Here is a 123,198-nt window from a genome sequence, read left to right as displayed (position 1 = left end):
TATGGGCGCCAGGGTTTTATTGCACACGAGCTAGAACCGCCTCTGTTTCTAAGGCGAGTCGTATCTTAAAGTACTACGCGTGAACTAGTGGCCTTTAATATTGAATTGAATGTTCAATGTTTAGTCTGACAGTACAATGTCAAGGGAACATAGTAAACAATATATATATATAATGTACGCATGGTAATTGGTTATATATTGGTATATTTTAAAATGATATGAGGGGTGGTCGTTAGTACGGGCCACTCGTCTCGTAATAGAAAATTCGATGTAAAAAAAAACTCTTGTCGGATAGTTAAACTTATAATATCACAGAACAATAAATCTCATCTCATCTGAGTTACAAGTATTTTTCTTTGATGAACAGCGGTTGAAGCGACACGTCCGCTCGGTAGCGCGGCGCGTCAGAAAGAGGACGAGTTGTACCGAGTGTAAGAAGGGGCATGCAAAAACAGATGCGTTCACAGATAATAAATTTGGGTGCGTTCTAATGAACGACACAGATCATTTTATACAGGGTTATTGGAAATATGCGTGGGCAACCCCACAAATGTCATAAATTATGAATAATACGAATGACATAAGAACGTCAGTGCGACAACTACATAATAAGCATCGGTCGAATTAATTGCGTTCTGCGAATATTATTATTATTACCACAAGGTATAAAAGTTTTAAATGCGTGTATAAATAGCTCTTTTGCTTTTTAATGTATGATACACCCGTAACAAAAATAATAGTTTTAGAAATACTAAATGACGTAATGACATAATAATAAAAAAAACGTTTTCGTAATTAGTTTCGTAAAAAGTTATGGATCTGTCGAATCCCAATAGAAAGAATAAACTGATGTTAAATATTTGAGATCGATCACTGTTTATTTTTTAATCAACTGTCAAACGCGCAAATTTTAAAGCGGCCTGTCAAATGCCCAATGTCTCAATATTTTTTTTTATTAAAACCCACAGAATATAAAAATAAAATTAATGAAAATTGTAGTCTTTCTCAATTAATGGAAACCTATAGAATTATAAAAAATTAATAATGAGAGCGGTAGTTTTTCTCAACTAATAGCGTTACCAAGGGATATATAGATTGTGTAAGAAAAGGACCAATATACGGCTACTTCCGCCATGCTGCAGTAGTCGTGCAATAAAGTGCACCGCCCGCCAGCCCGCTGATAAATGCACATTGACTGTGTTTCGCACTAATTGGTGTAACATTACTCCTGAGGATGCCCCGTGGAAGGGTGAAACACGTGTTGAGTGATTTAACGGTGGTAGTTGAGTAATTTGCATGCGCATTTATCAGTGGGCTGGCGGGCGGTGCACTTTATTGCATGACTACCACTGCATGTGCGGAAGTGGCTAAATATTGATCCTTTTCTTATTTAGGATGGACTTCTGCGAGATAATGTCTGATTTCATTAAATAGTAATGAAAGGGTTAATTGTTTTATATTAGTATAATAAACTAACAAACTGTAACTGTAATAAGTGTTACGTACTATAAAAATAAATGTTTTCTTTAACAATATTTATGACAAGACTATAGATATATAAGAACTTATACAAAATATAAATTCTAAATAAAAAATTAAACATCCCTCAGAAAAAAAGCAAAACAAAACATCTGTCAGAATTAAACACGCGATGTATATAAAACAATATTACAGCAACGACTAAACCAAAGCGTTCAATGTATAATTCACAGATAATAAAAGTAATTTGCATAATCGAACAGTCACGTATTGGATGTAGACCTTGTTGCCAATGTCGCAGTAAAATTTAAAAAAAAAGCTTTTACAGTTACGTTATCAGTTTTAGGTTAAATACGTGTTAAAAATAAATTATACAGTAAAACCTTTTTTTACGATTTTGAAATAACAGTTAACTAGAATAAACTTACCATATATGTTTTAATACAACATGAAGCGTGGATTGAAGAAAGATTTGTGTAGTCATTTTTTTACTGGACTCCTGCTAGTGCCCAAATGGAGTATGCAGGCTAGATTTGGCAATGCATTTGATGAGTTTGAAGTTGCTGCTAGTCGATTTAGACCAGAGTTCCCCAAACTTTTTTGTGTCGTCGACCCCTTGCCATGTTTTTCCGTGTTGGGTAGACCCCCTACTTACCTGATATTGATTTCCTGTAAATTTCTAACTGTAGTGAAGTTTAGTGTTAAAAACTTAAAGTAAAAACATATGTTAATACATTTGTGTGATATACTATCTGTTTATATTTTTTAAAATATTTTCTTAGCACTTTCCTTTTCAAGATTCAGGAAACGAATAAACGTATTTGTCCCGCATTCGTATTTATAGAGTGACGAATTGAACAAGTCAGTGCAAGGTAGCGAAGCTCTGAGACTGCGACTCTCAGGTTTTTACAAGTTCAAAATGTATTGCGACCACAAAGCGAATAACATCCTACAACTTCACAATTTTATAAACATATATAATAAATACTTTACTTCATAGGTACTTTTATAAATAATGTAAATGTTTTGATATTATAGGATAGTATGATGTAAGTAAATAGGTACTATCAGTGTATGTGTTGATATCCATTATTGTGGACCCCAATTTTCATTTCATGGACCCCCAAATTTGTGTTCGCTGACGTAGACCCCTTGCAGGTTGTCATAGACCCCTAGGGGCCAATATAGACCACTTTGGGCATCACTGATTTAGACTTTTATAGCTCCATCGAAATGGAGAACGAGGAAACAGGAGGTCCACGGACTAAAAATTTACGCTGGGTGATCGTACTCCAGTTATATGCAAGATGCACAGACGAAAATGGACTATACCCGTGTAGGTGTATAGTGTAGTGAATGAGGTGTAGTGTAAGTTGTGCGAAGCGAGGACTACTCGGAGGTCGGGAGTAACACGGGTCTCTATAAACCACCCTCGCTTGAACGCGGGCTAGGCGGGCGCGGCAGCCAACTCATGTGTATGAGAGTAATAACTGTTCTGTGCATTGTGATTAACAAGGGTCGAAGTAAGGCGCATGTCCTGACGTCGGAACGGTGGCGGAATTAATTTAAATTCCGCTTTAAAGGCGGCGAGAAGTGTCGAATACTCCGCGAAACGGAGAAAGCGTTCCGAAGGCTTTGCGGAGTTTTGCGGTATATATGCAGACCTCATTGAGGTCTATAGAGATATTGCGCAAGAGCTTTGTGTTACTCAACAGGCGATGATACACCGGTATGGGGATTAGTAGATTTCGGTTGCTCGTGAGCCGCTGAATAAGCGGAAGCGGATGGCAGACTTGTCTCTCGGGTAGAGTGGCTTTGCTCAGGCTGATGTAGTTGAAGCCTGAGGGGAGGGGGGGAAGGGGTTTCGAAGTGGGAGCGGAAGAGGCCGATTGGGCGGCGCCCTTAGGAGGGCGGGAGGAGAGGGGCAGGGGAAGAGGTTTCGAAGTGGGAGCGGAAGAGGCCGATCAGGCGGTTTCCGTAGAAGGGCGGGAGGAGAGTTTTATTATGGTCTTCGTGTTTGGAGCTCTCTCATTCCACCCCTATTTATGTGTGAACAGTGATTTAATTTTCTGTTTTAAATTTTGTCACTTTTATTATTTTATTCTCTCCTTCCTTTCCTTTCCTCACAGTATCTATCTTTCTGTCTCTTTCATTCCATAATTCATTCTATTCTTCTCTCCAGCTTTTTAAACCTTTCATCCAACCACAGTCACTGCAGTTAGGTCTGTATTGTTATTCCTTACATTTTCAGTCTGTGGGTAGTGAGTTGTCAGGGTGTTACATGTATATATATATATATATATATATATATATATATATGTAGTTTTAGTAAACAGTCTCTAATAACAGACTATAATAACAAGAGAACCAACAGATGGCGTTAGTAAGGAACTAAGTTGTCAAACACAACAATGGCGCTGGACATATCTGACGTATGTACTGTTGAATTGCTGCATTTCTTCCGTCCGTACAACAAGTGAAATACATTTATATTTCTTACTAGCCGTGCCCGTGACTTTGTTTGCGAGGAAATTAACCTAAAAAATTGCCAAAATGACTTTTTAGTTTCGTCAAAATCGGTTCAGCCATTTTTGGAATTAGCCGGAGATTAGAAAGACAGAGAAAATTTTTTTAAATTGTAAAACTCAAATGTAAGAGTGAAACATATTTGAAAGAAGTAAGAAGAGAGAATGCGATAAGAAAATATGAAAAAAAAAAATTAAAGAACAAAACAATGAAAAAAAAAATTAGCCAATTTCCTGTTATAGATAGGGGAACGAGGCGCCCTCGAAAAGAAAGGGACAAAAATAAATAGAAACAAACAGGGCAGATAAGGACTTCTGTTCCCTTAAAGAGGTGAGTTGCTAAGAGCTGGAGGTGCATCTTCTTCTATGACTGCTCTAGCGGAACAGCATCCAACATCTTCTAGTTACCTTAAATATGTTATGGCCACCTAGTGGGTTCACCACCTGCGCCGCGTCACAACAAAAATAAAGACAGTTTAGTTTGGAGGATGCATCTGCCAACTAACCCTGACCTAGAACCTTCAGAATTCCACCTGTTTCGGTATATTCAGAATTATAGGCAGCGTCAGCTTAACAAAAAGATTTATTTATATATGTATAGATTGTTTACAATTTACACGTGCTGACGCAACGGCAGCGACCGCGTCACTGATGGCGTCCGAATTCAAATCGGCGTTCGAAATTCAAACGCACGTAAATGATTTTACATAAAACGTAATGTGGCTGTACTGGCCAGTGATACAGACTTTTAGTTTATTGATCCAGACCTGTCGAAATTTCTACAGCCAATATATATGTTGTCAATATATGTTAGTATAAAGTCATAGAAACAAGCGGCTATTATTTACTTTAGTTAATTGTAAATAAAGTTTAAAGATATAAGTAAAAAAAGGACCTATATTTAGCCACTTCCGCACATGCAGTGGTAGTCGTGCAATAAAGTGCACCGCCCGCCAGCCCGCTGATAAATGCGTATGCGGCAAACAATGTGGTCATATTTTTGTGTTTTTTAAATTCATTTGATTAATTTGGCGGTGGCGGTTGTGTGATTCGAATTGGTGCACTTTATTGCATGACTTCCACTGCATGTGCGGAAGTGGCTAAATATTGGTCCTTTTCTTACTTAGGATGGACTTCCGCGAGGTAACGCCTGATTCCATTAAATATAAAAAGTTTAAAGATATGTCTTGAATTTTTATTTAAAATGGTATGGAACTTGGTTTTCTAGTTATATATTGTCAATACATTGTCGTATTTTTTACAGCAGTAAATTATTTTCTAAATTACACTGACTTGGGATGCAATCAAGTCTAAAAAATATACAAAAATATTATTAAGAATGAAAAAATATATTTACTGTTGACATCTCACTTATTTTTAAAGTTAAGAGGATTAAATGTAATTATGAGGATTAAATGTAATTATGACGATGAAGTTAACAATGCACTGTCACGTGTTCTTTATTATTTATTTATTAAAACTCTTTTGTACACCATACACAATAAATAGGTGGAAAAAAAGAAACAATTCATACGGTACAAGAGGCGGTGTTATCGCACGAGGCATCTACCAGACAACCTGTGGAGATGAGAGACATGGATAGAACAGTTTAATGGTTCGATATTAAAAATTAAGTCTTAAATGGTCGTCTGAAGTGGCAGTGGTGGGAAGGGTCCCACTAGTGGGAACAATGGAGGCTTAGTGTTTTGCAGTGGGCTTCCATCGGCAGAAAAGAAGAAATGCTAAAACCAAAAATAATTTACACTTTATTAGTTTTAAAAATTCAAAATGGCGGCTTGCTTTTTACTTTAGCCATTACTTTTGATAAAAAGCTTCTGTGGAACCTTCATCTTTTAACACTGGCAGTTAAACTAACTCGACTCGATTGTAATATTAATTAAAAAATATATATTTTAGTTATTTTCATAGCATTCTCTCTTACGGTGTATTATTATGGAACAATGCCTCCGATACTTACAGAATATTTATAACCTAAAAATCTAAATTTTATCTGAGAGATATTTTAAAATAAATTTGTATTTTTACACTTGCACCGCAATACATATTATTTATACGTAATATTTAAAATAAATGACATTGATATATATCAAAAATAGTGACAAGCATATGATATATACAAGAAATAAAAATAAACTTGTAACTTTCATGTATCTGTATACATATATAATAAAGTTTAACAACATATATTAGACCTTCCTGCAATTTTTAAATCTAATATTAAATGTAAATTATTAAATGTGTAGAAATTAGTTAGTTGATTCATTTATATGGTTGATATTATAATGTACACATACAAACAGGGACTCTAGCTCGTGTAGCGCCCGTGTGCAATGAAACCCTGGCGCCCCCTAGGCCTGACCCCCTCCCCCGCGGCTATAACTATTAACTTTGCCGTCGTAACAAGAAAGTTTAGTTCATATTCCAACAAGCTATTTTATAAGTAGGTATAGCTTACAGTATGGTATTAGTTACGGCCTTTCTTATGACGGCAGAATAACACTCATTGTTTTTATGCCTGTAGCACATCTCTGTTGCGAAACTAAGCGGCGAACCGCGATAGATTCCAAGACGATGCTCTTAGCTGTCTCTGGGAGCGCCGCGCCCTCTGAGACGGAGGCTCTCGTGTGTATTGCACACCCTGCACTATAGGTTTAGCCGCCCCTGCATACCACATTGTTAAATATAATTTAGAAAGTGCAAAAGTTGAGTTTCTGTCCGGATGTTAGTACAACACTGGCAGCTGCCGGCAGCAGGCTGCTTGTAATGTTACAAATGACTTGATGATAAATACATATATATATCTAATATATAAAATTCTCGTGTCACGGTGTGCGAACTTGAACTCCTCCGAAACGGCTCGACCGATTTTTACCAAATTTAATATGCGTATTCAGTAGGTCTGAGAATCGGCTACTATCTATTTTCCATACCCCTAAGTGATAAGGGGGGTCCACCCCTAATTTTTTATTTTATTATGATACAGCATACAAAAATACATACAAACCTAAATTTTTACCCCTCTACGATCAACCCTTATCTTACATTTGTTAATTAAAAACTTTTTTTTGCAAAACAACGTATGCGGGATCAGCTAGTATATATATATATCCGAATTGTCGATTAAAGACTGGAGCCTGAGATCATCGTGTTGTGAAAGGCAGTGTCGTAACACGCAACCTACATGCAGAGGTCGCCTCGGCCGTGAGGCGAGAGGCTAACCTCTTTACTCTAGTGACGCGCTTTAACATGTATCGATATTATTAAATATATTAAATATTTAATCACCATCATCATATCTTAAGATATATGCCCACCGCAAGGCATAAGTCTTACGACGGATTTTTAGGACTGGAAAAAACGTTGGTATAGGTGCGTTTTATCAGACGGGGATTACTTTGAAAGGGGATGAAATTGATGACCTTAATTTTGGGTAAGAAAAAGACCAATATTTAGCCACTTCCGCACATGCAGTGGTTAAATCACTCATCTTGAGTGATTTAACGGTGGTAGTTGTGTGATTCGCACTGTTTGCGGCATAAGCATTTATCAGCGGGCTGGCGGGCGGTGCACTTTGTTGCACGACTACCACTGCATGTGCGGAAGTGGCTAAATATTGGTCCTTTTCTTACTTAGGATGGACTTCCCCAAATAACGCCTGATTCCATTAAATATTTAATTTTGGGTCACAATATAACATAGAATGGTGTTCACAGTGACCACATATATACGTCATGAGAAGAATGAAAGAAGAACGCAATTCGTTAGTGGATCGATTTGAATTAAGCTCCTATAATAAGAATTTTTCATAATTTACAAGAGCTACGACAATATGACAAGAATCTACAACAGTTTAGACGGGTTTTCTTTTCAGTGGTGTTGAATAGTTCACAGCTCGCAGAATAGATGACCATTGGTCTAACCTGATGGGCAAGCTCAGATCAGGACGTCCATCTACAAGCTGGACAGACGATCTAGTTGTATTCGTCGAAGAATACAAGCAAGACATTACCAGCTGTGGACTTTCTGAAATAATTATGACACTCTTCTTTAAGTTTAGAGCGTTGGAGGCTTTCGGTTTATAAGATAGACGGGGCCTCGAGGTACCAGAGCGAAAGGCATACTTACTGCCAGGTAGGTTGACGAGATCGTGGCTGCGGCTGGTCACGGGTGGCTCCAAGTTGCCAAAGGTCCACCACCACAACAAATTATTGCTAAATAAAGTCACTGTCCTAAATACGTTAGGAGAACAAGAAGCCATAATAGCCCTCAGTGTTTTAAGGCGTGAGATTACGACTAGAGATGGGTAAAATGTATCTCTGAGAAGAAAAGAGTGATTTATATGTTTTCGATCTTGGGATATATATCACTCTTTTATATCTTTAACTTATTTATCTCGGTGCGGCTGAGATAATAAGGCAGCTAACACTAAACATATATCCTTTATATTTTCAGCTCTTTTAGCTCAGACTTAGAACACGGTAAGGCGGAATAAAACGTGTGAAATATTCCTATTAAGCATTTCATGTCTTTGTCATAAAGCAACAACGCTAAACGCACGCGCGCGTGATGTCGTCGTTCCGAAAATCCGTAGTTTAAATTTTCAATACAAACATGCAATAGCTATCCGTCTCTCTCTTTTGCGTGTAAATTGCTATATAAGCCCATCTCTCTCTAACTCTGAGCGAGCCGCAAATCGTTATAAGTACAAAAACAGAGATACAATTGCAACGCGCGCGCTGGAGAGTGATTATATCTTTTGCAAAGATATATATCTTTCTTGTCTTTATCTCGCTAGTTACCCATCTCTAGATACGACCAATGTGTGTTACATATGATCACAGACGGACCTCAAGCGAGGTCTCTTACTTTAAACCAGACATTGCTTTAAAGTTCACGGACCCCTCCGTTCCGTGAACTCATACCGATGAAGCTGTAAAAGCCGCAAGGTTAGCAGCAATTACTTCTACAGAAACAGTACAGTACAGTACAGACATTGCAAATAAGAGAGAACGAATTCGAATAACCAACATAGTACAGAGGAAGGTGCCACTTTGGCAGGGCAGGCCTCATAGCGCGCAGAACAGATGGCTGATGAGGCCTTGAGGTCCGGAAGGTCAGTTTCAATTAGTCCCATTGGAAATCTATAGGGCAAGTATATCCAGCAGGATAATTTCTATGGCGATGATGACGATGGAACAAATTAAATTAGGATTCTAGTGACATTTATTAATAATAATATCAGTTTTATAAATAAGTTTTATAAAAATTAAATTAAAAAATTAAAATATTTTTATCGATATTGACATGTCAATCACAACACAATATCGATACGATATTTTCTCGATATCAAAAGCAACAGTTGGATCAAGTGCGTTCCGCGATCGACTCGGCCTCACGCTTATTGGTTGTACCAGCCTACACGTGTACTATATAATATCGGATGCCATTGGGTAAGTTATTATCGGAATTATTTAATCTGCATCAGAAATTGTTGTGTCATGAATAATTAAAATAAAATTCGCGCTCTTTTTCACGTCAAACGGCAAATGTCATTTAAAACTGTCGCTTCTTATGTCATGAATAATTAAAAAAAAATCGTGGTCTTTTACACGTCAAATGGCAAATGTCATTTCAATTTTTTTATGTCAATTTTTTTTCTTATTTTCAAAGAGTTTATTATTGTTGACAAAATAAGTATTATTATTTATCTGTTTTTGTTATATTTGTTTTAATTATTTAAAATATTGTGATATGGGTTATATATAACCTTTTGTAATCAAAGTAGATATTTAATAGACTGTCTGTACATATATAATAAATAATTTAAGAAAAATCGCGTTCTATCATATTTAGCCCTTCTATTATTCTTATACCGTATACAAGAAGTCCCTTTATTATTATTGAAATGATTTTATATTAATAAAAATACGAAGAAATGTAAAGTAATGACGTTCGAGTGATATCGTGTTTTTTTATTTATTCTAATTTGTATCGGTAGTGTTTTGTTTACATTTTTTTTTGCTTGTACTGCGTGCAGACTGTTGAGATATGGTTGCCGCTATTCGCCACGGATCTTTCTTCTCCCAGCTGCGAGTCACGGCAGCGTTTTATTATTATTTACAATTTTTTTATTAGTAAATACAGCTAGAATTTATATATAAGCAATACAATTTGGATGTTTTACTCAATTATACATTAGTTCGTACATTATTTTATTTCAAGTCGCTGCCCAAGCGCTAAAGACCGTTAAATGCCTTAAGGTTTAGGACAATGTGCCGGGCCAACTCATCAAAAGATTCTGTTGTAGATTTTTTCTTAAGAAGGTCCGGTAAGTTGAACGGAGGTATATTAAGGTTTTCACATAAAGTCACGTGGTTACGTCTTTTGAATTCGAATTGGAAGCAGTGTCTAAGTGGTGAAAACTCTCAATTATACATTATTTTATTTCAAGTCGCTGCCCAAGTGCTATAGACAATTAAATCCTTGAAGTTTATGTACACGATATCATGGTTTGGATACTATTTTTTGTAAAGTACATAACAGGGGTGACCAAACTGCGGCTCGCGTGTCAAGTGCGGCTCCTTGAACGATTATTTTTGGCTGCTATTGTATTTCAATATTTAAATTTATATAACCCATATCAGCTGCTGGAAAATCGAAACAAAAAACTGTCGTGAACAATTATTATTATTATTCCAGCACAGAATTAGCGAAATGCAAACACCGATCGTAATTAACTAACCGGCGTCTTAAGTATTGTTAGGAGTGCTGTCATATACGCGTGCATATATCTAACTTCAATGTACATATTTTGTACTTGTGTCATATAATTTCAATAAATATGATTTTTGTTAAATTTATTATTGTGTATTTAATTGCGGCTCTAAAAATTTCAAATTTCGAACAATGGCTCGAACTGTCAAAGAGCTTGACCACCCCTGATATATATTATCTTTTATTGAAATAAAAACATAAAAACATCGTCGTTTTAACTCATAGACGTATATTACAAGGCAATGGACTCCCCCACAGATATCTATGGGGGAATAAACTACAATCGCTACACTAGGCAAGCGGGTTGGCGATTGCACTGTGGTATTACAAGGATGCTACTTCACGGAAGGCTCTTTAGGAACAGGACTTCAGCATGAACTGTCTCTTATTATGCGCTGATAACTCAATGCTAGGACAATAGTCTCTTAGACTTATATACCACGTGCTAAGGGCGTTTTGTTCAACAAATAAAAATTTTCACTGATGTTGATTTATGGGATATCTCGCATACCTACGCTATATGCGCTTTCGTTGTCTTCGTTTCAGCTGAATACAATGTGCTAAGGGCGTTTTGTTCAACAAATAAATATTTTCACTGACGTTGATTTATGGGATATCTCGCATACCTACGCTATATGCGCTTTCGTTGTCTTCGTTTCAGCTGAATACAATGTGCTAAGGGCGTTTTGTTCAACAAATAAATATTTTCACTGACGTTGATTTATGGGATATCTCGCATACCTACGCTATATGCGCTTTCGTTGTCTTCGTTTCAGCTGAATACAATGTGCTAAGGGCGTTTTGTTCAACAAATAAATATTTTCACTGACGTTGATTTATGGGATATCTCGCATACCTACGCTATATGCGCTTTCGTTGTCTTCGTTTCAGCTGAATACAATGTGCTAAGGGCGTTTTGTTCAACAAATAAATATTTTCACTGACGTTGATTTATGGGATATCTCGCATACCTACGCTATATGCGCTTTCGTTGTCTTCGTTTCAGCTGAATACAATGTGCTAAGGGCGTTTTGTTCAACAAATAAATATTTTCACTGACGTTGATTTATGGGATATCTCGCATACCTACGCTATATGCGCTTTCGTTGTCTTCGTTTCAGCTGAATACAATGTGCTAAGGGCGTTTTGTTCAACAAATAAATATTTTCACTGACGTTGATTTATGGGATATCTCGCATACCTACGCTATATGCGCTTTCGTTGTCTTCGTTTCAGCTGAATACAATGTGCTAAGGGCGTTTTGTTCAACAAATAAATATTTTCACTGACGTTGATTTATGGGATATCTCGCATACCTACGCTATATGCGCTTTCGTTGTCTTCGTTTCAGCTGAATACAATGTGCTAAGGGCGTTTTGTTCAACAAATAAATATTTCCACTGACGTTGATTTATGGGACATTCCGCATGCCTTCGCTATATGGGATTTTTGTCTTCGTTTCAGCTAAATACATAGGCCTGCCCCAAAAATATTTATGGTGGTGATATAGTATATCCCCACCACGTTCGGCAGGCGGGTTGTGGTATTATGGTACGCAGGGGACGCTGCTGTCCATCTTCTTCAATTAATGCACAAAGTGTGAATTATATAAGATTGTATCACGGGAATTGAATCTGCGACCGCTGTACAAATAAACACATACATGTAATAAATAAAAATTGTCATTTTTTCGTGTTGATACGTTATAGCAGTAATTCCCAAAGTGGTCTATATCGACCCCTAGGGGTCTATCGCAACCTGCAAGGGGTCTACGTCAGCGAAAAAAAATTTAGGGGTCCATGAAATGAAAATGGGGGTACACTGATAGTACCTACTTACATCATAATATTTTACATAACAGATACAAAATTTTATATTGAGTAGTTTTAATTTAAATTCAATTACTAAATGTATAAATTAACATGTGTTTTTACTTTAAGTTTTTAACACTAAACTTCACTACAGTGAGAAATTTACAGGAAATCAATATCAGGTAAGTAGGGGGTCTATCCGACACGGAAAAACATGGCAAGGGGTCTACGACACAAAAAAGTTTCGGGAACTCTGCGTTGGAATTGTTTTTTTTTTTATTTAATATCATTTCACCAAAAATAGAATGTTTTTAAATATTGCAACATATAAATTATTTCTTTTTTGCTCGTTCATAGACATTTTCGCTTATTATGAAAATTAAATAAATTAAACAGAATCATTACAGTTTCACAGTAAGCTAAATTATTTTTACAATTTACATTACATGCTATATATAGATGGCACAATTGTTTTAATTTAAATTTTTAGTTTCTGTTATTTATTTACAATTTAAACTGTGCAGGAATATCATTTAATAAGGCGAATATAAATAGGTTAATATTCACCTTACGTAATAGATTTAATTATCTTTATTTGCAGTTTTAAGTGGTTAATATTCCATGTGCGGACAGGTTGAGGGTAAATATTCCAAGGAGGTGGTAGGCGTATTTACTCTGGGGAGAATATCCCGAAATAGAAAAACACCCTGTATCTAACTCACACCCAAGCTGGTAAACAAGGTTCTCATTAGCCAAGGCTACGGTACAGAGTCAGGTCCAACGCTGGTCATCCACGAGGCTCAGGGGCTGGAGAGCGAGGCGGTCATCGCTGTCCGTCAACAGACACCCTCGGGCTGTACAACAGTGTCACGCGGTAGCAATATCACGTCACACACGTGCGTGTATTGCACGGACGAGACTCAAGATGCGATCGCAAGATTTGACGTCGCACAGATACTGGCGCACAACTTGATGCCAATATGGAGTAGTGATGAGGAAGTGGTCGCACGGAACGTGATCTTATAAACTAGACATTGTTATGGCGTCGTTAAAATAGATCAAGAGACTTAGTAAACACTGTAATATACAAAGTGTTTCGTAAATATTAAACGTAAATATAAAAACAAAGGCACGGACACAAATATCTGTGGAATACAGAACCTAATATTTAAAAAATATGTTCCTTGTGCATTTGACAAAGGGTCCGTATACTAAATATCTCTTTGGTCGTTTATAAGGAGTAAATACTTTTAATTACTTATATAATCAATAAAATGTTTTGTCATTGTTTGACTATAAATCATTAAATGTTCTCAGTGAGATAGTTATAAGGTAACAACTGTAACTAATTTTATATTTCTAAGTTTCTAAGTTTGTACTTTCTTACTGTACTTTGTTACTGTTTATCTCCAATAAAGTAAATAAAGTAATCATATTTTCAATCACGCGATATCGCATTGTAGGCAATTCTATTTTTAAATTATTTAAAATATTTCCTAGAAAAAGATTCCAAAACGTCAAAACGTTCTTAATTAAAAAAAAAACGCGCGCCTTTTCATGTCAAATAGCCAATGTTTAATGAAACGTCATTCTCGTCAAAAGAGGTTTTAGTTGATTTATAATTATTTAACATTGTTTTAATTAATTACCAGTTAATTCTAACTTTTTATTTCACAATAACATTTAGCGGCTTAAAATATAATCACGACGTTAGATTTACATCGTATTATAGTTATAAATAATATTATTAGTGTGACCGGAGAGTAATGTCGTTTTCTTAAGTTAAATTCACACGACTATATTTTTAACAAGTTTTTATTTCTAATCAACAATATATTCACCTTCATTGTCAACAACCTTTTGCCGTCTAGTATACAAATCAATGTCGGAGCGGTAACAAATCAATCGGTTTTTCTGTAAAATATGTCGACAGAGACGATATTACTTTCCGACCCCCTTAACATTTTAATAAATTTTTATATACAAATCAATATTTAAATAGGATTGTTGTTTTTTTATACGAAATGTCAAGTTCTTTGTACATGTGGTAATGTAATAAATTTGTGCACAGATAAAATATGGAGTCTTGCGTAGCGGAGGCGGCCAGCGGAAGCGGAAGCGAGGAACGCCCGCCCGGCGTCCGGCTCGTCGTTGTAAGTATTGTAATGTTTTCCCGCCATTTTTACTGTCACACGCGCCATAGAACGCCATGTTGCGCTGTGCTATGAATTGTTAATGCGTTCTTGATGACTTACGGGAATGGCGTGAGCTTTAAAAATCCATCACCAGCTTCGAAAGTCAGTCGGTGGAGGCTTTGTCGGTTGGGAACTTGTGAGCCAGTATAATTTAAATCTAAATATATCTTATAAGAATTGTTTAAAAACGGCTTCTTCCCCGCATTTTTCTACGACGTTATGAAATCGTTTGTCCACCTTGGACGTTGTGTACATAAATCAGAACTTTATGGTCTCGGCCGGCTATGGCGTTAGAAGTTTCCAGGTGTAATATAAATAATTCCAGTATGTGACGACCGCTCACCGCACGAAAAAACGCGTGCGATGCTCAAAAATCATTCACCACACTTCCTACCGTACGTTACGTAATCGGCGGCCTCCCGAAGACGCCGCCGCGAACAGCGTGGGCGATCCGAGGTAGGATCAGTATCCTTCCTTAGATTGTCGAGTGGTCCACACTGCCGTCAACACTTAACTCCTCATTCAGTACACTATCAGTAACACTGACCAGACAGGCGCGCTAGCCGCGAGTTCTGCCGACTGGGTCGCGCTGGGTTTGTGTCCTCGAGGGCTGGCTGGGTGAGCCCCGCTGCTACTATCTCGCGGCCACTGTGTGACTTCCTCGTCTCCCCGCCGAGTACTGATACGGGTTTGGAAACTCGAATCCTGTAATTTTATATAGTTCACGGATCCCTCCGTTCCGTGAATTCGTTTCCGATGAAGCTGTAAAAGCCGCAAGACTAACAGCAAAAACTTCACATGAGACAATAGACAATAAATTCTATATTAACAAAGAAAACTCGACAAATACATGACCTATATATATGTTTGCGTATTGTTTTTCCTATCTGTAATACTTTATTCATTTTTTCAATGTACCAATTATTAAATATATTAATTTACTAGTATCTTTATTTTGTATTGTTCCGTTATAAAAAGAAAAATATGTATTTATAATAAAAAATTGGTAGTTAATTAATTAAAATGGTTAGTGTATGTTGGCGACAAAAAAAGCACACAAAGAAAAATATATATGTATTTAATTACTTAAGGGTAGCGGACACAAGGCCTGGTCTAATCTTACACCGCAGCTCGGTACTCCCCTGATGGTGGTGGTGGTGGTCAGCCGCACGATCTCCCAGGAGGTTGCAGTATGTGTCGGTTCCGGTGCACGGTGATATAATTTCAACGGTGTAAAACTTGCAGCATAAAACTTGCAGCATAAAACTTGCAGCATAAAACTTGCAGCATAAAACTTGCAGCATAAAACTTGCAATGTAAGAAGCGTAAAACTTGCAGTATAAAACTCGTAGTATAAACTTTGCACCTGTGAATAAATGTCACAGTTATGATATACATATATAAGTATATGTACAAATTGCTCCGCTGACAGTAAACCCCGAGATGGCTTGCGACGAAGGAAGGGCAGAAACCGAAAGCAGTTGGTGTGATCGTTTACTGTCAGAACGGAGTAACAAAATGTAAAGCATGTAAAACAATAATAGGAGAGATAAACAATTAAACAAATTAAAAAGTAATAATGAATACATAATGATGGAACTATGGACACAGACAAAATTTTGAGCTCTAACTTATAGATAAATGCTACTTAATATTAATGTCTTTATAATATTTGTTCAACACTTACCCCTTGGGGTGCGAGACGATGTAAAGGTTGTGGCGTGAACTAAATGATGCCCAGAGAATGAATAGGACCAAGGCGTGAATTTATAACGTAAATTCTAATTGGCCCCGGCGCGTGTGAAGACACATAGCTGGTGAACGCAACCGACACAAAGAGTGTGCGTCGGTGCGTGAGACGACACCTAGCTAGTGAACGCGACCGAGGCCTGGATCCTTCTCCCGAGCACTGGTGTAAACTCTGTGTGCTGGTGCGCGGGCGCATTGGAATTTTTGTTATAAAAACAAAGATCCGTTAAACCAATAGTATGCTCCCTCGACCCCACGCCACTTGAGACGTACCGTTACCCGCTAAGGGTTGAACAATTTTTTGCTGTATTGCGATTTATGAGACGTTTCTCGTGATTATATTTTTTTGGTTAAAATTTTAACTAAGATTTATGGGACGTTAACTTGCAACGTTACAGTATACATTATATAAGTATATTAATAACAAGTTCAATATTACTCAATATCTATTTTAATTTTATTCGCCAGCTAAACCTGCCAGAAGACGAGGGTGAAGGTCTGGGCTTCCGTCTGACTAGAACGCTTTGGGATCCATATCCGTGGGTAAGACTAGTGTTTATATTTTGTATACATATACTTTTGATGATTAACTTTCATCTTTATCATTGTGATCACCACGGTGATAAAACTTCTCTGCGACCTGGGTTGTGTCATCGGTTTACCTAGGGAAGGCATAGCTATGTCGGCTCGTGGTGGCGCCACTTGTGAACGTTTCGATCCCATTTTTTTTTTATTTTGACCCCCGCTATTGAGGGCCTCTCGTACCCCTATCTTGTGGTGGGACAGGGTTTTTTTTGGGCAATTTATTTTTTTCACTAAGTTTTTTTTTATTTCCGTTCTCTGCTTCCATTCTTCACATGATCTTTCATTCCATTCTTTTATACCACATTTCTTCTTTCTTATCCTTTTGCTCTGTTCCTCTATCATTCTTTCCGTTTCGATCCCATTGGTTGCACGGGCTACAGACGCCGCCCACCGCCACTTTAGAGGAGCATTTCTCCTTTCTTCGAATCTCCTCCTGATTCCATATACTTAAATGAATTTAAGATTTTTTGAATTTGAAACTTTGATACAATTTTTCACGGTGTCTTGTAAATATATTATGAATGTCCCCTATTTTTTTAATAACTAATAAACGAACAGAATGTTATCATAAATATATTGCGATGGGAAGGAAATAATATTGATTTCTCTAAACCACAGTTCCCCAATTTTTTTTTCGCTGACGTAGACCCCTTGCAGGTTGTCATAGACCCCTAGGGGTTGATATAGACCACTTTGGGAATCACTGTGTTAGATGATGACGACCTTTTAGCTGATGGGGTCCAAAGTTAGACAAAAACATGAAATTACATGTGAACCTAACAAATCTATATACACGCAATCAAAGATTTTTAACAGCTCTATTACAGTCCTAAAGTTGTGGTCTCTTAAAGCAGCATTGTGGTCACACAGGTTCGGGAGGTCACACCGGGGTCACGCGCGGACTCTGCCGGGCTTAAGACTGGGGACTGTTTGCTGCAGGCTGATGGAAAAGACCTCCTGGGGATGCCGGTAATGCTTCTAAACTCATATCTGATATTTTTTTTCAAATATTTTTCATGAAAGATTTTGGATGATGAGATTTGGATATTTTATTATAAACGTAAAAGCTTAAAAATTAGTTTTACTTTGGAAAGAGACAATCAGCTAATTTCGGCTTCGTAGAGCGTTATCTCTGTCGCACTAAACACAAACAGTCCGGTATCTATTAGGAGCTGTTACAACAAGTATCATTTGCTTCTTTTGATAATTATTTTTATTCTTTGTATAAAATACACCAATATTTCTGTAAGTGGCGGCTTTATGTTAGGTTAAAATAAGAAAAAACATGTTCACATTATGTTTACGTATTTAATTATTTATGAAAATTACAACTGTACATAATAAACACCATTATACCTGTTGTTCAAACATAAATACGCAAATAAAACATAAATCTGAAGCCTCCACTTATAAAATATTTTGTACTTTATATACTTACTTTTATACCTCACCTCTCTCTTTTATGCGTCGCTTTGTTTGTTTTACACTATCACTACATATGACAGTTTTTTTTTACAATTCTATATGGCTAGCATCTTGGACAATACACACTCAGATTTCTTATTTGCTTATATACAATATTTCAGTTAAATTTATCCTTACGGTATTGTCTGGTCCTTTCTTTTATTCCTGAATCTTATTTTTGCGTATTATATACCATACCTTCTTCTGGTAAAACTCCAGAAATTTTGGACGAAGTTCGTTGTTACTCATGAGGGAGACGATAGATGCTTTGGTGTAATGAAACTAGGATATATGTTGACTTATATAACATGTAGCATATGTTAAATAAATCCATTTTAAAATCGAATATCTCCATATTTCAAGTACCTGCGTGAAGGAGTGACGTCAATGATATTTAGTTTTGCGAACAGTACTTTGAATATAAAGTGTGCGAGTGAGCCGCCCCACTTTCAATGTCTATTATCTCTTTCCAACACTACCTCGCAATATTCTTTGAACTCCATACATGGGACATCATGTAATTACATACACAATGGTCTTGTACACACAGGAAATAAAAACTACGTTCCAAAGGTAAACTATGTTTGACATAAATTTGAATTTTGACAGGTCGGACAAGTTGCAGGGTTGATCAGAGGTGACGGCACCGGTGGTGGGGTCTCCCTCCTAGTCTGGAACTGCGGTGTGGACCCCAACGATGATCCAGAGGTATGTATTCTTTGTTATTATTCACCATCACCTTCTTTGATAGACCTCCGCAAAGTCTGAGATATCTTGTAGAACTTTATTATATATATGTACCCACAACCTTATTGAAGATGATATTAAGGCATTACGAGTTTAATTTTATTTCTTATATTTATTATCTGTCTGGTACTGTTTTTTATTTATTTTTGAAATACATACATGTTAAATTCTGATGAAGTTAGAAAGTACAAATTTCAATCGAACAATTTTGAGACAAATTCGTCGCGGGTTGTGAACGATAGATGATAAACGGTGATGTTTCCAGTTGCTTTGGAGCTGCGGAGGTGGTTCCCGGGGGGAGAGGTCCAGACGTGCTCTGGCTGGCGTCATCAGGGCCCTGGCTTGCTGTGTATGTGCGGCGACAGCTACCAAAGCCCTGACTTGTGCACGATCGCATCTCTACTGTGAAGGTAACTCTTTCACCCGAGCCCATGATGCATTTCGATGTCTTTTGTTCCACGAACAACTAAGTTTAGAAGGTATGTGTTCTAAATGAAGTAAAACAATGTGAAGTAAACGACATGGTTGTTCCAGATGAAATTATTACATTTTGTTTTTGATTTGACAAAATTTTTGTATACGTGTTTAGTATTTGGTATACGACTTTTCCGTATTAATGGCGGGGAAAAAAAGATTCAATTTATGTTCACGCTTTAAATCTATAGAGATTCGGAGCGTATTATAACAGAATAAATAGTAGATGTAAGAGTAAAGAAGTAAAAAAGTATGTGAAAAGAAGAATTAACACTTTGCCGTCCGCACGATTCGTAAATATCTGTTCGCTTGGCTTGAATTGTTATATTATACTAACCACGTGGTCAGTTCTCAACCCTGGAGGGGCGGCTAAACCTATAGTGCAAGGTGTGCAATGCACACGGGCGCCGCGGCGCTCCCTGAGACAGCTAAGAGCATCGTCTTGGAATCTATCGCGGTTCGCCGCTTAGTTTCGCAACAGAGATGTGCTACAGGCATAAAAACAATGAGTGTTATTCTGCCGTCATAAGAAGAAAGGCCGTAACTGATACCGTATGTAAGATATACCTACTTATAAAATAGCTTGTTGGAATATAAACAAAAGTTTCTTGTTACGACGGCAAAGTTAGTAGTTATAGCCGCGGGGGAGGGGGTCAGGCCTAAGGGGCGCCAGGGTTTCACTGCACACGGGCGCTACACGAGCTAGAGCCGCCTGTGGTTTGATGTGTACATTATAACATCAACCATGTAGCTAAGAGCATCATCTGGAACCATCATGGTACAACAATGATATGCCAAAAGCGGCCAGCCAGCGCTGTGGCGGCAGTTATCAAACGCGAGCGCTCTATAAGTGGCTTATTTTTCGAACATAGCCGCGGAGGGGTCAGGCCTGGGGGCGCCAAGGTTTCATTGCACACGGGAGCTAGATCTGCCCCTGCGACCCTGATTCCATGAAATTTTAAAGATATACATATGTAAATACGAAATTTGTTTCTTTTATATATTTGTTCATTTGCATTTTCTTTGGAATTTAGTTTATCACTTTCGTATGGTAAAAAAACAATCTCCGTCATGTAAGGCATTTCCACAAGACTTCCACATTTCGTTATTTATATTTTTGGAACATACATAACCAGTTGGTGTTGCTTTATGTGACCGGAAAGTCTGTCAATCGGATCATGATGAGACGCACGCGATGTAGTGGCAACTTCAAAGTTTTTCTCAGAAGCAGGCACGTGGTCTTTCGTGAAATCATCACTGTGGTGTCGCCAGAAGGCAGTTTAAAAAAATGTAAATACCCTGTGCCAAAATAAGATAGAAGAGTACAAATATCCCTAATAACGAATGTTATTAAAAAAATGTTGGTGCTCACATGTGAACATATAAAACTATATTTGTAAAGAACAAATTTTACGTTTCTTTCCAGCTCATAGCTGGACTGCCTTCTGAGTCGATATGCTTCCTATAGAGCTGATAATACCGACATTTTGTGTAGATTCTTGTTTCAGCTTACATAAAAATATTTTATTTGAAGGACAGTGAACTCTGAAAGAATCTGCAATTCCAGACATTCACAGCCTTTTTTTGTCATTACAGCCTGTTGGAATAGGCTGGAACGCTGCGCGCTTTGCAGAGAGAACTTACCTTCAAAGGATTCCCCTTACTCTAGAAATTTAGTCGCAGAACAGGTGAATGTAGATTTTAATTTTTATAACTATATGCATCTATTAAAATTCAACTGACGAGTGACCAGTAAATATTTTGCTGTAAAATCACTAAATTCTTATTTCAAAATATTAATTGATGTGCTACTAGTACATCCGTGTTAGGTTTCTGAAAGATTTCTTCAAGACATTCTTTTTAATCGTTGTTTAAACTGTGATTAAACATTTCACGTTAATATATATTAGAATTTTTGTTTACAAACCAGTCGCAGCTTCATTTTGACTCTAAGTAAGAAAAGGACCAATATATAGCTACTTCCGCACATGCAGTGGTAGTCGTGAAATAAAATGCACCGCCCGCCAGCCCGCTGATAAATGCGTATGCGGCAAACAATGCGAATTACACAACTGCCACCGTTAAATCACTCAACACATGTTTCACACCTCCACGGGGCATCTTCAGGAGTTATGTTACACCGATTAGTGCCAAACACAGAGTGACTAGAGTTTAGAGACACGACTACTACTGCATTAACGGAAGTAGCTACACATTGGTCCTTTTCTTACTTAGGATGGACTTCCGCAAAATAACGCCTGAATTCATTAGATCATTTTGACTCTTTATAATTAAGATATAATATTTGACAATACAGAGTGATTTAAAATTGATACAAAAACTTTAATATGGTGAAAGTATATCTCATTTGCTGTTAATTAGTGTACATACTATCTAAAAATCAATAGTTTTAAAAATAATAAATACCGTTATGATAATATATTAAGAAAAAGCATTTTTTTTAATTTGGCATTAGTACATATTAAAATTAATTATTATTTATTATCTGTCCCTACAAACTTTGTGTTGCTAGAAGTCATTGGCCTGTCATATTGTAATACAGAATGATTGATAATAGGTCAAAAGCTCTAAAAGGTTTTACAACAACTGAACTATACTTGTATTTAATCACTCTGTATAAAGAAATTGTCAATTAAAAACAGATTGGTAGTTTTTTAATTAAATATTTTAACTAATTATGCATCTTTTATGACACGTGTGTGCAGTTAACAGGAGTTTTAACAAGTCATTAACGAGAATTTTACTATTAATCATAGTTTAATCAAACATAACAATGTTTTCATGATAAACGGGAGATTAACCGTTGATTAAAATTGTTTGACCTATCAAAAACATGACATTAATGCTTCTTCTTCTCTAATTGCTTAGGTATTCGAAGCCATTGCAACGGAATACGAATTAAAAGACACGGTGAGAAGAACCTCCAAATGTACCTCAGCATACACCTCACCAGAGAGATCACCAAATATATCCCCCACTACAAGCAGAAGAGGTCAATACCAGCTCTCCATGATGACCAGGAACAAGCGAAACGCATCAACAGCTGACAAATTCTCATCAGACCCGAACCTACACCGTTCATCAAACAAACAAACAACACATCAACTTTCTACCAAAACGGTAGAATATTTATCCGCTGGCAACACTAGTAATGTCAGTTGCAATTGTAACATGCACAGATTAACACAGAATACAGATAGTGAAAACGATCAAACATTGCCACAGATACTAATAGAGGATACAGATAATAATAATTGTCCAATGAATTGTCACAATGCGGTGCAGCATAGGCTGGTGGCGAAGCTTCGTCAAGCGTGTTCCATGGCAGATCTTCAGAGCGCGTCTAGCCCTGGTAGTGGGCAGTCGAGGTCCTTGAATAACATTAGTTTAAGCAACCAATGGTATGTACATTTTTTTATACTTTTGTGACATAAGATCATTACAATAACTTTTAAACTTCAATTTAAAATTAAATTTGTGTTAGTTCGTAACAAACTATTTATTGAGGAGAACAGAGAAAGAAAAAAAGTTATTTTTTAATGACTGTATTAATAAATAATTTAAGACTTTAAAATGTTTGCAGTACCTGGTGATAAACATTGCATATTGACCTTTGGAAAGAGACAATCAGCTAATTTCGGCTTTATATACCGTTATCTCTGTCCCACGAAATACAACTGACAAAAAAATTGCTTAGGTAGTGTGGAACAGAGAAAGTGCTCTACAAAGCCGAAATTATCTGATTGTCTCTTTCCAAAGGTCAATGTGTAATATTTCTCACCATGTACTGTATTTACTTTTAACCTATTTTCAATCAACCTGTATAAAGCAATCTTTCTAAATTATTTTCCATTAGTTTTTTATTTTAATGTGACACGCCAGTAACATCTGGCAGTACAATGTCTGCAGGGTCTAATGTAGATATTGCTTTTTCTTACTATATTATGATTACATTATTAATTTTGTTTGAAAGTCTTGACTATTGGACTGTACCATACAGTAATTGACAGCCAATGAACTATAGATTCAGCCCCATTTTAGATATTCATATTTCATTTTACACCTATTTTCAATCACTTTGTATTATTACATATTGAATCTCAAAAGTAATATCTTAGCGGGCAGAAATGAGGCTACATGTATGTTTATATATACATATAAATATATATATTTATATATATGTGTGTGTGTTAGATTGTAAAAGTAAAGGATCTATAACTTTTTACTTTTTGTAAGTAATTAAAACAAAACATTTAACCTTTTGATAACTTGACTCCTCAGTGTTGATGTAAAAACCCAAAAACTGAATAATAAATAAATTGGTATTTTTCTTTCCACACAACTTATTTCCTAGTTATGTATGTGGCTGGAATGAAACCATATTTAATAAAGTAATTTTGTCTTTTTTAGCTGTGGACATAGCAACTCTTTGGACAATTTTAAATCAAATTGCATTGTAAGCTGTGGTAAGTTTTCAAAAATGATTACTTAAATATTTACCAAAGGACTAAACTACAACATTGTGACTGTAATCTTTGCCCAGAAGTGTTTTAAATAATTTTAAAATCAGCTATTATTCCATGTGTTATAGATCCTAAAGCTCTACGATTCATTATCATAGATTTTAATATATTTACAATCGAAGTTGTTGATGTCATGTTTTATAACTAGATTTACAAAAATGGCGGTTTTTTATTGTTTTTAAAAACGTCAAAGTTATAAATATTAAAAAAAATTAATTGTATGTTACTCGCTTATATGAAACATCGATATATTATAAATATTACAGGTTACAACCTTACCGCGATATACTAAATATTGCCCAAAAAAGACTTGGCTTTGATAAACAATTAAATATCTTAAGTTACTACGTTTTCTTTTAATGTCGATATAGGTTTATTACTTTAGTATTTATTTGACATATATAATTAGTGTTGTCATAATAAAAATTAAAAATTAATTACTTAGTATTGTTAAGAATAATAAGTTTCTTTGCCATTTTTAATGATTAATTTATTGAGAAAATAATGTCCGTGTTTAGCATAAACTTTAAAATTAAATGATATATTAAATTAAAAATAAAGCGGATTCTCTGTACCGTACTAACTAACTAACCGTAATAATTATAAAATTGAATTTGTAAAACAGTTATCTTAATTGAGAGAAATATTACAACTTCACTTACATTAGAGTAAAACAGTTACAGAAAAAATACATGATTATTTATATATATTAAGAATAACACATAAAAACTACATCGTACAAAAACTACATCGTTTTTATACATTAGTTGTTAATATGTTAATAATTTATATTTTTCAGATAAAGATAAACCCGTATACGTTCTGGCAGCCCCTCAGCCAATATACGTACTTGCGTGTGGTCATATGAAAAACTAAAAATTCGTGCCATTTATTTTTTATACCTGTAATTATTGCCATAATTATATTTTATTATAAAATAAATTGTTATTTTATTTTCTATCCTTACCGCAGCCTACATGTCGTTAAACAGAGAGTTTACAAAAAAGTTATTCAAATAAGTAGTAAAAAATCATTAGATTTAAATTACAGTATAAGGGCGTAGTAAGTATTTATATTTTAATACAACTTAAAACTTAATTGATCAGGTGTGGTATTAAGGACATTTGTAACAGTGTTCATAAAAAAATTGAATTTGGCTTATTGTGGAATCTTTCTGCAAAATTGCAAGCACTGGAGGACGGACATGGTAATTTATTTATTTTAGAATAATATTAAATTAAACAATTTTCAGTAATGAAGAATCAACCAGAGACAAGTACCAATCGTTTCTCTTGTAAGAAAATTGGCATTTTTTTGAACTGAAATTTCAAAAGATATGACTAACAACAAGAACAACAAAACAAAAGATATGTTTATCAATATATATTGAGATTGAACTAAAGTCACGCCTCTCTCAATAGAGGCTTCTGTCCTAATAGTGGCAACACTAAATGTATAATGAAGACAACGTTATACGTTGTCCGATCGTATTGATTATGGTCAAATTTATGAATATACTAAGACACTATTAAAACCCGTATATATTCTGAGCTAAACAAATATTTATATGATTAACATTACTCGTAGCTTTACATTTATATATTAAAAAACTTTAATGAAAAAATAATATCCTTAAAGAATTTTTAACTATGTAGAAAATATATATTGTAAACGTTTTCTACTTTTCTAAGTGTCTGGACTATCTAAATTCCTTTGGTACTCATTTAATAAAAGTTTCAAACGTACCCACAAATTATAAATAAGGTTTTTAGTTTACCTCCGAATTTGTTAACGTAAGTAGATGTTTTGATATTTCAATTGTTTGTTAAATCGATTTTATTAATATTATTGTCTTTTTATATTACATATGTCATGTTTAAACACCCCACTAAGGATTAGTAAAATAAGTATTACAGTTAAACAATGAGACATATTGTAATTGAATTTGTCTATGTCCTAGGCACAAGTGATTACATATAATTAAAAATTTTTGTAACGTGAAGACAATTTTATTAATATACAATTTTTATAGTAATTTATTTATTAATTTTCATCAAAAAATATTTTTAAAAAAGAATAATTTTATAAAATTTATTATTCTTATGTTGGCTGCATTGAATTTTGAGTGAATAGATCGTGAATCTGCATTAAAACGTCTGTAATTTTCCAACAGATATACAATATTTAATAGATTATAATTAGTTTGTATAAATTTTAAAAAATATTTTAGATTTTGTTGTTATTTATTGAATAGTTTGATAATTTGATGAGGGTTGATTAGTGGATCGATAAATAATTGGGAGGTGTGTCGGCGACGCGTCCACAGATATAGAGATGGCGGCGCGAGGCGCATAGAACTACAAGCGCTGTGCTAGACGGCGGCCTAATCTGTGTGTTTGGTTGCGAAGATGTTTTACTGTTCGTTCGTCAGCATACACTATATTATCTGTGAGTGCGGTGATACCTTCCCAACTGAGGACGCACTCAAGGAACATCTGGAACGAGAGCATAATCACAAAATAGAGCGCCGCGAGGAATTCCGATGCGACACGGTGAGTTGTGCTAGCTATGTCTATTCATAAAGTTTTGAGGGCGAAACATTATCTTCTTTAGATACCCTACCATAATAGTAATTACAATTTTCACACTAACTATCAAAAAATATTATAGTTTCATTTAGATTCAGACACTATTTAAATTACATTTATACATTAATGAAAATATACTTCACATACGCAATATATAGATTTCTCTGAAAGTTATTTCTATTACTGTATAAGTTTCGTCGATATTCAGTTCTTAAAGACTATCTAGAATTAATAAAATAACATGGTAAAATTATTTTGACATTAAAAATCTTTCGTAAATATAATACCATGATTTCTATACGCGAAAATAAGGTTATGTTGATTTTCTATACTCTAAAATCGGTTCGTTGGAATGTATGACCAAAATATCCTTTTTTCTTTTAATTTACGACTAAAATCCGTCAAAGAAAGATAAATATATCCGTAAATATAATATGATGAGACTTTAATAGGGTTATTTTAATTTCAAATCGTATATTGGCATGAAAAGCTTCCACCACTATTAGGGGTCATAAAATATAAGATGTTCTACTGTTTAGCTTTATGTGCAATACATTCTATGCTAGTACAATTGTGCAGGTTTTACGTAAGAACAAATATTTCGACAATTTGTTTTCAATGTCACAATTTCTACTGTATCGATTCATTTGTTTTTAATGTAATTTCATCATTTACATTAATGATTTTTAATAATATGGCTTCTTTTTAAAATAATTATACAGATATATATATATATATATATATATATATATGTATATTACGTTTAAGACACGAGGCGTCTTTTTTATGTACATGTTGCATGACATGGTTTTTTATTTTCTCGGGTACTTGTAAAACAAACAGATTAGGTTACATATATATATCTATAAATGTATATACACATATGTGTATATATGTATATATATTTTTATTGTTAAATTAGATCATATTAATTAATTTCTGTTTTTTTTTTATTTAGTTGTAGGGTATGTAATTGAACTTGCCTTTCATGTTTTAATAACTAACCTCAAAAATAAACCAAATAATTAATCTTTCAAATCTGCTTTGCTAATGACTTTCTAAAAGTCAATACATATATCAGGGGTGGCCTTTATACTGCAAGCCAATTTTTGGTGATATTTTTGGTGATCCGCAAATATTGATGTTTACAAAAGTACAAAATATATGCATTGAAATTGAATATTACAGTAATTCTGAAACATTTGAAACAGTAACAATTTTTAAAATATAAGAATGAAAATTTCCTTGGTTACATTTATTGCAAACTGCAAATAATCCTTTAGAGTCACATGAGCCACAGGTTGGCTGCTCCTGACTTATATAGTATATTTAAATATGTATTTAGACATAGACTATTTCTAGATTTGGAATGTTGTTTCTGCAGGGAGGAACAGCAAGATACTACAGATACATTATTAATATAAATTTTCTTTAACACATTCTATGCCAAGAAAAAAAGGCAGTTTCCTGTTCAGGGAGTGTCGGTCAATGCTGCTTGATGTTATTTCCATAAATAATGCCTCAAATTGACTTTTGTTATACCCAGGTAACATTTGAGTTTAAGAATAAAAGCAAAAAACAATTTAGTAAATTTTAAACAGGTTTATGATCTTCAAAAGTCCTAAAGGGAAACTTCGCTGATGGTCAGCACTGACTGCGTTGGCGGAGAACGTGTTAATGTTATAAATGTTTGTTTTAAGAAAGAACAAAGCATTAAATTAGATTGTCTGGGATATTCATCTCATATATAATCTATAACTGTACATTTTGTAGTGTGACAAGGTGTTCGCATCAGAAAAAGCCTGCCTGATCCACCAACGTGTGCACACATACACTCAGCATCGCATCAGGGATAAACCGAAGGAACCTAAGGAGAAGAAGCCAAAGGTCAAACGGTATTACAACTCTAAGAACATTGTGTGTGAGGTCTGCGGAAAGAGATATGCGGTGAGTATATATTATGAATGGTTAAGAGACAAAAGTCTGCTTATTTAGTTTATGTTAACCCTTTGCTCTCGAGAGGTGAGTTTCGCTCACCACTTAAGCTGTGGTAACTTGATTTAATTTAATTTAATATTCTTTATTGTAAATGTTAAGATACTTTTAATAAGTTTTACAATAATATACAAAAATGTACAATGGGCGGTTTTATCACACTAGGCAATCTCTTACAGACAACCGTAGTATAGAAAAGGTAAAAATACTAATAATGGGTAGTTTACATGTACAAAAAATACAAATTAACAAACAAAGAACATAAACATACATAGACACACATACATTTGTATATAACATACATATATTATTATATAAATATAATACGATAATAAATAAAAACATCTAACTGACTTTGATCATTATTGGTTCAATCGTACTTGCCTCAGAAAGAAACAGAAGAAGAAAAAGAAATGAATCAACAGATAGATAATTATAGGTCTAGTAAATGGTTCTTAACCCTTTCAGGACCATAAGGTTACGGAACCTTATTTAATCAATTTAGCTAGATGTAATGAATTAATAGGCATCCTAAAAACATAATTTATACTAAAAATTCAAAAAAGTTTTACATTTTTTTTGGAAATTTATGGGGCAAATATGTCCCTATGGTCGCTAAGGGTTACTTTCTACTTAAACATCTAAATTTTGGTTTACTTATTGGTAAGTCTGTTTTGTTGTAAATAATGTACATTTGTTACTTAGTGTCCTTTTTTACTTTTTTATGAATAATATAAATATAATAGGGCAAGTTATTTGTGGTACTCGGCGAAACAATTCCTGTTGTTAGATGATTAGTTAATGGTTCAGGTGATTCTTGCCGTTGAAGAGTCGTCGTTTCTTCAACCTCGATATCAAATACCCCCTGGTTATCATCCTATACTAGAAGTCTTTCGTCTTTGTCATCAAGCACTAAGTCATCTTCTTCATCGCTATTGTCACCCACAAGAATTTGAAGAATTTTATTTTTTCGAAGTTCAAAAACTCCACTTCTCTGACGAAACATATTCTGCGAAAAATATGAATAAGAAAATGATAGCATTTTGGTATATCACCAGGCCAAAAGTTAAGAAATTCCGTATAAAAAGTATCCCTTTGCGCCGACAGGGACATCCGTGTCCCATAATCTTTATAACGATTTGTCACAGAATACAACATAAATACATTACTACTGAATATTTAGAATAACAATTACATACTTACCAGGTAATGATAATTTGACACTGTAAAAACTTGAAAAGCACTTTTACAATATCAATTATTTATTCCAAACAGCAGATCATTCGCGCCAAAAGAACTCTAACGTTCCGGTGACGATAGACAATAAACGGTGTTAGTTATCATGTATAGCCAGTAAAAAATAATAAAAAGGTACTTTCCGAAATATTAAAACAAAAAAATAATTTACAATGGTTACGTAAATATTTAATTAATCCATGATTTTTGATTGGGACACCAGCGTCCCCGTGGTCGTGAAAGGGTTAACCATTTTCTTGAAAATAGGCAGCGAGTGGTGAGCACATCTTATATTCTGTGGTAAATCATTCAACAATCAAACAGCCTATCATGTTCATCTATATCATTGATTCCCAAAGTGGTCTATATCGACCCCTAGGGGTCTATGACAACCTGCAAAGGGGTCTACGTCAGCAAAAAAAAATTTGGGGGTCCATGAAATGAAAATGGGGGTCCACAATAGTGGATCTCAACACATACACTGATAGTACCTATTTACTTACATCATACTGTCTAATAATATCAAAACAATTTATCAAACATCACGAACAGTTAAGAGATGTTCACTAGACCTATGATTATTTATCTGTTAATTCTTTTATTTTTTCTCTGTTTTTTTATTCTTTCTAAAACAAGTGCGATCCAAGTCAGTTTGATGTGTCTATTTATTATTGTTTTGTAACTTATTTTTTATAAGTATATGTAATATGCTACTGTTTTCATACTATGGTTGTCTGTAAAATATTGCTGCGTGTGATAAGACCGCCCGTTGTACTCTTTTGTTTACTATTATGAAACTAAATGTATCCTAGCATGTAAAATAAAGAATATGAAATAAAATAAAAAATAAAAAAAAACAGAATAATGTCCCAATTCTGAAATTGCAAGAATTGCAACAGTTGAAAAAGAGATCAGAACACTGGCATCCTGCCAACAAAGGCTTCTTACATCTGAAATTTTGTCAAATGCCTGAAGAGGTATGACATCCTGAAGCTGCATGAAGGAATGTAGCTTTTTGTAAAAAGGTAGTTGTTTTTGGAAACCACCTCTTTCCTTATATCCGCTTATCACCAAACTGAACTTGGATAAGAATATAAAAAAAGGTTTTTGTAGATATATGTATTGCTTCAGAGACTATTTTAAGTATGCTCTCATATACTTTGACCCAAAAAGTATATAAATTTTGGATTATACTATGCTAACATAGTATTTATACTAATTGTATGTTTCAGTCGAATGCAGCGCTTCGATATCACCAGCGCGTGCACACGGGGGAGAGGCCCTATCAGTGCAGCGAATGTCCAAAGACTTTCACAATGCCGCTGTTTCTGCAGGTATGAATACAGCCTTTATTGCTTAGCCATTGGTAAGATCTCATCTAGGAATGAGGTTACTAGACTTTTCTTCATATACTTCCAAAGTATAGCTGGTTCCAGTGGATCCCTTAGAGTCAATTCTACCATATTCATAAATCTATGGATGCGTTTTTCATATCTGAAGAAGTACTGGACAACAGCACTTTTATTGCTTAGCCATAAGGTAAAGGTAAGATCTTATCTAGGAAAGAGGTTACCAGACTTCATAGACTTCCAAAGTATAGCTGGTTCCAGTGGACCCCTAGAGTCAATTCTACCATATTCATAAATCTATGGATGCATTTTTCATTTCTGAACAAGTACTGGACAACAGCATTTTACAAGTCTACACATACTGAATATGTAATGTGCAAGTTGTTAAAAGTAACACATGCCAATTTTTTTAACCCTTGCAATACTAACCGTTATTGCACAGTCTATGTATACATATTTTGAATTATTTTTTACTTTCCTGTTCGTTAATTTTTTTTTTTCAAAAATCTATATGCTATTTATGCAATATATGCCAAAATAACCTCGGCACTAAAAGGGTTAAAATAATTTCTGCCTACATTGCCCCTCGTTTTTATTGTCACACCAGCGTAGACCTCTGTCGGGTCATCCGTAGACTTGAGGGTATGTTAGACCACTGGGACCAAAGGAGTAAACAATAGCATATTTCATATTCTAATATATAACATTGATTAATGTCAAAATTATTTTAGATCCACATGCGAACGCACACAGGAGAGAGGCCCTACGAGTGTCCCCGCTGTCCGAAAGCCTTCAGCAATAAGGCAGCCCTCTTGAGGCATGATCGGGTAAATATGCACACTTAGCCATTTTATTGTGATAGTCAGGATTTCTTGAAATGACGAGGCAGGCTGTAAAAACTACATGACTAGGTGAAACTGACTGCATTTAAACAAACTTAAAACTTACTTAAAATCAACTCAACACCTACTTAATCACATTAACTTAACATCAGCTTAGGATCACATTACCGGACATAACGTCAACTTATTTGACAACTGCTTAAAATCAATTTAACATATTTAACATAAACTTAATCTCTTTGACATATAAAAAGTCTAATCTAAACAAACCTGTGATATTAAAAGATAAGGATAGAAAATGTAAGAATAAAATAAAGATTAGAAATTAAATTGTACCTAGCCACCTAAGAGTAAAAAAGATGAGGAAAGAAAGGCCATGAAAGCTAGAGGGAATGAAAGAATAAAATAAATTGAGAAGAATGAAAGTGAGTGTAGAATAAAGATAAAATACTTAAAAAATTATTTGTAAATGAAGTCCCTGTCCCAAACAAAATAGGGGTACGAGAGGCTCCCAATAGCGGGGGCCATAAAAAAAATCTCTTTGACAATAACTTAATTAAAATCAACTTATTTAATAACACCTTAAAGGTTTTGACATCAACTTATTTAACATCAACTTTACTTACTTAACGTCAATGTAACTTACTTAACATTAAATTTACTTATTTCACATCAATTTTCATCGAACTTGACTTATTTAACATAAACTAAACTTAAAACTTCAACTGCTGCTTTGATTAATGAAGATGTAACTAGTGTTTAGATTTTTTTAATATTGTTACCCATAGCCAACTTGCAGCAGATCAGCTGGACTGACTTCTTGGAGACAAAATGTCCCCTAAGTTATAATGTTAGTAAATAAATTACATTTCAGGTCCACACGGGGGTGAAGCCATATGTATGCCCACAATGCGGTAAGACCTTCACTCAGTCCAACTCCATGAAGCTCCATGTGAAGACTGTCCACCTGAAGATGCCTGCTCCGTACAAGAGCAAGAATAGAAGGAACAAATCTAGAGGTATATACCAATAAGATGTGCTAAATTGCTGTCAGAATTTAAAAAAGATGCCAATGGAGGAGCACTTCCTTCGTTTCTAAAATAGGTTTGTTGAAGCATTTTCATCATTATTTATGTCATACTTTTTCCACATAAATATATATATATAGATATGACCTATAAGTATGTTAAGTACATATAAATGTGCATATACTTGTTTGCTGCTGCTTGGTTTCGGTTGAAGTTGGTGCTGTAAGCCTTATACAGCTTCATCGGAACCAAGTTCATGGAAGCTCAAGCTTCAAGCTGGACAGACGTGTTCCAGTTGTACGACGTTCCCACGTAGTGAACCGCTCTACCCGAGTAGAGCTGTGTAGTGTTGATGTTGTGTATTCGGCTCAGGATGGCAGTGTGGACCATAGGAGAGCCAAGGATAGATCCAGATCCAATCTTAAATATTCTAATATATAATCGAATATTTATATAAGTATGTTTGTATATATGTGTATGTATTTGTATGTATGAACAACTTAAACTGCCTTCTGTATGTCTCTCATTTCCAACCTAAGTATGTCAGATAGAGATCACCTTGAGCAATACAACCACCATTTAAATCTATTTATGAATTTTTTGGTTATAACCAGTTGTAACCAGTAAATAAGATTTGCTGCAAGATCTGATGCTGAGATATTTTAAGATCTGCAGAACTAACATCATAGACATAGCTCGAAGAATTGCTTGTCTATGGGGGTAAAATCATGCAATAGAGTAGTTAAGGTTGCAGGAATTCGATTGGACAGCGAGATGAGTCACAGTGGTGATCGTTGGAGGCCTATGCAGTGTGCGCCTATTGGCTGATGAGGAATTATTTGTGTTATTATACTGTACAATAAATGTGTCTTAAATTGTGTATGTTCTTTTGCAGGCCTGAAAGTAGAGGTGCAGGTGGAGTCTGGTGTGTTTGAGCAAGAGTTGGCGGAGATTAAGCCCGAAGTGAAGTCTGAATACATGGAGGAATACCCGGAAGAGTACCAGGAGGAATATCATGAGGGCGAAGGCCTTGTTCAGGATGACACAGACGAGCAGGAGGCACAGCTGTATGCACAGGACGGGGAAGTGTTCCATGCGGTGTATGAACAGGGATTGTACCATGAGGAGATTGTTGAGGACCCACAAGTAGCGCTATATGAGATAGAGAAAGCAGAAGTTCTATATGAAGAAGTTTATGAAGATGTCTAATGTTGTCTGCCTTCTCCAGAAATAAGGCTTGTGTTTACATGTGAATATAAAATTTACTTTGAATGTGGAATGAAATTGTAGCAAAGCTAGATGCAGTGAAGTTGTAACTGAAATTGGGAGTGTTGGTACGACAAGGACAAAATATATCTCTTTATGAAAATAAAGCTTGTGTTTATACGTAAAAGATATATAGTTTGAATCAAAGTGAAAGTGTAAAGTTGATACAGTGCAGTAACAACAGATACTTGGTGTTTGTGAAATAAAAAGGAGAATCCATGTAATCTCTTAAAATATAATCAGTTTTAGATTGTTCCTTATACTAGCTTTTTTGGGGTAGTCCAATGCTATGCGGTAAACCAGTCATGGTGGGGAGCTATAAGCTTCCGCCATCTGAGTATATCGCCTTCAAATCATGTATCGGTCATATTAGCTTTGAAATTCAAAAGATAAAGGTTGACTTTAAATCAACGATAAAAGATAACTTATTCTAGATATTGATTTGAACCTTTGGATGCAGTTTTGAATTGGAGATTAACATACCAAAATACAGTCGGAACCAATATGTGCAATATACCTTAAATGACGTAATTAACTGGTATTGCTCAGCAAATTGGTTCAAGTGGCAGTACTAAGGACAGCGCAGAACAAATTGTCAGTCTTTTGCAATATTGTTGATTATATCTAGTGGGAATAGTGTATTAGATACACAAGAGCGAAGACTGATGCACTTTATGTCGGGAAACATGCAGTGGTAACTCATACAGTTTGAGTGGAGTCCATGGATCTGCAAGTGCAGCATGTAACATCAAGGTTATCGGAAGATATTTGAATAAGACCACTTGCAACCGGTCTTTTTGGAATATAAGGGAGATGTATGTCCAGAAATGGACATCAGTTTATCCAGGGTTACCGAAGTACCCTCTTATTATCATGAGTGGGGTTGTAGTGACCTCTGCCACATGTAGCGTAGACTTTCAAAATTAAATATCACAGTGAAATAAAACCTTCTTAACGTAACAACTAATGTTAAAATGTATTGTTGAAGTTAAATAAAAATTTTTCATTGTACGCATTGTATTTATCGAGTTTTTTATTTTATGAGGGTATTCCAATAATTTTTTTAACAAAATTAGGTTCACTGATATTTCGTGCAGTACCCGGCGATAGGTATTGCATATCGACTTTTGAAAAGAGAATCTGCTAATTTCGGTTTTCTAGAGCGCTATCTCTGTCGCACGAAACAAACAGTCTGGTATTTATCGGGAGCTGGTAATACAAGTATCATTTGCATCTTTTGATAATAAAAAAAAAAGAAAAAAAAGAGCTCGATATTTCCGATGTGGCTATACCAGTGATTCCCAAAGTGGTCTATATCGACCTCTAGGGGTCTATGACAACCTTCAAGGGGTCTACGTCAGCGAAAAAAAATTGGGGGTCCATTAAATGAAAATGGGGGTCCACAATAGTGGATCTCAACACACACTGGTAGTACCTATTTATTTACATCATACTATCTTATAATATCAAAACATTTACATTATTTATATTATAAAAGTATCTATGAAGTAAAAAAAATATTAATATGTTACGTATATTTTACATAACAGATACGAAATTTTTTTTGAGTAGTTTTAATTTAAATTCAATTAATAAATGTATTAATTAACATGTGTTTTTACTTTAAGTTTTTAACACTAAACTTCACTACAGTTAGAAATTTACAGGAAATCAATATCAGGTAAGTAGGGGGTCTACCCAACACGGAAAAACATAGCAAGGGGTCTACGACACAAAAGATTGGGCAACTCTGGGCTATACTACTGTCAACAATACCGTATTAAAAAGGGCCATCTAGTGAACTATTTAAATAACAATAATACAACGCCATCTAGTGCGTTTCTATTGCACCTCTAGAAATCCATTTGTAATAGTACTAATTCCAGCCACGCAATTGCAAGAGGCGTGCATGCGCTGTTATTAAATTACAATGTAATGCAGAATTAATTCCCTTTGCGTATTGAATAACGCAATACACACTCAACTACAAAATACAAATATATTTCGGTCATCTTGTTTCATCACAGGGTACCTGTACACGGGTCTTTCTGAGTTCTTTGATAAGTAAGAAAAGGACCAATATTTTTGGCAAACAATGCGAATTACACAACTGCCACCGTCAAATCACTCAACACGTGTTTCACCCCTCCACGGGGACTCTGTGTTTGGCACTAATCGGTGTAACATAGCTCTTGAAGATGCCCCGATTCCTGATTTTACAGTGGCAGGTGTGTAATTCGCATTGTTTGCCGCATACGCATATTTCAGCGGGCTGGCGGGCGGTGTACTTTGTTGCACGACTACCACTGCATGTGCGGAAGTGGCTTAATATTGGTCCTTTTTTTACTTAGGATGAACTTCCGCAAGGTAACGCCTGATTCCATTAAATATTTGAGTTCTTTGTGGTTAGACGGATCAGCGCGCTGTCAACGGGATTTTTTACATTCGACTCACATAAACTTGAATGTGTTTCTTCTTGTACGAGACGCAATCTTACAGAAATATGGCGAAGTCGTGGGGGCGCATAAGTTTCAATTTGGTGCTCCTGGGTATCTCCCAGTTTCTTTATACTTTCTCCAAATTACTCACTCTAATTTTAGTGACACATACATTCACCATTTTCAAAATACATTTATGTGCAATTTCTTAACAGTTGTTAGTATTTATAATTAGGTAAGTTACTTTACTTATTTTGTATTACTTACGAACACAACTTAGCAAGGGTAGGAAGGTGATGCACGGGAGACGATTCGGATGTGAACATAGTTAGAGGTTGTGAAGGACATTGGAGAAGATTGAAATAAAAGAGTAAAGTGAAAAGAATATTAATCCAATTTGTAACGTCCGTGTCCCAAACATTACAGGGTGGAAGAAATTTCCCAAAAAAGGAATTTTAAAATAGAAATAAAAAAATATTTGTGTTTTTTTTGGACCTAAATTTCATTGCTGTCCATACAGCATATACAGATTCCGTAGGTTCAAGGTATCAGAGCGCAGAAAGCTCCTAGAATAAAACCTCTTTTAAGGTAGCGAAGCTAGATGGCACTCATTCCACATCGTTTATTTCATAGAAAAAGATAGGATTTCTATTATTCCTTGGTGGTACCTCGTGGTCTCGTCCATTTTAAAATCCCCTGTGTCCACAAGTGTCAAGTTCAAAAAGTCAGGGTCGAAGTAGCCTCGTGGGTGGTGTTATTTAGAACCTTGATTTGTTTAAATTCGGTTTGATCAGTCTTGTTTGTATTGGACATGACGCCAACTTAGATCAGCTTGGCCAGACTAGATTTACCCCGAGATCTGGGACCCCGGGGGGTGGGGCGCGCGCGCTGCATATGTGTCAGCGCGCGCGGAAACTTTGATAGCGCGATTCAGGAACGCATTTGTCGATCTACCCTCACTATTAAATGAAGTATATTAATCATGGTGCGGGAATGTTTTTCTCGACTGCCCGTTGGCGTCATTGTTTTAGTAATATCAAAGCACCTCGCGTGAACATTCCTGTCTATTATATAATATATTCAGGATCATCAGCGGTGGTGTGCCACTACCACGGCTCAGCGGTAGAGAAGCGTGACATGCGATCGTAGGTCGCATTTTCGATTTCCAGGATACGACCACATATTACTCACACTTGAACTTATTTGCTTTTGAATATAAAACTTTAAACGAAATAAACATACATATATAGGTCTCCGCCAAGGATATATATGAGGGATATACCGTAATCGCCATGTTAGACTGTGTGGTATTATGGTACACAACGGACGCTGCTGTCCATTCGCTTGAAACTTGTCTGTGAGAAATAATTAATGAATAAAGTGTGAAATACATGAGACTGCATCCCGGGGATCGAACTAGCGATAGCAATTTTAAGTTCTCTACCACTGCTATATATATATATACATATACAGATACATATATAAACATATACAGATACATATATATACATATACAGATACATATATATATATATACATAAATCAATATGTGTCTGTCTGTACATCAAATCGACGTGAAAATTTGATAAATTGACTCTGTGTTTGGCACTAATCGGTGTAAAGTTACTCCTGAGGATGCCCCGTGGAAGGGTGAAACACGTGTTGAGGATGATTTAACGGTGGTAGTTGTGTTTCGCATTGTTTGCCGCACGCGCATTTATCAGCGGGCTGGCGGGCATTGCACTTTATTGCACGACTACTGCTGCATGGCGGAATTAGCTATATATTGGTCCTTTTCTTAATTTGATAAATATTATATATATCCCGGGAAAAGTTTTTAAAATGTAGTTTTTTTATGAGTTCAAGTTTGAAGTATCAAAACTGCCTGTGTTCACATTTATAATGAGAAACATAACATAGCCATGTGTGAATGTGTACACATAGCTTTAAACACAACTGTGGAACGAAATAAACAATGCAAACCTTTTTGTAATAAACTCATTTATTCTCTACTTACAAGAATTCTTTCGAACATAATGGCGGATTCTACTGCCGTCCAGTTTCATTCGCACTAGATACAATTGTTTTTTGTCTAGAAAAATTTACGACTAGTCCACAAAAAAACATGCACTCACAAAACGTAAATATAAATGATATAAATTGTAAATGTATAAATAAAGAAATTTATTTTATAAAAATATTAATCAATCATGTTTGCGTATTGCTTTTGAGGTTACAGACTAAAAATAATATTGCACGTAATGGCGGATGTTTTCCCGCCAAAAAAAAATAATTAAAAAATATCGAAGAGATACAGGCTTTTAACCTAAATAGCATTATCACTAACACGTTTTATTGCTTATGGATAATTAGTAAATTCATTTACATGGATGTCATACTTATAAAATAAATATATTGGTATTATAATATTACTCGATCGAGTTTCACCAGCATTGACCACAAATTTAGTTGGTTCTGACACCCTGCAGATAAATGTCCGCTATATTTCCAAAATTCAAAAAAAATGTCAAAATTACATGTAATTTTGGAAATTTGCGTTCAGGATATCCAACTATGTTGACAGTTTCTAAGCAAACACACCACAAGTCGTATTTCCTTTTTGCATGTCTACACAAGCTTCACGGACGACGTTTTGTCTCAACATTTACTATACAATATTAAATGGAATCAGGCGTTACCTCGCGGAAGTCCATCCTAAGTAAGAAAAGGACCAATATTTAGCCACTTCCGCACATGTAGTGGTAGTCGTGCAATGAAATGCACCGCCCGCCAGCCCGCTGATAAATGCGTATGCGACAAACAATGCGAATCACTCAACCGCCACCACCAAATCACTCAACACGTGTTTCACCCCTCCACGGGGCATCTTCAGGAGTTATGTTACACCGATTAGTGCAAAACACAGAGTTTTTGTTTTTGTCTTTGACTCGGGCGGTTCATTTCATTGCACGACTACCACTGCATGTGCGGAAGTGGCTAAATACTGGTCCTTTTCTTATTTACTATACAAGATGTCACAGGTAACAGACGATGAGGTTCTTGTTCGTGTCTGATGACAGTTTTCACAGACTCAATGACTTAGTCCATATTTTTGTGTTGACATGTTTATTGTGAAAGCAATCATATTGTCTTCACTGTTCATTGTATATATAAGATCGAAAGGCATCTTTTGCTAGACAAGTATTTCAAAGATTTCATATAAGACTTCACTAACCAATCCACTGAGCTATATTGGTAACCTTTATACTTGATTCAGTTGCAAGCATAGTTCATGACAATAACTTAGACTGAGATACAAACATATATTTTCATGCTTTACGGACTGCTAGCTCCCTCTTTAATTTGCCTATTCACCAACTAATTTTTTATTGCGACTTATTTTATTCACATCTGTAATATCACTATTATTTTCGCGTATTAATCACAAAAGCACTATATTATAATTATTTTTAAGATATACGCGCGTGTACATTGAATTTTGGGACATAGAAACTACGTCTAAAATTTAAATACAATAAGAGATTCAAAAATGTACCAATAATTATTTTAAGGCCATATACACATTACATTTATTATTCTAATATAAAAGGCGTGTTCACATTTATCATCGAACATTTGGGCTTTGGTTTAAAATTAATTAAAAAAGTAATACATTTATTTATTTTCTTCTTAATAATTTTACAACGAATTAGGCATGCTATATTTACATTTAATCTAACGATAATTAATCTATATTCTCGTGAATATTAATTGAAAATTGTTTAAAAATTAAATATTTATAATCTGTGATATAAAAACTTATTGAATCTGTCAGATTTGAAGCTACATATGTCATAATTTAATTGTTGCAATAAATGTTGTATAACATATTACGATGCATAGAATTCAGATAAAAAGAAATAATAATAATTAATAATTAACTTTTCAAATTATGATTGTAATAATAAATGAATTTATTGTTATTCCAAATTTAAATTTCCAAAAATTGTTTCCTTTTTTGGTTAACCCATCGCATATAGGTTATCTGTCATTTAAATTTTAATTAGGTGTGTGTATTTTTTTAATATCTTTTTCTTTGTATGAAGTATTGTAAATTTTGTAGGCAATTATTAATAAATAAAAAAAAACAATAAATTATAAACACGTGACATAGCAAGCTAAAAGAAAATAATTTTCTTACCGACTTCTATTAACACATATAGTGCAAAGGGATGACGTTGAGTATGAAATATTATCAAAGTAGAGAATATATATGTAAATAAAAATAAGACTTAATAGTCGAAATATAAGATGCAAAAGTAGAAGTAACAGTGTTTATGACAGAGCAGAAAATGTACACGATTAAGAAAGAAAAGTGGTAAAATAAAATTCGGTCATCGTCTTCTTGGACGCTTATCTTCATTGCTAAAGGTCCCCTCATTGCTTGAAAGCTTTAGTCCACGAGCTGTCACATAGGTTTCTATTATCTTTTCTGAAAGCCTACGTTATTGGGAGTCCCGTCACACCAGCACAGAGTCCGCCCATCTGGTTGGTGATCGTCCTATTGGTGCTTTTCTATCTTACCAACATTCTCGTGATGCTCGAAAGCAAATGTTGAAGAACCTGGTCTTTATACGAAGTTGATCCAGAACAGATATGTAGGTTCTCCTGGAAGTTATTGGTATAGTAGCATTCTTCGCCAGCACCACATCACAAATGCCTCGATCTTCCTGTGGTTGTCCGTAAGGATTGTCCAAGATTCAGATGCGTGTATGAAGATTTACAATAGAGTTATTAGAAACGTTTCTATTGTACCATATTCTGGTAAAATCACTGCTCTTTATGTCTGAACACCACTCATACGCCGAGCAACTGTTGAATTCCTAAATGATTTTTTCACCACGTGTATATATAGCTATGGAATACAGAACAATACCAGCGTTCCATTTGGAACAGTCCTGCAGTTCACTTCTTCTTTTCAGCACATGGACTCCCATTGCAAGACATGGGATTCCCCCAGAGACCGCAACCGTTCCTGCGCTGCTCTTCACGCGACGTCGACTATGTCGTCTGTCCACCACGTGGGCACCTGCCCACGCAGCGTTTATCTGGTCGTGATCACCGCTCGAGAACCTTTCGGCAGATTAGAGAATCCTTGAAGTAGACAAGTCTACAAGAGGAATATTCTGTTTTCAATTAAAGTGTGTCGAAACTGGCTAGTTATCAATTGGACAATAACATACATAGCTTCAATTATCGCTGCTTAAACATTATTTAATGTCGGTACTCCTGTACGTCGATTTGACAAGCAATTGTGGTTAATAACAGCTTCGATTTTAAGACGCCATTGTTTACTTTGAAGGAAAAATCTTCAGGTTCAGCTATATATAGTTTTTTTGAGAGGTTAGGATTATCCATGTACCATTTGGAAGATCTGCATCTTTATAATTTAACCAGGTTGTCTGTCCAAACTGTGATTAGAGTTCCTAAGCTTGTCAGTTCAGGGAGTCCACTTCTATCAGTTTTTCACATTTCAACTTTCTACTTCGCTGGACTTTTGTTTGTGTACGGATCTCTTACCTGATTCATAGCTCCCCCCATTTCTCGTTAAGCGACGTTGAGTTCTGAGACGAGAGAGTTTTCGGTGACTAGGAGTGAGAGACGATGTTTCTGTGTAGAAAGTCATCACCGGAAACGCACATTGGTCGTAGACACTTGTTTTACACTTGAAACCTGAATTAAATTATTGTGGATTTCCTTTCTTTGATTGAAGATGTACGGGGGACGTCTAAAAATCCGGCGAGTATGTGGTGGTATGGTTGTATGGTGGTGTGGTGCTGTACTGTAGACGAGAATGCTGTTTGCCTTTAGGAAGTCGGCACTAATTATCTGATTGGAAACGGGTATGATGAACTTCCATCGAGAAACTCTTTGTAGGTTCAGATCGTGCTGGAAAGCTTTCTGTTTAGGTTGGTATTATGGTATTGTCAACAGCATATAGGACGAAATGTAGCAGAAGTACATCGTGCCATATTTTTTTCTTAGATATCACAGAGATATTTTCTCTGGTGACAACTAAGCGGTGTGTAGCTTCATGAATGCAGGTTACCTCGACATTCAGCGTCTGTTTTGGGGTTCCAGGCTTCCTTCTTTATAGAATGTACACGGCTGATTGCAGCGTCTTGCATTTTTTCCAAATCTTTGGTGTCCTGTTCACCTCCATAGGAGTTCTGAACTCTCATAGCGTTTATGTGTGTTAATATTGAAGGAAGAAAAACCAGACAGAAATGTTTGCAGTGATTAAGAATGAGCACCAGAGGTTTGTTCAGAGCTACAGCATCGAGGAAAGAGCCTTAATGATTGTCAATCATTTCTAGTGGACATCATTGGGTGAACTATGGTGGGAACTAAGATAGCGTCAGAAAATCGAAATATATCCGAATGGAGGCTTTCATTATTATATTCACAAAGCTTTGAAAATTACGTGAGGTTCCTAAGTCTACCAGATCATCATATCAGCCGGAAGACATCCACTGCGGGGCATAGGTCTTCCCCGAAGACCGTGAAGACTCAAAGACCGGTCTTGAGCAGACTACAATGACTCCTCGTGATCTTGGCTATATCATCGGTCTACCAACCCACGCCGCGTCTACCGGCTAATTTAGCCATTACCAGAAATATTTGTTAAAAATGAAAAATCTCATTAATATAATCATACTGTGAACTCTAGCTGATAATGTATAATTAAATAATTGTTAATACATATCGATTCATATATCTTAACTACCTTATACGTTGTAAAAAAGCGCTGTAAAAAAATCTTGGGAAAACATATAAAAGTGGAAAATTTTTTAAATCTATTCGCATATTTAATCTATGGTCGGTTTCGCGGCGCGGAGGAGGACGTAGAGGACCAGGAGGACCAGGACCGAAGGGCGCGTGAGTGGAGACCCGGAGAACAGCGGCGTCAGCTCCCCGGTGTGAGCTGTCTGCGGTCCGCCCAGGGTGTGGAACTGGAAGATGTCGCTGACCTGGAAAGTTTAAAATAGTACCTTTAACGGAGGTGTTATTGTTCCCATTCCTCGACATAAACTGTCTCTTATTATGGCCTGTTAACTTCTATCTGCTAGGACAATTGCTTCTTACAGAGAACAGATTTATCCATCACTCGTGCTAAGGGCGTTTTGGTGAACAAAGAAATCTTTACATTGACGTTGATTTATGGGACAACCTACATATCAAGATTTGTGGACTTTCGTCGTCGTCATTTCAACCCACTGCAAGGCATAGGTCCTCAAAAGATATATTTTGAATATACCATAAAAACCACGTTTGGCGGTCAGGCGGGTTGGAGATCACAGTGTGGTATTATGGTGCGCAGAGGATGCTGCTGGCCATCCTCTGGACACTTGTTCGTGAGCAGTGGCAATGCTGTATAATTAATGCACAAAGTGTGAATATACAAGATTCCCGGGAATCGAATCTGCGAATTGCAAGTCTCAGTCCTTTACCGCTGTGCTGTGCTCATGTGGGTTAAAGTCTTTATATATATATATATATATAGATATATATATAGAGTAGATTTATGGTACCTCCTTTGTACAAATTAACGAAATAAGTGACAAGACCTGTACCAAATAAAAATCAAATACTATTATAGCCCTATTAAAACATTGAATAAACTATGTTTTTTTTATTACTGATTAACTTGGATCCATATATATTTTTCAATTTATTTATATATAATCATATATAAATAAATATCTAATTTTATTTTATGTATAACTGTATGACTAATTTTATGTCGCTGGAATTCAGAAAATTTATTTCATGTCACAGTACACTAGATGGCGCTAGTAGTGGATTGAAAGGCGATAGATTTTTATGATAAAAATTTTATTCGAGATGGTCTTAATAACATTTGGTTTTAATTGCATGTCCGCGAAGAAACTATATTTGCAACGTTCTTCATATCGTGACAGAAAAATAATACTATTCAAACCCTTCAGATTGCTTTACTTATCGCTTGTCATTGGCCGCCATCTTGATGGATTTATGAAAGTGCTGCCATCTATTTTTACAAAGTGACTAAAAATAAAAAAGAAGAATGCAAAAATAGCGTGCAAATAAAAGTGCTGTGAACAAAAATTATTAAATAAAATAAAACGATATATATTTAAACGTATTCATACATACACTACCGTTAGTTTTGAAATGTTGATTTTATTGAAAAAAACCTGGCACGAAACACGATAGTTATTCTTTTAACGCCATTTTTAAAATTAATTCTGCTATATGACTGATAGCGTGACTTACCTCGTTCCATCCGTATCGGTTCTTGGCCTGAACTATGGCTTCATAGACGGCTGCCGGCTGCAACCCTCGCAGCTCGTGTGCCACACGATGTGCCAGCGTGCCAGCGGGCTGTGGAGCCGGTATCACCTCGTCGTGCCAGCGGCCAGGCTGCTGGAATGACTCGTTGAACTGCAAACAAAGTTCCAGTTCACTTGTTATTTTATCCTTCATATTGTCGACAGTTATTAGCGAGCGCGAGCGGGCCCCACTCAGCTGTTCCTCGATCATGATCACCATCATCTGCCTCTCGCTCTGGTACCTCATGGACCCCCTTTTTTATGACCCTCGCTATTGGAGGTACTGTACTGTATCTGTAGAAGTTTTTGCTGTTAGCCTTGCGGCTTTTACAGCTTCATCTGTATGAGTTCACGGAACGGAGGGGTCCGTGAACTTAAAACTATTGGGGGCCTCTCGTACCCCTATTTATGGTGGGACAGGGACTTTATTTGCAATTTAACTTTTCACATAGTTTTTTATTTTCTTTCTCTTCTTTCGTACTTTATTGTCTCTTTCGGTCTATTATCTATCTTTCATGCTACAGTTCTTCTATCTTTCTCTTTTGCTCTGTTAAATCTTTCATTCTTTCCTCTTTTGTTATTACATTTTTCATTTAACATTTTTTTTGTATTGTACATTTTTATTTTACATTATTATTATATATCCTATAATTAATCTCTATCACAGTTTTATGTATCACTTCATGGACCCCCTTAAGATAAAAGCCTCATTCAAAGCTTTCCATTTTACTCCATTCTTAACAACCTGGAGGCATTCGTCATCTGCAGTAGCCGCGATCTCGTCAGCCCATCTAGCATTAGGTTTTCCTCTCGCTTTGGTACCTCGTAGTCCTGTCCATTTAAAAACCCCCTGTGTCCACCAGCGTCAAGTTCAAAAAAGCAGGGTCGAAGTAGTCACGTGGGTGGTGTTATTTAGAACCTTGATTTGTTTAAATTCGGTTTGATCAGTCTTGTTTGTATTGGACATGACGCCAACTTAGATCAGCTTGGCCAGACTAGATTTACCCCGAGACCTGGGACCCCGGGGGGAGGGGCGCGCGCGCTGCATATGTGTCAGCGCGAGCGGAAACTTTGATAGCGCGATTCAGGAACGCATTTGTCGATCTACCCTCACTATTAAATGAAGTATATTAATCATGGCGCGGTGATGTTTTTCTTGACTGCCCGTTGACGTCATCATTTTGGTAATATTAAGGCATCTTACTTAAGCATTTCTGTCGGCCCTGGGTAGCCGAAAAGATTGTCGGGTGATGATCAAAAGCCAGTGGACTCGGCGTTAATCTCATCACTAGTAGTGATATGAGGTGATGGAAAGTCACTGGATGCCGGCAGCGCAAGGCAATCATCATATCGGTTTTTGAGAGTGACTTATGCTTTGCAGCGGGCATTCATCGGCTGGTAAAATGGTGATGAAAATTTAATTTTACCTCTTCAAATTCTATATAAAAAATCTGTATACATTTTGGATAGTGAAATTTTCTTGGTCATATAAACTTTGTTCAATATTGTTATTAACTGCTTAATAATAATATTATGAGTAATAAAGTGACTAATATAGCTACTTCCGCTATGCAAAGACTGTGTTTGGCACTAGATGAAACACGTGTTGAGTGATTTAACGGTAGCAGTTATGTAATTCGCATTGTTTGCCGCACGCGTATTTATCAGCGGGCTGGCGGGCGGTGCACTTTGTTGCACGACTACCACTGCATGTGCGGAAGTGGCTAAATATTCGTCCTTTTCTTGTTTGTAATTTTATTTGCCATGAAATTAGAACTACTAATTTCTGAACATCTTTATCGTAGACACGCTATGAAATAGAGTAATATTCCTTTTTGCAGAGCCTTCGTGTAATAAGTTTATTTAATTTATTAACAGATAAATGTATCACGTCGTTTTGTGGTATGTTATATAATCGTATACATAGCATAATAAAAGATTCAGAAAGTATATTTTTATTCCTTAAATAAGTAACAGTAACAAAAAAAGGTTAATTTATTTGTTTTTTTTCGTTTCTAGATTAAGCTTATAAGCGAGACATGAATTAAACTATTCACATAAATTCTTATGTCACTCACAACTCGAAACGTCATCATTTGATCGCTGCATTGTTCTCTAAATATCATATACAGATTCCGCAGGTTCAGCAGGTTTGAGGTATCAAAGCGCAGAAGCCTTTTATCCTAAGAACTCTTTTAAGGTAGTGAAACTGGAAGGCTCTTTGAGGGTTCTATCAGTGGCGTAGCTATGGTATTTGGGGCCTGGGGCAGATTGCCCCCCCCCACACATTTTAAATTTTTGTACAATTTTTTATTTTTTGCCCATAAAATAGTAAAAAATCCGAACCTCAATTTTTTTTTCTTTCTTAAAGGAACATGATCCTCACTTTTTGTATAAAACTTATGTGTTTCCAGAATTTTTTGAACCCTTTATGAACCCATCTTTGTGGTTTATACATTAAGGGAGAAGATCATGTCCTTAAATGTTGAACACATATATCTTTAGTACATTTCATGAACACAGATGTGTTTTGTGATTTAGGGCCCCTTTAAAAAACACTGTGTTTTGCGAATGAAAGGCTTAAACACTGGGTATATTATAATTTGTAACCGTTTACTTTTTTTTAATGTTCATTTTATTTAACAACTTTTTTAGCACAAAAATAGTAATATTCGATATTCTTTTTTGGTTATTTACTTTAAATTATGGTTTTCATTTTTCTTTTAACATTTCATTATTCATCATTCAAAAAAAAAATAATTTCAATTTTGGTGCCCCCCCTGCTTGTGGTGCCTGGTGCGGCCGCCCCGCTCGCCACCCCCTAGCTACGCCACTGGGCTCTATTCTATAGATGGCGATAGTTATTATTATTTCCTGGTGGCACTGACCGCTAGCTGCCGGTAAAGGAGTCTGAGCTCGTCAAGTGGAGGGTAGCTGTCGATGGTGAAGGCCAGGGTGTAAGATGAGGGGCGGCGCGCGACGGGCGGCGATGTGAACCTCGCAGGCCCAGGCCGCCCCGACACCTCCACGTGCTGCCGCGCCCTACCCAGGCTGTTGTCCGCCACGCAGCTGGAAACAGACATCACACCATCACCTCAAGAGATATAGGACTCTATCTAACATCATCATAATGACTGCCAACTGTACACCTATCCCTCGATTTACACGGTAGATACGTTCCTGAGAAAAACGTGTAAATCGAAAAGCTTGCAGAAAATGCATAATTTTGCTATTTAACAGTTGTGATTCTTTTCAATATTTTTAGGTGTAGACAGAAATAAAAATAAAATGCATCGACAAGTTAAAATATATAATATATTACGGGAACACTTTTTTTTATTTACATTAAACAGAAGAACAAAAAATAAAACCAAAGGTGTTTTATTATCGTTCCAAGTGGAGGGGAAGGGGGGGGGAGAACCACACCTCGTCTACCGACTGGTGGTCACCCATCATGTTGTCGTTCCAAGTGGGTGGGGGGGAGCTAACCACACCGCGTCTACTGGCTGATGGTTACCACCAGAGAATTATTATAAAATGACTCAAATCACAGATCATAAGTCCATAGCAGCCATTCTTACTCGCCCATCATGTTGTCGTTCCAAGTGGAGGGGGAGGAGGGGGGTAACCATACCGCGTCTATCAGCTGGTGGTCACCCATCATGTTGTCGTTCCAAGTGGGTGGGGGGGAGCTAACCACACCGCGTCTACTGGCTGGTGGTTACCACCAGAGAATTATTATCAAATGGCTCAAATCACAGATCATAAGTCCATAGAAGCCACTCTTACTCACCCATCATGTTGTCGTTCCAAGTGGAGGGGGAGGAGGGGGGTAACCATACCGCGTCTATCAGCTGGTAGTCACCACCAGAGAATTATTATCAAATGACTCAAATCACAGATCATAAGTCCATACAAGCCATTCTTACTCACCCATCATGTTGTCGTTCCAAGTGGAGGTGGAGGGGGAAGGGGGGTAACCACATCGCGTCTACCGGCTGGTGATCACCATCAGAGAATTATTGTCAAATGACTCACACTTATTAAAATATAGTGTATTTCTTTAATATCTATACGTATGCTATTTAATGTTTCCTCACCTGTAGTTACCAAAGTCCTCTGGCTGGACATTGGCTATAAGAAGAGTGTGGTTGTTGCCCCTAGCTGACATGGTGACACGTTCTGATGCGCTCAGAGGGAAGGAGTTCTGGTACCAGGACACCTGGAGAATGGGAGAAGATGTCTCTGAATCTTATATTTTAATGCGTTTTATATTTAAATTACAAATCAATACAAAAATTCATTAAAATATGTATATATGTATTTATATATAAATATATTAGTGGGACCGGAAACAAGTTTTTATTTCTGATCAACAATATGTTCACCTTCGTCATCAACAACCTTTTGCCGTCTAGTATACAAATAAATGACGGAGCGGTAACAAATCAATTGGTTTTTCTATAAAATATGTCGACAGGAACGACATTACTTTCCGGTCCCCCTAATATATATATATACTTATGGAGTTGTTGATATACTTTCATACACATAAATACAACCCATTTAAAACATACAATACATAGATATATATTAGTACAAAAATTTCGTATTTGATTTTCTTTTTCTTCGTTCAAAATTTTAAATTCAAACTTTCTCCCCTCGTATCCTTTTGTATACATAGCTTGTTATTATTTTATCATTTTACCTGTTAACTTTATACAATATTCCAGAAAAGGTTTGGAAATTTTCCTCAATATATTTATGTTTTTTTTATTGCCACCGTTATGGGGACCCCTGTACTCCTATCGCGCTCTTCTATCATTACTCCCTTGATCTTCCATTTCTTTATCTTCTTTCTTTCTTCCTTCTACCTTCCTACTTACTACCACTATCTTCTATCTCTACTACTACCACCTTCTATCTCTGCCTTTCATATCCATTTCCCTTTTCATTCGATAACATTCTTCCTTCTCCTCATACCTTAAATATTACAATTTTTTTGTTTTTATTCTATATCACATTTTGATCTGTTCTAGGTATACATTTTTAAATGTATTATTTTATTAACTTCTATTTATTTGTCTATTTTTACACTTTTAGCTCAACTGTTGTTTTTTTTATCGCTTTTTCCGCAATCGTTCTGCACATTTTTAGGAATGTCGGCCTTGGCTCTTCGTCATTGACTAGTAAAGCCATAGAATCCTTGCTAATATTTATGCTTATATATTTATGTTGATGACCATGTCCATTTATGTGCATTATTACATATGTTACATTTATTGATACTCTAATGCAGTGATTCCCAAAGTGGTCTATATCGACCCCTGGGGGGCTATGACAACCTGCAAGGTGTCTACGTCAGCGAAAAAAAATTTAGGGGTCCATGAAATGAAAATGGGGGTCCACGATAGTGGATCTCAACACATACACTGATAGTACCTATTTACTTACATCATACTATCTTATAATATAAAAACTTTTACATTATTTATAAAAGTACCTATGAAGTATATATTTTATGTTATTTTATTTATAGTTTATTTAATGTTACGTATATTTTACATAACCGATACAAAATTTTATTTTGAGTAGTTTTAATTTAAATTCAATTAATAAATGTATAAATTAACATGTGTTTTTACTTTAAGTTTTTAACACTAAACTTCACTACAGTTACAAATTTACAGGAAATCAATATCAGGTAAGTAGGGGTCTACCCAACACAGAAAAATATGGCAAGGGGTCTACGACACAAAAAAGTTTGGGGAACTCTGCTCTAATGCAAGTGGTACTTACCTCTGCGGGAGGGTCAGCCAGAACTGTGCAAAGGAGTTCCGCCCTAAATCCCTCTCCAGTGTGCACCCATGACCTCTCCACCGTGATTTCCGGTGGATCTGGAATCATCATCAAGTAAATCAATCATAAGAAATATGAGGAATAAGATGCGTCATTATAATGAAGAGCGTAATGACTTTGGAAACGCTTTCAGCTTGACTTACTACATTCATTCACAGGTCCAACTCTAAGGCGCAAGTGTTCTTTCAGTAAGGTAACACTGGCTTATAAAGCCTGGATAGAATTGAGAATATGTAAGAAAAGGACCAATATTTAGCCACTTCCGCACATGCAGTAGTAGTCGTGCATAGAATCTCTGTGTTTGGCACTAATCGGTGTAACATAACTCCTAAAGATGCTCCGTGGAGGGGTGAGACACGTGTTGAGTGATTTAACGGTGGCAGTTGTGTGATTCGCATTGTTTGCCGCATGTGCATTTATCAGCGGGCTGGGGGGCGGTGCACTTTGTTGCACGACTACCACTGTATGTGCGGAAGTGGCTAAATATTGGTTCTTTTCTTACTTAGGATGAACTTTCGCAAGGTAAAAACTGATTCCATTAAATATTTCTACAATGATTACGGTATACACATTCGTATTTTTTATTCAGTAAGAGATATCGCTCCTGAAAGTTATCTACTGAAATATTTTGAATCTAGTGTCTTTATAATTTAAATAATAAAAGGAAAGGGCATGTTGTTCAAAGTGTGTTTGTGTATATTTAGTAAGAGTGTACCAAACATGAAAAGTAATTTGCTAAACTAATGTATTTTATTTCAAAAACTACTGTAAGTGAAACTTAAATAAGTCATTTTAATCTCGTATTACCTGTGATAAAATTTGTTAACTATATTTTTACGATATTAGTCTGAATAGAGTAAAATTCACAACGGAACTGTACCGTAGTTCTGTCACGTCGAATTGAAGTTGAAATGTACTTGAAAATTAAATTAAACCAATTTTATTAGACGCATGTAATTAGTTTTGGACGTAGACAAACATATAACAAGTGTTTTATTTCAATTTAGCGGAGTTTTGGTGAGCGAAAGGGTTGATATAATGTCCGTAGAGACCCTTTTGTACCCTTAACCAGATCCACGAAGAAAATAAATTGGGTGTCTGTACAATGTTGTGTTAAAAGGTAATTTGCAACGATATTATTTCATTGTATATATCTGGTTCATATATTAATACTTTAATATATTTTTTTTAACATCTAAATCCGGTTTTTTAGAACATTTGTTCCTCCTCCCACGTGTGAGCTAGAAAAAATGTTACGTACTGTGGGTTCTGACTCGGAATGAAACACCACTGGTTCACAAGGAGTCCTTTATTCACAAATCAGATGGTCACCCTACTTCAACACAAAGTATACTTTCGCTTAGTCCAAACTACGCTTCCAAATCGCTCAAGAAATCACTGTCCAAATAACTTGCCGAATAGACACTTTGTATCACTGATCGTAGATCTTAATCTTATAACTCAAACAACACTGAACTGTCGACATGGGGAGTAGACCTATTTACGAGTATACTACGGATAAGGTTCTAGTAAGTTCGAGATAGTACTCGGTTAGAATTTCCGAGAACCGTACACAAATTTCTATAAATAACTTCAAGGTCATGCGTGTTTACGGCATTTCTTGATCGTAGGGTTCCGTATTTATTGTTTAGAGGGTTCTGTAACTCGTGCTTTGTAACAATATTTATTCATTTAATTCTTTTGCTTCACTTTCTCCTCTATCTTTCTTCACATTCAAATCGTCTCCCGTTGATCACCTTTCATCTTTTATCTTCGTTCCTAGACCACATTTTGTTTCAATATCGTCAATTTTATTAACTAAACCTATATTGCTTTCGTCATGACTAGCTTGGTATCTTACTCGACACTTTTGGACTTATTTCTGTGTCTTATTCCTTTCTATTGAACATTGTACTACTTTCGTGGAGAATTCTAGAAATATAGGGCGACGTTTGTAGTCCAAGAGTGAGGTGATGCTGCATTCTTCGATCCTCTTCCCCATCACGACTTCAGAATCAGAGCTGACATAGGAGCGGTTGAAAGTGACAATATTTAAGGCCCCCGTTTTAAGGATCTGTCATATTTCCCCTATTTAGGATACAGAGGAACTATTTTTTATAATGCTATTTACATTTTCAATTTCCGATAACATTAACAAGGAAGCGTGAAGTATGAAAGAGGGAATAGATAGAGAGAGAGAGAGAGAGAGTAAAGAATAGAAAAATGTATCCTTGTCCCAAAAATAAGATAGTAGAACGAGATGTCCTCAATAACAGGGACATTAAATAAAAATTTAATAAAGGAGTTTGTAGAACTGGTGGGTGAAAGTCCAGCTTTGGTTAAAATATTTAGTAAATTTGTACAATTTACTTTTCCATATCACTCTGTGTTTGGCACTAATCGGTGTAACATAACTCCTGAAGATGCCCCGTGGAGGGGTGAAACACGTGTTGAGTGATTTAACGGTGGCGGTTGTGTAATTCGCATTGTTTGCCGCATACCATTTATCAGCGACATGGCGGGCAGTGCACTTTGTTGCACGACTACCACTGCATGTGCAGAATTGACTAAATATTGATCCTTTTCTTACTTAGGATGGACTTCCGCAAAATAACGCCTGATTCCATTAAACATTTTACTTTTGTTAACAGGTAATTTATAAAGATATTATACTGTTTTTAATCTTATCATTTTAATCTCAGAAAATTAAATTCGTTATGTTATTTTATTTACGTATTTATGAATTAAGCTAGATAATTTTGAGTTTGGAAATGAGTGATCCCAAATAGAACAATTCGTTTCTTTATTTTCTATTGTCAACTTGTTTCGGAAGAGTCATCAGGTTTTACAATAACCTTACGGGACTAACATATTTATTTTGTACTGCAAGCAACCATGATAAAAAGAAATATATTTTATTTAATGCCTTCACTTAATTTCCTACCGTAGTATTTAAATCTGAACTTAGACATAGATTCTTCACAATGTACCTTCTTATTTTCAATAGACGGCCACTGTCCTGGAGATCTATCAGCTCGTGGTTCATGGAGGAGGTTTCGACCTTCATCAGGAGGAATGTCAAAGTACTATACTTACATAGGACTTGCAATTGAAACTCCGTGACCACTGGTGGTCCAACTCCATTGTCCACTGTGCACGCGTATCGCCCACTGTGGGATCTCTCCAGCCGTGACAGCTGTAGTTGTGCTCCATCAGCGAGACGCACGTTGGTTTCGTTCTGGTGGGTGTTGTAACTGTCCACCTGGAAAGATAAGTCTATCACACCCTGTGCTTTGAGCATATTTCATACGTTGAATCATTTATAGGTCTGTGGCGTGCATATCGCGTGCTACTCGCTTACCGCTCCGCCTTTGGACCGCGCCTCGAAACACGCGTTGCCTAGCAACGAGCTCTTACCCACGTGACCAGTCGATCGCATCGCGGCGGCGTCGGTAATGAAACGGATAGATGACAGATGGCGCCACAGTAGACGCAACGAAAGTCTGCATCGCGCTGTTGAGAGTCTCCGCGCTCATTATAAGTGCTAGCGGAGGTGCGGTCAACATTAATAAGAAGCTACAGTACTACAACCGCTCCTACAGGTCGACCATATAGTATAAGCTGCACAACATCTACTACTGCGCTTAGGAGTCGTCCATTGATTCCCAATAAGATTAGAAAGAAGTGGCCTTACAGGATCTTTAAACATAAAAAGGTCATAAATATTTCATGGAAACAGGCATTACCTTGCGGAAGTCAGTCCTAAGTAAGAAAAGTACCAATATTTAGCCACTTCCGCACATGCAGTGGTAGTCGTGCAACAAAGTGCACCGCCCGCCAGCACAATAATAAATACGTATGCGGTAAACAATGCTAATTACACAACCGCCATCGTTAAACCACTCAACACGTGTTTCACCCCTTCACGGGGCATCTTCAGGAGTTATGTTACACCGATTAGTGCCAGTGTCATTCTGTGATTGGTACTAATCGGTGTAACATAACTCCTGAAGATGCCCCGTGAAGGGGTGAAACATGTGTTGCACGACTACCACTGCATCTGCGGAAGTGGCTAAATATTGGTCCTATTCTTACATAAAAAGGTCATTTGTCGACCATGTAGTGAATGTTCTATGTTGGAGAGAATACATATCGAATGAACACATTATCTGATACAAAAAGCAAAGATAGGTCTATAAGACCACACGCTCATTGTCAGGTATAGATCTTTCCAAAGATCGGAACAATGACTGATCTAGCACTGTCCACATTCAGCTACTTCTTAGATCTAGAGAAGCGCCTACCCTCATTGCATCCACACGTCATGTGGTCGTCACTCGAAAAGCCTTTGGCTTCAACAGGCGTCAGCGAATTTGCTCCGCTCACTGTCATTTCACACGAGCAATTCTTTTAGATATATCTATGACTAAATGTTTTTTTAATTTAATTATGTTTCAATCTAGATTTTTGTCTATCTAATATATAAAATTCTAGTGTCACGGTGTTCGAACTTGAACTCCTCCGAAACGGCTTGACCGATTTTTACCAAATTTTACATGCGTATTCAATATGTCTGAGAATCGGCTATTATCTATTTTCCATACCCCTGAATGATAAGGGTGGTCCACCCCTAAATTTTATTTTTAATTTTGTAGACAATTTTTTTGGTTTTTATTTTATTATGATACAGCATACAAAAATACATACAAACCTAAATTTTCACCTCTCTTCGATCAACCCTTATCTTACATTTGTTAATTAAAAACTTTAATTTTTTTTTGCAAAACAACGTTTGCGGGATCAGCTAGTAATATTATAGATATTATGTGAGTAGAGAGGAAGTCTCTCTAGTCCAGTCAGTTAAAGTCCTGGACAAAGGAGAAGATTTTCTCCCAGAGGAAAACCACAAGGAGGACAATGCGGACCATTACTCTATAAGGACAAAATTCTAGTAGGAAATAAAGTTTAAATATATTAAGTAAATCAATTCACCATCTTATGCCAAGTGACACTTGGTACAGGGTTCCCTGATGCCCTGCACTCGAGGACTGCGGCGCCGCCTCTTCGCGCGGCTGCGTGTCTTGACTCGGGCGAAGCCCTAACGCTGGGCGGAACAAGTACCTCCACCGTATGGACCTGGTCCCTGGATATTCGGTCTGAGATCTGACATACGTAGTCGCCTGCATCCTGGAATAGAAATTTTAGGTTAGGTTAGGTTAGGTTAGGTTAGGTTAGGTTAGGTTAGGTTAGAATTCTATCTAGAAACAGATAATTCAATTGTCTATAAAGTTTTCACGTAAACCAGTGATTCCTAGTGGTGTATATCGACCCCTAGGGGTCTATGACAACCTGCAAGGGGTCTACGTCAGCGAGAAAAAATTTGGGGGTTCATGAAATGAAAATGGGGGTCCATGATAGTGGATCTCAACACATTCACTGATAGTACCTATTTACTTACATCATACTATCTTATAATATCAAAACATTTACATTATTCATAAAAGTACCTATGAAGTAAAAAAAATATGTTATTTATAATACTTATGTTATTTTATTAATAGTTTATTTAATGTTACGTATATTTTACATAACAGATACAAAATTTTATTTTGAGTAGTTTTAATTTAAATTAAATTAATAAATGTATAAATTAGCATGCGTTTTTACTTTAAGTTTTTAACACTAAACTTCACTACAGTTAGAAATTCACAGGAAATCAATATCAGGTAAGTAGGGGGTCTACCCAACACGGAAAAATATGGCAAGGGGTCTACGACACTAAAGTTTGGGGAACTCTGACGTAAATGAATACTGAATCACATATTTTTATTATTAGGACCTATGTTCCACAAATAATAGCGTCGGTACCTTTGTTTATACATTTACGTTAAATATTTACGATTTGTTTTACATTTTACAGTGTTTACTAAGTATCTTGATCTATTTTAACGACGCCCTGACAATGTTCAGTTTTTAAGATTACGTTTCGTGCGACCACTTCCTCATCACTACTTCATATTGGCATCATCAGGTTGTGCGCCAGTATCTGTGCTACGGTTGCCAAATACCCTGAACAAAGACCAAGAAACTAACTATGGTATAAGAAATCTATTAGAGTTTGTCCACCTATGTACGTCCATCACCTGGAATTATGACGGAAACTTTTAGGTGTTGATGATAGATGGGTAGCTTGCTCTAAAGACAAGAAAGATATTCACCAATACCTCGCTTCGCGTCGTTTCGTTTTGCGTTTTTCTTCGAAGTTTCGTCGCTGCTTAATTAGTACTAATTTTCACTGTGCGTCGTTAGATTTTCGAGGTTGCGTTGTTTTGGGTTCGAGCCTTAATTTTTTTTTTAAAGATGGCAACACTTTTGTTTCTAATTGCGCCAAGTCATCAAAACTCGGGGATCTAGCTTAAAACAACGCAATTTAAAGACAGTTTTATTTTCACTTTGTTTTGCTAATTTTATAGTTCAGTTTCAATTACGTAGTGTGTTGTGCTTTTTTTTAAAGAGAATAATAAATTTATACAAATTTTTTCGTATTGTTCCTAGTTACAAAAAAGGTAAATATTTTTCCAATTTATTTATGGGCAGAATTATACATATTTTTTTTTAAATGTTAACTTTGTTCAATTTTCTTTTTAAAAAGTAGTATTTTCGTAGCTCTGGAACCTATCTTCGATCTTTACATGGTCTGCTATAGAAAATCTTAATTCACTTTGCGTCGTGTTTTTTGGAACGTAACCACGACGCAAAGTGAGGTATTGGTGTATATCTTTGCAAAAGATATAATCACTCTCCAGCGCCCGCGTTGCAATTGTATCTCTGTCTTTGTACTTGCAACGAGTTGAGGCTCAGAGTTAGAGAGAGATGGGCTTATATAGCAATTTACATGTAAGAGAGAGACGGATGGCTAAAGCATGTTTGTATTAAAAATGTAAACTACGGATTTTCGGAACGACGACATCATTTAGCTTTGTTGCGCTTTATGACATAGACATGAAATGCTTAATAGGAATATTTCACACGTTTTATTCCGCCTTACCGAGTTCTAAGTCTGATCTAAAAGAGTCGAAGATATAAAGGATATATGTTTAGTGTTAGCTGCATTATTATCTCAGCCGCACAGAGCTAAATGAGTTAAAGATATAAAAGAGTGATATATATCCCAAGATCGAAAACATATAAATCACTTTCTTATCATACATTTAGCCCATGTCTAGTTTTTAAATTATTTCAGAAGAACAGTTGATATATATAATTATTTTGGTATAATTTCAAATGAAATTTAACTATTGAAGACATATCTTCTATGGTATTCTATTACGTTTCATCTTACATTAATAATTGTGGTACGAGGCAGTTCGTGCCAGCGACAACTAAATCATGCATTACTTGCTCTGTACCACCTAAATTGTACACTTTATTATGTACCTTGGAGATAGAGGTCGTTGTATATTATATTACCCCCTCCTCCCTCCTGTATTGGGTACAAAGGATTTAATGGAATCAGGCGTTACCTCGCGGAAGTCCATCCTAAATAAGAATAGGACCAATATTTAGCCACTTCCGCACATGCATAACACCCTGTATATCTCAGGAGAGACAAAGTTTAACTTAAACTATAGGGCGGTTATATATATATATATATATATATATATATATAGTGCAAAGTCAAGTGGATACTTCGAAGTAAGAAAGGGACCAATATTTAGCCACTTCCGCACATACAGTGGTAGTCGTGCAACAAAGTGCACCGCCCGCCAGCCCGCTGATAAATGCGTATGCGGCAAACAATGCGAATCACACAAACGCCACCATCAAATTACTCAACACGTGTTTCACCCCTCCACGGGGCATCTTCAGGAGTTATGTTACACCGATTAGTGCCAAACACAGAGTCATTACAAAGTTAGTACAAAGGAACTATTTCAACAAAATACACCTACCCTCCGATTTACACGGTACTTGTTTTACACGTTTTCGCTTTTACACGGTTTTCCAAATAAGTTGTTTTTTTGTTTTTGTCTCACTCTACTAAATGCTACTGTGATTGAACACGTGTGCTGTGTACACATTTCACGGGGAATCCCGAGCTTATGTACTGACTTGCTGCACACGCGCACTGTCTGTATTTCTTCGCATAAAATTAAAGTTTTATCTAAGGAAAATTGTATTCGAGTGAAAGTTTCCCGGTTTGGTTTTCGGACCCCCAAATTTTTTTTCGCTGACGTAGACATTGCAGGTTGTCATAGACCCCTAGGGGTTGATATAGACCACTTTGGAAATCACTGATTTAGACCGAAAGGCTTTTAGTGGTGACAACCACTTGAGGACCTTTCTCGCCTCTAATATGCGTCACCTACTATCATTTCAGACGAGCTATTCTTCGAGATACTTCCATGACCTTGATTCATCGGATCTCCTCATTTATGATTCTATATCGCAGCGAATACTAGCATAAACCTCTCTTCTTACATAACTCATCACCTTCAACACACTGGTCAAATACCTTCGTCTAATTGCGGTATTTTTGCAAGATAAGGTTCCAGAAGCTATCCATCCTAGTTGGATACGATTGATTTATACCATAGATAAATAATATTTATATAATAGATACGTATAAGGCGTCGTTGGTCTCATTAATGGTGGTTACGTCGAAGCTGGTTATGTTACTACCCTCAAAATTCGGGGAATTCCCCGTAACATAAATCATAGATAATTAATTTAGCTGACGCGTTGGAGACGATATATTGCTTTTTGTGGATGTTCTTAAAGAACTTTTCTAAATATAATTGTGGGTACTTCTATATTTATTATACAAGTTTTAAGTTTTTGAACACTATAGTTATAAAACTAAAGTATTTTTTATTCATATATAAGTTACGATTGTTTTGAAACTCAAATAATATATAGATTATACAGGAAGATCTATTGCAGTTATTTTATATCATGTTTGCTGACAATGTCTGGTACACACAATCTAAAATCAATGGTTTTAGAAATTTAAAATTCGAACTAATAGAAAATTTAAATATATTTTTGTCTTCTATTTGTCCTTGCAGACATTGTACTGTAACGGTTTTATTAGTATGTCGCATTCCAATTGAAATATATCATGTTTTACAGTGATTAATTTATACAGAGTAATTGATAATCTAATATATAAAATTCTCGTGTCACGGTGTTCGAACTTGAACTCCTCCGAAACGGTTTGACCGATTTTTACCAAATTTTACATGCGTGTTCAGTATGTCTGAGAATCGGCTACTATCTATTTTACATACCCCTAAGTGATAAGGGTTGTTCACCCTTAAAAATTTATTTTTATTTTTTTGACGAAATTTTTTGTTTTTATTTTTTTATAATACAACATACAAAAATACATACAACCCTAAATTTTCACCCCTCTACGATCAACCCTTATTTTTAAATTGAAAATGAAAAATATTTTTTTTTGCAAAACAACGTTTGAGGGATCAGCTAGTAGATTTATAAACTTTTTGCATGCAAATTAGATATACATTTCCCTTTTAATCTTTTACATATATAAACAATCATTCGGTATACATGTATATGTTTTTAATTTTTAATTTGATCATATGTACCTACTATAGTGTAAATGTTTTTTTTAATCAATTATCATAGAAATGTTTTGATGATTTCCACTACGTAAGATTTAAATGTTTTGTATATATAGGAGGATTCAGTAGATATATATAGTACCCGGCGATAAATATTCGCTTTGTAGAGCACTATCTCTGTCCCACACTACCTATGTGATGTTTTATCAGTTGTATTTCGTGCGACAGAGATAATGCTCTACGGAGACGAAATTAGCCGATCGTCTCTTTCCAACGGTCGATGTGAAATATTTATCGCCGGGTAAGTAAGTGTTTTATTTGTTTACTTATTTACACTTTATTGTAAATCAAACCTCAACGAATGAATCAAAAAGGGAATGTAATGAAATAACATAGATAATAACTAAAAAAAGACAAATCATATAAGGGTACAAGAGACGGTCTTATCGTTTGAAGCGATCTCTACCAGACAACCTTTGGATGGAGATGAGAGACATAAAGATAGAGCAGTTGAGTGTATACATACATATATTACTATACACACATAAATATATACAAACACACTAATTTAAATATATATACATATATATGTCATTTCGGTATCAAGTTTTTTTTATTAATGCCGATTCTACCGTGCGGTATGCCTTAACGAACAACTAGCGCCATCTGTCGATACCGTATTACACTACAGAGTTCCGAGATATATATGTTTTATATGGAAAATGTATTTTACATAGATATGTATAAATAAAATTATCATCAACATTATTTCAGGCATTGTCCACAGCTGGACATAATACTCCCCCACACATGTGAAGCAGTTCGCTGGGCAATTATATAAATATTACCATAAAACTTTCACAAGAATGAATTCGATCGAGTTAGTTTCGAGAACTCATAGTTGTGGTAATGCGATTTATTTGTTGACAGACCACAGATTAAATAGATTAGCCGATTGACACTAGAGTTAAAAGAAACCGTATAGGTCGCGTGGCTGAACTGGGAGTTACGCCGTGTTGACCTATAGCTCTGAATACCTTAAAGCCAATAAACATGTTTCAGCCTCATTGGATTCCTTGCAGTTTATGTTATTTAACAGCTTCAAATGCAGTTCATATAATTTAATAAAGCTTGCCCTTAAAATGACGAATGGTCTTGTACTGCCTTATCCAGTTACTTTTCGCAGACTATATTGTATAGTTATAAAAGTATAAAATTGCGGAAAATGTTCCGAAGGAAAGATAATGAATTAATGCAATGTGAAAATACGCCGCTACAGTGAAAGATATCGTGAAGAGTAAAAAGAAAAAAAATTATAGAAATTGTGAAGGATGAGAGTGAGTAAGAGAGAGAGAGAGAGAGGGTGAAAACAAAGTTAATGAAAAAAATATATCCCTGTCCCAAAAATAAGATAAGGGTACGTATAACGTAGTGTGACAAAGGAAAGGTGAAACATTAATGCAATGTGAAAATACATCGCTAGAGTGAAAGAAACCGTGAAGAGTAAAAGAGAAAAAAAAGTAAAGAAATTGCGAAGGATGAGAGTGAGAGAGAAAGAGTGAGGGTGAAAATCCCTGTTCCAAAAATAAGATAGGGATACGTATAAAAACGTTAACTATATAATAAAATATTAAAAACCAAAATTTTACAATATATATGTAAAATGTAAAATTACGGAGTGTGACAAAGAAAAGGTGAATCATAAATACAATGTGAAAATACGCCACCAGAGTGAAAGATACAGGGAAGACTAAAAGGAAAAATGAATGAAATTGTGAAGGATGAGAGAGAAATAGAGAAAAAGAGAGGAAAAGTGAAAGATAGGGAGAAAGACAGAGAGGGCGAAAATAAAGTAAACGAAAAAAATATTAATACATAATATTATATACAAAAATTAGACCGGCGCACGTATAAATAACGTTAACTATGTGAAAAGATAATAAAAATAAAAAATAAAAAATGTAAAATGTTAAACTACGCCCAACTAAGTGAATAAATATATATACAACAATACCTCACTTTGCGTCGTGGTTACATTCCGAAAAACACGACGCAAATTTAAACGCCGCAAAGTGAATTAAGATTTTCTATAGCAAACCATGCAAAGATCGAAGATAGGTTTCAGGGTCACGAAAATACCAATTTTTTTAAAAAAATGAACAAAGTAAACATATAAAAAACAAAAATAATATAACTCTGCGAATAAATGTACTTTTTTTGTAACCAGAAACAACACGTTAAAATTTATATAATATTATTCTCTTTTAAAAAAAGCACAACACCCTACATTACAACACAACAACACAACACACTACGTAATTGAAACAGAACTCCAAAATTAGCATAACAAAATGAAACTAAAACTGTATTAAAATTGCGTTGATTTTCAGTTAGAAAGTGAATCTCCGAGTTTTGATGGCATGACGCAATTAGGTAACAAAAGTGTTGCCTTCTTTTAGAAAAAAAAAAAATTTTTCAAAAAAAATTAAAGAATCGAACCCAAAACAAAGCAACCTCGAAAATCTAACGACGCACAGTGAAAATTAGTACTAATTAAGCAACGACGCAACTTCGAAAAAAAAGGCAAAACGAAACGACGCAAAGCGAGGTATTGGTGTAAATTCATTGAATTTTTTGGCCTATTCTTATCGTATCTTATTCATTTATCATCCGACAATAGACTTGACTTTCACTCAATGTAATATATCGTATGTTGTTTAGTTTAATATATTTTGATTAAATCAATAAACAAAGTATGTTATTTTTACAATTTAATAATAATAATCTTCCTAAAAAATGTAATTCATTAAAGGCTTATATAACTTCTGCGATAAAATGTGTCGTCATTTCGCTATGAAAATCAAATATGGCGGATACGCCACGCAAGATGGCCGCGCGGAATTACGCGGGTAAACGTGAAACCTTTTTCGTTTCTAGTTTAAAAAAAAGAGAGATGTAGAATTTTTATTTATATTCGTTATATTTATTTTATACCAGCTATATCTGATATATTTTTCAAGCTACACGTATTGCATCTCGAGGCATTTACTCAACTCTAGTCAACAAGTCTCTCCATTGCATTGTATTCTTTCACTTGAATTATTTATTTTAAACCAGGGGTGAGCAACCTTTTCGATAAAGCTGCCAAATTTAATTTTAAAAATTTTTTGGAGAGTCTCTCATAAAGTAACAGAAATGATTTAAAAAACTTTAATTATAACATTGGAATAACAAAATGTAAATTTAATAGAAGTTAAGATTTGAAGTTCAAATTTTAGGGCTAAATTAAAAAAAAAAACAGTAATAATTGAAAAACGAATTTAATTGAAATTTGTAATAAAGAATTTGGCAAGTGTTTTTTTTTTAGGTAGAAGAAGATATCGACTAGAATAGATAAGGGTATCGGTAGCCATTTATGACCATTTTAGTTTTGTTGAAAATAATTGTTCGTACAAACATACAAAACTTACTTCCATCCTTACATTTTTTTCAAATGCGATAGTTTCTCAACGCTAAGATAAAGTAGGGTGACCATCTGTTTTTTTAATAAAAGGACTCCTTGTAAACAAGCGGTGATTCATTTCGAGTCAGAACCTATACTATTACTCATATACCTATACTATTGATAGGAGAAAATAGATAAAATACATTCATTATTAGAAACAGGCCGTATTAACATGTGATTTTTTTGTTTCCAGGTGGAAACCTTCCGGATGTTCAAGATGCACTGCAGGGTTATGTGGGATTCCTGTCTATTAAAACCTTCTCTGGTAGTGCCTTCTGTGCTATGCACCAGGCATATTCTGGTCAGGGATCGGCACGCAGTCTTCTTTAGCGCTGTGCTATTTTAGATAGCTCGTTCCGGGGTATGCGTGTATGGTTGACACTATCCTGATACTCTGGCGGTACCACATCATCCGTCTGAGTCGCCGAAGCTAGTGGGAGTTTAGAGCCCCCACCCTAAACACACGCGACTTGTTGTTCATCTCTTTTTTTGGTTTCGGGGAGAAATCTTCCATATGTTCAAGATGCACTGCCTCTGGAGGGAGAACAGGGTTATGTGGGATTTCTACCCACTAAAACCTTCTCTGGTGATAGCCCTCTGTGCTATACCTGGTATCTCTCGGTCAGAGATCGCCTCGCAGTCTTCTCTCGCGCTGTTCTATTTTATTTAGCCCGTCCAGGGGTATGCGTGTATGGTTCACGTTATCCCGATACCCTGGTGGTACCACATCATCCGCCTGAGTCGCTGAAGCTAGTAGGAGTTTAGGGCCCCCACCCTAAACACCTGCGACATACTGTTCATCTCTTTTTTTTGGTTTCGGGGGGAAATCTTCCGAATGTTTAAGACGCACTGCTTCTGAAGGGAGGACAGGGTTATGTGGGATTCCTACCCACTAAAACCTTCCTTGGTGGTCGCCCTCCGTGTTATCCCTGGTATCTACCGTTTAGGAATCGCCTCGCAGTCTTCTTTCACGCTGTGCTATTTTAGGAAGCCCGTCCAGGGTTACGCGTGTATGGTTTTCGTTAACCCAAAACTATTGTGGTACCACATCAGTCCCTCGCCCTCCTCCTGATACCCTGGTGGTGCCACATCATCCGCCTGAGTCGCTTAAGCTAGTGGGAGTTTAGGGCCCTTACCCTAAACACCCGCGACATGCTGTTCATCACTTTTTTTGGTTTCTGGGGGAAATCTTTCTGATGTTCAAGATGCACTGCCTCTGGAGGGAGGACAGGGTTATGTGGGATTTCTACCCACTAAAACCTTCCCTGGTGATCGCCCTCTGTGTTATGCCTGGTATCTCCCGGTCAGAGATCGCCTCACAGTTTTCTCGTGACATGTTGTTCATCGTTTTTTTTTAGGTTTAGGGGGGAAATCGTCTGGATGTTCAAGATGCACTGCCTCTGGAGGGAGGACAGGGTTATGTGGGATTCCTACCTACTAAAACATTCCCTGGTAATCGCCCTCTGCCATCGCCACGCGGGCTTCTATCGCGCTGTGCTATTTTATATAGCCCGCCCCGGGGTAAACGTTTATGGTTCACGTTACCCACGAAGCCTTTGTGATACCACATCAATTCATCGTCCTCCTGAGTTGCTTAAAGCTAGTAGGAGTTTAGGGCCCCCACCCTAAACACTCGCGACATGTTTTTATCGCTGCCTTAAGCAGTTTACTTACTGGATAGTAAGGTTGAGGAGTAACATGAGCAATAGTTATAACTTTTCGTTACAAATTACGATATATATAGAAATCATATCTGATGAACTTAAACCGGATAAATAGCGTTTAAATACGTGTACAAAGCGTTGTCCTATATCCGGTTTACATCATCGTCGCCCGGTCAACGGTCGCCGGATTAATTCCCCGGTCGTAATTACACCGGATTATTAATGCATGCGGTGCGAATATCCTTGTTTATGCGCAGATTTAGTCCTTTTATTCACGACATGCACACGGCTACCGCATGGCTGTGCAGTTGACAGGTTGCAACCGTGTCATCCGGTTCGAAGAACCGGTTATTTTATATTCGGTTCTTTTTGAAATACACTTTGAAATTTATTCTTATATAAACTTCGGTTCTTTTTGAATGTGTACGTTGAAATTTAGTCGTAAATTTAAATGTAGAATGTGTATGATATCATTGTATTTGGTATTGAACGTATGTTTGTAACGATTTTCTTCTTTTCAGCGGATGGAAGGCCTCTGCAAGGCCTGGTCCTGCGCGATTCGCATCTTTGAAATTTATTCGTAAATTTAAATGTAGAATGTGTATGTTATCCTTGTATTTTGTATTGTACGTATGTTTGTAACGATTTTCTTCTTTTCAGCGGATGGAAGGCCTTTGCAAGACCTGGTCTTGCACCGCATCAATATACAATAGTTAAAGTCACTGGATACAGCACATAGGTCACCAAGAACTTGGCGAAGACCTATGCCCTGTAGTGGGCATCAGCTGAAGAAGATATAGAAGGATGATGTTAAGGTGTAGTACAATATTACCAAAATACACTTCCATACATCCACCGCTGGGCATAGATCTCCATCACAAATTTCGTGAAGTGATGATGTAACAGCCGGACAGACACTCAACAGTTGATTTTTTATATAAAATTTATCAATAATGTGTACATTATAATATCAACAGTGTAAGTCAGAGTTCCCAAAACTTTTTTGTGTCGTAGACCCCTTGCCATGTTTTTCCGTGTTGGGTAGACCCCCTACTTACTTGATATTGATTTCCTGTAAATTTCTAACTGTAGTGAAGTTTAGTTACTTTAAGTAACCCATGTTAATTTAATAATCCTACAACTTACACAATTTTATAAACATATCAATAATTTTTTACTTCATAGGTACTTTTATAAATAATGTAAATGTTTTGATATTATAAGATAGTATGATGTAAGTAAATAGGTACTATCAGTGTATGTGTTGAGATCCACTATCGTGGACACCCATTTTCATTTCATGGATCCCCAAATTTTTTTCGCTGACGAAGACCCCTTGCAGGTAGTCATAGATCCCTAGGGGTTGATATAGACCACTTTGGGAATCACTGGTGTAAGTGAATAAATCAAGTTATATTTATCAACTAAAAACTCTTGAATGCTATAATAAGATATATTTAATAATATACTTTTAATATTAGATTTAAAATCTAATAAAAGGGAGATCTAAAATATAAGATAATGATAAATTGGTAATTAATATCCACTTAGCGCGGTAATAAGTGCCTTTAAGTTAAATCAACGAAGTTACGAATCTCTTGGCACGAAAAAAAAATTCCATTAAACAAAAGAAAATCATTGAAAAGGTAATAGCACAGGATACCTTCATCTAAAATTGAATCTTTGATATCAATTCGTATAGGTGTTACGGAGAAAATTAAAACGGATTTTCACTAAAGAGATTCATTTAGATCAGCGTTTCTCAAACTTTAGACTTTCTTTTTTTATTTCACCCCATGTAATATGTAATATATTAAAACAAAAAGGTTAAACTCATATCGAGTCAAATATATAATAGTACATATTTATTTATGAATTTGATTTTAAATTTTGCACTGAAATATAAAGTTGCATTTAAATGGCTTGTAACGAAAAGGTTAAGACTAGCATCGAGTTTATTGAATTGTCTTCCAGTGGGTCCAACGTTGGGAAACACCGATTTAGATACAATACTATCGTTATGCATATATGTATAAATTAAATTATATTTTTTAAACTAGCAAAAACGATCTTTGTTTATTTATAAATGTTTGATGAATGTTACACTCTATATTTATTTTTATATCTTGTATTTATCATATGTCTGTAACAAAAAAAGAGAACATAATATGTCAAGATTGCATAAATGAAATTTTAAATTTTATCGCATAAATAATATGTTTTTAATATACTGCCAGCATTTTTTTATCTCATTAAAGATCTAACTAACTAGTTTTCATTTTGTTTTATCTTGTCTGTTAATACTAATTTTTATTATTTTTATTTATATATTTAAATTATTTTTTACACAATTAACCCTTAATTAGGCGCATTAAGAAAATCACTCAATTAGGCGCATGGGGTCTTAAATGACCCCAAAAAAACATTGAGAAAAAAGTATCAAAAAGGAATAAAACTTAATGGATTTCTATAGTAATTAATAAAGTTTTTTAATATACTTAACTTTAAGAAACAAATACTTACTATGACATTAAAAATATTAAAAAAAACTAAAACAGTAAACCTCTCTTTAAACTATTTTTTTTGGCATAGCCGAGATCAACTTAAGAAATAAAGTTTATTCAGCCTCATCAGCGGAATCTTCTGTTCTGCATCCGACGCAGTAAATCCTTGAGTGTTGCTGACAAATAAATTTACGACACTTGAAACATTTTGTTGCCACTTTTTTGTCGTCCTTTCTAGGACATGATGAACAGCGCCCGCGCTTAGTTATCGATTGATAAACCGCCTTGTTCACATTATAAACTTCATAGAGCCGTTTTTTTGTTGTCGCTGGTATAGCACGTAGTTGTATGCGACGTTTTTGGTGATCTTCCACAAGTGCCGCAGCTATTTTCTTCAAGAAAATTTATCTTGTATATGTCAAAGTCTTCTCAGTATTCGCTTTGTGTATGACAAATGGGTTGATGCCAGATATGTTTATACTCCAGGTAAATGTAAAATAATATTTTGTGTTCGGTTCCTTACTGCGTTCGATGGTGGTACTTGGCACCATTTCACTTTCGGGCCATTTCTCTGAGTATGACGAGATAAAAAATAATTATCTTCCGTTGATACAGGGATGTCTTGGATATGTTCAGACTCCTCAATTTCGCTTTCTGAATTATGAGCACTATCAATGACAGCATCGTTTAAAGTTTCGTCTTGCGAATCCGAACCAGCAACATCTTAGTCTTCATCAAGCACTTCATCCAGCCATTGGAATACTTGTTTGTCGTTAGCCATTTCAATTCCAAAAAAAAGAAAAAGCATAGAAAAAAACTCAAAAATACATAAAGAAATCATACCGTATCAAAATACACACATACAAAGATAAACAGTAAACAATATACTAATATAAACAAAAAAAAATCACAAAACTAAAAACTTACCTTTGCCAAAAAATGGAACGTAACTGGGCGCATGGGGTCAGCTCTCTAAAGGACAGCGATGTGTGCGCAGGAGTTAATGTTCTGGATGCGACTAATTTGCGTACCCCGGGGGGAATGAGGAAGCTAGAAAGAGCGTTAGTACGCTCTGAAGACTGTAAGCCATTATTTTTTGAATTTCAAGCGGCCCTGACCCCATGCGCCTAATTAAGGGTTAATACAGGTAGGTGAAACTAGTTAATATTATAAAACAAATATAGATAGAAAATAATCACATAAAAACATCCCATATATGTACACACACACACACACACACACACATATATATATGTACATATACTTTTTGCATTGTTCTTTATATTATATGATTTTTCTGGTGTATGTTATACATTGTTATTATCTAAATGATTTCTACAAACACTTTGATAACTGTATGTTGGTATTGGACCAAAATATATATTTAACTAAATGAATAACTCAAAATAAATTATTCACATAAAAATGCAAAATAATTATTGTTTCCGAATCCTCTTATTGACTTTAAAAATATTTTAATTATTATTCATGATTCGTAACATTCGACAACATGGCGGTTCCCGCCAAATGTGACAGGAGGCGGTTTATCCTTCCGCAGACAATTACTGCTTCGTTCGGAAATGTAATGTAATGTCGATTAATTTTTAAAATAAAGAATACGTACAAATTATTACGAGTGGAATATTTAAATTATTTTCACATTAATTATATTGATAAATTTTCATTTTATATTTATTTTTAATTATTATTTTTAATATTTAATTATATTGATTAATAATATTGATAAAATTTATGCTTTTGTCATTACATATGACAATTTATACGAGGAAACATATAAATATCAATTAAAAAATAAATACAATAATATATAGGATAAATATCAGCTTGTTATATTTATCTAGGCTCCATAAAACATTAACTTTTATAGACCTCTGTGTATGGATATATTTTGACCCCAGTTTTTGTGGACCTCTTGTATACTGTGATATATTTATAGAACAGGGAATTTTGTTTCAATATTTATTTAATTTTGTATTTTTCATTATACATTCTCTTTCGCTCATCATAATTTCTTTCTTTCATTTTTATAATTTTCTATTATTGTCACAGAATATATTTAGATCATTTATTATTTTCTTCGGTAATTAAAATATTTTAAATAATATAATCTACTCTTTAATTCTTAAATATTACAATTCAAATGCTTTCTCTTTATTCTAATAATTTTTTATAACGCTTTATCATGTCGATTATGACTTTAGTACAGAGAATATAGCAGATCTAGACGTCTTCCATAATGTATTGTACAGTAATACCCCGCTTTACGCGACCCCGTTATACGCGGTTTCACTATAACGCGAATTGCAAATTTCGCGCTCAAATGCCTCGAATTACGCGAAAGAGTGCGTATAAATATAATGTAGTCATCAACTTCTCTATGGTGTCTTGACCATTTGTCAAACAATTAAAAACAGTGTTGGGTGTTATGAACGTATTTTACAAGAACGTAAACAAAACGTTACTCAAAAGACAATAGATGTATTTTTCCGTAAAAAATAAGAGTATGTATTGCATAAAGTGTTCCTAGAATTAAAGTGATTGATTAAAATGATTTGTATTTTTTTGTAATAATTTTTGACTATGTTTAATTATAAACCTCGTTATACGCGGATTTCAGTTAACGCGATTTTTTTTGGAACGTATCCCTCGCGTAAAGCGGGGTATTACTGTATTATTATATTAGCCCTTAAATGCATAATGATGAAAAACTGTAACATACCACTTAAACGTAAAATGAGTACTACAGTTAAGGTAAATGCATTATGTTGAATGTCTGCAACATTAGTTTTTTTTAATCAATAAGTATAAGAAATGTTTTATACATATATATATATATATATAAATATATATATATATATATATATATATATATATATATATATATATATATATATATATATATCTTTTTTCCTGCATTGTAGCGTACATCTGTACCTGCAAGATTTTTTAGAGTATTAATAAAAGTCGTGCATTTAAGGGCTAGACTATGTAGTCGCTTAATGTTTAGGTTTTTCCCAAAGGTCTCAATGAGGGATATACCATAATCGCCACAATTGGCAGGCAGGTTGGCGATTGCAGTGTGGTATTATGGTACGCAGAAGTGCTGCACATCCTCTGGAAACTTGTTAGCAGTGGCAATCATTTATAATTAATGCACAGATTAAATTATATAAGATTGTGTCCGAGGAATTGAACGCAAGACTCACGATCTCAACCTACTACGGCTGGTGATTCCCATGTTACATTTATATATTATTACGTAATATGTTTAAGGATATAGATGTCTACTGCAAGACATATGTCTCCTATGTAAGAAAAGGACCAATATTGTGTTTCACCCCTCCACGGGGCATCTTCAGGAGTTATGTTACACCGATTTGTGCCAAACACAGAGTTGACTCTGATTGAAACACGTGTTGAGTAAATTAACGATGGCAGTTGTGTGATTCGCATTGTTTGCCGCATACGCATTTATCAGCGGGCTGGCGGGCGGTGCACTTTGTTGCACGACTACCACTGCATGTGCGGAAGTGGCTAAATATTGGTCCGTTTCTTACTTAGGATGGATTTCCGCGAGGTAACGCCTGATTCCATTACATATGTCTCCCCTTACAGGGCTGTCCAGATCGCCGAGGTTCCTTCCTGAGATCGACAGCATCATCAAGGGTCTGCAGAGATATCTCCAGGGTAGGCTTGAGCAAAGAGTGCCGCTTGGTTGAGGAACCCAGTTTTATTGCCTTCTTTTTTTCAGCATCATCAAGGGTCTACTAAGGATCTGGAGATCCAGGGTGGGCTTGAGTAAAAAGTGCCGCTTGGTTGAGGAAACTAGTTTTATTGCCTTCGTATTTTTGCATCATCAAGGGTCTACTGAGGATCTGGAGGTCCAGGGTCGGCTCGAGCAAAAAGTTCCGCTTGGTTGAGGAAACCAGTTTTTTGTCTTCGTTTTTTTCAGCATCATCAAGGTTCTACTGAGGATCTGGAGATCCAGGGTTGGCTTGAGCAAAACGTGCCGCTTAGTTGAGGTAACCAGTTTTTCGTCTTCGTTCTTTTCAGCATCATCAAGGGTCTACTAAGGATCTGGAGATCCAGGGTAGGCTTGAGCAAAAAGTTCTGCTTGGTTGAGGAAACCAGTTTTTCGTCTTCGTTCTTTTCAGCATCATCAAGGGTCTACTAAGAATCTGAAGATCCAGGGTTGGCTTGAGCAAAAAGTTCCGCTTGGTTGAGGAAACCAGTTTTTAGTCTTCGTTTTTTTCAGCATCATCAAGGTTCTACTGAGGATCTGGAGATCCAGGGTTGGCTTGAGCAAAACGTGCCGCTTAGTTGAGGTAACCAGTTTTTCGTCTTCGTTCTTTTCAGCATCATCAAGGGTCTACTAAGGATCTGGAGATCCAGGGTAGGCTTGAGCAAAAAGTTCTGCTTGGTTGAGGAAACCAGTTTTCGTCTTCGTTCTTTTCAGCATCATCAAGGGTCTACTAAGAATCTGAAGATCCAGGGTAGGCTTGAGCAAAAAGTGCCGCTTGGTTGAGGAACCCAGTTTTATTACCTTCGTTTTTTTCAGCATCATCAAGGGTCTACTGAGGATCTGGAGATCCAGGGTTGGCTTGAGCAAAAAGTTCCGCTTGGTTGAGGAAACCAGTTTTTCGTCTTCGTTTTTTTCAGCATCATCAAGGTTCTACTGAGGATCTGGAGATCCAGGGTTGGCTTGAGCAAAACGTGCCGCTTAGTTGAGGTAACCAGTTTTTCGTCTTCGTTCTTTTCAGCATCATCAAGGGTCTACTAAGGATCTGGAGATCCAGGGTAGGCTTGTGCAAAAAGTTCTGCTTGGTTGAGGAAACCAGTTTTATTACCTTCGTTTTTTTCAGCATCATCAAGGGTCTACTAAGGATCTGGAGATCCAGGGTTGGCTTGAACAAAAAGGTAGGTGGAGGCGGAGGGGGAGGGGGGGTTACCCACCCCTCGTTATCCGGCTCATATAAATATATATAGTAAATATATACATCATATAATTACTTATTGAACTGTAAAATTAAATATTGACATTAATTACATGCATGCGTTATGCGGTGAGAAACGGTTTGAAATATATTTAACGTGTTTATTTACTTAATTGAGATGAGTTATACACAAATATTTGCGGTTTTATTAGTATCATAAAGAACACACACACACACACACACACACACACACACACACACATATATATATATATCCACGGGCTGAGGTGTACTGCTACGTGGCGCGTCCCCAAGGTTGCGGATAGGGGAAAGCCCGAGAGTCGCAATTTGCGAAACAGGGTAGGGGTGAAATAAAATAGCCCTCGCGGACAAAACACAACCCGATGTCAGTGGTCTAGCGTGCCCAGGACTGGAAGGCGACAGGGAATGGTCGTCGCAAGCGCTCCCCTGAGGGTACCAGGTCCCACCTCAGGCGTACTTAAGTGGCCTTACTTCGGTAACCGGGGCTCTGCCGAAGCGGACTGTATATTTCCCTAGGTTCTCGTGGGAACAGCATGGATAAATTAATCAAAAAAACAAACGAAAATGAAAGTAATATGGAGCTGAAGAAGGCATTACAGCTCCACGAAAATACAATCACTGCCCTGGCGGAGTACATAAAGGGCAAATTAAACGTTCATGGAGAGATCCGCAAACATGTGGCCGCGCTAGGTACATCGTTTGCAAAGATCACCAGGGAAATTGGAAGCGTCGGAAAATCAAACGCCACCACATCTGTAGGAGAAGTGCAAACGTCACCGTCTCTTTACAGATTGTATTCGGACACGACTGTAAAAGAAACCGAAGAAGAAAGCAAATCGGCAACACCGAAGAGCCGAAAAACGCGAAAAGTCAAAAGGACGGAACGCTCTTCACCCTTGGAGATCAGCCAGGCACCGAAACTGCGAAAAGCTAATACAACGGACTTAGCAGTTACGGTAAGGCCAGAGCTGAAGCCAAAGCCGCCACTTCCACACGATCACTCGGAGTGGAAAGAGGTAAAAAAGAAAAAGCAACCCAAGAAAAAAGTAGTAACGCGTCCGAGTGCTCTTATCATTCGCCCAAGCCAGAAGGATCAGTACGCCGAGATGCTTAAGCGGGTCAAAAAAGATGCTTCCGCGGATCATATAGGCAAATGTGTTGATAAAATTAGAAGGACGGCTACGGGCGATATGCTTCTTATCCTAGCGAAAAATCAAAAAGATAAAACGCAGGAGATAAGAAACACCATTTCCACAGTTCTTGGAAAAGATGCTACGGTAGTATGCAAAGTACCTGAACAGGAATTAGAGATTAAGGACCTAGACGAAACCACGACGGTGCCTGAAATCGTAGAAGCCCTACAGAAAATAACTGGCGGAGGAAGCCAAATTTCTGAACACTGTGTCAAGTCCCTTCGCAAAGCATACGGAGGAACACTTACGGCTTCTGTTAGAGTAGCAGCTGAACTGGCAAGAACCTTAACAGAGCGGCAAAACATCAAGATAGGTTGGGTCAATTGTAGAATAAGAGCTACTCAAAGGCCTATAAAATGCTTCAGGTGCTGGCACTATGGTCACGTTGCAAACAAATGCAGCAACAAACATGACAGATCGAAGAGCTGCATCAAATGTGGGGAAATAGGCCACAAAGCCAAGAGTGCGGTAAGGAAGCCCGATGTGTCCTCTGTGTTGACATTGGGAATTCCGAAGACTGTGCTCACATTGCAGGATGTGGTCATTGCCCTGTATTTAAAAAAGCACTTCAGATGTTAAGACAGCCTCAAAAATGATCAAGGTACTACAAATTAATCTTAATCATTGTGAGGTTGCCCAAGACCTACTCATGCAGACTGTACGGGAGCTAAAATTAGACATAGTACTAATTTCGGAACCCTATAAGCACATCAGTGGCCTAAACTGGATCACCGATAAGGAAGGAAAAGCTGTCATCTGGGCATGTGGCACTAAACCTCTCCAGGGTAATCAAAATAATTGTTCTGGATTTGTAAGAGCCAAATTTAATGGAGTACATTTCTACAGTTGCTATGCACCACCTAGCCTAACACACGATGAGTTCGTCCGGTTCCTGGCCAAATTAGTGGAGGATGCCCGAATGTACTCCCCGGTAGCTATAGCTGGAGATTTTAACGCTTGGGCAGTGGACTGGGGTAGTAAAGCTACTAACACTAGAGGTTGCCAGCTTCTGGAAGCGATGTCACTGTTGGACGTCGCCTTACTTAATACAGGTGATAAACCCACGTTCACAAGAGGCGAGGCGAGCTCAATTGTGGATCTGACTTTCGTCAGCAGTACACTGGCAAGGGGAAATAACAGTTGGGAGATCTCGGATACTTACACCGCTAGCGACCACTGTGCCATATACTGGGAGGTATCATGTAAGCCAAATACAAATAGAGTACCACACACAAGAACTGGCTCAGTGGGTTGGAGGACTAGCATGTATGATCCCGGCCTGTTCAAGATAGCACTCGAGGATCGACCACTGCTTTCCAAAAGTGCCAGTGAAAAGGCGGCTGAAATCATAAGGAGGCTGACCGAGGCCTGCGATGCAACAATGCCAAGGCGACGCAACAACAACCGAACCCCACCGGTGTACTGGTGGAATGATAACATTGCTGAGCTTAGGAAAATATGTGTTAAGGCGCGTAGAACCTCCCAACGGGCTCGGAAAACACCACAATTCGAGCAGCTCTACGACAAATATAAGGAAGCGCGATTAAAATTAAATAAATCCATTAAAGAGAGCAAGAGAAACGCGTGGAAAATATTGTTGGAAGAGGTTGAAAAGAATCCATGGGGCAAGCCGTACCAGGTTGTAGTTAAACAACTGAGACATGAGAATACAACGCCCACTTGTCCTATTCTACTAGGAAGAATTGTCAGAGCTCTGTTCCCCACGCAACCAAAATCCTCCTTTCAACTAGGGATTGTGGATCCGAATGAAATCCCCCCTATTACCGAGAAGGAGCTAATGGTAGCATGCGGTAGGGTTGGAAACAACAAAGCTCCGGGACCGGATGGGATCCCCAACGTAGCTCTTAAGCAAGCTATTGTAGCAACACCAGGAGTCTTCTTGGAGGCCTACAATAGCTGCTTACTGGAAGGCACCTTTCCTACCGCGTGGAAACGACAGAGACTGGTACTTCTCCCTAAAGGTAAGAAGCCACCAGACGAGCCATCGTCATACCGGCCCCTCTGTATGCTGGATACTGCGGGGAAAATACTAGAACGTATTATCCACAGCAGGATCGAAGCAGCAGTTGAACCCCACCTAGCTAACTCACAGTATGGGTTCAGAAAAGGCCGGTCTACGCTGGACGCTATAGAGCAAGTAGTCAATATAGCAAAACTAGCAGTGTCTGGGAAAAGATGGAAGAGAGGCTCGATAAAATACTGCCTGGTTGCCACCTTGGACATTAAAAACGCCTTTAACTCAGCAAAATGGGAGGTCATCATGGGGGCACTTAGCTCACTGAATGTACCTCTATACCTACGTAAAATAGTCGCTAGTTACTTCTCTGATAGGGTCCTCATATACACTACGGAAATCGGGACGGAGGAGTACAAAGTCACCGGAGGCGTCCCACAGGGGTCAGTACTAGGGCCACTTTTGTGGAACGCTATGTACGATGGACTCCTAAAGAAACATCTACCCAGCGAAACTAAACTCGTCGCATTCGCTGATGATCTAGCAGTCGTTATAGTAGCGAAACACGTGGAGGAAGTGAAGTGGGCATTTGAAAGATCCTTCCAAGTAATCACCCTGTGGATGAGGTCAGTCGGACTAGAACTGGCTGAGCAGAAGACGGAAGCAGTGCTCATTACTGGCAGGAGAGTTGCGGAGACCATCACACTCAATGTCGGCAGCTGTGAAATCGTAACTCAACCAGCTATACGGTACCTAGGAGTAATGATCGACCATAGGCTAAACTTTAAAGATCAGGCTGAGAGAGCAGCAGCGAAAGCGTCTCTGGTGACAGCTAAACTCTGCCGACTCATGCCTAATGTCGGAGGTCCCAAGCAAAACAGAAGGAAGTTATTAGCGTCGGTGACTACGTCAGTGCTTATGTACGGAGTACCCATATGGTCCGACGCACTGAGCAAACAGGAGTCCCGACGGAAAATCGCCTCTGTTTATAGAGTCAGCACTCTACGGGTAGCTAGCGCCTTTCGTACAGTATCGGAGGATGCAGCATGCGTGATAGCAGGTATGGTTCCTGTTGCGCTTCTTGCAGACGAAAGAACTGATCTGTACCGTAGCAAAAAAAGCAAATCAGACCCAACTTCAGCTGAACTTAGAATTCGGGGAAGACTGAAAAGCTTGCAACAGTGGCAATCGTCCTGGGATAAGTCGACGAAAGGAAAATGGACGCGTAAGCTTATACCAAACCTAGAGTCATGGGTGAACCGAGATCATGGAGAGTTGAACTACTACCTGACTCAGATGATATCCGGCCACGGCTGTTATCGAGCGTATCTCCATAGGTTCAAATACGAAGATTCCCCTGACTGTCCTAATTGTGTCGGAATGATTGAAGATGCAGAGCATGTCTTTTTCGTCTGCCCCCGATTTAACGAAGCCAGGAGGTCTTGGGAAGAAGGTGTAGGATGCAAAATCTATCCTGAAACTCTGATAGCTACAATGCTATCCTCGCCTTCGGCCTGGGAACTTACGAGCGCGTACTGTACGACGGTGCTAAAGGAGTTGCGTAAAATAGAGCAAGAGCGGAGGAAGTTGGCCTGAACAGCCACTCTATCAGAGAAAGCTGCGGCTAAATCCCCCCCGCGAAGTAATGCCTAACGGCCATGCCGTGGGGACCAGGGATACCGAAGAGAGAGGATTGTTTTTAGTCGGTATTGATCTAGATCGAGTCCGACATACGGGGCACCAACATCAGGCCCTATGATACGTAAACGTATTTTTAAACCTCTATAAAAAAAAAAAAAAAAAAAAAAAAAAACATATATATATATATATCATGTGTGTCAAGTATACAGGATGCTGCAGTAAATGAGAGATAGATAGTAATAATACCAGCAGCTCTGGAGTTTGAAGGAGGTTAACTGAATTGTGAAAAAAAAGTACTAAACGCTTGAAGAAAATAAATCAATAATACAAATAAAACTATTTCATTAATGATTGTATTGTCGTCATTTCAGCCTATATATATGCCCACTGCATGGTATACACCTTCCAACATATCTTTGGGAGATATAATATATAATAAGCACTACGCTTGGCAGACGAATTGGCGATCATAGTGTGATATAATATGCAGAAGACGTTTATGTCCATTCTATGGAAACTCGTTTCTGGTGTATGTGTGAGTTATATAAGTATCCCGGGAATCGAATCCGCGACCTACGATCGCAAGTCTATTCTTACCACTAGGGTACAAGGAACAAAGCAACAACACCAACAACCTAACACCAACACCAACACCAACCTAACATACAATGTTTTTAATGTCATTTACTAACTATGTTACACGGTTTCAGGAGGCTCGATAAAAAAATTGGAAATAAAAGTATAAATATTATTTATTATAATTACATAAGCAGTATATATAGATATTTAAATGTATATATATATATATATATATTTATATATATATATTATATATATTTATATATAATTATTTATATTTATATATATATATATATATATATATATATGTATTTTAATAATTTTTTACACAATACAGGTAATATAAAACAATATAAAATACATAATACATGAAACACATAATATAAAACTATAAAAAAAAATTTCTGTTTTATTTATTGTTTTATATTATTAACTAGCTTCACCTACCTGTATTGTGTAAAAAATTATTAAAATACATAAATAATAATAAGAAATTGGTATATACAGACAAGATAAAACAAAATGAAAACTATTTAGTTAAACCTTTGATGAGATAAAAAGATGCTAGCAGTATATTAAAAAAAAAAAAACATATTATTTAAAAAAAATATTTGTAAATTTTTGACATATGCTTTTTTAGTTATAGACACATGATAAATACACGAAATAAAAATAAACTCGTTTGTAGACAATATATTCGCGTGAAAACACCGCCTCTTGTACCTATATTAAAAGGTTTTTTTTAAGTTATTATCTATGGTATACGATACATTGTAAATAAGTAAATTAAAAATAGGTTGATTAAATTGAAGGTGATGATATTATATGATGATATGGGTGTTAAGTTTATATGCTTTGCTTAGAGGTAGTAAGTAGATAAAATATTTCAAAAAAACTTTTAAAAGCGATTTAAAAAGGGTAAAGTTAGATACGAAATGGGTTTCGCTTTAAAAGAACTGTCAGTGTGCACCGACGAACCAATTCGTTCTTTCAATTTCCAATTCAAAGCACAGAATAGCGGTTTAACTTCAAAGTTAATTGCATTCAAATCAAGTTAGATTTACCGGTTCTATTTTTGAACTTACTCTCCGATGTATTCATTCGTATCCGTTTATGATATCTTACGTAAAATCAGATTTTAATATCCCATCTCCGTTGCTTTCAACTACAAGAATTACAAATCCTTTATTCAAATTAAAAATATACTAAATATTTTTATTTAAGTAATCAAATATTTTTAACAATATAAAATATTTTAATCTCAATTTTATTGTTTCAAATGCTTGGTATTGTTACAAAGAACAAGTTACAGAACCCTTTAAACAATAAACATGGAACCCTTGGATCAAGAAGTGCCGTGAACACACGTGACCTTGAAGTTATTTATAGATATTTGTGTACGGTTCTCGGAAATTCTAACCGAGTACTATCTCGAACTCACTAGAACCTTCTCCCTAGTATAAATATGTGTACTCCCCATGTCGACAGTTCAGTGTTGTTTGAGTTATAAGATTAAGATCTACGATCAGTGATGCAAAGTTACTATTCGGTAAGTTGTTTGGACAGTGATTTCTTGAGCGATTTGGAAGCTATGCTTGTACTAAGCGAAAGTATATTTTGTTAAAGTAGGGTGACCATCTGATTTGCGAATAAAGGACTCCTTGTGAACCAGTGGTGTTTCATACCGAGTCAGAACCCACAGTACGTAACAATATCCTTTTTTATGTACAAAGTTTCACAGGATAATTCATTCGGAAGTTTCTCAAAAGGTAAGAAAAGGACCAATATTTAGCCAATTCCGCACATGCAGTGGTAAACACAGAGTTGGCACTAATCGATGTAGCATGACTCCTGAGGATGCCCCGTGGAGGGGTGAAACACGTGTTGAGTGATTTGGCGGTGGCGGTTGTGTAATTCACATTGTTTGCCGCATGCGTATTTATCAGCGCGCTGGCGGGCGGTGCACTTTATTGCACGACTGCCACTGACATGCAGTGAAAGTGGCTAAATATTGATCCTTTTCTTACTTAGGATGGACTTCCGCAAGGTAACGCCTGATTCCATTAAATATTGCTCGAAAGGAACTCGACTTGGACTGTAATTTACAAGGAAACATTTTAAATATATCAATGTGGCAGATTCTAGAATCACTTTGAGTTTTTGTTTTTAAATATTGAAATACAATTAGTATAAATTAATATTAAAAATATTGCATTGACATTCTGAGTCGTCATATATTTGAAACATTATAAGCAGCAAGCTACCAGCTCTGATAATGTAACAGAGGTACAGAAACACGCCATTGCTTTTTTAAATAAAATATAACAATGTTTGATGTGTACATTATAATATTAACCATGTGAATAAGTCAACAAACCAAGTTACATACAATTAGATCATATAAAAACTTTTGAATGCTATAATAAGATTTATTTAATAATATACTTTTAATTTTAGATTTAAAACTAAAGAAAAGTCTGAGATATCTTTTGTAACTCTATTATATATACATACAGACCCTTATAATATTTTTATGTAAGTATTTAAATACATCGCTTGTGCAGCAGATATCAGGTCTGAAAGATTTATTTTTACAGCGAAATGAAAGACTCTCTCTCTCTCTCTCTCTCTCTCTCTCTATATATATATATATATATATATATATATATATATATATATATAAGGGAGAGAATCACGCAGGCGAATAATAGATGTTCTTAGATATTTTTTAAACACTTTAATTTTAAATTTCACTTCTTACATAGTTGATACAAACCGGCCCATCGTCATCCCCTAATTCATTCCTACTCTTCATTCATTCATCAATCAATCGCTCACTTCCTTCACTCTTACGTTCTGTTCCCACATATATATATATATATACATATATATATATATATATATATATATATATATATATTAAGGTCTAAGATACCATCCATCATATAGATGAACGTACTACGCTTGTTAATCTGCGAACTTTCCTCTAGAATAATAAGACACACATAGGCAACCACTTTGACCAGCGATATCGACACAGCCACTACTTGTTGCATTGGACAGTTCCTCTGCAGGTCAAAGGCCTCCACCAAGAATTGCCACAATGATGTATTACGCTACTTGAACCCAACGACTGCAAAACCTTTATTATACCTTCGGTTTATAGGTCTGCCTTCAAATTACTGCGCCGGATATACCTTGTAAATTTCATGTAACCGCAAATTTTGATTATCATATCCCCCGCCGAAACACTAAACAGCTCTCTAAATGGTAATTGGCAACAAGGGAATCGTAATTGGCGCGTAAAAAAAAAAAACACCAATTGCTCGTTATTTTTTACGCGCGGCAACACTGAGCCGTTTCCCGCGCTTTCTCGCCGCCGCCATCTTGTTACGCGCATTGTCATCTATCGCACGCGAAAATGGCGACGCGGTTTATGACGGAATAGCTCTCCACTGGATCATATTGTTAGAAAGAAATACCATAGCCCCGTGGCGGGAAATATAAAGGAACGATAAAATTTGCGATACGCTGCGGTTACAAATAAATTATTATGATTGTTATACTGGTAAATGATTCAAGAGGGAAACGGAGCAGCGATGTATAGTGATGTTGCGATAAAAGCGGTTGATTTATCGTTTCTATTCAAGCTGATATATTTTAGTAAATGCGATTTATCTATATGATATTAGACTTCACCTGTTTGACACAATATAGAGTATATGGTGTCAATTATTAAACGGTTTTATTTAGTTCGACCAGTACGGAATTTATTTCGATCAAAATTAGAAATTGAAATTTAAGCACCTTCCCGTTGTCAGATTGATTTGAAATTTGGTACACACATTTAATTTAGATGACAATACAATATAATAAAATCAATAACATTATAAGATGGCCGCCGATACAAAATGACGGATTACGTATTTTTCCTTAACCCCCTCAATATGGGTATCAAATGAAAGGGCTACACTAGTAAAACACGATGATTATGTCAAAATTTAAAATTCAAGATGGACGCCGTTCGAATATAGAGGACTAGGTACATATTTTTCCACAACCACCACAATATAGGTATCAAATAAAACCGTTTAACTTAAAAGTTTTTTAAATGTATTTATCATTATTTCAGTCGTCAGGGTTCTCTCCTGAATAAATTCTTCCTCCAGGGATTTTCAATAAGTCTTGTGGGTGGTGGACTACGTCGTCTGTCCACAGTTAGACAGGTAGACAGTTTTTAATTACCATTATTACTAAATAAAACATCGCATAATAATGTACAGTAAAACGGTGCTACTTTGCACACGTTTTGGCAGTTTATTGAATGTTATTTTCATTTAAACGCAAAAATTTTAGTTTTGTTGGCTTTAATCCAGTGATTCTCAAAGTGGTCTATATCGACCTCTAGGGGTCTATGACAAACTGCAAGGGGTCTACGACTGCAAAAAAAAAATTTGGGGGTCCATGAAATGAAAATGGGGGTCCACGATAGTGGATCTCAACACATACACTGATAGTGCCTATTTACTTACATCATACTATCTTATAATATCAAATCATTTACATTATTTATAAATAATAATGTAAAGAAACAGACTGGACATCATTAGCCGAGGAGATTTAATATTAACCCTTAAAAAATTGACGCCAAATGTTGATAATTTATTATTAAAGCATCAGGTTCATCCTTCTCACTAAAAATATTGACTTGTTGCTTATGTTATTTTATTTATAGTTTATTTTATGTTTATTTAATGTTACGTATATTACAGGTACAAAATTTTATTTTGAGTAGTTTTAATTTAAATTCAATTAATAAATGAATAAATTAACATGTGTTTTTACTTTAAGTTTTTAACACTAAACTTCACAACAGTTAGAAATTTACAGGAAATCAATATCAGGTAAGTAGGGGTCTACCCAACACGGAAAAACATGGCAAAGGGTCTACGACACAAAAAAGTTTGGGGAACTCTGCTTTAATCGAATAATGTATCCCTTGTCTACCAAACTTACGTTAAAATGAATTCCCACAGGGTCCCCACGATTTTATATATTTTTTTCAAAAATATGTCAAAGTCAATCCGGAATGAGGTTTCTTTGACAAGCCATTAAAATGCAAATTATGTCAAAGATTACGTAATGGTTACTTTTACACCGTTTTGTTAAAAATAAATATTTATTTTACTTTGGTCGCCAGGCGGTCGGTGGTTTTACCCGTGGTCGTCTCTCCACAACCTTTCGGCTTCCAATATATATATATATATCTAATATATAAAATTCTCGTGTCACGGTTTTCGAACTTGAACTCCTCTGAAACGGCTTGACCGATTTTTACCAAATTTTATATGCGTATTTAGTAGGTCTGAGAATCGGCTACTATCTATTTTTCATACCCCTAAGTGATAAGGGTTGTTCACCCTTAAAATTTTATTTTTATTTTTTTGACGAAATTTTTTGTTTTTATTTTTTTATGATACAACATACAAAAATACATACAACCCTAAATTTTCACCCCTATACGATCAACTATTATTTTTAAATTGAAAATTAAAAATATTTTTTTTTCAAAACAACGTTTGCGGGTTCAGCTAGTATATATATAAATAAATGTTCAAACATTCTTAATGTCACAAGTACTCCGTAACAATTTTCTGATGGAATAAACATTTGGGAGGTCCATACTGAGAATATGCTTTAAACAGACAGATGATGATTGTAAACAGCCTCTCAAATACTTACCGTGAAGCCTGAAATATTTCGTCAAGTTTTAATCTTGAACCTGTCAAGACATAGCATCTTCAATTTGTTTAAATAACTTCTTGTAATATTATAAATCCTTCTTGTTTTGAAGTGAAATACGAAATATCTTTTTTCAAGTAAGCACTTGTTTTTTTTTAAATTGTTAATTATTTTTTATATATATCATGCACGTGGTTAGTCACTTAATAGACCAAGAACATAATTAAAGTCGCGGGAGTTCCCTAGTCTTTGTGACGTGCTTTGGGGAGACATTTACCTTCCAATGTGTATCTATAGGCTAATATAATGATGATGAAATACAAGAAGGATTTGAAAAGAATTGCTGTTTTGCATTATATATATATATATGTACATATGTATATCTATCTTAATTAATAGTTTTGGACAGTTTATTTCATTATTAACAATATTTTGAATAAAGCACAGTCATTTATACCTCACGCGATGAACAAGATACTGCATCTGTCTCACAGTACATTCAATTTTATATATCCTCTTGTTTGTTCCTTTTGTATAATATATGCAATATAAAATATATAATATAAGTGCAGTTTAATAAAATAATATTTTCGTTTGTTCGTTTGCTTTAAATTCCAACAGATGACGCTGTACAGTTATTTTAGATCAATACTTAGTTCACCCAAAAACTCCACTAGATGTCGCTGTAATAAATTTCTTAAACAATGTTATACTTTGTAGTCAGATAAAATATGAATATCTGATTATATGGAAAGTTATTAATACTTAGTATCTATCTTTAGTATGAATATAAGCTTATCTATATTTAGAAAGTAAATTTAAAATTACTGTAATAAATTTATTAATGTTATTACCTGTTTAATACTAAAATATAGTTATTACATTTTGAGCCATTTGTTTGCCGACTGCAAATGTAAGTTTGTAACTTCGGAGCACAATTGTAAACTAAAGTATGTACTTTGACCGAACGAGTGTTCCTTTTTGAAGGCTTTTTGCGCCAGGCGAATGTTTTTAGAAATAATGTCATACGATAGTCAAGTTTTATAAATCCGTGATTTCTTTTTTTAAAAAGTTATACAAGGATATATATCTTATTCTATTGTTTGATTTATCTAAGAGTCGATTTGGGGACTCTGTGGGTCAGAGCTGGTGCTCTGGTGACCAGGGATTCCTTCGCAGCCTGACCCTGAACTGACAATAACCATCCGATGTTCCACACGTTCTTGAGTTTCTTGAAAGGGAAGTCGGATGTTGATATAGTTTTGCAGACAGCTTATTTCGCAAAGTAAAGTCAAGAAAATAAATATAACTTCTTGTCTAGTTTGCGCATTATTTAGTAAAAAGCCGTCTGCTGATTTTATTACTTGTTTAAACACTCTGTATACACGAGTAAAAGTTAATTAAGTTTGAAATATATATATATATATATATATATATATATATATATATATATCAAACTTAATTAATAATTTAATAATTATAACACGAAGAGAGATGAGAAAATACTCCATCACTATTTTCATAAAGATCTGTGATAATTTCCACGTTTTTTATATATATCTTATATATAAAATTATTATTCTTATTTTATATATATCTTTTATATATACGTATAAATACAGTCTGAGTAATCTAATGTATATATGAAGTTCCACAAGATATCTCAGACTTTTCTTCTCTTAGTTTAAAATCTAAAATTAAAAGTATATTATTAAATAAATCTTATTACAGCATTCAAGAGTTTTTATTTGATAAATATAACTTGGTCTGTTGACTAATTTACATGATTGATATAATGTATACATTCTTGTTAAATATAATTAAAAAGTGCAACTGTTGAGTGTCTGTTTACGATTTAAAACTACGTGTAAAGAACTTCTAGAATATTCTAGAATAGAACGTAAATAAATAAACAATTATAGAATTTGAATTTAAATTCTATAGATATACATGCATTCGTTCCGCGATCTCGTTAGAACTGAAACTTAAACGTATCTCGGAGTTGTTACCACACTTTACTGCGCATGTCCGATTGGAAGGGGGTTTAGTCGTCGATACACGACTCCCCCCTCTAGATTCCAAATTCCGACAATTACTACTAATAACACATCTCGTTATAAATACAATTATATATCGTATTGTTATCAAAATATGGATATTACATTTCTACATTTATTTTACTCCTCCGGCTGTCCAGACTGCACATGGCATGGACTTTCATCAATTATGGTCTTTTAAATAAAAATCTATTTACATTAAGACAGTCCTATGTGCAGAGCGTGCCTGGAGGTGGACGAGACGGCGATCCTCCAGGACCTATCTAGGAGCGCCGAGGTGCCTATCCGAGATCGCCTGCAACATCAAGGATCTTCCAGGATTTCTTGAAGAGTCTGATTGATTCGATTTAAAACAACCACGACGCAAAACCAGCGCATTACTATTCAGATACAAAAACTAGTTGAGACAAAACAAAACAAGAAGCGAACGAATGAAAGAAATAGAATCTCTTTTGAATTCAAATATAGAATCTAATATATTTTTAACATTATAAGCAGTAAAAGCTGGTGGTAGTAGCTTGGAAAGCTGTTCCAAGCTGAATAGAAACACGACAATTGGACTTATTAAAATGAAATCTAACAATCGATGTGTACATTATAATATTAAACATGTAAATGAGTCAACAAATCAAGTTATATTTCCATCGATTAAAAACTTCTTAATGAAATAAGGTTTATTTTATAATATAGTTTTAAATTTAGATTCAAAACTAAAATGAAAGTCTGAGATATCTTAAGATATTTTTTTATAAATCCGTACACTCATATACATGATTTTTTTTATATGGTCCTCGCTGTTGGGGACCTCTCGTTCCCCTATCTCGTGTGGGACAGGGACTTTTTAATTCTAGTAATTTATTCATATTTTTTATTATTATCATTCTAGGTTTCCTTACTATTTTATTTTGCAACATTATTTATTGTTCAAATATTTAACACGTATTTTCTTTACATCATCTTATATTAAACTATTTATTACACTATTTTTGCTACTACTATATTCCTTTTATTTCTATATTTTAGTGTTCGTTTTATTTTTACCTATTGCCACCAGTTTTATTATCACCACCTTCCTGCAGTAGCTGAGGAAGCATTCTCTCTCCCCTTCGTCTTGCATGATGGCCGAGATATTCCTTTCCTCTATCTTTTTGCCCATCCGGCATTCGGAATCTGCGATTCCCAGTCTTCCGAACGCAGACAGTGGGCCACAAGGTGGACCACGGTCTGGCCCACGCCCGGTTCACAGAAGCACGAGGGGTCCTCCTTGAGCTTGAACCTGTGAAGGTACTCAGAGAACCCCCCGTGACCCGTGAAGAGCTGGGCCAAGACCGTATCCATATACATGATTTGAAATTTTATATTTTTGTTTATATTGAATTAGTAACTTCAGCGATTAATGTCTGTCTATTAATTCAGGCCTCTTTGGTAAGCGGAGAAGCCTTGGAATTTTCCAATGAGAATTTGTAGGTTATTTTTTAAATAGACTTCAGACAAAGACACGTGCTGGTAGACGTGGCGATGGTATGCCCTTACTAGGTCGACCAGCATAATTAAGATCATGGGCAGTCACTGGATATCTATACCTTGTAGTGAGTATTCATCGATTTCAAGTATTTGATCTCTGTCGCCTCATGTTAAGCAATGACGAGGTCTAGAATACCACATGCTTGTCTAAAAGAAACCTATTCACACTTGTCTTGAAGATTCCCAAGTTATATAGCTAGAAATAAAGACGCCAGTACGTTGTTCCATACCTTAGCTGTTATAATGCGATAAAAGTAATAACAAAAAGCATTGTTGAATGAATTTCAATCGTGTACGGATGTCGTGAATCATCTTGTTGTCTGATAGAAGAAAGATGGTGGAATTCCAAAATGCAGTCCATATAACACCGATAAACTTGTCACATTTCGCCGATGATTCAATACTATACTTTTTTAATTAAGAAAATATTAGCTATATATTAACCTCTTTAAATCTTTTACGGTAATAACTAATTAATCTGTATAAAAAAAAAACATTTCGTTAATAATCTGTGGAGATATATCGACTCGTGGAAGACAATAATCATAACAAGATGGCGGCGCTGAAAAAGCGCGGGAAACACGTCAATTTTGCCGCGCGTAAAAAATAACGGGCGATGGTTTTTTTTACGCGCCAATTACGGTTCTCTTGTTACCAATTACAGTTTAAGACGCTGTTTAGTGGTTTTTTTTTGGGCGAGATATACAATAATTTTATGTTTAAAAGGAATTTATTTGAAGTATCTAATCCTGATGTACTTGTAGCGAAATAATCACAGTTGTCAAAATGCTTTCGCTTATCTGTCAATCCATAGGTCTGCGCATGCGCAAAATGTAAGGACGCGCGGCGTATGATTTGTAGGCGGCTGTCAAAACCGCGTCTCACGACGAAAAATATTATGAAATATAATAATGGCGAACGGCGTCAAGTGACATATGTGTTGTTGTTTGTGAATTTGTATTAAATCTTTAGTGCTGTAATTGAATATATAACTAAATACTATCTTATATCAATTTTGAATCAATGTTTAATATTTACAAATGAGCGGTGAAATTTTTATGTAAAATTTATTTCATTCGCATGACAAATAATTTATTACGGCGTTGATGTATCTGAAGTTGTAGGCGGATGACTTTTATAATAAACTGTGTCTATCTTTCATCCGAGCGTTTTAATTTTTGTGCTCCAGCTCGTTAGGTGTAGTCTCTAACGTTGCCTACCTAACCTGTTAAACTCCACCCATATATTAATTGAAAGGTAACATTTAAATATAGAAAAATAAAAACTATAGGTTAGTAAATTGAAGTCGCAGTGAGTAGTACAAATGATCGTGCATTGGTCAGTGGGGTCGAAGGTTCTCCAATAATGACCACAAACTGGTAGACACAACCAGGGCAGGATCCCCACTAGTAGTGGTAGTGGAAGTCGTTGCCCCAATTCCAGACAGGTCATCGATTTTTGGAGGCCTATATCTTGGCGATGTTTTTTAGCGCCATGACCATCTCCCGCTGAGGTGTTGACGTTCTAGACTGAAGACGGAGTCAGGAGTGTCCACTCAAAAACTGGACAGTATTTTAGAAACAAAAATATGGATTTAAGTATATATTCAGCAGTACGTAGTAATTGAAAAACAAATCGAAATATGTCTTCATAGATATTTAATGGAATTAGGCGTTACCTCGCGGAAGTCCATTCTAAGTAAGAAAAGGACCAATATTTAGCCACTTCCGCACATGCAGTGGTAGTCGTGCAACAAAGTGCACCGCCCCCCAGCCATCAAACAATGCGAATCACACAACTGCCAGCGCCAAATCACTCAACACGTGTTTCGCCCCCGCCAGCCCGCTGATAAGTTTTTGTTACACCGATTAGTGCCTCTGTGTTTGGCACTAATCGGTGTAACATAACTCCTGAAGATGCCCCGTGGAGGGGTGAAACACGTGTTGAGTAATTTGGCGGTGGCGGTTGTGTGATTCGCATTGTTTGCCGCATACGCATTTATCAGCGGGCTGGCGGGCGGTGCATTATTGCACGACTACCACTGCATGTGCGGAAGTGGCTAAATATTGGTCTTTTTCTTACTTATGTGTTCATAGATATCTGTGATATCTTTGTACGTAGAAAAGTAATTTGCCTGTTGTAGTGTAATAGAAGAAATAAATATACGGAACGCATTTAAAAAATTCGAAACACCATGAATTTTGTATGTAAGAATAAAAATGAATTCCATACCTGTGGCCCGACGTCAGTTATTTGAAGGTTGTAACCGTCTACAAGACGGAAGCGTTCGTCTCTTGTCACCATGAGGCTGGCAGCTGTAAGCACAGCTGGACCCCTCCTCCACAGCAGCACCAGGGACCCTGGACATATGGATATATTAACTATTCACCATCATATCAGTCTAATGCAAGAAGTTCCCCCCAAACGTCGTCAAGATGACACCTATCCAAGCACTGACGTGCCCGTCGCCACCTCAGACAAGCGGTTCTTCGAGCTACGAAGGTACTTTTGGTTCTTTTGATCACCTCATGTCTGATTCGATCTCTTACCGAAATTCCGAGCATAGCCCTCTCCATTGCTCTGGACCTTGATCCTTTTTATGAAGCCTGTTGTATCTGACCACGTATCGAATCCATATGTCATCACCAAAAACTCACATTGGTCAAAGATCATCATCGTATTGCGGTATTTTGGATGGGAATAGGTTCCGGAGCTTCCTGAATGCCGCCCATCGCTGGTAGGCCTTTCACCAAACCTTTTTACCCGTCTACTGGCATTTTACTAACCAATAAGAGTTACACTTGCCTTGGTCAGGATCTTTAGACAAACCTGGATGTAGATATTTGTGTACCATAAAGCACACAGAACAGATGACCGATAAAACCCTAACATGTTGACGCCGATTTATTTATATATATATTCTGTGCAAGCGAAAGAATGACTTACCCAAGTTCTGGACCTGGCACGGGAGTAGCAGGGTGTCTCCCACCACAGTCCTGAAGGAGTGTCCCCGCGACAGAAACCGTGGTCCATCATCTGTAACAAATAATTCTGTTACAATAAATAATTAAGATGATTAGTCCCAAAAGTGGATCCCCAGTGGTCCACGGAAGATGCAACAACTTTTATAAACATTACAATATACAATAATATCTTTCTACTACTGTGTCTATATATTACTATCCTTTTTTTATTTTATGGTTACGTTTTTGGTGTCTCTCCTCCAACTCCTGTCATGGATGGATAGGATCTTTATTTATATAGTAATTCTCATCTTTAGTCCTTCTCAATATCTTCTATTACATCGTCTAATTTCCTTCACAGTATTTTAATTAAAATTAATTTAATTTATAATTCTTTATTGTACACGCTATGATACATTTAAATTGGTTCATAATAATAAACAAAAGAGTACAATTGGAGCTCTTATCAAACGAGGCAAAATGTAATGTCAAAGTGACCATAATTTTTTAATGCAATGTAGTGACCACAAAAAAGTAATTTAAAAAATGTAATGTGTAACTGATCATAAAAATGTAATGCAATGTAATGTGAACACAAAAAAATTATATAAAAAAATTTAATTTAACCAAAAAACCATTGACCATAAAAAAGTAATGTGATGTAAATTGCCCCTAAAAATGTAATGTAAATTAGTGTCCACAAAAAATGAAATGTAGTGTAATATCACTACAAAAAAGATAACGTACAAAAATTAAATTTAACGAAATGTGACCATAAAAAAGTAGTGTAATGTAAAGTGACTCTAAATATGTAATGTAAATTGACCACAAAATGTTATGTAATGTAAGACGATCACGAAAAATGTGATGTAAATTAGTGCCCACAAAAAAAATTATATAAAAAAAATTCAATTTAATGAAATGTGACCATAAAAAAGTTATGTGATGTAAATTGACCCTAAAAATGTAATGTAAAATGACCACAAAAATGTAATGTAATGCAAAACGACCACAAAAAATGTAATTTAAATTAGTGCCCACGAAAATTGAAATGTATTGTAATGTGACCACAAAAAATGTAATGTAAATAAATGTAATTTAACAAAATGTGACCATAAAAAGCGATGTGACGTAAATTGACCCTAAAAATGTAATGTAAAATGACCACAAAAATGCAATGGAAATTAGTGCCCACGAAAAATGAAATGTATTGTAATGTAACCACAAAAAATATAATGTAAAAAGATGTAATTTAACGAAATGTGACAATAAAAAAGTAATGTAATATAAATTGCCCCTAAAAATGTAATTTAACCTAAAGTGACCACAAAAAACAATGTAATGTATTGTAAGGTGACTACAAAAAGTCTAATGTATAAAATGTAATATCATCACCAAAAAAAAAACACATCTGAGTTTATTATCGTCTCTTCTTAGATCAGAGTTCGGTTGGAACTCTTGCAGCTTTAAGATAAAGGACGCCTTATAGGGGAACTTAATCTGATTCAAATTTTTATCAAGTTGAACCCTTCTGGCATTTATGACGTCCAAAAGTGATCAATTAAAAGATTTTATGTTGATAATAATATAATTAATTGTATAATAGACTTGTATGTATGTTTGTAAGGAAGTAATTCTTCTTTAGAACACAGAAATTCAAATTTTAAATTTAGAATTAATATTCGTAGTACTATTTGAAATATTTATTAGAAATCGATGTCCAGTTTCTATATTGACTCTATTAATAACACAACCCTTCATGATCGTCATATATACAGGACGTCCATTGTTAGACATGAAGCTACCAGAAGACACTACTACTCTGTATTTGTCACTAATCGGTGTAACATAACTCCTGAAGATGCCCCGTGGAGGGGTGAAACAAGTGATGAGTGATTTAACGGTGGTAGTTGTGTATCTCATTGTTTGCCGCACGCGCATTTATCAGCGGGCTGGCGGGCGGTGCACTTTGTTGCACGACTACCACTGCAAGCGCGGAAGTGGGTAAATATTGGTCCTTTTCTTACTACCAGAAGATGTTTAACATGACCGGCTGGAAGCCAGTATCCACAGGTTCTTAACAAGGTTGTGAATCTAGTTTGTCGGTGGATGTGTTATACTATCTTTGTCTATACGTGGTCTTCAGAATCTTAAGGTACCAGCGTCTATATCCTCATTCAATTCAATTTCGGATATATTCAGGCTATGCTCTCCATGTCTCGTTAAACAACTAGATCTATGTAACCAGATCTATGTAAAACAGAAAGTAAAGAAAATAATAGAAATGTAAATAGATAACAAGAAATGTAAATGAGATAAAATGTGATATACAAAATGTGATATTAATGTAAACAAACAGAAATAAAAATATAAAATGTAATGTGTAACGAGAGAGTAATGAAAGGTCACAGAGCGAAAGAGAATGAAAGGAGAAACGTGTAAGAAAACTGAATGAAAGATTTTAAGAAGTATACATGAAGAGAAAGAAAATAAAAAAGATGTGAATAATTAAATAAATTTGGCCATAAAGTCCCTGTCCCACAAAAGATAGGGGGTACGAGAGGCCCCCAATAGCGGGGGCCAAAAAAAAAAACCAGATCTATGTAACCAGAAGAAAGAGAACGTGGAACGCTGGAAACAGATGGCTGCAGGTATTCTAAGGTCCTGGATTGACATTAATTCACAAGGTGTCTGGAAATCTATGTAAGTATAATAAGTAATATAAGTTAAAAAAGTTAAAGTAAGTATGTAAGTAATATAAGTTCTATGCCCAAAGGTGGACTTGATATAGTTGCAATGATGATAATATCTTATTAACAACTCTATGTGATATATCAATTTACGAGTAACACAACCGCAAATAGCAAAAATAACCAAAAAATACAATTCATTTTAGAGTAAAAATATATTAAAACTAATGCACGGTGAAAACATTCGATAATTCACTCGAATCGTTTTCGATGGTAATTACCAAGAGGGGGAGGAGGAGGGGGGTAATAAATAACGCCTCCCCCAGCTCTCCCACTTTCCCCCTTCTATACACATCTTCCGGCTGTGTAGTAAAGAGTCTTGCGGTATTGCATTCACAGCAAATTGAAATAACATTAAAGTACGAATAAAAAAGCGATCGTATGTTTCATTTGAAAAATTCTGAAGGCGGTCAAATTTCAGATCGATTTCAAAATGTAGATAGATGAAAGTGAATTCGAACCTTCGATTCCGAAAAAAAGTATGAGAGTAATTTCTGACAGTGATAAAGGATAATAAAACACCTTTGGTTTTATTTTTTGTTCTTGTGTTTAATGTATTGTAATTAAACAAAAAAACAATGTTTCCGTAATATATTAAATATTTAAACTTGTCAATGCATTTTATTTTTATTTCTGTGTACACCAAAAAATATTGAAAAAAAAATCACAACTGATAAATAGCAAAATTGTGCATTTCCTGCAAGCTTTTCGATTTACACGGTTTTGAATTGAAAATTTTTAATTTTCGATTTACACGTTTTTCTCAGGAACGTATCTACCGTGTAAATCGGGGGATAGGTGTATATATATTGTTCAAATACAAATGTAAACCAATGAAGCAATAGTGAGACATATCCTTCCAATCAATCCCAGATAAAGCGCTTAAATTGTTTCCAACAAAAATGTCAACCCTCATCCCGGACAGAACGCGGGGAATCCCGGCGAGATATCCCATTACTCGAATATTCCAGGTAATAGTCACATGCGTGGATTTTTTTTTAAATCTCACCAAACTTTTGAGGGTACTTCTACAAGTTGAATAGTTATTGGTGTATAGTACCCGGCGATAAATATTGCACTTCGACATTTGGAAAGAGACAATCGGCTAATTTCGTTATCTCTGTCGTAAATACAACGACTGACAAAACGTCACATAGATAGTGTGGGAAAGAAATAGTACAATGCCGAAATTAGTCAGTTGTCTCTTACCAAAGATCGATGTGCAATATCTATCGCCGGGTATTGTAAAAGCTTTTATATGTCATAGAGTCAATTTGATTTCAATTAAAACATGGATAAGACGAAAGTTAGGTTAGGTTAGGTTAGTTAGGTTAAGTTCATATCGAGGCTTTACAAGTAGTTGTCGCGTACGCTCGAAGTTGTACACGACTATATATAACTAGGACAGACCGTCTAACACAGTGATTCCCAAAGTGGTCTATTTCGACCCCTAGGGGTCTATGACAACCTGCAAGATGTCTACGTTAGCGAAAAAAAATTTGGGGGTCCATGAAATGAAAAGGGGGGTCCACGATAGTGGATCTCAACACGTACACTGATAGTACCTATTTACTTACATCATACTATCTTATAATATCAAAACATTTACATTATTTATAAAAGTACCTATGAAGTAAAAAAATTATTATATATGTTTATAAAATTGTGTAAGTTGTAGGATGTTGGTATAATAGATTAGTTTAGTTGGTATAATAGATACAAAATTTTATTTTGAGCACTTTTAATTTAAATTCAATTAATAAGTGTATAAATTAACATGTGTTTTTACTTAAGTTTTTAACACTAAACTTCACTACAGTTAGAAATTTACAGGAATTCAATAACAGGTAAGTAGGGGGTCTACCCAACACGGAAAAACATGGCAAGGGGTTTACGACACAAAAAACTTTGGGGAACTCTGGTCTAACTTGATAAGTCCAATTTAGAGAAAGACTTCACTTTAGAATCCAACTCGGATGGGAAACGTTCAGGAATCTCCGAAATATCTCGTTCAAAATACCGCGATCTTTGAAGACGAAGGTCTCTGACCAAAGTGGTGCAGGTGATATCTAATGGATTTAGGCGTTATTTAGCGGAAGTGCATCCTAAGTAAGAAAAGGACCGATGTATAGCTACTTCCGCCATGCAGCAGCAGTCGTGCAATAAAGTGCACCGCCCGCCAGCCCGCTGATAAATGTGCATGCGGCAAACAATGTGAATTACACTTATATTTTTTATTTTTATTTTTGCGCTCTTCGTCCATGCATTTAAAGATCTTTTGTTCTTTCCTTACATTCTACATTTCATCTGTCTTGCCCTCTCATTCCATTTTCTTTCTTTTTCGATGCCTTTCACCCATCACCTCGTTCTTAAATAATTGACTCTCATTTCTCTCATTTTTCCACATAGCCTAAGAAACTCTGGACGTATCTCATCATTCTCGAAAAGCGAGGCTATAGCGTTCGCGCAGATCTTAGTGCCTGACCGGCATTCGGAGCCGACTCGGAGTCCTCTGAACGCGGGACAGTTGGCCACAAGGTGGACCTCGGTCTGGCCCACGCCCAGTTCACAGAAGCACGAAGAGTCCTTCTGAAGCTTGAAGCGGTGAAGGTACTCAGAGAACCCCTCGTGCCCCGTAAAGAGCTGCACCAAGACCGCGTCCACCTCGACACTGCGGAGCACGCGGTAGGCTGTGATGGCGTCCGGGAAAAATTTCCGCGTTCTTCACTTATGGTCATGTGGCCACTGCTATTTTAAATTTAGAATCCGTTGGACTATATCGTTTACAAGTCCGATTCTATATCTTAGAATAATCCCGAGGGTAACCTTCTATAATACTTTGCTCGCAGTGTGGTAAGCAATGCTATAAAAAATAACAAAACCAAATACGAAAACTTGAACCAAAATGAATAATATGTACGTGTAAAGGAACTTATTAAATAATAATAGAATATAAGACAAGACTCTGATGTATTAAAAAGTCTAATCTAAACAAACCTGTGATATTAAAAAATAATGATTGAAAATGTAAGAATAAAATAGAGATTAGAAATAAAATTGTACCTGGCCACCTAAGAGTAAAAAAGATGAGGAAAGGAACGCGATGAAAGCAAGAAGGAATTAAAGAACAAAAAACATTGCAAGATATTAAGGATAAAAGAAATTGGGAAGAATGAAAGTGAGTGTAGAAAAAAGATAAAACCCTGAAAAAAATTATCTGTAAATAAAGTCCCTATCCCAAACAAAATAGGGGTACGAGAGGCTTCCAATAGAGGCCATAAAAAAACCCTCTATAATATACAATAAGAGACAGTAAAATAGTCAAAATTGTAAAATACTTATATTAAATTAGACATAAAATGTTTTTTTTTTCATACGGTTCAGTAATTTGATTTCCGAACGTCACACGACGCCATCTTGATTGGTCAGTTCATCTGACAGATTACGGTCTTCATCGGTCACAATCTGTCAAACCCCGTCTTTCGCGCCAAAAGGAAACTAACTAAAATCGTTTCATCGCACAGGACACATCTGCCGACGGAATAAAGTCTGTTTAATCCTGCTTCTAAAATAGATTTTCTTTACTATAAATATACTTTAATATACAATGATTGTTTATTAAAAGAATGAATATATAGATTATTTACTACCGATCAATGTATGGTACACAATGAAATAAATCAATGGTTTCAGATATAATAAATAATGATAAAAGTTAACAAAATACCTCTATTTGGATTATTACATATTTATATCGATTTAAAACTAGAAAACTATGTTTGACCAATAAAAACCGAAAGCCAATTGCAAGTAGAATATTGCAGAGCGAACTCTGTCGCACGACGAATAAACAATTATATTTCTGTGGAATTCCCCTTTTTTATGCGCAGCTGATGATGACATAATATGGTTCCTAGCTAGCTTGAGCTCTGTCCAAGATATCATCTATTTCAGTTTCCAATTCGCCGTAAGATAGGCTAGGTTTTTATTCCGATATACATATATATTTATATATATATATATATATATATATATATATATATATATATATATATATATATATATATATATATATATAATTTTCAGAGAAAATTCTTCTAGATTTGCATGAGATACTTTGCGACAAGGATATATATAAGGGATTTCTATCTTCTATAATCACAACATTTTGTAAAGTGAATACTTTGAAAAATTTTTTTTGCTATTCCAATACGACTGGCCAATAACTTCTATCAGTACAAAATCTGCAATTACATATAGGAAATAATAATTAATTTTAATATGTTGTCATACGAAATTTTAAAATGATTTTTCTTATACTATACCATCAATAAATTATCGTATATATATCTAAAATCATTGATATTTAGATAGACATTACCTTATATTAATTGACAGCAAATGATTTATAAATTCACCACTTTAAAGATTCAACATTAACAAAATCACCCTGTATATAGATTTAGTTGATTAGACTCACATCCTATTATAGCTATGTACGTATAATAAATTCAGATCTAAATACAAAAAGAGCTATTTTCAGAACAGTGTTAATTACAATTGTTTTTATTCATTATACCCCTTTTAAAGCTTTTACACAAATAACCAATCATCCTGTATATATAATTACTTGATTAGAATCACATCCTGTTATAGCTATGTACGTATAATAAATTCGAACCTAAATACAAAAAGAGCTATTTTCAAAACAGTGTTAATTGCAATTGTTTTTATTCAATATAACCCTTTTAAAACTTTTACACAAATAACTAATCATCCTGTATATATAATTAGTCGATTAGACTAACATCCTGTCTAAACTATGTACATATAATAAATTCAGAAAGACAAAAGCGTGTTTCCGAAAAAGTGTTGACAGAAATGCATTTTATTCGATCAACCCTTTTAAAGTTTTCGCACTTGTAACCAAACATCCTGTATATAGATCTAATACAACAGATTTATATTGTTACTCCGATTCTCTATCGGAAGTAGTAAATAAGTCTGTAAGACCGGAAGTCAGCGAATTCACTGCAATGTTTCCGCTTTGAAGGTAATTTGTGGAGGTATATTTATATATTGTAGTTTAAAAACAGAAGTATAAATTTTTAGATTCATCTTAGATGGCATCTTAGAGTTTTTTCATTAAAAGTGATTATTATTTGTGACAAAGTGCAAGCATTTCAAAAGAATTAGGTGCGTATTCTGAAATGGAAAGTAATGTGTAAGAAGATGTAACAGATTCTTCTATCTAATATATAAAATTCTCGTGTCACGGTGTTCGAACTTGAACTCCTCTGAAAGCCTTGACTGATTTTTACCAAATTTAATATGCGTATTCAGTAGGTCTGAGAATCGGCTACTATCTATTTTTTATACCCCTAAGTGATAAAGGTTGTTCACACTTAAAAAAAAAAATATTTTTTTAACGAAATTTTTTGTTTTTATTTTTTTATGATACAGCATACAAGAATACATACAACCATAAATTTTCACCCCTCTACGATCAACCCTTATTTTTTATTTGTAAATTAAAATATCAATTTTTTTTTGCAAAACAACCTTTGCGGGATCAGCTAGTATCTTTATAAATGAATTAGATGTGTCCAGAATTACCATCAGCATAATAAGTAAATTTGACGGGATCATCTTTAATTTGGTCAGATGATGAAAAAAGTCTAGTCGATGAAGGTGAACGAAAAATTGCTGATCTTAAAAAACCTTAATGAAACATGTTCCATCATTTAAGGTTCCATTGGAAAGCTGTAACATTACATGTTAAAGTCCAATACGTCACATAAATTTCAATACAGTAAAAAATTGTTCAACACTTAGCGGGGTACGGTATATCTCAATTGCGTGGGATCGTGGAAGCGTGCTATTGATTCAGTGGATCTTTGTCTTTATAACAGCACCAGCCACAGCAGTTTAGATCTTGGGAAAAGAACCCTGGCTTCGGTCGCGTTCACTAGCTATGTGACATCTCACGCGCCGGGGCTATTACGAATTTACATTACAAATTCTCGTCTCGGTTCTTCAACTTCATTCTCGGAGCATCTTTTAATTCACGTCACAATATATCGCCTCGAGTTTTATAATTAAAATAACCTTCGGTCTTTGAGGTTGAATCTATTCGTACCTCGCACCGGCACGAACACACCTGTATACTACCGGCGCTCCATGCTTCGACCTGCTGCCGTCTGACCAGTCCTTGGATATCGTGGGGCTGCTACCACCACCATCAGGGTAGTACCTGCGGTGTAAAATGAGACTAGGCCTTCTACCCACTATCCTGTTGATTGAAATATATTTATCTTCAGTTGCTGAGTTCGCTGTTTTTTTTACCATAGCATCTTTATTTTTATCACAGCAGGAACCATTCTTTGTTATTTCACATGGTGATGGTTAGGGAGCTTGACTACCTTCTAAATCATGGATGCCCAGACCGCGGCCCGCTGGTCGAATACTAGTGGCCCGGCGACAGCAAAAATAATGCTCGCGTACATTCAAAAAATATTGAATTCTATTCCAGAATAAAAACAAAAGAATTTGATTACCTATACTTCTGGCGTCCGGCCCGCCATCAGTTCATGATTTGCCCGAGTGGCCCCTAGACTTAATAAGTCTGTGCAACCATGTTCTAAAGAATGGTATGTTGATACACTTTAGCCGATATTACATACCTTTTTCACTAAAATATGTCTCACTTAATCCCACTACCTTTATTTAAATTAAATATATTTTTCTTCTGTTGCCAAGTTCGTTGTTTTCTTTTTACCTCCCACAATTTAGGCAGGCTAGAATTCAGAACCGGTACAGAGTTTTCATTCACTCAACGAACCATTGCGAAGGCTTTTAATTAAGCTATCTCCGCAAGATCGGATCAGGTATAAGATATATAGACGAACGAATTTAATCGACATAGTATAGGCTTGCAAATTGAAGTAATCAATGTGTATGTAGTAACATGAGAGGATTTCATAGGGTAGAAATCCAATATAACCTTATCCTCCTCTCAGAGGTAGGGTATATTGAACACTCTTAAAATGTTACCTCCGAGACCAAAAGAAAGATGCCAGTTAAATACGTATGATATTTAATGGAATCAGGCGTTACCTTGCAGAAGTCCATTCTTAGTAAGAAAAGAACCAATATTCAATCACTTCCGCACATGCAGTGGTAGTCGTGCAACAAAGACTCTCTAAAACACAGAGACTCTGTGTTTGGCACTAATCGGTGTAACATAACACCTGAAGATGCCCCGTGGAGGGGTGAAACACGTGATGAGTGATTTGACGGTGGCAGTTGTGTGATTCGCATTGTTTGCCGCATGCGCATTTATCAGTGGGCTGGCGGGCGGTGCACTTTGTTGCACGACTACCACTGCATGTGCGGAAGTGGCTAAAGACGTATGAGATATTTTGAAGAGTGTGATCAAATGAAGGGCATATACCACGATGATTTTAATTTACAATATGTGTTTTATATATCTGTTAATGAGTTCTGGTTAGTTCATAAATATAATAAGCAACCTTTTAGTTTTAGATAGAGAAGGCAAACATTGTCTTCATTATGATAGACAAAGAAGGATGAACACACTTTCTTCACCATCTGCACAAGGATCATCAAATAAGTTATAGCTTATTATATAGCCTTAAAAAAAACCTAGACCTAAAAAAATTCTGTTTAAATGTAAATATGTGTAAATTATCAAAAAAAGAAATAAAACTAATAATTTAAATAATATAACAAAAGATATATACATCTATCCCTCGATTTACACGGTAGATACGTTCCTGAGAAAAACCTGTAAATCGAAAATTCAAAAATTTTAAAGTCAAATCCGTGTAAATCGAAAAGCTTGCAGAAAATGCATAATTTTGCTATTTAACAGTTGTGATTCTTTTCAATATTTTTTGGTGTACACAGAAATAAAAATAAAATGCATTGACAAGTTTCTTTTTCATCATCACTCATCAACACTGTTTTTTTTATTTAATTACAATATACATTAAACAGAAGAACAAAAAATAAAACCAAAGGTGTTTTATTATCCTTTATCACTGTCAGAAATGCCTCTCATTCTTTTTTATCGGAATCGAAGGTTCGAATTTACTTTCATCACTCGAAGTTATTTGTGTCGATTCGATGTTTGAAGCAGAAATATTTACATTATGAGAGATTGTAATAAAATCGGTTATTAAAAAAAAAAAAAACTTATTTATAAAACCGTGTAAAAGCGAAAACGTGTAAAACAAGTACCGTGTAAATCGGGGGATAGGTTTACTGTGAAAATTATATATAATAGTAAAAAATAATGTGAAATATATAGTGAATAATAAAATAGACCAAAACTGTAATGTCTGATGATTAGATAAAAGGTGATGGAAAAATGAAATATATAATAATGAAAACAATGTACAGTATAAATGATAAGAACGGAAGAAGATATAAGACATTATTAATAAAAAAAAAATCTGAAAAAAATATTGCGCCAATAAAACCTTGTTACAATATAAATAGGTGGTGGAACAAGAGGTCCCCAAGAGCTGGGACCACAAAAAAAAACAAAAGAAGAACCCTATAGTCTGTTCACTAGAACAGGGTCAATAATAAAAGAACATCGGATGAGCGTCGATGATGATAGCCTTCATCACTGCAATGGGATTCCAAGAAGCACAGCAATATATCATGTATTGCTGCAGTACATCTAGAATGTTGAATAGGTTCAGCTTCCTCTCGTATCCATCCTCTAGAACAGAGTTCCCCAAACTTTTTTGTGTCGTAGACCCCTTGCCATGTTTTTCCGTGTTGGGTAAACCCCTACTTACCTGATATTGATTTCCTGTAAATTTCTAACTGTAGTTAAGTTCAGTGTTAAAAACTTAAAGCAAAAACGCATGTTAATTTATACATTTATTAATTGAATTCAAATTAAAATTACTCAGAATACTACTTCATAGGTACTTTTATAAATAATGTAAATGTTTTGATATTATAAGATAGTATGATGTAAGTAAATAGGTACTATCAGTGTATGTGTTGAGATCCACTATCGTGGACCTCCATTTTCATATCATAGACCCCCAAGTTTTTATTCGCTGTCGTAGACCCCTTGCAGGTAGTCATAGACCCCTAGGAGTCGATATAGACCACTTTGGGAATCACTGCTCTAAAAACAAGGTATCTCTAGTCCATCCTGAAGATTTCAGAAGTTAACAGATAACAAATGATGGCTTATTTATGAAACGCCTATAGTTTATAACATATCATGAAGACATGAAAGAATTTCGCACCGAAACTTACTGCTTCTAGATATATTTGTACATTTCCACGATTTTAGTTTAATCAAAACGCTTGGATGGTTCCCTTCCAGTGAATAAATCTTCGATTCTTTCACACCAACTTCTCGTATAAATCCTTCAACAATAGTCTGCGAAGTTTTACTTCGGATAATGGTTTTAAAAGAAAGATGAACTCGGCGTCCCAGCGCTGGATCAGCCTTCACTTGTCACGATTATTTCAGATTAAATTTATAATTAAAGATTTTAATTTTAATCAACGATCAAATTATTATTGTTTCGGTAATGAAAATTTGGGTAATTTTAAACATAATATACAGGTATTTGCTTATATATATACTTCGTTATATTTTTTTCTTTCTCTTTCTTTTCCATTAACACCAACGATGTAATAAATTTAAAAGCACGTTGCTCCAACATTCTAATCTGTAAATCATTCATACACTAAAAGCATATATTGACAATTCATATATGTTCATGTATTCTAAATTTAAAATTTGATTTAAGAATCGGTTACAGATTAAAAATATCATCAAATAGCTCCTCCGTGCCGGCTCATTATTTTCGCTTTTCGCAAACGAGAAAAGGACGGATTTTGTTTTTGAATATACAAGAAGCCGGGGGAAAGGCTTTGGATACAGGCGTCTGTAGTTATTAAATTCCTTTACTGTAAATTATATCTTATTCGAACAACGTAAGGCACAATTTCGTTTGAAATCCTACTTTTATCTGTTTGAGATTTATTTGAAATGTTTGAAAATAACTTGCCGCGGTAAGTACAAGGATATTCCAAACGTTCCTTGGAGAGTTTTAAAAATTTTTTATGTTTAAAATATATGAAATTATCTTGATATTTTGCCAAATAAAGTCAAAATAAATACAATAAGGCACTAGATAAAGGAACTATATGTAACTTGCGTAGAAAGCCCACGTTTGGACCTCATTTGTAAATTTTCAATACCATGAGTTGTAAGTTGCATATATACAGCGTGTTTCAACAACATTAACAAGGTACTCCACAATCGAACGGCCTGTGTGGTAAAAGATTTGGCTGTCAACGAAGAAATATGCTCCGCCATTTTTAATTTCATATAATAAATACATATGTAAATAGAGATTGTACTTTTTGTATACATCTTCTGGATAATGTCCTGGATGTGGAACAGCTAAAATGCTATGAATAAGTAACATTCTTAGGCAGATCAGAAATAAAGACGAATGAAAAAAAAATAGCAGTTTGACAGATAAAATGTCAAAATTTTTGCGCGCAATTTAACGACAAAATGGCTGCTCGCTCGAATTAGTAAACATGTATGCATAGTTATGAGTGTGTTTTACAACAAGTAAAATGAATAATAATACTGGAAAATAATATTAATAAGTTAAAATAGGTTTTACTGAAAATATTACCACACAGAACACAAATCTAGGCGAATAAAAATAAATAAAAGAACAATTTGACAGATCACATGTCAAAATTTTCCCGCGCAATTTAACAATAAAATGGCTGTCGCCGGAAACAGTAAACATGTATTTGTAGTTATGTGTGTATTTTACCAAAAGTAACATTCATAATTAAGTTCCAGTGCAAACATTCCCAGGCTGATCACAAACCGAGGCAAATAAAAACCAAAAAAAATACAACAGTTTGACAGATCACATGTCAAAATTTTCCCGCGCAATTTAACAATAAAATGGCTTTTCGTCGGAAACAGTGAACATGTATTTGTAGTTATGTGTGTATTTTACCAAAAGTAACATTTATAATTAAGTTCCAGTGCAAACATTCCCAGGCTGATTACAAACCGAGGAAAATAAAAACCAAAAAAAAAATACAACAGTTTGACAGATCACATGTCAAAATTTTCCCGCGCAATTTAACGATACAATGGCTGCCGGGTGCAGCGTCCGGAAACAGTAAATATGTCCGCGCGACCGGAAGCGGGCGCCGCTCGTGAAGTCACTTCCGCGCAGCTCCAAGATTACGGTGAACGTTAATTGCGCGATATTTTGTTTTTCTTTGAAAGCCGACAATAAATTGTTTTGGTTAATTGGTTCCCACCTCTTTCTCTCCCTTCGCCGACGCTGTATCCATTAGAATTTGTTCGCGGGTTTCTTGTTTGCGATTCGGATTTAAGCAGCTTTGTTATTCAGGAAATAGAATTCAAAATTATGTTTACAAATACATCAAACAGGACCTTTGATGTTAAAGGATTTGACTGCTTCACGTTATTAAAATAAATACATTTAAAATTTTTTTTAAGTAAAACGTTTTTTTGATACCCATATTGTGGTGGTTGTGGAAAAATATGTACCTAGTCCGCCATATTGGAACGGCGGCCATCTTGAATTTTAAATTTTGACATAATCATCGTGTTTTACTAGTGTAGCCCTTTCATTTGATACCCATATTGAGGGGGTTAAGGAAAAATACGTAATCCGCCATTTTGTATCGGCGGCCATCTTAGATTTATAATGTTATTGATATTTATTATATTGTATTGTCATCTAAATTAAATGTGTGTACCAAATTTCAGATCAATCTGACAACGGGAAGGTGCTTAAATTTCAATTTCTAATTTTGATCCAAATAAATTCCGTACGGGTCGAACTAAATAAAACCGTTTAAAAATATATATTTTTCCTTGTTATAAAACACGAGATATAAGTCGTAGTAATGTATTAAATAAAATTTACATAATATCTTTATACAGGACGATAGGAAATAAGTAATAAAATAATTAAGAATGTACATGCATCGTTATAATATAAATAAAGCCTAATACAATCTATCTAAAAATCAGTCGTTAACACGTTCCCTGCGGGCCCAATTTTGAAGAACTTTCAGCTGGTGCGGCTGAGGTCGAATCAGCCTCAAGCTGAACTTCCTAGTAGTGCGGTTTAGGCCTTTTCAGCCTCATGTTTCAATCTTTTTTTTTACAATATTGAGTCAATGCTTCGCAGACATAAAGAAAGCTATATTTGTCTTTGTCATACCTCATACGGTTGAGTGTAAACAGTCGCCGCACTAGAGAGAAAACACTAGTTTTACGCGCCGCACCAGTGCAAAGTCTACCATGAGGCTGAATCGACCTCAAGCCGCAGTGAACGTGTTAAAAATAATATATGACGTATATTGGTAACTGGACAATGGTTTACTTTCTACCCACGCCACGTCTACAGGTTCTTGGTTGCCACTTGAGTTCACATCATACAACAACATCCAGAGATGTTCCCAGCCTACTGCCACTTTAAACGGGCATTTCTACTAGCTACATCATTCACGTATATATATCTCATGTGAAATTTTTGCTGTTATCCTTGCGGCTTTCACAGCTTCATCGGAAACGAGTTCACGGAACGGAGGGATCCGTGAACTATATAAAGTTACAGGATTCGAGTTTCCGAACCCGTATCAGCACTCGGCGGGGAGACGAGGAAGTCACACAGGTGGTGGCCGCGAGGTAGCAGCGGGGCTCACCCAGCCAGCCCTCGAGGACACAGACCCAGCGCGACCCAGTCGGCAGAACACGCGACTAGCGCTCCTGTCTGGTCAGTGTTACTGATAGTGTACTGAATGAGGAGTTAAGTATGGAGGGCATCGTGGACCACTCGGCAATCTAAGGAAGGATACTGATCTTACCTCGGATCGCCCACGCTGTTCGCGGTGGAGTCGGGAGGCCGACACCATTTACGTAACGTACAGTAGGAAGTGTGGTGAATGATTTTTGAGCATCGCTCGTGTTTTTCCGTGAGCGTCGCCAGTGGAGTGGTTGCTGTAGATGGTGAGTTATCGACTGCAGTGTGGTAAGTGGATTGTGGGAACCCTGCGATAGGATCTGTAAGGACGTCTTTATCACGCCTTACGAGGTTTCTGAAGGAGGTACTGGGGGAGTAGCGAGAGGAGTTCGCTATGAGGGGTTAAGGGTGGAAAGAGGCCTCCCACCTCTTTCCACGTATATATAAAAGTTCCAACATATATATCATAAGTATTGTATTTGAGTTTCCACAACCTTAACAATGTGGTCGGTCAACCTAGAGGAGGAGGAGGAGGAGGGGGGGGGTTGAAACGCCGCCATACCGCCTGCCCATCGTGACCATTATGACATATCCCTCATATATAACCTTATGGGGCGTTTATAAGCTGAAGTGATGAAAGTACTTATTCGTCATCATCGTCGACACCCACTGTAAGATATAGACCTGAGCAGATATCTATAGGGATATATATCACCACTCTTGGCAGGCGAGATGGTGATCGCAGTAGTATTATGGTACACAGAGGGCGCTGCAGTCGCATTTGGTAACTTGTGGACATTGGCAATCCTATATAATTAACACACAAAGTGTGAATTATGTAGAATTATGTAGGATTATAACATAATGAATAGAGTATATTATCTAATAAAAATTAAATTATTATTTTATTATCATTAAACATAAATAGAGTAACTATTAATTATTATTTACATTTTATTGTAAATTATAATTAAAGTTTGTTAATCTGTGGTCAATAGACGTAACGATTTAACGGTTCATCCCCTCGATGTTTGACGCTTCCGGCGTACCGAGCGCGGGGCATCCCCGAGACCCGGCAGTCCCGTTTAAATTTGGAACGAAAGTAATTTACGTTATTGTTTATGTTAAGGGTATAGTTTGATGAATTTGTCGGACTGTTTATTTCAATTGAAAACGATTATTATTAATGTTTATTTATTTAATGGAATCAGGCGTTATTTTGTGGAAGTCCATCCTAAGTAAGAAAAGGACCAATATTTAGCCACTTCCGCACATGCAGTGGTGGTCGTGCAACAAAGTGCACCGCCCGCCAGCCCGCTGATAAATGCGCGTGCGGCAAACAATGTCAATTACACAACCATTTAATGGAATCAGGCGTTACCTCGCGGAAGTCCATCCTAAGTAAGAAAAGGACCAATATTTAGCCACTTCCGCACATGCAGTGGTAGTCGTGCCAAACATTAGTGCCAAACACAGAGTGTCACTCTGTGTTTGGCACTAATCGGTGTAACATACCTCCTGAAGATGCCCCGTGGAGGGGTGAAACACGTGTTGAGTAATTTGATGGTGGCGGTTGTGTGATTCGCATTGTTTGCCGCATACGCATTTATCAGCGGGCTGGCGGGCGGTGCATTTCATTGCACGACTACCACTGCACGTGCGGAAGTGGCTTAATATTGGTGCTTTTCTTAATTACACAACCACCACCGTTAAATCACTCATCACGTGTTTTATCCCTCCACGGGGCATCTTCAGGAGTTATGTTACACCGATTAGTGCCACACAGACTGTGGCTAAATATTGGTCCTTTTCTTACTTAATGTTTATTTGTATGAAATTATGCTTTTGCCCTACAGTGGGCGTTCATCGGCTGAAAAAAAAGAATAATACATCATTTGTTAGAAAATAAAAGAGATAATTAATAGTATTTCGAATTACAATGTAGATCTATGTAGACATAAATAAACTCTTTGAACAGAATTAAGAAATAAAGGTGTGGTGAGAGAAAAAAAATAAAAGTGAAATAAGGCGGGAAAACCGGCTGTTCTGTAATGGCCGCCGGAAGTTGGTATAAACGCGCCGCGTCGCCGTTTCCGGTTTGGGCCCGCCGATGTAGTTTATTTTCTATTATTGGGGAAACAAAATAAGTTTTTGGGGCGAGTTGTTTTCAAAGGCTTTCATTTCGTTGTCTACAATATGTACACTCTTATTCAATAACATTTTCAAAGTCAAGTCGTTTCAACTTCAAACGTTTACTTCGAATATAGTTGACAGTATATCATTTTATAATAAATGTTTATTATGGCGTTTTGAAATCTAATAATTGGTTATTGATTTAAGAATATGTATTTTCTTCAGTTTTAATCTCATTTCAAAAGGATATCTCTTGCCTGTGTGTAGCATAAGTGAGATATGGGATCCCTGGATTATTTTTGGCTTCGATTGACTGTCGAATTATTTCAACTTTTAAACTTATATAACCCAAGTCAGCTGTTGAGAAATCGTAACAAATTACTGGCGTGAACAATTATTATTATTATTCCAGCATAGAATTAGCGAAATACAAACACCGATCGTAATTAACTAACCGGCGTCTTAAGTATTGTTAGGAGTGCTGTCATATACGCGTGCATATATCTAACTTGAATAAACTTATTTTGTACTTTTGTCATATAATTTTTATAAATATAATACCATTAAAATTTTAAATTTCGAACAATGGCTCGAACTATCAAAGAGCTTGGTCACTCCTGATATATACCTTCACCACTGTATAGCTAGCTATAATCAAACATCCTATATATACACATGAACAATAATAACTTAGTTAACTAATTAGAACATATATTCTATCATCATATGAGATGATAGACGTTCTATAGAAGACATAGAATCTCCCCCCAAAATCGCTACAATATCCGGTCTTGTCATCATTCAGTAACTTCCTGCGCCGCGCCTACTTCCTTAGACCAGCAATTCTTCTTGTCTAGTTCTTCTGCGGATCTCATTTCTTATTAAATCTAGCATTGTAACTCCTTCTCTATTTCTCTGTTTGCATCTAAAGCCATAGATGAAAAGATCATCTGAGTTGGATTCTGAAGTGACTTTTCTAGAATATCTAATATAATCAGGCGTTACTTTGCGAAAGTCCATTCTAACTAAGAAAGGAACTAATATATAGCTACTTCCGCTATGCAGAAGTAGTCGTGCAATAAAGTGTACCGCCCGCCAGCCGATAAATGCACGCGCGGCAAACAATGCGAAACAACTACCACCGTTAATTTACTCTACACGTGTTTCATCCCTCCATGGGGATCAGGAGATGTTAGACCGTTCTAGAAGTTTTCTAGAAGTTAGACTTATCGAGGTGTAGGCTTTGAGATATTCAAGTTATTCAAGAACCTCCGTCAATAGCCTACACTGTAAGAAAAGTAATTTGCAAGGTAAAATATCCTTTATCCAGTTTTATCGGTGTTCGAGTGGAATTAAAAAAGGCAGGAACGGATTCGAAAATCTATTATCCCCTTGCAATGAATGTCCGAAGTTTGAAGCGCCTCCATTGTTAGATAACTTAAGAAAGTTTTGTTAAAAAGTTTGTGAAAATTAATCTTATCGAACGCTCAATGATTCGGAAAATCTTTAAGATTTTATTACAGCTGATATAAGAACTTAATATCTATTTATATATGTATTTATTAACTGTCTATTTTGTATATTCAGACAGTTATGTTTTTGAAAAGTATTTAGTTGGAATGTAAAACTTAATATTTAATGGAATCAGGCGTTACCTTGCGGAAGTCCACCCCAATTGAGTGATTCAGAGTGTGAGTGATAAATTGTGTGATTCGCATTGTTTGCTGCATACGCATTTATCAGCGGGCTGGCGGGCGGTGCACTTTGTTGCACGACTACTGCTGCATAGCGGAAGAGGATAAATATTGGGTTTAACGACGACCAAACAATGTTCAGTTTATAAGATTACGTTTCGTGCGACTACTTCCTCATCACTACTCAATATTGGCATCAAGTTGTGCGCCAGTATCTGTGCGATATTAAATCTTGCGATCGCGTCTTAAGTCTCGTCCGTGTTACACACGCAAGAGCTTTTGCGACCCAGCGGTGGACTAAACTGTGGTATACATGAGATATAGATCTTTAATGGAATCAGGCGTTACCTCGCGGAAGTCCATCCCAAGTAAGAAAAGGACCAATATTTAGCCACTTCCGCACATGCAGTGGTAGTCGTGCAATGAAATGCACCGCCCGCCAGCCCGCTGATAAATGCATATGCGGCAAACAATGCGAATCACACAACCGCCACCGCCAAATTACTCAACACGTGTTTCACCACTCCACGGGGCATCTTCAGGAGTTATGTTACACCGATTAGTGGCAAACACAGAGTCAATATTGGTTCTTTTCTTACATGAGATATAGAACTAGGAAGGAAGATAGAGAGTGGAAGCATTGTATCCATAGTAGGGGTTCAGGATGTCGCCACAGATTCTTAAAATACTGCTAGATCATAAAGTAATAATCTGCTGTAATATATTAACAAATGTAATAATTGTGAGAAATGTGGCTAAGGATATAAGGCGATGTATGAACAGAATATAAATAGATGATATAGAGTGAAAGGTATGTTGAAAAAACACACAGAAGAGTTCGTGTGACGTGTTATTGCTACCGGATGGAAACATACAGCCTGACGGTGTCTGTTGTTGAACGAGCTGACCGCCTTGCTCTCCAGCCCCTGACCCTCGTGGATGGTGAGCGTCGGTCCTGACTCTGTACTATGCAAGAAAAGGACTAATATTTAGCCACTTCCGCACATGCAGTGGTAGTCGTGCAATGAAATGCACCGTCCGCCAGCCCGCTGATAAATGCGCATGCGGCAAACAATGCGAATCACACAACCGCCACCACCAAATCACTCAACACGTGTTTCACCCCTCCACGGGGCATCTTCAGGAGCTATGTTACACCGATTATTGCCAAACACAGAGTCCTGTACTATGCCTTTGTTAATTAGAGAGTAAAAGATAACTAACATACATTATATATAAGTGTATTGTATTCTTATATATATATATAGACACTATTGTCAAATATATATCGACTATTTACCGTCAAAGTATTTTCTAATTAAAAGACGATTTATATATTTATCACTAGGCTTTATTTTCACATATATACATCTAATATTTATTCATTTCTATATATTTCTTTTAGTAAAAATATGAATTTTTATTGTGAAATATATCTTTTTTAATATAGCATTGTTATGGTTCACGTTTAAAGAAATAAATATTTTATTCTGATTCCTGGACGCCCGAGGTTGCTCATTATAGATATTCACGTCTCGTTAGCCGTATATATATAGTGTTGGATATATACATGTACACACATGTATATATATATATATATATATATATATACACATATATATGCATTTGATCATGTAATGATCTTCAGCAAAGTTGTTGTGCATTAGTCCATAAAGTTTTCTAAGTCACTATGACAATTTTTCAGATGACGCAACTACCACTGCAATAAATTTTGCCGTGACAGTTCATGCTGCATTTAAATTGAAATCAAAACATGAAAGAATGATGGCGTTACGAGTTGTGGTTGACAAGAGAATTTATGTAAATTTTGAAATTACTTCCGGTTCGCATAATTTAAATAAACATTATATTATAATTGAATAGGCAACTTACTTCTGTTATTCTGCGCATGCGCGACTATGAGGAACGCTGCTAGAAGCAACCAATACCACTCCATGGTTCCTCAGCTTCCTCTAGAAGTCACAAGCGGCCTCATCTGTGAATAATAACAGACTTTTATTACCTAAACCAGTGATTCCCAAAGTGGTCTATATCGACACCTAGGGGTCTATGACAACCTGCAAGGGGTCTACGTCAGCGAAAAAAAATTTGGGGCTCCATGAAATGAAAATGGGGGTCCACGATAGTGGATCTCAACACATACACTGATAGTACCTATTTACTTACATCATACTATCTTATAATATCAAAACATTTACATTATTTATAAAAGTACCTATAAAGTAAAAAATCTATTATATATGTTTATAAAATTGTGTGAGTTGTAGGATGTTGGTATTCGCTTTGTGGTCGCAATACATTTTGAACTTGTAAAAACCTGAGAGTCGCAGTCTCAGAGCTTCGCTACCTTGCACTGACTTGTTCAATTCGTCACTCTATAAATACGAATGTGGGACAAACAAATGAATTTACAGGAAATCAATATCAGTTAAGTAGGGAGTCTATCCAACACGGAAAAACATGGCAAGTGGTCCACGACACAAAAAAGTTTGGGGAACTCTGACCTAAACAGTTGATTATTTTGATGCTAAAAGTTGAAGATATTTCTTAAACTATTTTTTTTTTCAAATAAAGTCTCTGCGTGTGTTACAAACTGTACGAACAAGTCTGTTAAAAAATTGTACAGTACCTGGCGAAAAATATTGCACATCGACCTTTGGAAAGAGACAATCGGCTAATTTCGGCTTCGTATAGCGTTATCTCTGTCGCACGAAATACAGCGACTGACAAAACGTCACATAGGTAGTGTGGGACAGAGATAGTGCTCTACGAAGCCGAAATTAACCGATTAAACATAAACATATATATTGTTATATTATATAAACTTTGATCTAAGCTATACTCATTTCTATATTTAATTTTAATCTCTTATAGTTTTTTTTATCTCTTATAGTTTTATGCCTTTTAACTCTGCGAGTTACGGGCGTATCTTGTTGTTTCATACTATATATAGGATACATATTCATACTATATATTACACATAGAAAGAGGAGAACACGAACTACTTTTCTAGATAATTTGAAACGATTTTTAATAACACGTTTTTTTTGTAAAGACGCACTAGAGTTTAAAAAACTTAACAAGACTTTTTTGTTTTATTTTGGTTAGAACACGATTGATTTTTATTATTACAAAAGTTAAATATCTTTAACTGTATTGTGGATTATGTGCTTATTTTAAAAACAGTACATTGTTATCATAAATTAGATTTTTTATTTAACAAAACATTCAAAAAAATTGTTTTATAGGAGACAGATTTTTTACTGTAATTAAAAAACTAAAACACATCAGAACATGGTGGCCATACTAAAAAGTTTTTGTTTAGACAAATTCTATCCACTTGCAAAATATCTCCACTCTTCTGTATAACACCCTGTATATATATCTCAGGAGAAACAGAGTTTAACTTTACCTATAAACAATAAATAAGTACATATACAGGCAATTGTCATTATCGATTTCCTCTTGTATTAATCTATTAATAAAACATCAAGTAATGGGGGAATTACCGTCGCTTGTCCTTCGAAGTTTAAACTTGAACAAAAGCTATGAATCACTTTAGATTTTAAACTAAACGCAGCGAGCCAAACTTTCGTCGTATCTTTTAATAATTTCACTAGAAGCCGGCGCCAGGTGAGCTTTTTGTGAAATTTATTAAACATTTCTATATTAAAATCGTGTATATACATAAGTTAATCTTCTGTTTTCTTTTCAACACTGTAAAGTACAGTTTTTGGGGTTTGAAATGGAAACGCTTCTCTTTGCTCGTATATAAAAAAAAAAACTTTCGTCCACAAACACCTATGAGTGTTTATATTTAATGGAATCAGGCGTTACCTTGTGGAAGTCCAAAGCTGACAAATGCGTCAGGAGTTATGTTACTTCAATTAGTTCCAAACACAGAGTGAGTCACTCTGAAGATGCCCCGTGGAGGGGCGAAACACGTGTTGGGTGATTTGTCGGTGGCAGTTGTGTAATTCGCATTATTTGCCGCATACGCATTTATCAGCGGGCTGGCGGGCGGCGCACTTTGTTGCACGACTACCACTGCATGTGCGGAAGTGGCTAAATATTGGTCCTTTTCTTACTTATGAGTGTTTATAAATAACTAATTTTCTCTCGCTGATTTTTCACTTGTTCTTATCAAGTCTGACGCATTTAGCATTCGAACAGCTGGTAGAATCAACTTTTCTTTAAGGGGATATATATTCCATCATGTTTTGAAAAAAGAATTTCTTAAATTGACTTGAATATGTAAGTTTTCGAAAATAGTGATTTTATTAATAATTTATCAGAAAAAAAAAACGCTCTGTATATATATAGAACATTAAAAGTAGCATGTACATTTATAGCATATATGCTGGATGTACCATATATAAAAAACATTATAACTATAATACTAAGTTTGTGTAGCATATGTATGCTATGAAACTATATATAGTATTAAGCTACATATCTCATGTGTTACATGTGGCATAAATATAGCTCATTATAAATAATATATATGTATATAATATATAGGCTATATAAAGAATAAAAATATCACGTTATAACTAGCATATATGCATATAGCTTAAATGCTATTAGTGGCATATATAAAGCCCACTTTAACTACCTTTTATGTATATAGCATATATGCTATAATGATTAAAAATAACACGTTATAACTAGCATATATGCATATATTATATATACTATATGTAGCATAAATAAAGCACATTATAACTAGCATATACGTATATATCATATATGTTATACATAGAAAACATACAGCACACTATAATTACCATTTATGTATATAACAGACATGCTATATATAGCAAACATACAGCACAATGTAATTTGGATATATGAACTCAGTATACATATCATACAACATATATATATCATAAATATAGAACAATATATTAGCATATACAAAAGTAGCATACATGCTATATGTAGCATATATATAGCACAATATAGCATGTTGAAGTAAGCTGATATTTCGGCGTATTCTCGTCGGAGATATATGCATATTTAAATGTGTTTTAATTAAAATCAATCTAGCAATTACCTGAGCTAATCCAGCTGTGATCAGTGACTGCTATTGTAAAATGCATTGTGCGGGGAAGGGGGGGGGGTTATTTGAAGGGGGTTTTGGAGGGGGAGGCTTGTTATGGAGGAATATTCATTGATGTTTCTATAAGAACACGGTTCGGTAGAATTCAGATTAAGCTCACTTATGTATATACCTTCAACTTAGTATTACATAGGTTTTAAATGTGACCTAAACTTAGAGATCAATAAAGATTTAAGATTGTTTATTTATGGTTACACAGTTAAATTATATTTTTTACAGTAGAGAAATTTATTTTCAAGTTCAATTGTCATTTAAGAAGCTTTAACAATATACTGGGATTTTAATACAATTTTGGGATTTTAATACAATATTTAACGAAATTTTTTATTCTTAATTAGAGATATAAGATGAATATATAAAAATAAAATTTTCATATATTCCTTTCATTTTTGCATTACTCTTTCATACTGCATGTTACGACACATTTTTTTGTAACTATCGTTCTAGATTTATTTATTTACTTTATTGGAGATAGACAGTAACAAAAGGCAGTAAGAAAGTACAAACTTAGAAGCTTAGAAATATATAATTAGTTACAACTGTTACCTTATAACTATCTCACTAAGAACATATAATAATTTAGTCAAACAATGAAAAAACAAATAAAAATAAAAACATTACTAAACAGGGATCAAAGACTATGGTTTATGTATTTATATTATATTTATATTATGGTTTAAATTGCATTGGATTGATTTTTTATATGTCATTCTTTTTCTATTTTGGTTATCGTATATATATATATATATATATATATATATATTTGCTGTATATATATATACATTCATGCTCAATGAAAAAAATATACGAAATTACTTCTTAAACTTTAATTAATACAACTACTAAAGAAATCCTTCCAATCAACACAACAACTGTCATCTGTCAAAATTTGACAAATGTTATTAGAATTTACTTTAAATTTGTCTATATATATATATGCTGCATATATTTATATATACATGCTCAATGAAAAAGAATATACGAAAATACTTCTAAAACTTTAATTAATACAACTACTAAAGAAATCCCTCTTCTGCAACTACAACTGTCATCTGTCAAAATTTGACAGATGTCATCAGATTTTTTTTTCATTTCGCCTATATATATATATATATATAGATATATATATATCTTAATTGGAGTGGTGTTCTATGGGGGGAGCGTCTGCGGCTAGACTCATGACAAAATTTAAATTAATACAAACGTTTGATTGGAACGGCAGCTAAGTGGGTGCCGTGTTGTATGGTGCGCGGTAGGTTGACAACGTTTTTTGTGAGATTATCTTAAAATGTCATGGTTTTTTTTTTAATTTCTACGAATACACGGCTAAATAAATAGTGTAATTATCGAGCCAATAGTGAATCTATAGCAGTATATTTAACAACACTAGGGGGTTGGGAAACTAATGTTTCTGTCGACGTATTTTACAAAAAAACCGATTGATTTGTTACAGATCCGGCATTGATTTGTATACTAGACGGTAAAAGGTTGATAATAAAGGTGAATATATTGTTGATTAGAAATAAAAACTTGTAACTTAAGAAAGCGACATTACTTTGCGGTCCCTATTTTTTTACATTTCAATTTTAAAATATCAAGATTATTTTTATATTATAAGCAGCAAGTTACCATTGGCATAAAATCTAACAGCCGTATAGAAACTCAACAGTTGCTATTTTGAAATGAGATTTAACAATGTTTGACGTGTACATTATAATATATATCACGTTTCCTAAACAGTTTCACTCGTTTCGACACCGATATAGAAATAATTAAATAAAGATGTATTATTTCGAAATAGCTCTGCTAATTACTTTATTTAAATCAAGACACTAAAATTACGTACATATATATATATATATAAGTATTACACATTGATTATACTGATATATAGTATAAAAGAGTATTTACTAGATAAAATTAAAAAAAAGTTGGAGTGGTCCATAGTGTATTTAAAAGGGCCCGTGAAAAACTGTCTGTACCTAAGTTTCGACTCTAATAGTCTCTAATTCATTTGTATTGAACGGAATCGGATTTTTTGATAGCGCAAAATATTTTTGGACTATCATTTACAAAATTCGTAAAGCATACTATAGTTAAAGTTGACGGATAGGGCTTAATATTCATTAAAGGAATGATTATATGACGTGAATCTGGATATATATATATATATATATATATATATACATATATATATATATATATATATATGTTGGTGTGTGTTTTGTACACGTTATCTACCGATTTTTCATACTATGGTTATCTGGAGCTATTGCCTCGTGTGATAAGACTGCCCATTGTATTTTTTGGTTTATTATTATGAAACTATTTCAATGTATTCTAGCGTGTACCATCATCATTCATAATTTATTCCTATGCCCCCAAAATGGGACAGAGTGCGTCCACAGTACGTCGCCATCCCGAGCGGTCTTACACCTTGCGCTTTACTTCGCTCCGCGTCATTCCAACTGCCTTCACTTCTGCAGTAATCATCCGCCAGGTTCGCTTTGGGCGGCCACGTCTTCGCTTTCCTTGAGGATTCCATTCTAGGACTTGCCTATATATGTGATCAGGGTCCCTTCGGAGTGGCCTATCCAGTTCCATTTGCGGCGTTTGATCTGCTGTTCGAGCGTGTACGATAAAGAATATTAAATAAATAAACATATAGCATAAATAACTGAATAGCATACAGCATCTTTTTGCCACCAGCTTGTTGTTGCCATATATGGAAATATAGAATATAGAAAAAAAAATATATTTTTAATCTTCTTCTTCTTGAAGTGCCTCTCCAACTAGTGGAGGTTGGCTATCAGCTTCCTGCTCCCTTCCTTATTTTTGGTTTTGCGTAATAGCTCAGCAGCGCTGGCGATTCCGGTCCACTCTCTAATGTTACGAAGCCACGACTTCTTTCTCCTACCAACCTTCCTTTCACCAGCGACCTTTCCCATCATGATAAGTTGAAGGAGATTGTATCGTTGGTGTCGAAGAACGTGTCCCAAGTAAGCGATTTTCCTTCGTTTTACTGTGAGCATTAGTGCGCGTATATGGCCGATTCGTTTCAGAACTTCGACGTTGGTCACCTTCTGAGTCCAGCTTATGGACAGCATGCGTCTATATGTCCACATTTCGAAAGCCTCTATACGCTTACGAAGGTCTTCCTTTATGGTCCAGGCCTCACATCCGTACAGTACAGTATATTTATATTAGTATAGTATATTTTTAATATATCCCGTGATTTTGATACAGCGTGGTCACCGTAGCGTACTGGGAGCGTCGCTCTGTAACTCGATATTATTGATTGATGTTTGCTTTAGGCAAATGGACGGACCTTCGCTTCGGACCGCAACTGCGCAACGGCGGGCGCTGCACCGATCTTTATATATCTTACACAGACAGACATTAAAACTAAGGCTTAACACAGTGATTCCCAAAGTGGTCTATATCGACCCCTAGGGGTCTATGACAACCTGCAAGGGGTCTACGTCAGCCAAAAAAAATTTGGGAGTCCATGAAATGAAAATGGGGTCACGATAGTGGATCTCAACACATACACTGATAGTACCTATTTACTTACATCATACTGTCTTATAATATCAAAACATTTACATTATTTATAAAAGTACCTATGAAGTAAAAAAAATATTGCTTATGTTATTTTATTTATAGTTTGTTTAATGTTACGTTTATTTTTTACATAACAGATACAAAATTTTATTTTGAGTAGTTTTAATTTAATTTCAATTAATAAATGTATAAATTAACATGTGTTTTTACTTTAAGTTTTTAACACTAAACTTTACTACAGTTAGAAATTTACAGAAAATCAATATCAGGTAAGTAGGGGGTCTACCCAAACACTACAAAACACTACAACACTAAAAAGTTTGAGGAACTCTGGTTTAACATATACCACTGATAAATTACGTATACCTTGATATATATCATAAGTATAACATAAAATAATATATAAAATAACATAATTCTCGTATAACATAACATTTTAGCATATAATACAGTTTATTCTCATTTATAGTTATGTTGTGTATACAAACGTCATATATTAAAAGAAGAGAAACATAATAAAAGAATAGCGTGAAAAAAATCAATAAAGAAAATAAATGACCCTGTCATTCACAAAGATTGAGGTACAAGAGGTCCTTAATAGCGGATGATATAAAAAACGTCATATACTTTATGTTATTGTAAAAATGTATTTATTTTTAATATTTCTACAATATTTTTTTTAAAAGAGCCGTACTGATGCCCACCTGTGGACATCATACGGTTCAAATCACTATGAATAATTAATTATAAAGAAAAAATAAATATAAACATTACTATGATTAATTAATTATAAAGAAAAAATAAATACAAACATTGAAAAATTAAATATAAACATAAATTCTTCTGCAAATATTTTTAGTAAAACGATTTTTTTTATCAAATTATTCCATATATATCATATTCCATTTAATAAATAATGTGCTCGAGAGGGAATCCTTAATATTGTACTAAAAGCGAAGTGCCAGGAAGGTTGAGCCTCTTCCCCCCCCCCTCCTATCCCCACTTCCCCCCTCCAATCCGCACTTCCCCCCGTCTTCCTTGGCTAAAGTAATCCCATGGATCACCTCGATATACCCAAAGTAAGGGTGTCCAAAAGTTTAGAATATTGTGAGATAGTCTCAAGTAAATTTTGCTATAGTAATTTTTTGAAAAAATATTTTGTATACATATGGTTCATAATTTCAAACAAAAGCCTCTCACTAAAAGGCTTTAGTCTTTTTCAAAGATCACCATTATGAATGTTCCTGTGCTTCCGGCGACTTCCAGCGGCTTCAACATTAGTTATTTTAGAACAGACATTTATACGACACCGACACAGATGTAGCTTAAAGAATTTCTCGTCTAAAGTGTCAGTGGATGGGGTATATCGCTTGTGCAATCGCAGGCCGTTGAGGTCGAAAGTTCTTTGAGTGTTCAGAGCTTCGCTGCGAGAATCAGAATTGAGGATATCCATAGAAGAACCAACGTCACACATATGATTGTAAGAATTACTCATCTAAAGTAGCAGTGGACGAGGTATATTGCTTGTGCAAACGCCGGCTGTTGGGGTTGGAAGTTCTTTGAGTGTTCAGAGCTTCGCTGCGAGAATCAGAAATGAGGAGATCCATAGAAGAACCAACGTCACACATATAATTGTAAGAATTACTCATCTAAAGTAGCAGTGGACGAGGTATATCGCTTGTGCAAACGCCGGCTGTTGGGGTTGGAAGGTCTTTGAGTGTTCAGAGCTTCGCTGCGAGAATTAGAATTGAGGAGATCCGTAGAAGAACCAACGTCACACATATAATTGTAAGAATTACTCATCTAAAGTAGCAGTGGACGAGGTATATTGCTTGTGCAAACGCCGGCTGTTGGGGTTGGAAGTTATTTGAGCGTTCAGAGCTTCGCTGCGAGAATCAGAAATGAGGAGATCCATAGAAGAACCAACGTCACACATATAATTGTAAGAATTACTCATCTAAAGTAGCAGTGGACGAGGTATATCGCTTGTGCAAACGCCGGCTGTTGGGGTTGAAAGTTCTTTGAGTGTTCAGAGCTTCGCTGCGAGAATTAGAATTGAGGAGATCCGTAGAAGAACCAACGTCACACATATAATTGTAAGAATTACTCATCTAAAGTAGCAGTGGACGAGGTATATTGCTTGTGCAAACGCCGGCTGTTGGGGTTGGAAGTTCTTTGAGTGTTCAGAGCTTCGCTGCGAGAATCAGAAATGAGGAGATCCATAGAAGAACCAACGTCACACATATAATTGTAAGAATTACTCATCTAAAGTAGCAGTGGACGAGGTATATCGCTTGTGCAAACGTCGGCTGTTGAGGTTGAAAGTTCTTTGAGTGTTCAGAGCTTCGCTGCGAGAATTAGAATTGAGGAGATCCGTAGAAGAACCAACGTCACACATATAATTGTAAGAATTACTCATCTAAAGTAGCAGTGGACGAGGTATATTGCTTGTGCAAACGCCGGCTGTTGGGGTTGGAAGTTCTTTGAGTGTTCAGAGCTTCGCTGCGAGAATCAGAAATGAGGAGATCCATAGAAGAACCAACGTCACACATATAATTGTAAGAATTACTCATCTAAAGTAGCAGTGGACGAGGTATATCGCTTGTGCAAACGCCGGCTGTTGGGGTTGGAAGTTCTTTGAGTGTTCAGAGCTTCGCTGCGAGAATCAGAAATGAGGAGATCCATAGAAGAACCAACGTCACACATATAATTGTAAGAATTACTCATCTAAAGTAGCAGTGGACGAGGTATATCGCTTGTGCAAACGTCGGCTGTTGAGGTTGAAAGTTCTTTGAGTGTTCAGAGCTTCGCTGCGAGAATTAGAATTGAGGAGATCCGTAGAAGAACCAACGTCACACATATAATTGTAAGAATTACTCATCTAAAGTAGCAGTGGACGAGGTATATTGCTTGTGCAAACGCCGGCTGTTGGGGTTGGAAGGTCTTTGAGTGTTCAGAGCTTCGATGCGAGAATTAGAATTGAGGAGATCCGTAGAAGAACCAACGTCACACATATAATTGTAAGAATTACTCATCTAAAGTAGCAGTGGACGAGGTATATTGCTTGTGCAAACGCCGGCTGTTGGGGTTGGAAGGTCTTTGAGTGTTCAGAGCTTCGATGCGAGAATTAGAATTGAGGAGATCCGTAGAAGAACCAACGTCACACATATGATTGTAAGAATTACTCATCTAAAGTAGCAGTGGACGAGGTATATCGCTTGTGCAAACGCTGGCTGTTGAGGTTGAAAGGTCTTTAAGTGTTCAGAGCTTCGATGCGAGAATTAGAAATGAGGAGATCCATAGAAGAACCAACGTCACACATATAATTGGAAGAATTACTCGTCTGGTAGCAGATGGGGCACATCGCTCGTGCACCTGATGGTTGTTGGAGCCGAAAGGCTTTGAAGGGGCGACCTCTAACCGGTAGGCCTTACGTGGGTAGTCTTCCAGCTAGCACGTTCACTGCGGCTTGAGGCCGATTCAGCCTCATGGTAGACTTTGCACTGGTGCGGCGCGTAAAACTCGTGTTTTCTCTCTAGTGCGGCGGCTGTTTACACTCAACCGAAACATGAGGCAGAAAAGGCCTCAACCGCACTACTAGGAAGTTCAGCTTGAGGCTGATTCGACCTCAGCCGCACCAGCTGAAAGTTCTTCAAAATTGGGCCCGCAGTGAACGTGCTAGACAGGCTGCCGAAGACCTGTCATCATGACAATTTTTGGTGGAGCCCTATGCCTTGCAGTAGACGTCTACTTGTTGAAAAGTGAAGAAAAGGCTCAAGAGGAAATGTCTTTTTTATCTCAAGACCATGGTTTCGTCGTAT

General features: G+C 35.8%; 3 protein-coding genes across 3 annotated transcripts; 2 read left to right on the top strand and 1 right to left on the bottom strand.

Annotated features, from left to right (window-relative positions):
• Window positions 1–14,688: 14,688 nt before the first annotated feature.
• Window positions 14,689–25,277, top strand: LOC137927468 (uncharacterized). The gene is made up of 9 exons (XM_068771280.1): window positions 14,689–14,763; window positions 17,023–17,097; window positions 18,010–18,108; window positions 19,213–19,311; window positions 19,616–19,760; window positions 21,421–21,512; window positions 22,714–23,246; window positions 24,256–24,311; window positions 25,168–25,277. The coding sequence occupies exons 1-9, from the start codon at window positions 14,689–14,691 to the stop codon at window positions 25,242–25,244; spliced, it is 1,251 nt and encodes a 416-aa protein (XP_068627381.1). The 3' UTR covers window positions 25,245–25,277.
• Window positions 25,278–26,540: 1,263 nt separating this feature from the next.
• Window positions 26,541–35,692, top strand: LOC137927469 (oocyte zinc finger protein XlCOF20-like). Its single transcript, XM_068771281.1, has 6 exons — window positions 26,541–26,920; window positions 28,730–28,903; window positions 31,420–31,521; window positions 32,268–32,363; window positions 33,253–33,397; window positions 34,302–35,692. Exons 1-6 carry the CDS (start codon window positions 26,777–26,779, stop codon window positions 34,613–34,615), a joined length of 975 nt encoding a protein of 324 aa, XP_068627382.1. The 5' UTR covers window positions 26,541–26,776; the 3' UTR covers window positions 34,616–35,692.
• Window positions 35,693–43,979: 8,287 nt separating this feature from the next.
• LOC137927291 (uncharacterized) lies at window positions 43,980–112,627 on the bottom strand. The gene is made up of 13 exons (XM_068771075.1): window positions 112,564–112,627; window positions 106,968–107,163; window positions 100,162–100,275; window positions 96,503–96,693; window positions 91,256–91,345; window positions 90,542–90,669; window positions 56,334–56,528; window positions 54,438–54,603; window positions 51,282–51,379; window positions 49,583–49,704; window positions 48,371–48,551; window positions 45,427–45,594; window positions 43,980–44,141 (listed from the first exon to the last, which is right to left on the bottom strand). The coding sequence occupies exons 1-13, from the start codon at window positions 112,625–112,627 to the stop codon at window positions 43,980–43,982; spliced, it is 1,875 nt and encodes a 624-aa protein (XP_068627176.1).
• Between the last annotated feature and the right edge of the window lie 10,571 nt (window positions 112,628–123,198).

This window comes from Battus philenor, unplaced genomic scaffold (assembly GCF_028537555.1).
Source record: "Battus philenor isolate CCGP_79_NKW_IND1 unplaced genomic scaffold, ilBatPhil1.0.hap1 SCAF_30, whole genome shotgun sequence".
Classification (NCBI taxonomy): Eukaryota; Metazoa; Arthropoda; class Insecta; order Lepidoptera; family Papilionidae; genus Battus; species Battus philenor.
Note: the sequence above shows the minus strand (reverse complement) of the source record. Positions and strands in the feature narration are given on the sequence as shown.

What these genes read in the sequence shown, in the direction of transcription:
- LOC137927468 (XM_068771280.1), top strand. Translation starts at nt 14,689, where the DNA reads ATGGAGTCTTGCGTAGCGGAGGCGGCCAGCGGAAGCGGAAGCGAGGAA. An exon ending in AAGACCTCCTGGGGATGCCG is followed by an intron (nt 18,109 to 19,212) that starts GTAATGCTTCTA and finishes GAATTTTGACAG; the next exon opens with GTCGGACAAGTTGCAGGGTT. An exon ending in GAAATTTAGTCGCAGAACAG is followed by an intron (nt 21,513 to 22,713) that starts GTGAATGTAGAT and finishes CTAATTGCTTAG; the next exon opens with GTATTCGAAGCCATTGCAAC.
- LOC137927469 (XM_068771281.1), top strand. Translation starts at nt 26,777, where the DNA reads ATGTTTTACTGTTCGTTCGTCAGCATACACTATATTATCTGTGAGTGC. An exon ending in TCTGCGGAAAGAGATATGCG is followed by an intron (nt 28,904 to 31,419) that starts GTGAGTATATAT and finishes TGTATGTTTCAG; the next exon opens with TCGAATGCAGCGCTTCGATA. An exon ending in CAATGCCGCTGTTTCTGCAG is followed by an intron (nt 31,522 to 32,267) that starts GTATGAATACAG and finishes AAATTATTTTAG; the next exon opens with ATCCACATGCGAACGCACAC.
- LOC137927291 (XM_068771075.1), bottom strand. Translation starts at nt 112,627, where the DNA reads ATGGAGTGGTATTGGTTGCTTCTAGCAGCGTTCCTCATAGTCGCGCAT. An exon ending in GAGGACTTTGGTAACTACAG is followed by an intron (nt 48,552 to 49,582) that starts GTGAGGAAACAT and finishes GTCTGTTTCCAG; the next exon opens with CTGCGTGGCGGACAACAGCC. An exon ending in ACCGATACGGATGGAACGAG is followed by an intron (nt 44,142 to 45,426) that starts GTAAGTCACGCT and finishes TAAACTTTCCAG; the next exon opens with GTCAGCGACATCTTCCAGTT.